A 116523-nucleotide genomic window follows, 5' to 3' on the forward strand; every position below is an offset into this window, starting at 1 on the left:
ACAATTTGCCAGACCATTTCCCCCAACAAAATGAGTTGAAAATGCTAAATGTTTATTATTTAAATACGTACAATATAATAACATAAGCAATGTTTGTTATTTGGGGAGTCTCATAAACACGGTGCTAAAAAAAAGTCTTCTTTTCCACACTAAAACAGAAGATGAATGAAAATACATCCAAATAAGTCAATACAAATAAAATAAGTGTTAAAAACATATTATCCTTCAGTGCAACCTGGGCCCGGAGAAGAATGTGCAAATTCAGCAGTTTTTACTTTGCAAAATGTTAATATTGATTGGAATCATCCAGAACTTATACACTTATACCACAGTTCCATGGACAAATACTAATACAGTCCCACCTCCCCACTTCCGTGGTTTGAATATTACGCCATCACGGTTTTTCAAAAATATACAAATTCATAAATGTGGTTGAATGCGGCCCTTTAATACTCCACAAATACGCACATTCAGGCAAACTGTAATTCCTAATCAAAATATCGAATAAAACACGGGCTATGGCTGCAGCCACAACACACGGAAAACACACGATGTCACTTCCTGTCCATCCCCCACTCAATTCCCCCAAGGAAACACATTTATAGCGACACACAAGAGTCTTTTATGTCTTATTGTCTCTTATTATGTCTACTATATTGGGTAATAGGAGTGTAAAGGCGACTATAGGGGTGTTATTTCATGTTTAGAGGGCTCCAATAATGTTAAAAAGCGTATTTGGAAGGTGGTAAACAGGTTTTCTATGTTTTATTTTCTCTTATTATGTCTACTATATTGGATAATAGGAGTGTAAAGGTGACTATAGGGGTGTTATTTCATTTCTCGAGGACTCTAATAATATTAAAAAGTTGATTTAGATGGTGGTAAAGAGGTTTTCTATGTCTTAAATGTCTTATTTTCTCTTATTATGTGTACTATATTGGATAATAGGAGTGTAAAGGTGACTATAGGGGTGTTACGTCATGTCTGGAGCTCAAATACATCCACATTTTAGGAGCAGTAGTGCAAAAGCGAGTAAAAAAGACTGTGTTACGTCTTTGTGTGCATTTGTCTCATGTCTCGTTTGTGACTTAGCATGTGACTGCATGCATGTGACTGCGTGTGTGTGTGTGTGTGTGCGCATCCAGAACAAGCATCTGTGTGAGAATGAGTGAAAGCGTGAGATTGTGGGAGGCAGTGGGGGGAGAGCGAGGGCCTCCACTGTGTTGTTCTTCACGCGCGCTCATTAGGATCTGACAAAGGAGGAAAAAAGCGAGCAAAGACAGAGGAGGAGCCGTCTACTCGCCTTAATACGGACGACTGAGCTCTCTCCGTCTCTCGTCTCCTCAAGACAGGGGTGTAACCATGGTTACCGGGGGTGGGCAAGGTGGGGGGCAGGGGGTCTCACCAGGAAATGATTGCTTTGGAGCTGGCGTGCAGATCAGCCATCGCTATGCTTTTGTTGTGGTGACTCATCCAAGCCGCCATAACCCGCAGCTGGATGGCAGGAAAGGGCAGCATCCTAAGGTGACATTATAGCAAGGAAGCAGGGAAGGAGGGAAGGAGGCGGGGGGAAGACTTCTTTGGAGTGGCGTAAATCTCTTGCGAGACACATGAAAGCGCTGTAAACAAATGAATATGCACTAATGCCTGCATAAATATTACAACACCCCCCCTGGAGGTGCCACAACAAATGAATAATAAGCTTTTTTTTCTTTTAGCTGGCAAACAAGGCCTCGTTTTAAAAAAGACGCTGGATGGAGCTTCCATGAGGCCCTCAATGTCAGGCTCAAGGTAGCTGTATCCAAAATGGTACAGATATTCATGTAGTACTACTTATTGTACCGCATCCTACTCTTCCTAATGTATTGGCCAACATCACGAGAGGTAAGGTTCTTGGCTGGTGAGGCGCTGGAGTTTTTTGACGTTAATACAGGTTCCTCTCCTTCCACCCATTTTTTTCTTTGTGTATTACATTTTATTTTGTACATGAAGTTCATGCACCCTTCATGCAATTCACTCAGCAAAGCTAAAAATATGTAGCATAAAAATAAAAAAAACTGGCTTTTCCTTTCTATGGAAGGACGGCCGTGACAAGCACCTTCCAGCGCGTCCCCAACCCTTCAGGATGAGGCGAGTACTGCAGCGTTTCATATTTATTTTATGTTATTTGGTTTTTACTTTTTCATCATCCCGACTGCACGTCACTGATTGGTCGCCTCGTTGAGTTATGTGAGCGAGGCAAATGATTGGAAAGATCTCTCAACGTAAGCGTGGGTTTGTTTTTTTTGTCATATTGTTGACATCGAGCAGCTTGCACTTCTGCACTTTGCCATTTCGTCGGATTTGTGACAAAAATGCACTATAGTCACGCGTGCAAACGTTTTCCACCAAAATAGAACAACTCAAGGACCTTTCGTTGGTTACACACACGAAAAGCGTTCCATCGAGGTGAAAACATTTGCTTTGACTTCATTTCGAGGCGAAAACAACGTGAAGAGCGAGAGAAGAGAGGGTTGCACCAGGAAATAGTCAGCTCCCAACCTGAAATAGTTACATTACGTTACATTTCCAGCACAATTCTCCTGAGAAGTGTTTTTATTTTCTCTCTTTTTTCCCCCCAGTCTGTTTCCTACTTCTGAGCGTTTGGACGTTTCCAGAAAGAGCCGAGTGATTTCATGAGCTGCTGTGCTTTTGTTGTTTTGTGACTCGTTCAGGACTTACTTTCTTTCTCTCCCTGACCTCTTTGTGTGGTCGTTCATTCCTTAGGAGATGGCGTTCCCGCTGGTCCTGTTCCTGCTGCTGCTGACCCGTGGGACCACAGGCCAAGACCCCGAGGACTCCGAGGCTCTCCCAACAGGCTGCGGTTGGGGCCTGGGGCGACCCTACACCCTCCTCTGTGACCTGGACTCCATATGGGGCGTCGCCGTGGAGTCGGTGGCGGCCGGTGGTACGCTGGTGGCCATCTTGCTGGCACTGGTCCTGCTGTGCCGCTTACGTCACGTCAGCGAGGCTGAGAAGCGTAGCGGCGTGGGCCCCATCCTGTTGCTGCTCCTGGGCGTGGTGGGCTTGTTCGGGCTGAGCTTCGCTTACCTGATCGAGCAGGATGAGGCGCTGTGTCTGCTGCGGAGGGCCCTGTGGGGCCTCCTGTTCGCTCTGTGCTTCTCCTGCTTGCTGGTGCAGGGGGTGCGCCTGCGCAGGATGGGTCGGGAGCGGCGTAGCCCGGGAGGATGCGCCCTTTCGGGCCTGGCGTTGGGTCTGAGTGCCGTGCAGGGCATCATCGCCACAGAGTGGCTCCTTCTCACCGTGCTGAGGGAGGGCCGGGCCGCCTGTCAGTACCTCCCCATGGACTTCTCGCTAGCTTGCAGCTATGTGCTAGCCCTCCTGTTAGCCGCCTTGACTGCCGCCACTCTGGCGCTATGCGGGAAGACGCGTCAGTGGCGCTGCAGTGCCGTCTGGCTGCTGGTCACCTGCCTGCTGTCGCTGCTGCTGTGGGTGGCTTGGGTGGGCTTCTATCTCTACGGCAACGCCTGGCTGGGAAAGTCCCCGGAATGGAATGATCCGGCGCTGGCCATCGCTTTAGTGGCCCAGGGTTGGCTCCTGCTTATCTTCCACGCCATCCCCGAATCACACATCTGCCTCAAGCCTCCGCCGCAGCCCACCGCCCCGGACTACTTTGACACATCGCAGAACTCCACACGGATGAGAGAGACCAGCTTTGATGAAGACATCCCGCTCTCTCACAGGCAGTTTGTGGAGAACCAGGGCTACGGATACAACGACGAAAACACCGCAGGTGCACGAACACGACTCTACTGTAGCTTGTGGTTGTTCTTTGGAACATTTGAGGATAGAAATGGCAGAAATGTTGAAAACAAATAGCTTACTGCCGTTGCCGTATGATACTCCACAGTCTCCACTTTGCTGCATCGCTCCATTTTTCGCTCCGTTTTCATGCTGTCCTCAGTCTCCGCTTGGATGAAATGTGTCTCCTTACCAACATGAGCTCACCCCAGACGGTGCTGTATTGTCCTCTACAGTCTCCACTTTGCTGCATCGCTCCGTTTTCTAGCTGCCCTCAGTCTCTTCTTGGATAAACGGCGTATTCTACATGTCAAGAAGTAAACACAAGAGAGCCTTTCTCCTCCGTTGTTGTCGTTTGTTAGCGTGTTTCGTTGTGACCGATGATCCTTAGCTACGGACGCTGCAGTATTTTACTCGCAGCTTCACTTTTTCTTCCTACCCTCAGTCTCATCTTGGATAAAACGAGTCTCCTTCTGATAGAAGCCGATGTGCCTTCGGCACGTGTCTTTACAAGCGCCGGCCTGGCATGCATGTTACTCTTTGCAACGTCCGTGTAAGCAGGGTCTGTTCTGAATGAACAAATCATCGTAATACAGAAATAGGACGTCTGCACAGCAAGATTTGTGCTGAGTCACAATGATGAGTCACCTTTCCATCATTTCTTGTCCTTCAGGTTTAAGGAGCGGCAGCAGCGCCGGGCAGCACAACAGCAACGCGGGCGCCAGGCCCAGCGCTCCCTTCCGCAGCAACGTCTACCAGCCCACCGAGATGACCATGATCCTGAACGGGGGAGCGGTGAGTACATCCTCCCCGTCGCAGGTATACACGCCGCCCCACACCCCCCGTCCCGACCGGACCGCATGCACGTTTGTGCCAGATCGTACAGTACGTCATTCCAAGCAAACCAGAGAGAGGCGTGAGTGTGCACAGTGCATGTTCCAGCGTGGACGTTGGTTTTGGAAGCACATGCATGTCAGGCTTTGCCACTCATGTCTTGGTGAGCTTGGGGGGGGGGACATGACCGTAAATAATGGCCGCTCGTTAGCCAGGATGAATGTTTTCCATGGAGCTGCTACACAACCACCCAAGCGTGGCTCAAACGCACCAGCAACACACGTGGCAAAATGAGTATTATGACAAACATGACTACAATTATTAGTACCACCTTAGATTCAAATTATATTTGAACTGAATTATCTATTTGATATTTTCTCCGCCACTGATTTTGAAGAAATGATGTGCCTCCCACGCAGGGCGTTCCATGCTGGGTCATCCCGTATACGTTCATGCACCTGCTGCGTGCATGGGTGGAAAGATGCATGCGGCAATGAAGTGACTGCCAAACTAAATGAAGCAAATATGAAAATGGTTGATGGCAGGAGTGTCCAAACCTTTCCCAGCGAGGGCATGGAGACCCCCTTCATATTTTACCTTGTGTAACCAACCCAGGTAGAAATGCTAACGAGTTATAGAGAATACACTGCATGTATTTCAAGACAAAATATTCTATTACTTTTTCTCAACGGCTTGTTTTTCCATTTTTGCGGTTTCAATTTTTTAAATATTTCAACTTTTTTTAATTTATTATTAAATATTTCAACTGTCTTTTTTCCTCTCACGTAACACTGTGGCGTTATTCCCATAATATTTTCACTTTATTCTTGTAATATCACACATTTTCCCCTAATATTCACTATCATAAACTAATATTGCAATAACTATTGCAGAAATTCTTGTGAATATGACACGTTTTTTCTTTTTGTCATAATGTTACAATGATTGATACTATTTGTACTTTGTATATTTGTACTTTATTACAAAAAAATGACTCCTCTTTTTTTTTCCCCATTTCTGTTGTTGAATTGTATTTTAAAAAAAAACTTTCCCTACCTAATTGTCCAATTTTGCCCAAAATGTCGTTTTGTAAAACGTAGTATTAGGGCCACGTTGAAAACAAATCTGAGATTTGAGATTTTTTCAAATTGGAAAATTAGGTTGGGAAAAGCGGTTTTGTGGCCCTAACACACCGTTGTAGTTTTGTTGCTAATATTGCAATAATTATTGCAGAAATTCTTGTGAAATTACATTTTTTCTCATCATCGTATATTTTTATTTGTTTTGTCATAATGTTACAATTTTTTATGTTAGTATTATGACTTTATTCTCATATTTCTACTTTATTTTTTGTAAAAATTACTCTTTTTTTCCCCCCATTTTTCTCGTTTAATTGTATTTTAAAAATTTGTAGAAGGTCGATAAAAAGTTTTTCAAAACTTAATTTAAAAAAAATGGGTTGTTTTGTGACTAATATTGCTTATTATACTAATATAGACTAATATTATTATTTCAGCATTTCTTGTGAAAATATTTTTTTCCCTCATCATCGTATTCTGTTGTCATGTTACAATTTTTCATATTATTTATATGATTTTATTCTAATATTTCTCATTTATTTTCATAACAATTACTCCTTTTTTTCCCCATTTTTCAAGTTTAGTTGTATTTTTAAATGTGCCAAGGGTGGATAAAAAAACAGCTGCAAATGGCCCCCGGGCTGCACTTTGGACACTCCTGCTTTTTGGTGTTTATGATGCAAAAGTTGCTTTGTTCTTAAAAAATGCTGTATGTGCCCTAAATGAATAGAAATGTCCATGACCAATTTCTTTATGAATGATATTGTTTATGTGTTTTTGTCCCATTTGGCTGTGGAGCTTTATGGATATGAATAACTTCACTTTGTTGCCATCCAATTTGGGTGTTTTTTTCAATAATACTTGTTACATGAATGCCATTCCAATCACGCAATGTTAATTAGCTTCCCTTTGATGCTACAGGTGCCCTCTGCCCCTCCCACCTACACCGGGAGGCAGCTGTGGTGAAGCGGGGAGGTGCAAATTGAGGAGACGAAGAGGAGGGTGGAGGAGGAGGAGGAGGATGCAAACATGGATGCCACTTTCACTCTGTACAGACTTCAACACTGACTCGTGTGCCAATCAGATATTGTTTATGTGCGAGCACGTGGGAGAGAAAGGAGGTCATGGATGACAAAGCTAGAAAAAACAAGTCGTCTTTGGGTCGGATTTGCTCTCAAACTGTGAAAAGTATTATTTTCTTTAGCTCTGTCATCCATCCTTCCAGCGTCCACGTGGGATGTGTGTGTGTGTGTGTGTGTGTGTGTGTGTGTTGAAAAAAACTAAAGAGAAAAAAGGAGTGTCAAGTGCGTATTCCCTACAACAACCCCTCCCTCCCCAATGGCTTCATCCGCTCTCCCACCATCACACTTTGCACGGACACACAAAGTGACAGCACCTGCACACGAGGATGGGGAGGTCCTTCTTCCGGGAGGACGACGACGACGACAATGACGACTGGCGGCTTCGTGAACCATCGACGGCGGGAAAACGTTATCACAGGAAGCGACGAAGACGACGTCCGGTGCCGAGGAATACTAGGGAGAAAAGATGCAAGACAGACCATATTTAGAAGCGTGTGGAGATCTCCCAGAGCCTGGCCCAGATCACATTGGCAGTGCGAGGTTGGAAGAGGAGCAGGAGGAAGAGGAGGAGGAGGAAGAGGGATCTTTCTAGGATGAGGGGCGGCCATGTTGCGCTCATCTTTATTTAGTTAGCGGACGCTTCTTCCTCCTCCATTTCACGCCCTTCATCCTGTCATCAGCTTTCACGGGAGAAGCTGTGTACATTCTGTAGTAGTGATGTAAAAAACAACAATAATAATAATAATAATAATAATAATAACAATAACAATAAGCCCTGCTTGCTTGTTTACGATTTTTTGAAATTAACTAATTAACTGTTTGGACGCGTCATATGACGTGACTTTTTTTAACTGCTTAATTTGCATTTGCGTGCTCTTGCATTATTTTTTAAACATTTTTTTGATTACTATTTTTTGTTTTTTTTTCCTGCATTTGAAAGATTATTCATGGCTGTGAATAATTTTTGGCAGTGAAAAGAAATACGGAAAAAAGACTTATATTGTGTTGTAGTCTGGGAGAGTTCACAGAACAGGCACAGCAGGACGGGCAGAATCAATGAACTCAAAAGGCCACCAGGCAGCCACAGTGGAGCCTTCACGGCAACACGTGACTAAGAAAAGGCTGCCGCATTCTACACTGTGTTTATATCTCTTCTAAAATAAGAGCGCAGCACAACAGCTCAGCGCCATGCCCAAAGACAGCCTTGCTACGTTGGACCAGCGTTAAACACTGGCTGCTGGAACGGGGGTTAATAACATGGACTACAGGAACCGGGGAACAAGGGCCCCAACCAGGACTACAGGAACAGGGTTAACATGACCTACAGGAAGAGTATTTGGCAAGGGACAGGGACAAGGGAGGAACATGGGGAACATGGAATACAGGAACAATCGTTAGTAAGGTAGGCTACAGGAACAGGGTTTATCATGGGCCAAACAAGGGTTACGCTCAGTCACAGCAAAGTGGATTCACAGGAAGAAGGGCAAGTAGCAGCAGGATTTTAACACAGGCAACAGGAACCAAGAACCAGGGTTAACACGAGGAATAGGAGCTACAGGGACAAGGCTTAGCGTTGGCCACAGGAGCAACGGTATTCTAGAGGAACAATGCTCAAGATGGGCTACAGGAACATAGGCTTCAGGGACAAGGGTTAATAACATGCCTTACAGGAACAAGGGTTAGTGTCAGCTACAAAAACAAAAGTTAACAGTCTAGAGGAACACGTGTACATACACTACAGCAAGAAGGGTTAAGGACCAGCTACAAGAACAAGGGTGGAGGATCAGCTATGGAAATGAGGGTTAAGGATCAGCTACGACAACAAGGGTTAGATCAGTTAGAGATTCAAGGATTGAGGACAAGCTACAGCGACAAGGGTTAAGGATCAGCTCGAGGAACAACAGTTAAAGATTAGCTACAGGAACAAGGGTTAGGGATCAGCTACAGTAACAAGGTTAAGGATCAGCTACAGTAACAAGGGTTAAGGATCAGCTATGGTAACAAGGGTTAAGGATCAGCTACGGTAACAAGGTTAAGGATCAGCTACAGTAACAAGGGTTAAGGATCAGCTATGGTAACAAGGGTTAAGGATCAGCTATGGTAACAAGGGTTAAGGATCAGCTATGGTAACAAGGGTTAAGGATCAGCTACAGTAACAAGGGTTAAGGATCAGCTATGGTAACAAGGGTTAAGGACCAGCTACAATAACAAGGGTTAAGGATCAGCTACAGCAACAAGGGTTAAAGATCAGCTACAGTAACAAGGGTTAAGGATCAGCTACAGTAACAAGGGTTAAGGATCAGCTATGGTAACAAGGGTTAAGGATCAGCTACAGCAACAAGGGTTAAGGACCAGCTACAGTAACAAGGGTTAAGGATCAGCTACAGCAACAAGGGTTAAGGATCAGCTACAGTAACAAGGGTTAAGGATCAGCTACGGTAACAAGGGTTAAGGATCAGCTATGGTAACAAGGGTTAAGGATCAGCTACAATAACAAGGGTTAAGGATCAGCTATGGTAACAAGGGTTAAGGATCAGCTACAGCAACAAGGGTTAAGGATCAGCTATGGTAACAAGGGTTAAGGATCAGCTACGGTAACAAGGTTAAGGATCAGCTGCAGCAACAAGGGTTAAAGATCAGCTACAGTAACAAGGGTTAAGGATCAGCTACAGCAACAAGGGTTAAAGATCAGCTACAGCAACAAGGGTTAAGGATCAGCTACAGTAACAAGGGTTAAGGATCAGCTACAGTAACAAGGGTTAAGGATCAGCTATGGTAACAAGGGTTAAGGATCAGCTACGGTAACAAGGTTAAGGATCAGCTACAGCAACAAGGGTTAAGGATCAGCTATGGTAACAAGGGTTAAGGATCAGCTACGGTAACAAGGTTAAGGATCAGCTACAGTAACAAGGGTTAAGGATCAGCTACAGTAACAAGTTTAAGGATCAGCTACAGCAACAAGTTTAAGGATCAGCTACAGCAACAAGGGTTAAAGATCAGCTACAGTAACAAGGGTTAAGGATCAGCTAGCGCAGAGGTCTCAAACTCAATTTCACTGGGGGCCAGTGGAGGTAGAGTCTGGGCTGCATCAAGTATTGGGAGTAGGGCTGGGAATCTCAGGGTACCTCACGATACGATACAATTCCCAAAACATGCATGTGATAACACCACTGTTCAGTGTTGGTGTTTACTTGCCCCTGTAGATATGCAAGTAACACTGAGCTTTCCCAGATGTTGCGGGCTACAGTTACACTACTCTTTGATGTCCAGTCGCGGGCGCAAGATACGATTTGGTGGGCTGCAAATGGCCCGCGGGCCGCGAGTTTGAGACCCCTGAGCTAGAGCAACACGTAGTAAGGATCAGCTAGAGCAACAATCATGGCCTCCAGGAACAATATTTAGAGGTGAAAAGAGTTGGATACAGGAACAAGGAGCTATCTCATGGTTTTGGATTTGCACCATCACTGTGCGTGGGGAGGGAGGGTGGGGTCCAGGGAAGACAGAATGGAGTGTCAAAGAGTTTTCAACACTTGTGGTGTTTTCACTCCGTGTGAAGTATTACAAATAAGATGTGACTTTGTAGATTTTGCACTGGTGACTACCTACAGTATGTGTGCATGCTCAGCACCATTCCTTCCCTCTCTCTTTACGTGGAGGTCATGTGACAGCAGTCATCATCGTCTGTGCTTTCTTTTCTGGTTCTAGCAAGATAAAGATCATTTCAGAAGGGACATACTTCTAACAGGGACGTCGACAGCACCGCTCCACCTGGTATATCATCTCTGTGTTATCTATGTGGTGAAATTTGCACATTTCTATGTTAAGGTTGGGGTGTCAACATCACGTACCCCCCCTTCCTGTCCTCTCCTGGTGTGTCGCCTCCAGACCGCTCCGTGAGAACGGCTGACAGGCTGGTGTTGGTTTTCACAGCTGTGACTGTGCAGTGACGCAGCATGCCTACAGTATGTACAACCTCATTAACACCCCCAACCCCCCTCCACCACCCCAACACACTAGTCAAGGATGATCATTGAAAAATAAACACGTCATAACTCTTTCTGTAACTAATTCAGGAAACACGTTCAATAAAAGTGTCATGTTTAGTTACATTTCACTGATCTGCCTGTTTTCTATGCTGTGCGTGCGATATGAATGAATCCAGGTGAGCATACTTACGTCATGATTTGCATGGCTAATACGTGATGTTATGCTCTCAAACATCAACTTTTCATTTTCTTGTCAACTAGCGTCATGCATTATATTCTGACTAACGTGACTATATTACATTTATGTCAGCCATTATTAATTATATGTTAAAATAAATTAATGAACAAAACTATGAAGTTATTGTGAGTTAAATACAAGAAAAATATGAAGTTATTGCTCGGGCAAACAAAAATATTCAACAACATTTTTTATACTTAATCAAAGACAAAAATTTGCAATAATATTAAGCTATGGTAACAAAATATTTAAATATATTTACTTATTGCCGGTCAAACTATTACAAATATAAATAAATAATATAATAATAATAATTTGACAAAATCTAATATTTTCATTATTTTTATTTAATTTAAAGTTAATACAAAATAATAAAAAAAAAAAATTGAATAAAACTGGGTGAAGATCATTTTTTTTTCTTAATGAAAAAAAGTAATTAGACAAAATGAAATATTTTCAGTATTTTTGTTTTATTTAAATACCAAAAAAGTCAAAAAAAATCATGAGAAAATATTCTTTCTTTAAATAAAAAAATATTTTCACAAAATCTAATATTTTCAGTATTTTTATTTAATTTAAAGTTAATACAAAATAATCTAAAAAATAAAATTGGATAAAACTGGGTGAAGAGAATTTTTTTTTCTTAATGAAAAAAAGTAATTGGACAAAATCTAATATTTTCAGTATTTTTGTTTTATTTAAATACCAAAAAAGTCTCAAAAAATCATGAGAAAATATTTTTTTAAATAAAAAAATATTTTCACAAGATCTAATATTTTCAGTATTTTTTTAATACAAAAAATAAAAAAAATAATGACAAAATATTCTTTTTTTAATAAAAAAAAATCGACAAAATCTAATATTTTCAGTATTTTTATTTTTTAATACAAAAATAAAAAAAAAATAATGAGAAAATATTCATTTTTTTAAAATAAAAAAAACCACAAATTCTAATATTTTCAGTATTTTTTTTTTTTTACAAATTTTATTTAAATTAATACAAAAAAATTGTGTGAAACTGCGTAATGAGAAAAAATTATTCTAAATATTAATAATATATTATTCTCAATAAAAAAATCATTTGACGAACTAATATTTTAAGTATTTTTATTTTATTTGATCTACTAGTGGACACAACAGACACCAATTAAATATTGGCTTTAACATATCCACCTGAAATAATACTAAACTATACATACAATTATGTATTTTTAAATGATCAGGACAATGACGACATTGACTACTACGTTAGTGGGCTGATAACACATCAAATGCCCAACACATTCTGTAGAAGTGTGCTGCATGGATCATGTTGGTGGGGATATGGATAAAGATGCAGAAAGAAGGGAAACAAAGGTCACCCGGTTGTGTGGCGTCCGCTCTCAGCCGACGCTGCTTCTGGCGTCCTCTTTCAATCAGGCCCTCTTGCTAGATGGCAGACGCGGCTACACTATCAGATAGCCTCAAAATGAAATGGATGCTTTATCATCTGGCCCCACAAGAGCAGCAGCTGTCTCCCGGGAACTGCAGAAGATCCTCCTTCATCCCTCCTCGTCCCGCACTGCGATGCGTAGCGCATTTATGTCTGCGATGGTTTAGGACAGCAATTTATAATGACAAGACGGCCACGCTGCATAAAGCTGGCGCTTCAAGGACGGATGGAAAAGTGCCAAAGCATATTCGAATAGAAAGGGCTGTGATAGGTCAAGACGTGTTATACTCTATCTACACAATATTAGCTACACTACTGTAGGTAATTATAATCATATTCATATTGCAAGTGGAAGCTATGTGTTGGTGAATGAAGCATGTGTGATATTTGAAAGTGTTGCTTTGTGTCACCTGCTTCCCCACGAGCATCATTTCCTGCTAAACAGGACGGACGCTGCACAATGGAACCATGGAGTCCCCCTTTCCTCTGCTTCACTTCCTGCCCTCAGTGGAAACACTTTTTTTAACAGAGGGACGTTGCTCACCAGAGAGAAAATAACAAGTTCCTGTCAGCTTCCAGCTAAAGCTGACAAAATGCCTTGACAATAAACAGCAGGGTCGTCCAGCAAAGGCACAAAGCTAAGGACTGTTATTCCTTTTTTGGATCAAATGTCAATACACGGTTCTACCATAGCTTCACATGTGACCTCAGCTAATGGCAAATAAATCAAGTCAGACATCAAGTCGCAAGCAATATGCTCATGCTCGTCAAAGAGGCTCTCATCTGACACGGGTACTCTGCTGTTTTTAAACAGCTATTGCCAAAAAACAATAGCGTCAAAGATCCTCTCTGGCAGGAGAGCTGTGCTGTCACAATTACAAAAAAAAAAATGCCAGTCAAAGATCCTCTATATGACAGGAGCACTCTGCTGTTACAAAAACAAAATGCTGGTCAAAGAGCCTCTAAATGGCAAGCATGCTCTGCTGTTGCAAAGAAAATGCTAGTCAAAGATCCTCTATTTAGCAAGAACACTCAAGCAAGTGTTTTTTTTACAGTTGGTCCTTAAAAACAACAACCAAAGATCATCCAAATGACACAGGAGTTTTGCTGTTTTTGGGGCCTGAGCTCTCCTGCCATATAGACGATCTTTGACAAGCGTTTTTTTCTTTTTTTTTTTTTTTATTAATTTCTTTTTTACAGTAGTTCCTTAAAAACAGCAATGAAAGATGCTCTACATTTTTTAGGACCTACTGAAAAAAAACTTGAGCACTCCTGCCATATAGTGGATCTGTGCCAAGCATTTTTTTCCACAGTAGGCCCTTAAAAACAGCGCTTCGGTCATATACCAAAGATCCTCTATGTCAGTGGTTCCCAACTGGTTTGGCTGCGGGACCCCTCCCATCACCCTCTATGACAAGCGGCCACCCAAATTTCTCAAATATTAGCATGTGGGGAGGAGTAGGTCCTGCGAGGTTGCCCAGCATGCCTTGCGGGTAGAGCTGTGTTGCGTGTGTGTCGGTGTGGAAGGGTTATTTATATAGTCTGTACGGTGCAGTTGCATTGTATGTTGCACTTGTGCTGACTTGTTGTGTTGGTTTTGTCGGCACCACGAGTCAGCCAGGCGTCCGTGTTGATGACTTCCTGTCTGCTTGGCACCGTGGGCCACGAGTTGGATCGCCCTGCTGTAGGCGGCAAGATGTGTGTTGTTAGGCATGGAATGTTTTCCCCAGTGTGGTAGATAAGAACAAACATGTTTCTGTGTAAAATATTCCATTCCTAACAGTGCTGATCCATAATAAAAGGCAATGAGCTGATGAGACGAGCTTGGCTGTGTTTGATTGGTTACGAGCTTTTTAATGGCGCGCGTGATGGTTACTTTGGACGGTGTGATGTTGGCGTGGCAGTCTGTCAAAAGACTCGAAAAGCATTCTGGGTCAAGTTTATGGTTGTGTGTGTGACGGCGTGGATGCCATGTTGATCATCGCGTCCACGCTGTACAGACTGGGCCTCAGGCGCTCCATGCCGTCCGGGGTCATCGGGTCGGTGGGTGTGTGCACGGCTGTGCTCTGCGGGGTGGGAGAAACCACCTGGATGCACAAGTCGGAATTTTCTGAATTTTCCGTGCTTTCGGTGACATCCGTCATGGATGAGCCCACTGTAGACAAACGCAACCACAAACTGTTAGTACCTCTACTACCCCAATGGCAGATTCACACTAAATAACACTAGGAAACATGCAGTCATCAATGTGTTGGATTCTGATAACTTGAAAAATACCTCCCATAACCGATGGTTAAAAAAAACAAAAACACTCCACATAAAGTGAGATTACGTGCAATTGAGGGGGTGAGCAAATCAAGCACTCCTTTTTTCACCTGCCTGTTAACGGCCTGTCGCAACTTTCCCTGAGCTCACTTGGAAACAAACATTCACTTTAAGTGGAAGGTCGTTGTACCAAATCCAAGGGGGGGGGGAGACATTGAGCAAAAGGTTTTCCAGAGATGTCTGTGGCGTCACACCGGCTGCTCGCAGCATGCGCCCGAATACGGTGCACCTTGCTGGGCCACGCCAGGCGGCTCCCTCCCCTCTATACTCTATTGACTTGAAATTTCTTGCTAAATGAGCTCTGTGAAATACCCTCTGTAACTTTAGGGTGTTTAGCCAAAGCCCTACAAAATTCAGTACACACCTTTAGGGGACTGTCAAGCACGTGCGTGTCAAATTTGAGCAAGATGGGTAGACAAACATGGCCGCCATCAAGCTAAACGTCTTTGCAGGTGCACGGACTTAGCAACTAATTGTCCATATTCCAATCATATCACATAAGTGGACAAGAAAGAAGCTTTGTATTTAATTTCCCAGGAGCATAAATGTCCCTTGTGTCTGCTCCAGCACCTTAGTGAAACACTCCCAAAAATGTCGAGTCCTACTGCAATACATTCCACAAAGATGGCCGACATGTTGCACTTAAAACAAAACAAAAAAACATGATACTTTGCCACAAAAATGCTGTAGTTCCGCAACAATCGGGACCTGTTATCAATTGTATGAAATGTTTAATTTGTATTTAATATTAAAGTATAATATTTGTAAGCTGACAAAAACTAACAAACAATATGTGGCTTTTCACAAAACAATAACTAAGACTATACTTTGCATGCATTTCTTCAGCATATCACCAGAAATGTCCTTTAATTAATTCGTTTTTGTATTTCTTCTCAAAATATTCAATAGTCACCATGCATTTACATGCAAAGTAACTAACACAAAAAATATGTTAAGTTGCGCTCAATAGAATATGATACTTTGCCACAAAAATGACGCATTTCCTCCACAGTTGGGGCATATTATCTTAACATTAATTGAAGTTTGAAATAGAAGAGCTACTTCAATTGTACAAAAAAAAGTATTCAATCGAATTTTTTTTTGAATATTTATAATTCATGCAAATTGAAAATAACGGAAATAATATGTGACATTTTGCTTTAAAAAATATATATAATGTAGTTTGCCACGCAAAAATGCCACATTTCCTTCACATTTGGGGCATTTTAGCATAAATGAAATTTGAAATAGTTTCTACCTTATTTCTTTGTATTTAATAGTAAAATATTCACAATATATTTTACTTTTGAATTCCCTCCAGCACTTTTTCTATGAAACCATACTCAAATGTCCACATTCACAACATTTAACACAACATTAATAAATCCTTATTTGTGTATCCCCCCCCCCCCCATATCATCCTTGCACTAAATCTCCAACGTGTCCAAGTGGAGGCGGGTCATGTGATTCATGAGCTGCCACTGACAGCTGCACCTGTCCTCTGATCCTTGACCTCGCGCCCCTAAAGTATCGGTGTTGTGTGTCCTCTCCGGGTCATTTATTGTTTTTTTGGGCCAACTAATGCGTAGCACGGCGGCTCGCTGCGGGCGTGTGAGGGTTCAGCTGTTCCCAGATCAGCTTCAAACGACAACGGAATTAAATGCCGCCCTGATTTGCTCACATGCTGATCCATCAGCAGTGGCTGTGTTGTGTTTTTTTTGGTGGTGGGGGGGCTGTTAGAATGTCAGCTCAGCAGCCGTGGCGTGCTGAGGAATGTGAGCATGCTGCGTTTACAGTCGGGAACGGACGACCTGTGCCCGCTTTGTCTGTTTGTCATCATCATAATACTCGGATGTACTTTAGAGAAGTCAGTGTGCAGCTTGTATAGCAGTGCAGATTTACAGTCACTGAAAATGAGCCAACGCAGCCATTATTGTGTGAATAAGCAACACGGGTGGTTGCGTATTGTCTACAGTTAAGCATGGCCATGGTCTGGGTCTGCATGAGTGCGGTTCAATGAGGGAAACATGAATTCCAACACGTACTGCGATACCTGTCACCCACACACACCTCCATGTTGCTATACAAGCTGTACACTGACGACTCTCTTTACAGGATATCTAAGTTTCTATGGTGTGTGCGTGTGCTTGCACGTGTCCAAGGACAAAGTTCATTTCTCTCCCCAAGTTCAGATTCCATTTCTGTCACACTGGTCATTTACTGCATTCTCAGCTGCTGCGCACACACGCGCACACGCACGAACACACACGCACGCACGCACGCACGCACGCACGCACACACACACACACACACACACCATCTCTGCCCTCATTCTTCCACAAATCAAGCCCTGTGGAGATAAATATTGCATCCCAGAGTGTAGAGTGTGTACTGGTACAGTGACTATATAATCATTCACTCTCAGTGTGTGTGTGTGTGTGTTGAAATGACAAACACAATTGGGTCTACGTGTTCTCACCTCGCTTCTCAACGCGGGCCCAGAATGCCTTGACGGTGTTGGGAATGTCACGGGTTTCCCTCAGGTTCTTTTGCCACTGGCGCAGCTCCTGCACAAACGGCTGTGCCCTGACCTGCACGATGCAGAAATACCATCTATCATCAAGAACACACAAGCACACATCCTGGACAAGGATGGCCCGTACACTTTCACTGTACCACCAACGCTAGCCCGACCTTCATTTTGACTTATTTCATCACTTCATGTTCCGTTTGTGCTGCAAGTGTAGCAGAACTGCTGTTCAACTGCTAAACCGGGAGTGCCCAAACTTTTTCCAGCTCGGGCGGCATATGGGAAGTCAACAGATGAGGGACATTTTGATATGCTTATGTTGTAAAATGGCTAAATAAGACATTTTACATGACAACAAAAAAATAAATGAGCTGCAGGCACGCAAAGGGCCCCCCAGGTCATATTTGGGAAACAAACCAGAAGAAAATAAAATAAGAAATAAAAACAAAAACAAGAAATTTAAATTGAAAAATTTAAATTGAAAAACTTAAATTTCAAATAAAATAAAAATATATGAAATATAATACAAAAATGAAAATTGTAATTACATTTTTTTGTGAAAAATCAAAAATAAATTAATTAAATGAAAATAAAACAAGTTAATAAAATATGAAATGAAAATAACATTAAAATGAAAATTAATTCAAAGCACAAAAAATGAATTAAATAATTTTAAAAAAGACTTTAAAAAAGAAATATAAATCAAATAAAACATTACAATTCATTAAATTAAATATAAAAATAATACAATGCAAATTGCCACAATGCCCTTGAAATTCAGTGAAATTCAAATGAGTGACTGTGATGAGAGAGTTTGTTCTCATGCACATTTGGTGAAGACTTCCTGCAAAATGTAATTTCAGTTCAGTTCAGTTCAGCTTCAACTGCATAGAAACACGCAGATTATTTCGTATTTGAGCATGAATGTGATGTCAGCAATTTTTTTATGGTGTGTTGCTGCAGAATGTGCAATTAAGGAGGGGGTAGAGCACGCAAAGTTACCCCAATAGGTTTGGAATACACACACACACACATAAGCAATAAGCTGCGTAATTAGAAGCATGATGAAGGCATCGCTGCTTGTTTACTGACATGAGATGAATTGGCTGTCCCACTAAAAAGCCACTCTTAGCTGTCGTCATGCAGCCTTTTGTTTGCTGCAAAGCTGCCTGGGAATCAACCAAACTCCCCGTCTAGCCTTCACGCACATTCACCCTGCCATCACTCCACTTTTCGCTGACTCGTGTATTCGTCATCTGAGTGAGCGGGCGACCTTTCTGCAGGAAAAAGGTTCATATTTAACAGCGTGTGTGTGCACGCCACGGGCTACAGGAGGTCCTGCGTGCGTTTGACATATTTTCTGCATGAGCGTGGCTGCACGTGGGCCTTCTATTCAAAGCATTCATGTATGGCGGCAAGTGGCTCATTCAGCCGGAAACACAGACCTACTTCTGCTGTTGACTCCACAGCCAACTGGGTGCCAGCCAGCCAGTGTGTGTGTGTGTGTGTGTGTGTGTGTGTGTGTCTCACTCGCAGCTCTTTTAGTCAAGTGGAATCAGCACTCAAGCTGCCCTACTTTTTGGACAATAAATGGTGCAGGAGAAGCTTGGCCTTTTAACTTGAAATCTCCAGTACAGTATGCAAGTATACAGTCATGGAAAACATGATGAGCGCCCTTGTTTCTTCACTTGATTGATCCATTGGAATGCCTGCTACAACTAAAAGGTACATCTGTTTGGACAAATAGAAGGATGATAACAAATATAGCTCATCAGAGTTGCATTTAAGAGCTGACATCGAGCAACTTCCATCACTTAAGTTCTTACATGAAAAAGGTTCTATAGCGTTGTACTGCCAAAAAATGGAACTCTTGCGAGCTATTTTTGTTGCCATTGTTCTTTTTGTCCCAGCAAAGGTACCTTTAGTTGTATCAGGCATTGAAATGAACAAGAACCTGAAGGAACACGGGTGGTCGAATCATTTTTTCCCTGACTGAATGCTCTGACCGTATACTCAGTGGCCGCACGGTGGCCGAGTGGTTAGCATGTTGGCTGCACAGTCAGAAGATCTGGGTTCGAATCTCCGCTTGGGTATCTGTGTGTGGAGTTTGCATGTTCTCCCCGTGCGTGCGTGGGGTTTCATGTTAGGTTAATTGGCGGCTCTAAATTGTCCATAGGTACGAATGTGAGCGGTTGTTGCTCTGCGACTGGCTGGCGTGTGCACGTGTGTGTAGCCCGCCTCGCGCCTAAAGTCAGCTGGGATAGGCTCCAGCATACCATCGCGACCCTAGTGAGGATAAGCGGCATAAAAAGATGGATGGATGCTACTCAGTGGTTAACTTCTTTCCCACTTGCATGACAAAGTGCCATGTGCTTCAAGACGAGTGTTGTACCCGCTGGGTCATGTAATGGTACAGCTCATCATCCAATGCATACCACATCTTGCAGGCGGTCATGTGATCCTCTGACCCATATGAAGCGCTTTGCCGAGCCTGGAGCTCAAATCCTGTCTGCTTTCTGCGTATCTTTTGCATTATTAAAGGCTTTACATATTTTTTTTTCCCCTGGTGGGTGCTGACGACTCTTTTCTTTTTTTTGCGTTTTCTTTACACCGATTGGGTGGCTGGCGGCGATAGAATGGGTAAAAAAACAAAACCGTTTGCGACAGTGTGACATTGACTAGTTAGAAGACTCCTTCTTTATTTACACACTCAGCTGACTGACCACACCACAGCTTGACAACAAGAGTGTGTGTGTGCGCGTGTGTGTGTGTAGATTGCAGTCAGAGGCATGCATGAATGGATTAGAGAGAGGGGCGAAGGCGCAGAGCGTAAAGATGATTATGTAACGTGTTTAGACCCTGCAGCCCCGGGTATAGTGCGACAGGAGCGGAACAAGAGACAATCGCATTATAGTGTCAGCTTCTTTCCGCTGCTTCTTCTACCGTCTTTATACGTGCAACGTTTTTCATCAGCAGAAAGCCGGGAACTTGCAATCGACACACACGCGCACACAAAATACACACACTGCAGTCCAAGCTGCGTCACACAGGTTATATAACACAACAGAGTGGAAGAGTTGGGGGGGCTGACAAGAGCAAGAAAATTTGGGATGAATATAAACGTTAATCCTGTGATGCTATGACTCCCCCTCCAAATATTTGCAGTTAAAAATAGACAAGGGACTCAAACGAGAGATGTTGTCTTACGTTTTAGCAGATTTCTTTCTTTTTTTAAAAACACTCACTGGCCACAACATTAGGTACTCGTGCATCGTGTAATGAGAGCCGTCTCAAAGCAACCAAAGCTCAGTTATGATGGCAATGTGTGTAATATCGTCACTGCAGCGCATCACACGCAAAGGACCTGTCATTCATATGACTTTGAATTGGTTTATGAAAAAAATGCATTTATTCATCACTGACAGAAGTATATAGGATTAATATATGACTTTTTTAATTATTAAACAATAACAGACTTTTTAATAAAAATAAAAAAAAACAATTCTTGTGAATCTTAAAAACCCTTTCTGTCATTAATGATTTTAAAAAATGAACAATTCATATATTAATGGCTGAAAAGGGGTTCCACATTTAATACAAATAATTGGTTGTAATTGGTTGCACATGAATATGGACAGTGTTGTAATTGGTTTTTAATTTGAAAAAATGCATAAATATATAAATTGTATTTTCTATTTGAAAGAAAATAATGAATTTATTAATTACTTAAAGGGCTACATAAAATATAGGATTTTTACTTTTAAAAATTATTTAAATTATTATTATTACAGCAACATTTTTATTTAAAAAAACAATTAATATTCATCTTAAAACCCCTTTCAGTCATGAATATATTCATTTTATTGTATTTTTATGAACAATTCATATATTATTGACTGAAAGGGGGTTCTATAATTAATATATGAATTGCATTTTTTATGACCATTTATTCACAATTCATATTAACTATTGAAAAGTGTTTCTATCATCATCAATTAACATATGAATTGTTCATTTTGTATAAATGTGTTTACATTAACAAGTAATGCATGAATTACAGGAAGTCTATCTATTATTTTCAATATAACATTCTTTGTATAAGCATCATATCCCCTTGCTTTGTTTTGTGTATCTGTGGTTGCGCGCGTGTGTGTTACTGGTTTTTAATAGAAGTTATTAAAAATTCTATGATCACATGCTTTTTCCGAAGGCATAATGTGACACACACACACACACGAACGCACGCACGCACACACACACACACAGTCGTTGCTTGCCCAAAATATCTTGTGTATCTTAAATAAGTTATGATTGTGTCCTTAAAGACGCCGTCCCTCAGTCAACCTTGCAGGGTGTCAGTGCTGCGTTCACGGCTACCACGGAGGAAACAGTCGAGAGCCATTTGCGTCACAATCTTAACTCGTTTGATTAGTGATATTCATCCTATCATTGCAATAAAGCGCACTCTCTCTAACCTGGGTGGATGGGTTGGACAGGCAAACGGCTCTCTACCGCCACCTAACGTTACATACGCGCTTCTTGCAGGCCTCACGCATCGCAGCATCTGCGGGTAAAGGAACAAAACATGACAACTACTGGTCTTTTCACACAAAAAGTAGCGTGAGAAAACATCTGCGTTTGTTTCTGCTGCTCTGTGTGCCACCATTTATTATTTATCCCACGCGGGAAGGGGGCGGAGACAGCAAGGATGACATAAACGCGCGCGGTTACAACAAAGAGCGCCCTCTACTGGATATAGTTCAAATAAAGAAACACAACTACTTGTATAACTATTAGAAAATGCAATTACTTAAAAAAAAGTACTATAACTTTTTTTTGGGGGGGGGGGGGGGGGTACCCATGTGATTTTTGAATTGGAATTAATTTCTTAATTGAATACTACATTTTAGTTGTTATTCGTATTTAATAGTTATTTGAATGTGTCCTTTTTTTAGATACAACTGTGCTGTTCATTTCCTCCCCAATGATTTTGTTTTGTTTTTTTCCTGACTGTACCTTATACCCCCTCCAGAAGGACTGGATGATGACGGCAGCCTCATCGTCACTCAGCTGAAGAAACAAAGGCATAGGAGGCCTCGGACTGAGCAAAAAAACATAAACAAAAAAAACAGTTTAATGCAAGAGAATATTCATGGGTTTCTGTGACTGAAGCGTGATGATATTTAACAGTGGAAATGCCAAAGTGATGGGGGGGTCACTCACTGCAAGATGAGCCATGATTTGACAAATGGGATTTGGTGGAATTTGACGGGGTGGTACCCTAGCCTGCGGGGGTTGTGGCTGACATGGAACAAGAGAAAGAGAGATGATGGAAGTAAATGAAGCATTTTCCCTCACACGCTGTGATACCACATTTGAAAGCATTCGTGATGTGGAAGCTCGATGGAACACTCACTTGTAGAGCCACTCCACCAGGAAGTCGCTGGGGTTAAACGTGAGGACTTTCTTCTTAAATACAAAAAGGTAAGACATTCACATAGTGGCGAGGCATGGTGTTAGTAAGCTATTATTATTATCATCACAATAAACAACACTACAAATGAGGAAAAATCCTGCTATTGATGTAACTTCCTGCTTCTCAAGGCCGACATGATACCAATAACCAACAACTTTTTTCTATCTTTTTTGTTTAGATTTTACTGTAGTTTGTGCACACCTGGAGGTAAGGCCTGGAACAAATACGGATTTGACCAACTGTACATGTTGATGTGTCCTAATGAAATATGATGACAATACTACTACACATCACTACTATCAGGAGAACCAGAGTATCGAGCGGAGGAAGCAAAGTGCACTGTATTCAGGCACACGCTCCGAGCAGCCAGTGTGATCTCTGGCAAACCTTTTGCACTTCTCAAACGCCGTGGCCCTGGCGTTTCATGTGGCTGATAAGGTTTTTTGTGTGCTGCATGTTCCCCCACCCCCCTTTGAAACAGAACATGTGTTTACAAGTGAGCTCACCCTGCACAACACAGGTAATCATTGGAGCCTTTTTTATATTATTGTTTATCAGTGTATTTGTAATGCTATCAGATTTATCGGTAAGACATAATTCCCTCGTATCGGCCAGATAATAATCGTGCACCCCCAAATTCTAGTAATTATCTGCCTTTATTGTGGTACCTGCAAACAGCCTTGTTTCTCAGCTTCTTTCAGCAAAGCCTCAAGTGCTGGTACCAGCACAGGAAACACTTTGTCTTCCATGTACTTTGTGACAGGATCTACACACACAAATATATATCTACATCATGTTATGGCATTTGGATGATACAAAGAGCAGGTTAAATGTTATCTCACGTGGAAATTGTTGTGGGCAAAAAGTAGTTGTTGTCTGCCGTCTGTGCTTGGAAGAAGGTTGTGCTCCAAACACGGAGAAGCCGGGATGTGCGGGGTGGTGCAGGGTGGGGTCCAGGTCTGTCAGCAGCTCGTCTTCCTCCTCATCCATCTGAAGGAATAATCATGACACCGATGTGTTACATCATTAGCAGCAGGTTCATGTGACACAACCTTGGTAGGCTGGCGTGTCCTGGTGTTCTTGGAGGATTCTGAACTCGTCCAAACCGCACCGGGAGCACTGGGGAGACCCGCTTCATATTCTACAAGAAAGACATTAATTTATAAATGTTATGTAGTTAATGAAAGCCAGTAAAGTAACAAATTAAACCACCGTCTCACCGGCACACACTTCATCCCAAAGGGACTTTTTCGCACCGGTTGTGATTCGTGGATAATGTTGGGTGCTATACATATGGCTAAACATTTTCCGATTTAACAAATCAAAATAAGGTAAGAACAGAACATCAATGCCGTCAATTATACAAACTTAAGACCTATTTTGACATTAAACGTGGCTATCATTAGTTCCTGGAGTCGCTGTGGTGAATGTTGTTTTTACGAAGTTGCTAAGAGGTACTCGTTGCTAGGGAAGTCTATCGACTAATCTTTTCCGGGTCAAACATTGTTACACATTAGTTCCGTTAGTCGCCGTCATTTCGTACAGGTTTACTCAATTCTAAACATTTTAACGTTTATCAAATGGAGGGTAATCAAATTGATTTACCAATATTACTGAACATAAATGTCAATTGTAAAAAGTTCAGACATTATGAGACATTAAAAGTGGCCATCGTTAGTTCCTGACGTCGCCTTGGTCAAAGTGAATGTTGTTAAGCAGTTGCTACCACTGAACTCTATAACTGGAATGGCCCCGATCGCTTGCTGCGCATTGGAGGCCAGAAGCCACCGGAAGTATAGAAGTCGCCATGTTGTTTCACCCAAAACAAGAAAGCCTAACAACTAAAAGGAGTTGGAGATGCCGTCTTGTGCTGCTATTAATTGCACAAATCGTGATACTCGTGAACATCGCGAGAAGGGACTTACATTTCACAGGTAGGTAAATGCTTATAAATAATAAAAATAGTTTTAAAAAATATACTTTAAATCTGTAAGCATCTTTTCATCTAAGTAGTTGTAAATGAGCCCTTATTCTCCTTTAGATTTCCACACTGCAATGCTCAACTTCTAAAGCAATGGGTAGTAAATATGCGGAGAGACAGGTGGATTCCTGCAGCCAGATCGCAACTCTGTTCAAGTCATTTCACCGAGGAGAACTTGGACAGGACCGGCCAGACTGTTAGATTACGACAAAATGCAGTTCCAATAATATTTGACTTTCCTGATCATCTTCTAAAGGTATGCTAGCATTTAACTTTGATACTACGTAGATCCTTATAACAAATACCTTGTGAACACTGAAATTGACTTGTTATGCATTGTAATTTCACACCATAGAGGTAGGAAAAAACTTCAACTGGAGGGAAATTTTGAGATTTGGGTCTAGTAAATTTACTCTGTTTCAATGGAATTTTTGTTAATTCGTGTTAATTTTTAGTGAATGAAGATACATGTATGTGTATGCGTGTGTGCTTTTTTGGGTGAAGCAAGATGGCCGACCAATGGCTTCATGCGGTTGCAGGGACGCCCCTTCCAGTAGTATAGAGTTTAGTATAGAGTTCAGTGGTTGCTACGTTCGTTGCCAAGGAGGACGACCGATTAATCCTTCTCGGGTCAAACATTACTCCACATTTGTTCCGCCATTTACCGTAATGTACAATTTTACAAAATTACAGCTTAACGTTTTTAAAAAAAAAAAAAATAGAAATACAAATAGAATAGAAAACAGGTGGACAGCAAGACACAGTGTTTAAGGGAGTGGTTATGCAGGTGGTGACCACAGGCCACTTCAGTTCCTATGCTTTCCGGCTGCTGTTTTGGAGACTTTTGAATGCTGGCCGTGCCTTCACTCTAGTGGTAGCATAAGACTGAGTTGACCTGAATCCAATTGAGCACATCTGGGACACCATGTCTCGCTCCATCCACCAACGCCACATTGCACCACAGACTGTCCAGGAGTTGGTGGATGCTTTAGTCTAGCTTTTGAGAGGATCCCTCAGGAGACCATCCACCACCTCTTCAGAAGTGAAGGCCACACACTACTGTGTCTCATTTTGGCTTATTTTAAAGACATTACGTCGAACTTGGATCCGCTTGATTTCCCACTTAATTTGGAGAGTGGCTCCAAATGCAGACCTCCCATGAGTTCATTTGACTTCCATTGATGAATGTGCTGACAACAATCACAACTATGTAAATAACAAATTATTTAATATTTCATTCATTCCAATCTAGGATGTTATTTTAGTGTTTATTTTTTGAGCAGTCTATTTATGTGGAATAGACTGTGTAATTTATAATTAGCAAACAAATGCAGCGGCTCTTTATTGGTTTTCAACGCAGTACTTTTAAATTGTATTCTTCGTAATAGCCACTAGAGGTCTGCATTTGACCTTTTAATAATTGTATTCTTCGTAATAGTCACGAGGGGTCAGCATTTGATCTAACATAATAAACATGTATTTCCTAGTCAACCATGAATGTTCAAAATTAAATTCTTTATTGGAATATCTTCCAAAGCATTTGTCTTATGACAGAACAAAAATAGCAATTTCTTAAAAAAGAAAAAATCCCATGATGCTTCCAAAATGCACTGAAGAGCTTTTAGACAAAAATATACATTGCATGAACTCAGAATCAACAGTCACCAATTGACTTAATAAATAGGACTGAAAAAACACAATTGTACATATTTTAGGCTTCCTCTTATATTTGCAGTCAAAATCTAAGGTTTTTTTTAAACAAACTGACGTCAACATCTGCAGTGCATCCTTACAAAACAGTGGAAATAATGGTTAGCTGAATAAGGATGTGTTTTTTTAATATAAATCAACGCTGATAAAAGCAAATACAATGAAATACCAACTATATGGACAATAAAATGGAAAGATTACATTCTGTCTGGGTATCTGATAAAGGGAAGCTGAGAAAAAAGGAGCCTGACCATCTTAACCTTGATGGTAGAAAAAAAAACAATTGGAGCTGAACCTTTCTAATGTGATTGCCAAATGGAGATCTAGGCACATGACTTTCAGAGAAATCTCATGAAAATGTACATTTTTAAAAAGTATTGGGTCAGGAAGAACCACATGCTGGCTGCAATCCTTCAGAGTCCGTCCATAAACACACACACACACACGCACGCACGCAATGCACGCACGCAGACAGACAGACAGATGCTTTATCAATGCTGGCTAATGTACAGAGCTCTTGGGGTCAGTGGTTTGTAGTGCTGCAGTGCGCTTAAAGGGTGACTCGCATCCAAAAGTAGAAAAACATTCAGAGCCTCTGGCAAAAAACAAACTAAAAAAAGTTTATCTGCGATGATGTGTGATGCGGAGCCACCCAAACAAAAACATGAAAGAAACATTTATTATGGGTGATAAAGAACACACCCCAAATCAGAATCAGATGCAAGATGTCCAAATTCCTTTTCAATTGACTTGATGAGTCTTGTGTGTTCATTCAGTGCAAGAAGAAACCCAAACCCCCACCCCCACCCCAGATTAGGACTTTGCAAATGTTCTTGTGTTCTTCTGTTCCCATGTCCTTGTCATTCTTTCGGTGATACTAACCCACCTGATCCACAACTTCTTTAGTGTATTCTCTCATATAAACATCCTCAAGAACTTCAGAGAGTCGTTCGTTCAGGCGTTGGTAGAGCTATGTACAGACAGGTTGGGTGCTTTCTTGAGATTTTTATATATATAGCGTGTGTGTGTAGTGGTAGTTGGTTCACTGAGGCCGTGGCTCTCCGTGGACTCTAAAGCGATACAAGCAGGTGTAGTCTGGATGCCCCCAGTTAGACAACACTCGCACCTCTATGATCTGGAAGGCCTTATCAGTCGGTTCCTGAAAGGCAAATGGGGTGAAAACCTCAGTTCATGCCGGCACACACCCAGTGAAAATGTGATTCAGCATTCTGAATATTATATCACTAATAATTTACCTGAACGGGGAAGGTTTGCATTGATTCGCCGTCTTCCTGGTAAGTGTAGCGACCAAGCAAATCCCCTTCCTCTTGATACTCATCATCCAGACCCTGTGCGTGAGCCAACATCCAAACGTGATTGCTGATATTTGCCATGTATAAAACAAAAATACAGTCGTCCCTCATTGATGGCGGTTAATTGTTTCCAGACCCGACCGCAATAAGTGAATAAAACTAATATTTTCACAGTTGGGGCGCAGCAAAAACTTACCACTTCCACGCAGAATGAGAGGAGAACCTTTTTTCCCCCCCACTAGATCTGACATGGCATGTCGGCTGGGCTCTGTGGCTCAGTAGCCAGTCTCCATGCAGTGGGAAAGGTCATGTAATCTAACGTCATGTCTCATAACATGGCTGATGCCTAGTTACCACAATACTACATACAACTTGTCTTTCAATATTTTTAACTAATAAGCCCCAGCCAACCACCAAACAGCCATCATTTATGTATTAATATATTTTATGAAAGATCGCGATGTAGTGAGGGGGCAATAGCCAAACCGTGATATAGCGAGGGACGACTGTACCCGTTTTGCTAAAAAGTCCTCTTTCTTACAAAGACTGTGAAGTTCTGGGGGGCACTGGTGATGTTTCCAGTCGGGGACAGGGCTTTGGGGATGTGCTCCAAGCAGAAGGACGTGGGTGTGATCCTTAGTGAAAGCCTGATCACGAGATAACCCTGCGAGCCTTTGAAGGCCCAGCAGTTACCCGGGTACACGTCAGGCTGGCAGAGGGGGCAGGGAGAAGCATTTCAGAACATGTCCTATTTTCTTACCGCGACCCTAATATGATCACAGCCACACTCGGCTTTACCTGGATGACAACTCGAGGAGACTGGGAGAAGTACCAGAGCGGGAGGCCAAAGAGACTCATGAGGGCCGTCTTGGTCTCGTAGGTCTCAGAGCAGCGAGTGCTGAGGATGCTGCCGCCTGAAGAGGAATATTACACTCATTACACAAAATATGTAACATATGCACATCAGTTACTGCATCGTTAAAACTAGAGCAGAAAAAGCCAAAGTAAGAAATGAATTGAAGACTGTAATGGCAGTGATATCAGTGATATCAGATCAGAGATTATAGATTAACACTGCGTCCGTCACTTTTAATGTGCTGCACAACCCTCATCAAGGTTGGCTTTCATCCGAGCTCACGCCTACATTCTCATGACATACAGGACTTATAGTACATGTTAAGACTTATGAAAAGCATGCAAACTAATCCCTTGCATCAATCATGGGATTAACGATGGACTGTTCATGAGGGTCAGAAGCGTTTCTTACCTCCAGACTCCAGGGCATAGTCCACCAGACCAGTCCTGTCCTGAGAGTAGAGCTTCAGGGCATTCTGGACAATCAGTTTTACTTGCTGGGATGAAGAACACCACTTCGGTTATTATTAAATAAAAGGCCAAAACTACTAATGAGTGTATATTAGGGGTGCATGATAATAATCAGGATGATATACAGGAATTATGACAGCATACCAAGAAATCCGATAACGTAACAGAAGCCTGTGACATGAACGGCCTGTTGTACTTCTCCTGAGCTCACATGTAAACCAACATTTACTGTTTCAAAGACATTGTGTGCAAGTTGGACCAAATGCTCCGCAATGAGGGTAAAAAAAAAAAAAAAAAACCCATCGAGCACACAAAATACCTTATCAGCCACCGCTATGGCGTCACACCAGCTGCTCGGAGCGTGTGCCCCAATAAAGTGCACCTTGCTGGGCCACAGCAGGTGGCTCCTCCCCCCCATACTCTGGTTCTCCTGATAGTAGTGCTGTGGTAGCAGTAATGTCATGATACTTCATTAGGTTACATTTGTTTAAATACTAATTTGTTCCAGTCCTTTTTGTGCACAAACTACACTTAACTCTACATTTTACAAGGTAGATCTAAAAAAGTTATCGGTACCATATCAGCTCTGAGAAGCAGAACGTTATCAGTATCGGTGTGAAAAAAAAAAAAAGATATCGTGCATCTCTAGTGTATACGCATCACCTCTTCCGTGAGTCCTTCAGCAGAGGCAGCACTCTGCACAGAGCCGGTCACTGTGCGAGCAAAAGACTTGGCCTTGGACTCCACCTCGCTGAGGGTCTGAGCTCCTTGAAGCTCCAGCTGCATGGAAACGTTCCTCAGGATGCTTTGCTCCAGCGCAGTAAGCCATGCCTGCAGGTCAGGCGTGCTCACATAGCGCTGCGAAAGCCACAGGACCAGAGACTCTGGAACCTCCCCTTGACTCTCTCCTGACGAGTCGCCGCCGTAGAACAGAGCCTGCAACTCCTTACGGACTTGGGAGGACACCTGCGCTGTTATCTGGGAAGAGGACATATCACAATAAAACGATTATGAAACAGGTGTGATGTAAGGAGCTGTACACTGAAGGAAATGAGCTGAAAGCCTACCGTCTCCTGCAGCGAGCCCAGCTGCTCACACTTGCCCTTACATCCCATGACACCCTGCAGGTCCTGCCTGATTCGTCCCAAGTCCAACTCAAGTCTTTGCACCTCTGCCAGCAAAGCATCATGGTCCTCCCGCTGCACACCCACACTGAGGCAAAGACCACACACGTTGGGTTCTCTGGAATACAGCTTCCACGAGTTAAGCTGTGGTGTTGGTACCTCAGGGTGTCTTGCACTGGAGCGACAAACTCCTTTTCCATGTTCTCTTTCTCAACTTCATACTGCTGCTGCTTCTGCTGCACCTCCTACACCACAATGAATAATGTAACACAGCAAAGACAATACACAATGGCTCCCCTTTCCAACTGATGCAGAGACGGATACAGTTGTCCCTCATGCCATCGCAGTTCCAACATCGCTTCCTTGCTATCAAAAATACCTTAAAAATGATCGCTCTTTCGTGGCTGACTATAGACTATCATTAGTCCCAAAAATGCATATTTCGGCAAATGTTACGTATCCTTGGCCTTAATTAATCATTTGTACGCATGGAAATGTTCTAAATAAACTGAAATACAAACACAGTTTAAAGGCAATACAAGACATTGATGAACTGCACTGGACTGGCCACTTGGTGTCACCAGTAACATGCATCACCAACACAGGCACCACACATTATTTCATCATTATTTACCTCACATTAATAAGAATATGAAAAATATTAGTGTGTCATGGCTGGCTATCAACTATAAACATCATTTTTGCTCACTTTCAAAAACCGAACAATGAAGAACATAATTACCAACATTATAAAACATATTTAAGCAAGTTGATAAATCATGTCAGGGACCCTTTAAGCTTGGCAGTCATACAATGGTGTACCTGTGTGTGTGTGTGTGTGCGTGTACCTCAGTCTTGGCAGCCAAAGTGCTGAGCAGCAATTCCAAATCAGCTAAGCGTGTTGTTTGACTCTCTTGAAGCACTTTCAGCTGCTCCTCGCTCTGCACGGAAATGAAGAAACCCCCATCAAGCCAAACAAATCTCTTGCAACATGATACTCTACAATCGCGACTGGCATACTACGTGTACCTGCATTCTGCGGACGTTGCCCTGTTTGAGCTCTCCTCGCAGCACGTCCAACCTCTGCTCCAGCAGGGACGACACCCACAGGCCCAGCCTCTCCCTGTCGGTCTGTGTGTGGAGCTTCTCCCTCAGGGTGTGGTACAGACCCGCTATGTTGGTGCGATGCTGCTCCTGCTTCTGGTCACTCTGTTGGACTCGTTCCCACAACAGGGCTAGCTGGCGCTCCAATCGCTCGAGGCGTTCCAAGTCCACACTCGGGGCAACAATTGGCTGAGGGGGGAGGGGGACCATCCTGAATAACTTGAGGTGACAAGGCAAGCTGGTTTGTTTTTAATAAAACAGTTCTCTCTCGCTTACAGGGCTCGACAGGGCACGTGGTCGCTCAATGCAGTGTGGACCAAAGGGGGAATTTTTGAGTGCTTTGCTTTGATTTAACGGCTGCTTCGCCATATTTAAGCCAATGGTATGTGTTTTTGTCCTAAATTAAGCATTTTCCAGGATAAAAATAACTAAATGAAATAAAACCCAAATGTAAGACATTCAGAAGACATACTGCACTCATGACGAAGGCCTGGTATGCTCATCTAATGTAGCATCATCATCATCAAAGTTGCAGTATTCACAAGTTCGTGGTTGTAAGAACTGTGCATGTGAGTACGCATGTGTGTGTGTAAGTATAGTACAAGTCGCTTATAATAAACAGATCTGGCAGCACTTGATTATGTACGCGTGTATGACTCTCCATTATGTCTAATTTATGTCTTTTTTGTCTACCATATTACAGTACAGGCCAAAAGTTAACCCCATGGTCCCAACCCCATTAATAAGGCAAGACATTCCACTCAGTAACCCTGACAAGGCACACCAGTGAACTGAAAACCATTTCAGGTGACTACCTCATGAAGCTCACTGAGAACACCAAGTGTCTGAACAAGTGGAGACTCAGGAACTGGAGCAGAAGCTGGCACCAAGTTGGACAGGAAGGTGAGGGGAGAGGAAGGACGCCACTCGGTGAGGTTCACGGCTGGAAGGTAGGCAAGCAGGACACCGGTGGACGGACCCCACAGCCACAAAGCTGTAGGAGAATAAAACGAGTTAACAACGTATAATTATGTTTTTCTGCAGCGTTAGCATAAGGGAGCAGGACTAGAAGTGTTGACAAGAAGCCCAGAAAGGCTGACCTGAATGTGTCTCCTGATTAGCTGCATGCTCTTGGGATGTGTGCTGGTTAGAACATCTACTGCCTCACTACCAACTGTATAAAAAGCTTTGCTGACTTACCCAAGAGGAGCAGAAGGGGCAGAAGAAGCTTCCAGAGTTTGGGAAGGCATCTGAAAGTAACACATTGTTAAATCAAACACACTGACAAGAGGGAAAGAAGAAATGAGTGATGAAGAATGTTGCAGCTCTTGCCGTGTCAGAAAGAAGACGTTGAGTAGACACATGAGGGACACGAGCTGGTACCACCCAGTGGCAAGGAACCACAGCAGACTCTGGCCCGCCTTCACTGAGGGGATTGAAGTCAAATAGGAAGAGCACATTAGAATGTTGAGGGAAAGGCTTCTTGAGACGTCATCTGTACTTCTGTGAAGAAGGTGTCGGACGTTTCGCTCCTCATCCGAAGAGCTTCGGCAGTGAACTAACAAGTGCTGGTAGCCTAGGCCTTAAATACAGTAAGAGTGGGCGGAATTGGTGTGCCAATACCTTTCTCCTATTGGTTCCTCAATGATGGGTTCTGTTTGACAAAAATAGCTTCCTTTACTCCTCTTTCAAACCATCTGTTTTCTTTGGCCAAAATCTTTACCTCGCTTTACCACAACAGAACCGATCATTGAATCGGAATGGTGGTTTGAGGTTTAATTTGGACCCTGTGTTCAGCAGGTCACTGAGACCAAAACCCACAGCTCTTAGTCTTGCAAATGAGGTGGAGCCAGGGCCGAGCCAGAACAATAGATGCTAACGAGCCAGTATCAGAGTCGTTCATACCCAACTCAGGGAGCTACACTTCCCTTTGATCGGAGGTGCTAATGGCAGCAGAGGATTAGACCCCACTCCTCCCAGGCTTAGTGTAAGGAACCAATAGGAGGAGGGTGTTGGCACACCAATTCTGCCCACTCTTACTGTATTTAAGGCCTAGGCTACCAGCACTTGTTAGTTCGCTGACGAAGCTCTTCGGATGAGGAGCGAAACGTCCGACACCTTCTTCACAGAAGTACAGATGACGTCTCAAGAAGCCTTTCTCCTGTACGACTGAGAGCCTACACAGACACATTAGAATGTGTTGCCTCAGAAACAAGATGATGAGGACACACGACCGACCTGGTGCTGCTACGGTCATCCATAGCAGTGTGAGGATCCGCTGTGTCACCGTCCCGACACCTGAGCCCAAAGCTTTAGCCCCTCTCACCACCAAATAACCTGGCTGGAGGAGGCAGTAACCTGGAGACAGACACATTTACGTACAGTCAGTGCATATATTAGCTTTTTTTGTAAATAATCATCTCTGGTCAACCTGTGTAAGCCAGGAGGCTCCACAGCGCCCCCACCAGGCGTTGCGACCTGGAGGACTGTGTGAGGAGGACGGTGTGTGTCTCAGAATACTGCTTGCCTTTACAGTCGTCACCTGCGTGCACCAAAGATTGATGGCAAACAAAAAGAAAACCAAAAAGCATGACTCAACATGTGTAAAAATGTGCAAAAGAAATGGAGGCAGCACAAATGGAATGTGTCTTCAAACAAACTGCATTACAAGTAGCATTGCGTAGAAATAAATCATCCCTGTGATGTTTATGTGCAGCCAAGCATCAGTTTGAGGGTTCACTCATAGAAGAAGAATCATCCATCACTAATGACGGGCTGCTGACCAGTAAAAGCACTTCACACAACCTCTGCCGAATAATCCCCACACAGGTCACGCATGTTGTTTAACTCGTCAATCAGCAGGCAACAGGCATTTGGCATGTATCTGTGTGTGTGTGTGTGTGTGTGTGTGTGTGTGAAGGCTTACACAGGGAACCATTGAGATTGACATGTGATGCATCTTCCTTCACCAGATCTTTTACATTCATGCTCCCACAGAAGCTGGAGTGAGCTGAAATAGATTTGTGTTGTTTGTGTTAAAATGATTCCAATAACATCAATCAAAGTGCATGTGGAAACGCAACTAGTAGGCCTGTCACAATAATCAATAAACTGCACGTCAACAAAAACAAAATGGATAATTTTGTCCCAATATATTGACATGTGCATGCATGTTTGGTTTCCTTCTTTCTCTCTACCAAACAGGCTGGATAACAAGAGAGTTCACTCTGTGCATCTGCCTCAACACTTGGGCATGTTGGTTCTATAGCGGAATGACAGGTAAATGAACCCTCCTGTGGGTCATTCAGTCTGTTTGTCCCGGTGGGCAGAGGTGCCCGGGGCCATTGGCGAGTGTTCACACACAGAGTGGTGCAAATCTGCAAATTTTGCACTCGCACACATTTTGCCTCCGCATTGTCTCACTATTTGCCGTGGCAATGAGTGTCATTTATGTATTTATGGCACGCCTGAAAAGCATGAAGACTAGTTTGCGCACTGTTTACGTTCTGTTCATGCATGAATGACGCATAATTGCGCGTAATTCAAGACTGAAAATGGTCATGAAGTCACAACAATTTACACCTTGTCAAGCAGTGCTTACATGCAGTGCAAGACAATCATACGCGTGACGCACATTGTTCCCACATGGCTATGCACTGAAACCACCACTTCCCGCATCCTTCAGGTAGTCCTGGCATTATTTGGTCCCATGTGATGCCACAAACGGCAGGCATCATCCCTACAGCCTCACCAATTCACACTCCTGTTAAGGAATAATACCCAATGTTCATTTATTTTTTCAAGTGCAATTTTGTCCAGAGACTTGATAGACATTTTATCTATTGTTTTTATTGTTGTGTGTGCTATTTATTGGAGTGTTTCTTTCTTGGTTTTGGTTGTGATTTTTATTTAAGCCATTTTTGCCTGTGATTGGCTGGTGACCAGTCCAGGGTGCACCCCGACTCTCACCTGTTGTCAGCTAGGATAGGCTCCAGCATACCCCCGCGCATTATTATGCCATATATTATCATGTCAAAATAATGTTGACAATGATTTTGTTAAATCGGCAATAATTTGTAGGACAATTCAGCCAATCCAATCCAGCAAAAATTTGTTATCATGACAGGCCTAGACACTACCCTTGTCAGGAGTAAAAGAGAAGGCCAGGAAGTACGACCTTTAGCCACCATTTGTGTCAAGAAGGGGGTGTTACCTTGTACTTGAGAGTCTTTCGACCTGCTGCCAATCATTCTGCCGAGAGTGTTTTGCTTTAACAGCCGCACTTGAGACAAACTGGAGGACACTGTCCGCCTCAGAGAGTTGGTACATGAAGCAAAGACACCTGGCGAAAGACAAATAAAACACGTCAGCAGCATGTCAGAGACGATGGTCATAATAAATGTTATTAGGGAGACAAAGAAGACATCATAATTCATGTCAAATAGATTTTAGTTACTGTCGGCGTCCTTCAGCAAACATAAAAAGGGGTCTTGTGGTGTACCTCTTCCTTGTGAGATGTTTGTCCGTGCAGACAGCCAGAGCACGCTGCTGTACAGAGAAGTAAAGAAGGACACAAAAGGAGCCAGGACTCTTTTGCTCAAGCGCACACACGTATTAGACACGGACGTGAGAACACCTGGGTAGAAAGGCCATCCTCAGTGTTCCGACTTCATACATTAACTTTCCAGCAGTGACAAGCACATTTCTCACCCGTCTTGCTCTTGTGACTCCTGTCCCTGGAGTATATAGTTGTGAACGGTGACGACGTCGAGCAGGAGAACGCAGCCGCAGCCGAGACGTCTGCGGCGTGCGATGTTGATGACGGAGGCGAGGGAGAACGTGCGGTGTGGGCGTCCATTTGTTGAGAGTGAAAGGAGCAGTCGTGGCAGATGTAACCGTTGGCGAGCGTCGCGTGAGAGTTTGACGCGCTGATGTCGCCGTTGACGCTTGACAAGCTGTGCTCAGAGTGAGAGGTCTTGCCTGAGGAGAAGAGCATGCACACGGTTTAAAATCGTACATCGATGTAGACATTGTATGAGTCGCACAATGCAATGGACAATAAGTGCATCAATGTTTTTGTTGTACAGCTACTGCTAGAAGAACAAATACCGTCTATTATGGTTCATTGGTTCCAGACGTCTTTATAAATGGAATATTTTGGTCATTAGAGCACAGAAAACCTGTTTACAATCTTCTAAATATGCTTTTTAACACTATTAGAGCCATCTAGACATCAACTAACACCCCTATAGTCACCTTTATGCTCCTATTACCCAATATCGTAGACATAATAATATAGACTCACACACATTAGCATTGGGAGAGTTCCTTGTTGTTTCTTTTTTGACTTCCTCTGTTGGCTATTGTCTCATCAATGTAACAATGCTGACACCTGTGAACAGTGTGGAGCACTACATACCACAAGGTATTTGCTGGATGTCTTATATTTGCATTTTACTCCATTTAGTCATTTTTACGCTTCAAAATGCTCAATTTTGACCAAAAAAAACATACATTTTGCTTAAACGTGCATATATTTTTAACAAATAATTAGGAGTGTCAGAGGATATTGTGAGGTTAAAACGTGTCTGTCTCACAGGCACTAGGCCTGCGGTGATAAGAAATTAATCAATCACACGGGAAATGGAAATGAGCTGGAATTGCCATGTGCATGTGTGTCTGTTTCTCTCGTTCCCCGCCTCCAAACTTGAAGCAAGAGGATTCACCCTGTGCAGTGGCTACAGCACCTGGGTGAGTTTGTTCCATAGAACAACGGCATGAACGGAGTGAGCCCTCTCAGTCATACAGTACCTTTGTCTCGCTGGGTGGAGGCGGGGCATGTAGTGCACACAGAGTGCAGAAGTGTGTAACCCCGTGAGGAGCAATGCAAGGTAACGTAGGAGAAATTAAAATAGCACATAGCACAAATAGCACATATATTGTCATATAATTGCAATATATTTTTTCATATTTGTTTATCCAGTCTCTTGTATCGTGTTATGAAATGAGTGTCTCGTGACAATCCTACTAATATACTAACAGGCCAGAGTCAACCACGAAAAAGCGACTTATTTTGAAAAACCGTGATAAAGTGAAGCTGCGACTGTACACCACATTTCATATACGCAATGCGCTGCAGGCGACTGACCCCAGATGCCATCTTCGGTTGTGGTGGTCGTGGTTGTAGTGATGGTGCGCTGCCTCAGGTGAGTCTGATCCATCACGGTCGCGTACGACGAGGCATCAGACGTGGCAGCTTTGCTTTCCTCAATTCTTCTGCTGCTGTTAATGGGCGTACTAAGAGCTGAGAAGTTGAGGGTTTTCCTTGGAGTTGCAGCTTGGCTCAGGGACAACGACAAAGAGTTGGAAGAGGCCTGCAGTTTTCGACTCCGCAGTGTCCTGGCAGAAAGAACAGAAACAACTTAATATGGGTGATGCCTGCACATACTCAAGTGTATGAAGACGCATATGTCTAATACTCACCGTGACTCTCTCTTGGTAGCGTAGCTGCTGTGGCTCTGGTTCTGGTTCTGTGTGTAGTCAACCAGGCTGTCATTGCCATGGTGACTGGCACTGGTTTGCAGACGCAGGCTCCGCCGTGACATCCTGGGCGACTCGTACACAGGAGCAATCTGGTGCTCCTTCTCAAACTCTAACGCTGCTGTTGAGTAGCTGGAGCTGGGGAAGCAGGAGAAAAGTCAAATAGCCAAGGTTAGAGAAAAGCAATGAAAGGAACTAACCCAGGACAGACAGCCCAGTGAATGCGAGCGCAGAGCTGTCAGGCTATCGTTCACTGCAGCTGGCAGGAGAGAGAACAGGAAGTGCCTCACTCAAGCAAAAAGCAAAACAAGAGGAGGCACAGCCGCATAAACATCCGAACAGTATGCAAACCAACTGCAAGCAAAACTACTCAAACTTGCAGAATTCCAAAAGGCGGCGTGGCATGGAAGTGGAAAGGCAGCATGAACGTTGTCAATATGAGGTTGGCACGCATCACGCTGCAATGACTCACGGGGCCACACCCACCTGGCACAGCGCTGAAGCACACAGCACCAAAGCAAGCACAGACTGAGACCATTGTAGAGCACGGATGCACTACGCAAGCAACTGACAACTCACATGAAGTAAGACAGCAGGCTTGACAGTACTGTACTAATGCATGTGTTGATCCAGCTAACCAGATGACCGACGACGACTAGCACAAGTTAAACATGCTGGAAAAGGGATGATGATTGCTGTTTTGTGGTTGAATACAGCCTATTAGTACAACATTTGCATATTTGAGCAAAGGTATACTTGTTCTTGGCTTAAATTAAGCATTTTCAAGCATAAAAATGGCTAAATGAACTAGGCAAAAAGTATTCCAATTGTGAACGTAGTACTGTAGTCTACATTGGCCACTAGGTGTCAGTAATTGTTCGGTGAGACAGGTTCCCTAGGGAACACATTTACTGTGCTTATTTTGTCTACTACATTGGGTACAATGAGTGTAAAGCCATTTAAAGCCACCATTACAATACATGATAACGTATTTATGTCTAATATGTCTTATTTTCTCTGATTAAATATAAATAATAATAATACACTATACTGGGTAATACAAATGTAAAAGGTGACTATAGGAGTGTCATTGCATCTCTTGAGGGCTCTAATCATGTTAAAAACTCCTGATGGGGTTGTAAACAGCTTTTCTATGCCCTAACTACAAAAATATCCCATTTATTAATATCGAATCCTACTTGGCGGAAAATCACTTATGATCGGGTCTGGAACCAATTAACCCCCATAAAAGAGGACGCCTGTATCACAAAGCCATCCATTACTAAATATCAAAGTGGCAAGGTTGCATCCTTTAAGTATCAGATAATGTCGGCATGCATCTTCAATCTCTGATCTTGGCAGTCCATACCAGACTCCGCTCCTTATGATTCGTGCTGATATCAGATTGATATTGGTATAGGCTGCTACTAAAGACTGCCATATCAATGTCATAGTCAAAGTGAAAATATATCAGGACACCTCATTTAAAGACAGCCTACAGCCCGAAAGTTATAAATAATATACAATGTACAATATAGTTTTTTAAACTTCCTACTTCTCAAGACCGATACAGATAACAATATTTGTACATAATTGCACTTTACATTTTCAGATCACCACAATCATCGGAAAGCAGCAGCAGGAACCCCCTACTTGGACAAACAAAGAAAAGACAAGATGGTCCGACATCACAAACAGTTGCCTGTCAATAGTCTACACTGTCCACACTTTGATTGGAACAAAAACAAAACAATAAATAAATACATAATAATAATAATAATAATCCATACAAATAAACTTTTACAAGCTCAATAAGTTTCAAGTACATATTGAGCTTTTTTTCTGCATTTAAACATTTATTTTTTTATCTATACATATCTGTACAACCTTGTACATCTTGTGGTTGGGAATTCCATGTTTTTATACTAACAACCAAAATCCAAAGTTCTAGTAACTTGTTGCTTAAAATCCTATGTTCTTCTATGATTTTCATCTTCTGAAGTAAACACTAACAGCTGTTGCAGGTTTTCTGGTCAAACTCTGATTTTGGCTTTGAACATAATTAGTAACGTCTGGAGTTCTATTATCTATCGGGGTTTAAAAAATAAACTTAAAATTGCTATCTTCTCCAAATGTAACTTTGCATTATGTTGTTTATTACCCAACACTTCTGCACAATAAGGCAGTATAAGTGAGCAATACAACATTCTCATTGTTTTGTAATCTAAAACATACTTGACTTGATAGTTGATATCAGTCCAATATCAGTAAAAAAAATTGTAAAAATGAAAAAGAGCATCAGATAATATCGGCATGCATGCAACATTTTCTATATTGGCAGTCCATACCAGACTCCACTCCAGCACTTCCACCCAGACATAACAGTATGTATAATTCATGCTGATGTCATATGGATATCAGTATAGGCTGATACTACAGGCTGCAATACCAGTATCATATCGGAAGTGTTGTGACACCCCTAAGTAAACTTGCCTTAAACGATTTTTAAAATGGAATCTACAGACTACATCTACAGCTGGGATAGGCTCCAGCATGCCCCCGCGACCCTAAAGAGGAGAAGCGGTATAGAAAATGGATGGATGGAATCTACAGACAGACACAATAAGAAGAAGAAATAATCTACTTTATTTCTAAAGGGTATTTGAGGATACTTATAAAGATGATGCACAAAGAGCCAAATAAAACCCTCACAATTATTGATGCATCCGCTAACACGGCAGAAAAACAGCAAATCTTCTTGTGGCCGCCATTCAAAACAAAGCTGAACAGCTGATGAGTCACTAATTGGTTTCCAATATGAGCATCTTTGCGGTCATGTTTGCTGCTGACTCCCACAAGTGATATAAATAGGCAGGAGATGGTTATGAGATGAAGAGATGAAGGACGTGGAAGAAGGGACGGACATGGAGGATAGACAACAAAGAAGCTTGCTTGCTTGCATGCTGACAATCAGCTTCCAGGAATCTCTCCTTGCGTAACAACCAAGCTTTGATACCCTTCCCACACTCAAGTGGGCTCTGCCAGCTTTCTTACGTCACACGACTCCCAGAGTGTCAGATGGAATGATTTGTTTTTACTTCAGAGTCAGGCGGCAGGTGGAGAGAGGAGGAACACGCAGGAAGTGGATCAATAGCTCCTATGAATCAGCAAAATGCCAAATGACTCCAATGCATGGCCCCACCAGAGATAAACACCATCCATTAGGCCATTATTTCACTTGCGTTTTGACAATACTTCATTCTTCTTATGCAAATGAACCATCTTGGTTTCTTAAATGACAGCTGCCCAACCAGCTCATCCACTTTTTTTTCCAGTCAAGAGCAAAGAACGAATCCCTCCATGAGGAAGGCAGAGTGAAATAGCTTCTGGTGATTTTACACCTCTGACACCATGTTTGGTTTGCCACCATTAAATGGACGCCGTCCCACTCACATGCTGCCTGCTTTACACAGCGTATGCAAAAACGCAGCCCCAATTTCAGCGCATGCATGATGCACACAATTACGTATTTGCACTGCATGCACCACTGCAGCAAGTGTAGCCTGAAGTATCATTCATCAGAATCCATTTATCTTACTACTACGGTGGTACCTCGGTTAACGTCCCGGTTAGCGTGTTTTCCGGTTAACATCCAAAATTTATGCTAAAATTTTGCCTTGGTTTGCGTTCGCCCGCCTGGTTAGCAACATGACTTGTTTACGCAGCCATCTTGGATCATACGCCCAAGACGAAATCTCATAATTCTTATGCCACCCATGTCACAACATCAAACATCAACCAGGAGCTGTCACACCCCTCGATGGGCTGTCGCCCGGGTGCAAGCGGCGCTGTGGCTGGCGGCTGACCATGACTCAAGCGGCACACAAGAACTGCATTTACCACCTTAGCGAGTTCAGGATAAACACGTCAGCGGTACGATAGCCACCACCGTATTTTAAACTGATAGTTTGAGTGGAAAAGGTCATTTATTGTTATTGTTGCATTACTGTTATTTCAGCTGCATTATTTTCTTGATACTTGTGTCCATTTATTTTGTATTTATAAGACACCACACTGACTAGTGGTAGAACATGGACTGTATATAAAGAACGTTACATAGCCTGATTGACTGAAATGCTATTGAATCTATGAACAGAATTATGAATTAATGATGTGTAATGGTCTTTATTGCCATATTGAACCAAAATGTGAATTACTGAATAACCTATTTTCTGGTAAATGTTGACAATGTGAATATGAAATGTTAATGCACGTTCTATGGCCTCTACAAGTCAGATGTTTTTTTTTTTTTTACAGCAAAACGAACTCAATTCCTTCATGACACAGCGACGCACTGGGAGGACTATCTTTTTCCTTCTTTACTGTCTATGGATTATGGATCAAGGAGGAAAAAAGGGATTGCCCTCTAAGCATAATCTCCACTCCTCCTTCCTCTGTGCAAAACTCCACACCAACCCTCCTTGCTCTGGCTGTTGTTTGCCAAGAGAGTTAAATAATCCATTCATTCGTCATTTGTAATTATTTTTGCATCATTTTCTGTGTGTAAAACTATATTATTGTCCCTAAAATGTGCTTTTTATTAAAATTTTTGGTTTTCTGGAATGGATTTTCTATGGGAAAACTTGCCTTGGTTAGAGTACGTGTCAGTTTGAGTCGGACCTTCTGGAATGAGTTAATGACGCTAACCAAGGCACCATTGGATTCACACTGATATTTGAGAATGCAACCATTCATTACCTCTTGGATTGTAAATTAAAACACAAGGTGTTGCTCCACAGACCAAATACAACCAAAAACGTCAAACAGAGAAACCAGGGTAGTAAAAATCAAATATAACTGAACTAAAAATGCAATGACATACATAAACACAATCACTCCTGGTACTACAGAATTAAAAACAGCATGCGCTGCCTTCTTACTTTCTTACTAAGGTTCCAAGGCTCATGTTTACTCGAGTTTCACGAGAGACAGAGTCACATTGAGGGCTGCTGAATTTCCATCCAACTCCCTGTGGGTGGGTATAATTTGGCACAGATTAGCATCATTCCATCCCTCCCACTGACTTTCCTTCATGGCGTGGCACGACATGGGATGAACACACTGAAACAAACACTGTGAAGGTGGCAAGACAATCACAGACAAAACACACTACTGTAATGTTTGGGTTGCATTCCGGGGTCTTGGCTTCCTAAGCATGACTTGGCATAAACATGGGACTCTGATTTTTACATCTCACAGTAGTATTGTGTTTTTTTCCCCCATTTTCTCCAATATATTTACTAGAAATACAGAGTATCTTTTTTTGCCCAAAACGATACCGATAACTGATATGACTAGAGACAACTGATACCCTTTTTATATCTACTTTTTTTACATTTATATTTACATTTCAGGTTGCCTTCACAATCTATCTCCTCTCGGGTGAAGCTACTGATGCTTTCTAGAGACAGCTTGATAACCTTGATAACCAACACCGCTGACCCACTTCAAGCAACATCAAATACGATGACCCCTGCTCTGCTTTCAGTGGGCATGGGCAGAGGGGAGTTATTGGCCTGTCTATCAGTGGGTGGCACCACTTGCAATGCTGCTGCTATCATAGGACCCGATGCAATCCATTCCATTTTTCCCCAAAATTAATTTCTTTGCCGTTTTAATCAGTTGGTTTTTTTTACATCTTACACTTATTTTACCGGCATTAAAGTGTGTACATTTGTGATAGTAAATAAAATGTCTGCTAAGTAAATGCAAAATTGATTGTAATACATTATTGGTCAATTTTGCTCAGTATTTCAGAAACGGGTGTTGCTTGGCTGACTTTTTTGGCTGACTTTTCTAATGGGATGCCAGCCTCTGCCCACATAAACTCCTCACCAAAGACCTGAAGTGTGTGATGCGTGTTGAGAATACAATGTCAGTTGATGGTTAAGACGAGCTGGGAGCGAGAATAAATGTGCCTCTCGTCCTTAATTCACTCAGAACTTGGCATTGTAAAACGCTCGTGTGACGTGCTGATTTTTCAGCCGTAGACTGGCCACTGAGGTTCTTTGTCATGTCAAACAAACTCTACAGACGCTTACAGTTTTCTCAGGTTGCAAGACAAGCATCGGTACGTTTTGGTGTGTCGTCCATACGGCCAACGTGAGTCTTGTACATTTTGCTGATGCCAGGTTTGGGCAAAATGTCCATTTCGTACGCCACACTTGCAGACTATTTCGTTGTCTTCCATGCGTGTCGAGATCATACTCCTTCATTGTTACCAAAAAAAAAACAAAAAAATGCAGTGCTTTAAGAAACACCAAAAATTGCACAGCCAAAAACAATGATTTCACCAAGATTGATTGGAATGCAATGACAGCATTGCATTCACATTATGTCAATTTCTGAGAGATTCCACAATAAACATCAAAGAGGTCTTAAATGAACAACTTATTTCTAGCTAAGCATTATTAGTGTCTATTAGACTATCTGAGGAAAAACAAAAATCCCCAATAAAGACCTTGTACAGTCCATTATTAACTCAGGTCTGTAAATCAATGGTCTAATGGTTTTCTGGACCACAAACCTGTCAGTTCTTTTGAGTTCTGATAACAGATGGACCAGCAGTCTAGGTCACCTGACTCTGTCCGTTGCTGCACGTTCACAGCGGCCAACACACACATGCACAGTTGCACACACAAACACAATGGCCCCAGTCTAAACACGTGGCTGATTGCACACAAGCACAGATATTTTTTAAAGCATGTCTGCTTCATGCCGAGGTTGCCTGGGTGCATCACCAAGACATTGACTGTAACACAGTCACTCCTCACAAGCTATATCAGATGACTGTCAGCTTTTATAAAACATACAGAAAGGATCACAACACCATCCACACAACCAAAACCCATAACATAATTATATATCAGGGTTTACACTACCTCTAATTGATCGTGACGATGCACCACTCCAAAATAAGACACCTTAAAAAAGAGTTTTTGTTTTTTTTACTTGAAAACAATTTTAAGTAAAATAATGTATGAATGGATATACAGTCAAACTTGTCTATAGCGGCCACTAGAGGGAGACTTCAAAAGTGGCCGCTATAGACAGGTGGCCTCTATAGACAGGTTGGTGTCCAGTTTGAATGTTGACCAGTAGAGGAAAAAAGAGAAAAAAAAGGGGGGGAAAATTAATGTTGACCATTAGAGGGCACTGTGGGACTGCGGATAAAAGTTGTACAGCACTACTAGGCTTGTTATTATCCACGACCCACAGAACAAAGCTGTGCTAGTAATGTCTTACACTTGTTTTTAATATTTTACTTTTTATACGGCAGAGGGTCATTACAGCTTTAGTTCATCAGGAAGTGACGGGAAGTGACGGTGGGCGTCCCGAGCAGGAGAGCTAGGCTCAGTGCTGCTAGCTGTGAGTTTGGAGAGAGTTGGGAAGTGTGTTTATGTTGGCGTGGATGTAAAGTCCTGCAAAGCAATTCAAGTGCATCGGCGACGTGAGTCTCTCCTTCCCCACAACAAGCGGCATTACAGTATTGACCAGTGCACATTGTCTCACACCAGGAAATAAACGGTGTCATTTCTTACAGGCATTGGCTGGACAGCTATGTAGTGCGGCTTGTTTAACCTTTGCCTTGTGGGCAAGCAGGAAGGAGAGACGATGCTGAGAGATGTGTGTGTGTTCTGAGCTGCTGTCTGGTGGCCGCGTTCAATAAATAAAGTTGGCAGAAGCAACAGGAGAAGTTTCCTTCTTTGCTTCGGAGCTGAATAACACTGACAAGTTAACAGACTAGTAGCGAACGGAAAAGAAGACGGCTTTGTTTGTGTCGAATACAGAAGATGAGGACTTTGATGGATTTGTGGATGAGGATGAAAAATAACGTGAGTACATTCTAAAATACTTCAATTAAGTACATCCCAACTCAGTTTTGCTCCCGCTGCCGCATGCATGCTAGCGTATGTATTTTTTTTTTTTTTTATTGTAGCGTCACTGGGAGCACGTCCTGTTCCCAGCCTACTTTGCGGTAATGTTTTGGTGCAAATGCTCTTAAAGTTACATGTTTGACCAGGAAATAGCAAGCTCAAAAGAAAATGGCTTTTTTATGTGGAACAACTGACAGTTTGTGTGGATCTTGTGAATGATTGTGACTGAGCTAGGACTCAGTAATTAAAGTCTACACACGACGACTTCATTGATTGAAAAACTAAACTTTTTCGTGCATGAAGCTTCTACTTGAGTCGGTAATTTGGCCGCTATATGCGGTCAGATATTGACCAAGGGAGACAAAATGGGTGGCCGCTGGCCGCATTAGACAGGTGACTGCTATACACAGGGTCTATAACATGTACATTTGCTGCGGGGGATTTTTCAGCAGCCGCTATAGGCAGGTGGCCGTTCTATACAGGTGGCCGCTAAGACAGGTTTGACTGTATATGCTATATAGATACATGTACATATATAGCTTATTATTTATGCACATATTGACCACAATTAGTTTAAAAACTATTTAAAATATCATAAAAATGCTTCTCTGCGATTAATTTTGATAAGCACGCACCGGAATCGCCAGTCTGCCTTGCTGGCACTTGCGCATGTGACCAGATACGCAACACGTCTTCTGTTGACTTTCACTTTTTCTTATTATCGGGAGAATTAACAATAGCCTGTAACATGTGTAGTCAATTAAGGACAGCTGGTCACATGCTAAGCCTATCTATGTCGGTGTGTGTGAGCGCTCACGTTTCAAACTCATTCCACTTTCTGGCATTCTTGTTTACATGCCTGGCCGGCGGCATCTAGCTATCTCGTGTTTGTCGAGCTACGATCATCACAACTTACTTTTTTAAAGTGTCACTTAACAATCTTGCTCTCTTGTTGTCATTATAAAACTTATGGCTTATCTTCAGCTGTGTGTCGAAGTTGTGCAACAGAAACAAGCAGTGTGTACAGCTTTAGATAGTTACGCTATCACAGGGGTCACCACAAGTAGCTCCTATGCTGTGCTAAAGTTTGTTATGGTGACAGGCCTATTCCTCACACATCTTGGTAGCATGCCTTGGTAGCGTGGCCAGCAAGGAAGCACAAACTTAGTCTAATCCCAGGATCAGGGCCATGTTTGTGACTGTGAGGTTCATTAATAGAGTCTCAGCTGACTGTAGTCAAAGGGAACACGATTAGCTTTTTCCAGTCTGCCTGGCGGATTCCACAGTGCTGTGACACCAACATACCCAATGTAGGTGAATCACTGGCAAGAAACACAAAACAGCAGCACCTCAGAATGTTTACTTTACTGTTAGAGTCAGGTATGCTGCTGACACTCAATCCTTGCATTCAACAGAGTACATTAAAATCTCGCCGTGCTATGGGGTGTCACAAGATCTTGCGAGATTCAAACGTGACAAGATTTCTCGTTCAGAAAAGTCTCGTGGGCACGAGGCCTGGCAAGGAGTTAATCACACAATAAACGTAGTATTTTGCTAGCATCAATGTGCATGCGCGTGTATTTTACTAGTCTCTCGCCTCCACACAGGCAGTTGTGGAGAATCTATGCAAGACAGGAGCGCTGATGCGCAAGAATGTTGATCAACAATTACATGCTTCCACTTTGTGTCTGTTGAGCCTGAACGTCATCTTTCTTTCATGGTGTTATGAGCTAGCTTGGATTAAGTGCTGACGCTGGTGTGAAAATATGCCTTTCATTGTGCTTTTTTTCGTGACAAGCTGCAAATTTAATAACAGGTCTTCGCTCAAGACTCAACTTTTCTTTTTTTTTTTAACAAGGTGCTTTCATACTTTCACTTGAATAATGAGGCGTTTCTACTCCCTAAAGTCACGCATCGACTGCCATTCCAGTCGGTATATGAGCAAAGGGGGGATAGTTTTTGACCCCCGCCCCCCACTACCAGCATCAACAGCATTCTTTTACATGCACAGACCTTCTGGGTGATGTGGACCACACCCACACAGTGCTTGGCTAAAGAGGACGACATTGTTGCAACAATGTTGTAACTCAAAAGAAAGAAACAATAAGAGTGGGAAGTTAGCAACAAATTAAACCAGAAGAGCTCTGAGTAGAGCGTTGAACCCTGTCTCGTGGCCACTAGGCCTGGGACAACAATTAATAAATTAATTAATCGCACCATAAATGAAAATGAACGTGTTAATTTTGCCCGCCTCATTATATCGCCACATGCATGTGTGTCTGTTTTCCTCCTCTCCCGCCTCCAAACAGCCAGGAAGAGAGTTCACTCTGTGCATTGGTTTCAACACCTTGGCTCGTTTGCTCTATAGAACAATGGCATAAATGGAGTGAGCTCTTTTGTCAGTCATACGGTCTCAGTGGGTGGAGACGGGACCGCTAACATACACACAAGAGTGCACAAGAGTAACGTACTACAAATTTTGCAATATATTGCCATATTTTTTATTTTACTTTTCTTAAAGGTAATGTTAAAAACTCGTCTCATTCCTGTAGACTCAATCTCGTCTCGTGAACTGAGTGTCTTGTGACATCCGTAATGCTAACTGTTACATTTTATAAGAGAAATCAAAATAATCCAAAGTTGAAACCCACGGCACGCTTACTCAAACAGACTGAAGCCTAAGTCAATATCACACTCTTGCCCACACGTCCCCTTTAGTACGTAGCGCAAGGAATGGAAGAATTATGCAAGGCTGAACCAGTGATTCCAAATGTCTCCATGCCAAGAGAACCATCAAGAGTCATCAAAACCACAAACAGAAGCTTTCAGTGAAGGGAACAACGTGTGGAAGTTTCTAATCTGTCAAAGCAAGCTGAATCCTAAAAGCAATACATAAATAGAAAAATATTTCCTCTTCGAGTAGCGCCGTAACCCAATAAGCAGCAGCCAAGCCGGGCAGATTTCCCCTCCCGTTAAACCTGGGCTGACATGTGCCAAAGAGAGCTCACTGTTCGATGCTGCGGGTGGCAGAGCACCGAGTTCTCACCTGAGGGAGTAGGTATAGCCGGTGTTCTCTGGAGCACACTGTGGCGGCGTGTATGTGTGCAGTTGGGAAAAATCCATGGTCATTCTTCTTTGTTTAGACTGCAAGAGTCAGGATGCAAGGGACAGGTCAGCCCACGCTGACATGGTGCAGGGAGATAAGGACAAACTCATATCCAGACATGCGCCACACACACATGCACACATGCACCGCCTTCTTCAACCTGTCTCTTTGATTGAAACCATTTCATTGTGTTAATTACATACAAAATACCCCGTTAAACTTGCGGAAATGAATTCCCTGATTGCTGACTAGTTTCTGCTGCTACGCTGAGGCACAATGTCCAGGGAAACAAGACAACAGCTCGTGTGCGCCCGACATGCTCTAAGACCAGCAACGCAACAATGTGTCCTAACCTCTTCCTCCATGTTGGCTGCCTTGTTGACCGTAATGAATAACTTGTCGCTCCCCTTCTGGTCACAGCAGTCAGGCGGGTAGATCCTCTTACTCTTCAAGCCGTCTCCCCGCTAGAGCTACTACTGTGTGAGCTTCACACACAGGGAAGACAGTGTTATGAAACAAGGGGGTGGGACTGTTTTTTTTTTTTTTAAGGCAAATGGGCGGGAAAGCACTGTCGTTGAGTCGCTCTTCTCAGAGTGAGGCCTGCCTTCAAAGTAACTACTACTGTGTGCATATCCAAGTAACGGAAGCAGGGAAAATGTAATTTGCTCCAACAACGGACTATAGAGCTTTCTAAACTAGAGCAAGGGTGTCCGACTGCAGCAGATAGAAAAAAAATATGAAGGCTGTAGCACACTAGAAGCAAACAAATGTAGCAGGCATAGTTGTAGCATAAAAGGTATTAGTAGGAGTGTGATAACATGTAGGCCTGTCACAATATCAATAAATCAATTAATACAAAATAAGGGGATCATTTTGCCGGCTTCAATCTATTGACATGAGCATGTGCTTGTTTTCCTCCTCTCGCTCCCCACCCGACCAGCTGGATGACTACAGAGTTCACTCTGCATCTGTGTCAAAACCTGGGCGGGTTCTGTAGTGGAATGAATGGAGTAGGTGAACCCGCCTGTCAGTCATTCAGTCTCTTTGTCCCACTGAGGAGAAGCGGGGCACTACGCGCTAGCGACTTGCTAGCTGTGTGTGTCGCATGCTACACGAATGAATACTTTCTTGGTGCCTGTTGTCAATTTCAGCCTGTTTGTGCATTGTCGTTTTGTGACGTGAAAAAGTGTATGACAAAAGACAATGAAATAAATAATACAAAACAGTGGAACGTGCGTTTCCGCTGCCACGATTCCCCAAGAATAACACCTTGCTGCGCATCAAACGCATTGTGCTGCATCCATAACATGCACTGTGCCCAAACTACCACAAAACATCTCATTAAAACGTAAACAGCGTATTCCATACACAATGTTGCTAGAAGTCTGTCAAGTGTATATGCAAATGAGCTGATGTCTGCTTTGACACACAATGTCAACTTCAGAGTATTTACGGATTGTTTCTCCGTTTTTTTCGGTCACTAGTCAGACAATAAAAGTGACTGATTCAATATCAGAAATACAGCGTAGTGCCGATGATACCAGTTACATTTCAGTTTGCTAATCTATTTTTTCTAGTACACTTTGGGAACTATTGTTTTACTATTGTTTTATGTTTCTGCGCATGTTTAATTTATATTATTTTAAAGCTCTTGACATTCCAATGTTAAATACTCTTGAGAAATTAGTTTATTGCTTTTGATACGGTGTACTCCTGTTATTATACCATATATTTGCATTACATTCATGAAAAAATGGTCTTAAAATAATGTTCACAATAACACGTATCAGCAATAATTGTAGGACAATTATCATCCAGCAAAATTTGTTATCGTGACAGGCCTAATTACGCTGCAATACAACTGCCAGGTCAGTAGAAAATGTACATTTAAAAAGGATATAAGGAGTCACAGACGGTGTGATTCACCACTAAACTAACACTTATGTGTGCCTTCCGTTTGTTTTGGTGTTTTTTTGGACGAGCCTGTCCTCCCGGTATTGCTTATTTCTTGTGTTCACACTAATTGCTGTATATTTGAGTTACTGGTCAAAGTAAATGTACACTTCAGTGAAAAAGATGATCTTGAGTGGCAGCCTTACATGATATATTTGCATATGTGCAAGTCCAAAGTTGGGTATTTCAGTGTTTACATGGGAACTATAATGCTATAAAACTATACGCTAATGTTTTTATGTACAAATACACTGATGTATTGTCACCAAGAGACCAAAACTAAAACTTATCTGTGTTGAACAATAGCTCACATCACCGGGCTTTAAGTAGGCCATTGACATGTAAACAAAGGGTTTAATAGCACTTTGAGTCATAGTAGCCTATTTTCAGGGTCTTTGCAGGTTTACAACAAATCAAATGTAACTTTTTAAGATCATAATGAATAAAACTTGTGCTTTCAATTCAGTTGTTTGTTTTGAAGCCAGCTATTAGTTATGTTTCATCTTCAACAATACATATACATGTAAGATACATGTAAGACCTTTCAAATTCAAATGATTGCATTTTAGACTTTTTAAGATCCCATGGATATCTTGATTTGACATCATCGGGGTGTTGAATTCCCTCTCCACCGACATAACCACACATTCCTCACAGAAAGGACCTTTTTCCTTACTCACGCTCTTTGGGGATTTTCAATTGGGTGCAGACGAGTGTGCAAACAAACAGGTGGCTTTTTTCCACTGCTCAAGTCTCAGCCCATAATTGCTTCAAATCTGGATCCTTGAGCCCAAAGGAGGGATAATCTGGAGCAAAGATCCAAAAGCCAGGGCAGTTTCTTAATTGCGCCAGGATTACATTTTTGTTAAGGGTCTTCTGCTGGTGTGGTGATTACGGTAGCATTCATTTCCAACCACAATTAAACTGCAGTCACCCCCCAATGTTGATCACCAAGAAAGCTGTGTGTGAAATCTTGTTTAGTTTAATGTATACAATAAGAGACAGGTTGAAGAAGGCATGTACATTCACACACGCACTTCTGTTGGGTAAAAACGTGCAGCACGTGCTCTGTACGTCAGCTTTGCTAGCTCCTTTACGCCAAACCACCTGCGACTTGGTGGCCCAACACCAACAGCCACATCGGTGGCCCCGCTTCGACGAGCACAGTTGACCGAGTCAACAGCTGCAGTGTCCGGCCAAATTCCCCCACTGCTCGGTTGCTAAATTTAGATGCCATGCATTTAGACGACGCACATTAACTTACTGCTGCAGAACCGGTGCTGCAATGCACAGATGCAATGTTTTATCAGAGTCGTGCGTTGTTATTTCATACAGGAAATGCTGCAAAACTCGTTTGGGGACTACGGCCAGGATTTTTAGACCCTGGAAAAGCATGGATGGGTAAAGGAGCGCGGCAAGGACGACATTCGTGTCAAATTAAAGCATAGTAGCAGTTAAGCATGCCAACTTGCCCGTGTGATGTGAGTCCGTGTATGCTACCATCATTTAACCAAGAGGAAGGACAAGATCCACTTGTGACGATGAGCAAACTTCTTCCGGTATTCCAATAAAAAAACAACAAATCTCTTGTTCTGTTTGGGTAACTTGCTGCTCTTCAATGCGATTATTCCAGTCGGAAGAAGGGAAAGTGTCAAAGTATCCAGTGTGTGTGTAGGTGTGTGCGTGTGCAAGTGCTACGCTAGTAGTGCACAACAAACTGATTTTCCAAAATGGCTTCCCGGGCGGAACAAAGCCACAAGGATGGCTGCTGATCCTCCCACTCGGCGCTCTGCTGCTCACTGCGACTCCATTGGAGGAGCCAAGTGACAGCTGCTGGAGCACAACACTCAGCTACACACACACACACACACACACACAAACACACACACACACACACACATTTACTTCCAAAACAGCTCGAGACGAAAGGTGATATCTTCTACCACCAATTAATACGGATGCGTATCATTTAGATCAGCCTCTTTTGCGTTCAGAATGGGTGCAGCCATTGTTGCGTGACGTCACATTTGTTTACCTCGGTGAAGAGGTTGGACTTCTTACGCAGACACCGTCTGTGAACATGCTTCTGTTTTTGTTTGGAGTAACATTTATTTATTGTACACACTACCGGTGGGGGGAGCGTTGGGGGTAAAAAAAACAGGATTTGAGTGAGAGAAAATAGTAGTTTGTCTTATATGCTTGTATTCATTGTTAAATTGTTCACAAAAAAGTTTTAAAAAAGTACTTTGTTTACCTAAAATCTTTGTAACCCATTCAATGATCTAGAAAATGTCAAGTAAAACCTATTGGTATCAGTAATACTGGCAATGTATAGACTTAGTATCAGATCAATACCAAACTAGTGCAGTGCAGCATCGCCCAACCATACCACAAACCCTGCCACAAACCCTGCAGGGCTCCAGCCAAGTACCTTGGTTAACATCATTAAGCCATTTCAGAAGGTCCAGCTCAAACCAAACAGACTCTAACCAAAGCAAATTTTATCATAGAAAAGATGTAAATTCAATTAATCCGTTCCAGACACCCAAAAACACATTTTATAGACAATATATTTTACAAATGACAAATGAATGGACAACTGAGCATTTAACGTCACTTATGCCTTGTTTTGTTCAGAAACCCCCCCCCCCCCCCAATCATCAATTAACAAAATAACACAAAATAAATATTACTCTGCTGCAACCACAATTTGCAAAAAAATACCCAAAAACTAAATATCAGACCACAACCTGGTCTTGCGGAAACCTCATTGTACATCAAAAGTGTGTGTGACACACTAGCACTTAAGCGGGTACAGAAGGAACTAAGCGTCCAGCTGGGGGCCGCAAAGGAGCAGTTCAGAAGGAAAACAGAAGACAGGATGCAGAATAATGACATGAAGGAGGTGAGGCAGGGAATGAAGACCATCACGCACCAAGACAGGTGCCCACATTGAGGGGGATGTGAGAAGGGCAAACCAGTTTAACCAGTTTTTTTCTAACAGCTTTGGCCAGCCCATCCATGAAAAATGAATGGAGAAAAATGTAACCATCAAAAGCATAGTGGGGAAACTAAACCTTGCCATCACAAGCGTTCATCCCAATGTATCACCATTAAAAGGCAAAGTGGGTAAACTACAACATTTACATCACAAGCGTTCGTCCCAAAATACATTAAAGAGCTTGCACGCGGCGCCCTCTGGCGGACACGCTAAAGACATTTCACTTATGTGACGTCAGACACAAAAGGCGCGCTGCTCTGTCAAGCGCCGAACTAGAAAGTTCACAGCTCAGTTCTGTTAATGACATTTTTAAAACTTTTCCTGCACATACGCGTCAACTCCATATAACTCAAAACCTTCAAGCCACTACATGGAACAAACCACTGACGGCATCCATCCATACGACTGTCATGACACGAAGGCTTGTAAATGAACGCTCATCAGCCAATCCAAGTACACATTTCTAGTACTCTTTTCTACCACATTTGTGCTGTAAACGTTATCCATTGTGCTTTTATGGTTTAAACAATAGTGCAAGAGTTCTACAGCGATGACGTCATATCCCGACCTACCGGAAGTGGTCTTGTTGTTGTGGCGCTATGTCTGGTGCCAGCGACTAAGTTGTCGTCCACTTTTTGTTGTTTAAACTCGTCCTTTTTCGTGTCACAGGAAGAACTCCAGTTCAAACATTTACCATGTACGAAATGACAGTGACAGTTTTGGTAACAGCGATTTGGGGTAAATGTGCTACTAGTTATCCAAGTGTCACACATTCCTAACTGACGTATTTCACCACCACTTTCAACTGGCTCGCTTTAAAGAAAAAGACAAGCAGCAGCCCATTGGATCAACAGTCAAAACGGCACAGATAAGCTAATAGCTGTAAATAATGAGACATACATATTTGAGTACTCACACGCTGACTATCTCCGAGTGTCCACTGTAATCCTTTGGTAAGCCCTTTGTGTTCCCCGATAAGTTATTAAAAAAAAAAAAGTTGACAGCTCCGAACTCTCCTCAACCGAGGACTGCTAGAATCAAAGACGCTGGATGGTTTGAATGGCGCTGCGCTAACGTGTTTCAGTTAGTGTCAAAAGCGCGTGGAACTATAGAACAAGTCAGCCAATGTGCGACATCGCCGACTAGCGGCAGACGCCGGAACAACAAACACAACAAACAGTATGAAGTCGTTTAAAGGTCAGCAAATTATTCATACGCTGGCTGCATTTTGAGTGAACTTTGGGTCTGTTTAAGTGGAAGTGACACAATAAAGTGGCAAAAGGGCTGACGTTAAGTGATATCAATAAAATATATTTGCTATTGAAATTATTTTTTGACATTTTTTTTGCAAAAAGGCCAATATCCCAAATTATTCATAACTGTTAGAACGTTTGATGTTATCATTCCAATATGCACATTTTTCTACTGTAACTGAGGGTACATTGTATTATAAGGACAAAGTAATGTCACTGGACCAGCCAAAATTTGCAGTAAAAATCAGCTTATTTATTTATGATATAATCCACAAATTAAAAACTTAAGTGTACATAGTTTTAGACAATTTTAACACAAGAAAATTTACAAAAAGTTTAAATAGTTGAGGAAAAAACTGAAGAAATGAAAAAAACAGCTGAAATTTTACAAGAATAAAGTCCAAATATTAAGAGAAAAAAGTTGTATTCTCACAAGAAAAAAAATGCAATTTTTAGTTGCATAGTGAGAGAAATTGAAAAAAAATGTTATTTTTTTTAAAACGTCCTAAAGAACAAAATAAAGTTGTAATTTTTGGAAAATTAGGTTGCGGGAAAAGTTATAGTATAATGTGAATAAAGTCATAATCTTATTGTCATAAAGTCATCATATGACAAGAAGATTTTAATAGATATTAATAAAGATAATAATATCCTTTTCCGCTGGTATCACAAAGCTTGACGCATATATAACTTCTGAGCATTGTTGCTTTACAAAACATCAAAGAGACCCTCGCATCCTTTCTTTCTTTGTAAAAGTTTGGATCCCTGCGATATACTGTAAGCAAAAATAACTGTGGATTGTTTGAAAGTCATTAAAATGTTGCAATTCTTAGCCATCATTTGACTATTTTAACACAGTTGTTCATTTCCCAGAAGAAGTAAATCAGAAACATTTGTAGTCCTTGATGTTTTAGCCAAGGCAGACTCCACTGTGATGCTAATCATTGACAGAGTGAGTGCTAAGCTAGGAGATTTTCCTTTTGCTTTTCCACCAACATCTCCTCCTCAGATGCGACTCACAGCGCACAGCTGGTGAGGCGGCGGGCTGAGCGTGAAGCCCACCACCGGCGTCAAATCCAGCTCGTCCTCTGAAATCCCAGGTGCGGGGGTGAATCGGAAGTGCTGGAGGAGGTGCGTGAAGAAGAGGAAGAGCTCCATCCGAGCCAGACCTTCACCTAGACAAGCCCTACGGCCTGCAAAGAGAACGTACATGAATCTAAAAAGTGTCTAAAAAGAGGAAAGAGAGGTGGTACCTGCAGAGAAGGGCAAGAAGGCATCCCTCCTGATGAATTTACCCTCCTCATCCAAGAAGTGGGAAGGGTTGAAGGTGTTTGGTGTCTCCCACTCACTCTCATCATAGAGGACAGATGTCAGCAGAGGGAGCACAGTCGTCCCCTTGGTGCACAAAGTCACAAAAAACACAAAGTACGGTCATCCCTCCCTATGTCGAGCTTTTTCAGAAATGAATAAATGATGTCTGTTTTGTGGTAGACTATGGTCTATTATTAGTCAAAACAAATACAAGTGCTATGTAGTATTGTGGTCACTAGAGGGCAGTAATGACACAAACCAATGAGGCATTAGCTTACGGTACATGACATTACTTGAACTCATTCAATCCCAGCCATTTCTGTAGCGGCCATTTTAGACCATTTTGCGTGATCTTTCAAGGCACACAGAATATTGTGTTCGATGGCTACATAAACACAGAACCTACCAAAAGAAAGATTAGACTCTCATTTTTCATCAGAAAAAAAAGTTTCTACTTTTTCTGTTCTTTAGGAATCAGCAGTAGAACATAGGTAAGTTTCAGGAAAATATCAGTTCCCGACTAAAACTGGGAGAAAAGCATCTTTTTGTGAAAAGATGCATTTCAAGCATAACACAAATATTTTTTCAAATATCTAAACAACTATACCAACATAAACACCACAAAAAGGGGTTATTTTACATCAAGATAACAATTGATTTACAAATATAACACCATGAACTATTTACAATTTTCACATTTGGAACTAAACTGTGTGTGTACACGCCGCGTGTGTGTGCGCATGTGTTCAAATTTTCCTGCGATGCGTAACCTTCTGCACGCTACACTCCTCCACACTCTCTCACCTCCTCCTTGCTGTGGAGTGTGAGTTACATCAGCCATGGCATGTCCCACAGGACAGAGTGGAAAAAAGTTCTCCTCCCATCCTGTGTGGAAGTGGTAGCTTCTTGTCTTTTTAAGTTTAGAAGAAATAAAGTCCAGGCTAGCTGGACTATAATAATCTAATAATGTTTAAAAGTAAAAGTGAAAGTCATAAACAGGTTTTCTATGCTCCAACTACAAAACGACTCTATTTATTAATATTGAATCCTACATTGTGGAAAATCATTTATCATGGGCGGGTCTAGAGCCAATTAACTGCTATAAACGAGGGATGACTGTACTTGATTGGGATCTTTTATTGATGAAGCAGCGGCTGACCTTTTCGATGAAGTAGCCCTGGAAGGTGACATCTCTGCTGGTGCTGTGAGTGATAGACATGGGGACGATGTTGGCGAGCCTCTGCGTCTCGTGGATGACTGCGTCCGTGTAAGGCAGGTTCTTTCTGTCCTCCATTTGGACCTGACGGACTCCCACCACCCTGCTCAGTTCTTCCTGAACCCGATCTGCAGGAGATGAAACACTGACAGTAATGCCTACCTCTTTCCTTTCATGCATGATTATGATCATTTGCACCTTGTATTTGAGGGTACTTGGCCATTAGAAGTAGACTCCAGCGAAGGGTGTTCGATGTTGTGTCAGTTCCAGCAGCAAACAGATTCATCACGCTGTAGACCAGGTTTCCTTCATTGTAGTGCATCCCCTGGGCATCAGACTCCTAAATAGACAACACGCATGCACGCATTCTTGCATTTAGGAGAGGTGGGCATAGTAAAAATGAGGATGTCCTACCTCCAGATTTAGCTTACGTGTCCAGAAAGCATCCACAAAGCACCGACATGTGTCGGGCTTGAGCGTCTCCTTTAGACTGTTAATTAATTGCAATAAATGCTGCTTGTTATTCTCCACATTCCTCATCAAATCCCTCCAGTTTTGAAGCCAAGGGCCCAGCCATGGAAACACATTGTAGATCTGTCACAGAGCAAAATGGACAGGATTCCTTTGGTGCATTTTCTAATCATTTGAACGGTTCCACATAGGCTTGAAATAAATATAAGTAAAATATTTTCGTAGTTAGTGCATAGAAAAGCTGTTTATAATATGATTAGAGCCCTGTAGACATGAAATAACACGCCTAGAGTCACCTTTACTCTCCTGTTATTCACTGTTTACATTACAGAGGCAACTCGAGAACATACAGCTTTTGTACTGGATTTTGTTACATTGTGTAGGTGTACCTAATAACGTGTGTAGTGAGTGTATATGTCTGTATATTGGCTCATCTTTTTAGGCACTGTAAGTACACAACGGCTTGATGGAGTACCAGGATGGAAGTTGAACCAGACAGACGGATGGTCTCTTGGTCATTGGTCAACATATCATGGAGGACTGGATCTTTGTAGTCAAACCTTGTTCCAAACATGATGGCCGAAATGATATTTGAAGCTGCATAGCTGATGGGCGTTGTGGTGTCAAAGGCTTTACCTGAAAGGAAGACAGAATTCATTAGAAAGCACAGCAAAAAGCATCATGGATTTCATGGCAAAGGTTACCTTCGTGTTTTTCAAACTCCTCGGTCAGGTAGTGACACTCCTCGATGATTTTCTGCTCACTGAGCCTCTTGCCCATGCCAAAATCTCTCAGAGTTGTCAAAGCAAAACGCCTCATTTCCTTCCAGGTGTCGCCATTGGAGAATATTATGCCTGTGAGCCGGTGGAAAGTGTGTTTGAATGGGAGAAACACCAACCGCGTTGATCAAGGGAAGATTTGACTATAGTTTGCCCGACCAGTCCACATGTGTTTGGTGGACTTGGAGAAGGCATTCGACCATGTTCCTCAAGGAATCTGGGGGGAGTACCGGACCACGTAATTCAGGCTGTTTCTTCCCTGTATGACGGCAATAAGTTGGACCCGATTCCAGTGAGGGTTGGACTCTGCCAGGCCTGCCCTTTGTCACCGATTCTGTTCGTTACTTTTATGGACAGAATTTGTAGGTGCAGCCAAGGAGTTGAGGGGTTTTGGTTTGGTGGTTGCAGGATTGGGTCTCTGCTTTTTGCACATGAAGTGGTTGTGGTCCTGCTGGCTTCATCGGGCCGTGACCTTCAACTCTCACTGGATGGTTTCGCGGCCGAGTGTGTAGCGGCTGGGATGAGAATCGGCACCTTCAAGTCTGAAACTATGGTTCTCAACCGAAAAAGGGTGGAGTGGCATCTCCGGGTCGGGGATGAGATCCTGCCCCAAGTGGAAGGGTTTAAGTTAAGTAAGTAAGTCTTGTTCACGAGTGAGGGAAGGATGGAAAGCGAGATCAACAGGTGAACTGGTGTGGTGTCTGCAGTGATGTGGACTCGTGGTGGTGAAGAGGGAGCTAAGCTGGAAGGCAAAGCTCTCAATTTACTGGTGGATCTACGTTCCTAACCTCACCTATGGTCATGAGCTTTGGGTCGTGACCAAAAGGACAAGATTGCGAGCACATTGGGCCGAAATTAGTTTTCTCCGTAGGTTGGCTGGGCTCTCCCTTAGAGATGAGGTGAGAAGCTCTGTCATCCAAGAGAAACTTGGAGTAGAACCGCTGCTCCTCCGCATTGAGAGGATCCAGATGAGGTGGCTGGGGAATCTGGGCCAATAGAAGGCCTCGGGGAAGACCCAGGACACGTTGGAGAGTCTCTTAACTGGCCCGGGAACGTCTCGGGATCCAAGTTTGCTGACAAGACAGTGTACAAGAACAGAGGCAAAATATGGGCTAAAATTTTGTGCTAACCTCGTGGTTAGCATGGTGGCCACACAGTGATCTGGGTCTGAATGTTCGTTTGGGAATCTCTGTGTGGCATTTGCATGTTCTCCAGTTTCCTCCCACATGCCAAAACGTGCATGTTAGGTTAATTGGCAACTCTAAATTGTCCATAGGTATGAATGTGAGTGTGAATGCTTGTTTGTCTATATGTGCCCTGCCATTGGCTGGCCACCAGTCCAGGGTGTACCCCGCCTCTTGCCCAAAGTCATCTGGTATAGGCTCCAGCATACCCCCGCCACCCAAGTGAGGACAAGCGGCATAGAAAATGGATGGATGGGAGCCTTCAAAAACCCAGGTTCCTGCCAGGTTTCTGTGCCCTTTTTCTGCGTAGAAGGGCAACACATCCTTCTGCCGTACGTTGCCATGGCAACAGTCACGGAAGCCTGACTAGTGTCTGAACCCTGGTTACCCCAGGAGTGCAAGACCACACTTCTGCTGTTTCAAGTGCACGCACCTCCCGGCCTGACCACCTTAAAGGGTTAAATCAAATTAAATTAAAGGGGAAGTCACCTAGGTTTACACAGCCTGCTGTGTAGAGACGGCCCTATTACATCCAGATCCAGCACAATAGTCTAACCCATTTATATTGTACCCAACGCTGAATCCCCTCCTTTAAAGCTGCTTCCTCTCAACTTTGGTTTGTTGCTCTTGGTAAAGACCTGGGATTATTTACTCATCTGTTAGTGATCAGGACCTGTTGGGTTTTGTAGTGTAACTGGAATAACATGAGAAGAAATCTCTTAAACAATACCGCTTTCTCTTTTAAATCACACAAGACTGAGGTGACGTTCTCTTAAAAGAAAAAGAGTTGAATAGAAAAAGGGGCAAGGGCATAAAAGCTGTAAAACTATAAAAAGGATGATAACTTGCATAACTTTGCCTTCAAGATAATAAATGAGCTCCACTCACATATCTAACTAAAAATGTTCACACTTCTCGCAACCTTCCACTGATAAATATCCTGGAGGTTAAGGTCAAGTAAAAAAGTAAACATTTGCTGCAAAAGGGGATAATCCTAATTCGTATTGCATGGACGGCAACATGCAGACACAGCAATGTGTCTAATGTCTTTACATGAAAATCAGTTATGAATCATGTCAGTTAGGAGAACCTGTTCAAGGGAGCCTATTTGTTGGCCAGCCGCCATGTTTTCAGAACTCTATCGACGAAAGAAAGATTTACCATGCCCTTTGGTGAAATCATGGAATAAAGGGTTGATCTCTCTGTCCCCAAACTCCTCAGGGTGGTTGATGAGAGCTTGTCTGACTGTCTTGCTTCCAGCCAGGACCACAATCTTCTTGAGTCCCAAGTGGAGGGTGAACACCGGCCCGTACCTTTTAGACAGCTAAACAAATAAGGGTTAGGTTGGGACCGTCTTGTAAGAAGGACCAGAAGGACTCACCTTAAAAAGGGACTGATCAAGCCTGCAGAGGTCCACCTGAAGCAGGTTACCAAGCAAGGGAAGACATCTGGGCCCAGGAGGATGCGTGTGTTTACCCTGGAAAGTCAAACTGGAGTACAAAAGGTGGATGACCAGCAAGCCTGCGAGGAGCCCCAACAAGGAGGACAACGCAGGAGCCTGCAGGAGCTCTTCAAACATGTTGCGGCAGGGCACGCGCTTTCCTTCACAAACACACTCAGTGGCTCTCTATAAAAGGGTCAGGAGGATCTGGTCCTCCAATCACACACCGGTGGGTGTGGTGAATCACCGCAACAAAATAAATAGATGAAAATAAGGATACAAAGGTCATAGAGGCTAAACTGGTAAACATGGTTGCACTCACGTTGTGACACTTGACAAAAGACTGTTGCTTCGATTCATGATGTATAAAATGCCCTTTTGGAATTAAAAGTTCATTTTTGGGGGGCAAAACCCCACATTTTCCCCACTTTAACATTTAATTTGTTGGCTACCTTATTTGACATTCAAAGGTAAATGGAAAGACCGTAAAATAATATCATTTTAACAATAATGTAACATGTGTTTAGAGTTTAGAAGATATCACAAAATAATTTATCACTTCACACCATGCATAAATAATGCTTTTGGTATTACAGTACTGCTGTAGGGGTGTCCAAAGTGCAGCCTGGGGGCCATTTGCGTCCCCCAGCTGTTTCTTTATTGGCACATGGCACATTTAACAAATATAATTTAACAAGAAAACAGCAAAAAAGCCCCCCCGTAGACCCACCACCTGCGGGGGCAAGCATAAGGGTCCGGTGCATTGCGTTTTGGGTGGCTGTCGAGGGCGGGCACCTAGGCGACCTGGTCTTCGGCGGCCAAATCTGGTTCTTGGGACATGGAACGTCACTTCTCGGGCGGGGAAGGAGCCCGAACTTGTGAGAGAGGTTGAGACATTCCGACTAGATGTAGTCGAACTCACCTCGACCCACAGTTTGGGTTCTGGATCCAAACTCCTCGAGAGGGGCTGGACCTTGTTCTACTCTGGAGTTGCTGTAGGGGAGAGGCGGCGAGCTGCTGTGGGCTTATTAATAGCCCCCCGGCTCGGTGCCTCTGTGTTGAACGAGAGGGTAATTTCCCTACACCTTCGGGTTGGGGAAAGGGTCCTAACTGTCGTTTGTGTGTACGCGCCAAACGGCAATTCAGAGTACCCAGCCTTCCTGGAGTCCATCAGAGGGGTGCTGGAGAGCACCCCAACTGGTGACTCTGTCGTTTTACTGGGAGACTTCAACGCCCATGTGGGCAATGACAGTGTGACCTGGAGGGGCGTGATTGGGAGGAACGGCCTCCCCGATCTGAACCCGTGCGGTGTGATGTTGTTGGACTTCTGTGCGAACCACAGTTTGTCCATCACAAACACCATGTTCCAGCATAAGGATGTCCATAAGTGCACATGGCACCAGGACACCCTAGGTCACAGGTCTATGGTCGACTTTGTAGTCGTATCATCAGACCTGCGTCCGCATGTTTTGGACACACGGGTAAAGAGAGGGGCTGAGCTGTCAACTGATCACCACCTGGTGATGAATTGGATTAGATGGCGGGGGAGGATGCCGGACAGACCCGGGAGACCCAAACGTGTAGTGAGGGTGTGCTGGGAACGTTTGGCAGAGTCTCCTGTTCGTCGAGTCTTCAGCTCTCACCTCCGGCAGAGCTTCTCCTGCATCCCGGGGGAGGACGAGGATATCGAGTCCGAATGGGATCTATTCCGTGCCTCCATTGCTGAGGCAGCCGATCGGAGCTGCGGCCGCAAGGTGGTCGGTGCCAGTCGTGGCGGCAAGCTCCGAACCCGATGGTGGACACCAGAGGTCAGGGCTGCCGTCAAGCTGAAGAAGGAGTCCTATCGAGCATGGATGGCTTGTGGGACTCCTGAAGCAGCTGACGGGTACCGGCAGGCCAAGCGGCACGCGGCTTCGGCGGTGGTCGAGGCAAAAACTCGGGTTTGGGAGGAGTTCGGTGAGGCCAAGGAACACGACTTTCGGTCGGCCTCGAAGAGGTTCTGGCAAACCGTCCGGCGCCTCAGAAAGGGGAAGCAGTGCCCGGTCCACACTGTTTACAGTGGGGACGGGGGCCTGCTGACCTCGACTGAGGATATAGTTGGGCGGTGGAAGGAATACTTTGAGGCCCTTCTCAATCCGACTGACATACCTTCCATAGAGGAAGCAGAGACTGAGGACACGAACGCGGACAGTTTCATCATCGTGGCTGAGGTATCTGGGGTAGTCAAAATGCTCCCCAGTGGCAAAGCTCTGGGGGTGGACGAGTTTCGCCCTGAATTCCTCAAGGCTGTGGATGTTGCGGGACTGTCTTGGCTGACACGTCTCTTCAACATTGCGTGGAAGTCGGGAACAGTACCTCTGGATTGGCAGACTGGGGTGGTGGTCCCCCTTTTCAAGAAGGGTGACTGGAGGGTGTGTTCCAACTATAGGGGGATCACACTCCTCAGCCTCCCTGGGAAAGTCTATTCCACGGTGCTGGAGAGAAGGGTACGACCGTTAATCGAACCTCGGCTACAGAAGGTGCAATGTGGTTTTCGTCCTGGTCGCGGAACACTGGACCAGCTCTACACCCTTGCAAGGGTCCTGGAGGGTACTTGGGAGTTTGCCCAACTGGTCAACATGTGCTTTGTGGACCTGGAAAAGGTATTCGACCGTGTCCCTCGCGGTGTCCTGTGGGGGGTGCTCCAGGAGTATGGGATTGGTGGCGCGCTACTATGTGCCATTCAGTCCTTGTACAACCGGAGCAGGAGCCTGGTTCGCATTGCCAGTAGTAAGTCAAGCCTGTTTCCGGTGAACGTGGGCCTCCGCCAAGGCTGCCCTTTGACACCGATTCTGTTTATAATTTTCATGGACAGAATTTCTAGGCGCAGCCAAGGTGTCGAGGGAGTCCAGTTCGGGGGCAAAGCTCTCAATTTACCATTCGATCTATGTTCCCACCCTCACCTATGGTCATGAGCTTTGGGTCATGACCGAAAGGACGAGATCGCGGATACAAGTGGCTGAAATGAGTTTTCTTCGTAGGGTAGCGGGACTCACCCTAAGAGATAGGGTGAGGAGCTCGGTTATCCGGGAGGAGCTCAGAGTAGAGCCGCTGCTCCTTCACATTGAGAGGAGCCAGCTGGCTGGTGGCTCGAGCATCTAGTCCGGATGCCTCCCGGACGCCTCCCTGGTGAGGTGTTTCGGGCATGCCCAGCCGGGAGAAGGCCCCGGGGAAGACCTAGGACACGCTGGAGGGATTATGTCTCACAGCTGGCCTGGGAACGCCTTGGTGTCCTCCCGGTGGAGCTGGAGGAGGTGGTCGGGGACCGGGAAGTCTGGGCTTCCCTACTGAGACTGCTGCCCCCGCGACCCGGACCCGGATAAGCGGAGGAAAATGGAATGGAATGGAATGGAATGGAACAGCAAAAATGGAAAATCCGCAGTAATTTTACAAGAATAAAGGCAAAATATTATGAGGAAAAAGTTTTAATCTAATGGGAAAAGGTCGTAAGTTTACAAGAGTAATGTCATAATATTATGAGGAAAATTAACATCATTTTAGTAGCATAAAGTGGGAATACAAAGGAAAAATTATTAATATCGTTTTTAATTGTAAAAAAACAACAACAAAACAACAAATAAAGTTGTAATTTTTTGACAAGTAGGTTGGTGAAAAAGTTATAATATTATGGGAATTAAGTCAAAATATTATTGGAATAAAGACTTAATTACAAGCTGTAATTTGAACTTTTGATGTTATTATTTTCTCCTTGAACTGGGGGTACATTGCATTATCAGGAGTAACATCATCAGCTCAACCAAAATTGGCAGTGAAAATCAGCTTATTTATTTATGATACAATCCACAAATTAAACTGTACACACAAATTAAACTGCACGTACTGTAGTTTCAGATGGTTTTAACACAATCACAAATAGTGTACATTATCTAGTAAATGTAGAGTAAGTATACGTAACTACAGGTATGTGGATCATTTGCAAGTCAAACTGTCGCAACCATTTGGTCATCATTGGACTATTTATAGTTAGGAGGAGCTGAGCAGGGTGGTGCCAGTCCATCAGGTCCAATATTCATTTCATAGAAGAAGTAAATCAGAAATATTTGCAGTCCTTGATGTTTTAGCCAAGGCAGACTCCACTGTGATGCTAATCATTGACAGAGTGAGTGCTAAGCTAGGAGATTTTCCTTTTGCTTTTCCACCAACATCTCCTCCTCAGATGCGACTCACAGCGCACAGCTGGTGAGGCGGCGGGCTGAGCATGAAACCCACCATCGGCGTCAAATCCAGCTCGTCCTCTGAAATCCCAGGTGCGGGGGTGAATCGAAAGCGCTGGAGGAGGTGCGTGAAGAAGAGGAAGAGCTCCATCCGAGCCAGACCTTCACCTAGACAAGCCCTACGGCCTGCAAAGAGAACGTACATGAATCTAAAAAGTGGTTAAAAATAAAAAGAGAGGTTGTACCTGCAGAGAAGGGCAAAAAGGCATCCCTCCTGATGAATTTACCCTCCTCATCCAAGAAGTGGGAAGGGTTGAAGGTGTTTGGTGTCTCCCACTCACTCTCATCATAGAGGACAGATGTCAGCAGAGGGAGCACAGTCGTCCCCTTGGTGCACAAAGTCACAAAAAACACAAAGTATTATTTACTTTATTGGGATCCTTTATCCAGCCTTGTGGTCCTGGACTTCAAACTCCTGTAGCGTCTGCCTGACGGTAGGAGTGTGAATAATGAGTGTTGTGGATGTGTGCTGTCCTTGATGAGGTTGTGTGTTCTGCGTAGGACTCTAGTTTTATAAATGTCTTGCAGTGAGGGGAGGGCTGCCCCAACAATGTTCTGTGAGGTCTTGATCACCCGCTGGAGTGCCTTCCTATCACGTGTTGTAGTTACCGTACCAAACAGTGATGGAGGCTGTAAGGACACTTTCCATAATACATCTGTAGAAGCAACTCAGGATTGTGGTGGACATGCCAAATTTCCTCAGTCGTCTCAGGAAGTACAGTCTCCTTTGGGACTTCTTCATAATTTGTTGGGTGTTGTGAGACCAGGTGAGGTCCTCGCTGATGTGTGTGCCAAGGAACTTGAAGGTTTTCACCCTCTCCACCTCAGTCTCATCAATAAACAGGGGTCTATGCGGCTCCTTTTCCCTTGTTCTTGGGTCGATGATCATCTCTTTAGTCTTATCTGTATTGAGAAGGAGATTGTTATCACGACACCAAGCTATGAGGTCCGCCACCTCTCTTCTGTATGATGTTTCAACACCACCAGTGATCAGGCCGATGACTGTAGTGTCATCCGCAAATTTAATGATGCTGGTGTTGTTCTGGGAGGCCACGCAATCGTAGGTGAAGAGCGTGTAGAGGAGCGGACTCAGCACACACCCCTGTGGGGTCCCCAGTGCTCACAATTCTTGAGCTGGATGTGCGATTGTGGACTCTGACTGACTGGGGCCTGCCTGTTAGAAAGTTAAACACCCAGTTACAGAGGGAGGGTGACAGGCCAAGTGTGAGGAGCTTATTTGTGAGTTTGTGGGGGCTGACTGTGTTAAAAGCAGAGCTATAGTCTATAAATAGCATTCTGACATATGTGTCCTGGCCCTGTAGGTGAGAAAGGGCTGTGTGGATGGCAGTTCAGCTATAGTCTATAAATAGAGCATTTTTGTACCTGGTATTTAGATGTACTCTCTTGTATTTGTATTGCACCTTATTGTATTTTTGTATTGTATTGTATGATGTGAGGACTGCAAATGGAAATTAGCTCTGAGCTAAATCTGGTGCAGACATCTTTTTAATGAAACTGCACATTGTCCTTAATAAACTAAACTAAACTAAACTAAATAGCATTCTGACATATGTGTCCTGGCCCTGTAGGTGAGAAAGGGCTGTGTGGATGGCAGTGTTGACTGCATCATCAGAGGACCGGTTCTGGCGGTATGCAAACTGTAGAGCAGGGGTGTCAAACTCATTTTCATTGAGGGCGACATCGCAGTTACGGCTGCCCTCAGAGGGCCACTTGTAACTGTCAGTTTTTATGAATCTAAATATGAATATAACCTCATAATACAGTATTATTACAAAGTTGCCCATGCATTAGATTATTATATTTTTACAAACAAATTGATGGATAACTTGCTTCGAAATGAGAAGTGAAGTGAGAATGTCATGGTGACAAGCAGACATTCCAGTATTTGTTTTTGAAAAATGCTTGGAATATCTTGCTGCATGATTAGATGATACTGACGTTTAGAAGAACTTTTTTATCGAATTTTTCTGTCAAAATGACAGATCAAATACATTTAGAAGGGCAGAGGTGACGTGCATTATTGACATGAATTATTCCAAGGGTTTCGCGGGCCGCATAAAATTATGTGGCGGGCCTTGTGTTTGACACCTGTGCTGTTGAGGGTCCACAGTGGCCGGGATGCTCTTTTTGATGTGGGTCATGACTATTCTTTCAAAGCACTTCATAACAATAGGAGTGAGTGCTATAGGGCGATAGTCATTCAAGCAGGTCACGTTGCTCTTCTTGGGTACGGGGGCACTATGGTGGTGGACTTAAAGCAGGTCGGTACAGATGCTTGTGCAAGCGACAGGTTAAATATGTCAGCAAGCACATCAGCTAGCTCTGATGAGCAAACCCGAGGTGCACTGAGATGTTGTCTGGGCCTGCAGCTTTTCGTGGGTTTGTTTTGTTCAGAACCCTGCGCACATCAGCTGATGTCACCATGAGAGGTAAGTCCTGTGTGCTCCCCAAGTCTGCCACCCTCTCTGCTCATTAGGAGTTTGGGTGTCAAAGCGGGTGTAGAATCATTCAGCTCTTCTGGAAGTGTGGTTTAGCTGGATGTGGCTACGCTACTCAGCAGTGTGGTTTTCATCCTGGTCGTGAAATTGTGAATTAAATCTTTGCTCTCGCAGGGTCCGAGAGGGTCCATGGGAGTTTGCCCAATCAGTCTACATGTGTTTTGTGGACTTGGAGTAGGCACTCGATCATGTTCTTCAAGAAATCCTGTTGAGTGTACTTCAGGAGTATGGGGTACCGGACAGCCTAATTTGGGCAGTTCGCTCCCTGTATGACCGGTGTCAGAGCTTGGTCCTCATTGCTGGCAATAAGTCGGACTCATTTCCAATGAAGGTTATACTCTGCTAGGGCTGATCCTTGGGCACCGATCCTGTTCATAAGCTTTATGAACAGAATTTCTAGGCGGAGGGAGGGCTTTGAGGGGGATCCGGTTGGGTCACTGCGGTTTGATCGTGCTGGCTTCATCTGGCCATAATCTTAAACTCTCACTGGATTGGTTCGCACGTCAGTGTGAAGCTGCTGTGATGAGAAGGAGCACCTATCACCTTGGCCATGGTTCTTACCCGAAAAGGGTGGAGTGCCATCTCCGGGTTGGGGATGAGATCCTGTCCCACGTGGAGAAGTTTAGGTACTCGTGAGTCTTGTTCACAAGTGAGGGAAGGATGGATCGCGAAATTGACAGGTGGATTGGTGCGGTGTCTGCAGTGATGCGTCTGCAGTGATGCATCGTTCCTTCGTGGAGAAGAAGGATCCGGGCCGAAAAGCAGAGCTCTCAATTTACCAATCTACGTTCCTACCCTCACCGATGGTCATGAGCTTTGGGTAGTGACCGAAAAGACAAAATTGCGGGTACAAGTGAAAAATTTGTTTCCTTCGTAGGATGGCTGGGCTCTCCCTTAAAGATAAGGTGAGAAGCACTGTCATCCGGGAGAAACTGGGAGTAGAACCGCTGCTAGAGCATCTGGTCAGGATGCCTCCTAGACACCTCCCTAGGGAGGTGTTCTGGTCACATCCAACCAGTAGGAGGCCTTGGAGAAAACCCAGGACAAGTTGGAGAGTCTATATCTCTCAACTGGCCTGGGCATGCCTCAGGATCTGCCGGGACGAGCTGGACGAAGCAGCTTGAGAAAGGGAAGTCTGGGCTTCTTGTCTTAAGCTGCTGCCCCTTCCACCCAACCTCAGCTAAGTCGAAGAAGATGGATGGACGGATGGATGGATGGATGGATGGAATCCTTTAATGACAAAGCAGCAACTGACCTTTTCAATGAAGTAGCCCTGGAAGGTGACATCTCTGCTGGTGCTGTGAGTGACAGACATGGGGACGATGTTGGCCAGCCTCTGCGTCTCGTGGATGACTGCGTCGGTGTAAGGCAGGTTCTTCCTGTCCTCCATTTGGACCTGACGGACTCCCACCACCCTGCTCAGCTCTTTCTGAACCCGATCTGCAGGAGATGGAACACTAATAGTAATGCCAACCTCTTTCCTTTCAAGCATGATTATGATCATTTGCACCTTGTATTTGAGGGTATTTGGCCATTAGAAATAGACTCCAGCGAAGGGTGTTTGATGTTGTGTCACTTCCAGCACCAAACAAATTCATCACGCTGTAGACCAGGTTTTCATCATGGTAGTGCAATCCTTGGGCGTCAGACTCCAAAAAAGACAACAGATATTTTCTACACGCATTCTTGCATTTAGGAGAGGTGGGAATTGTAAACACAAGGATGTCTTACCTCCAGATTTAGCTTACGTGCCCAGAAAGCATCGACAAAGCACCGGCATATGTCAGGGTTGAAAGTCTCCTTTAGACTGTTAATTAATTGCAATAAATGCTGCTTGTTATTCTCCACGATTTTCATTAAATCCCTCCAGTTTTTAAGCCAACGGCCCAGCCATGGAAACACATTGTAGATCTGTCATGGAGCAAAATGGACATTATTGCCTTTGGAGCATTTTCTATTTTACCCTTCAAATATTAATTTATTGTATAAAATCAGAATGATCAAATTATCCATCTATCCATTTTCTTCCGCTTATCCGGGTCACGGGGGCAGCAGTTTCAGTAGGGAAGTCTGGACTTCCCGGTCTTCAGCCACCTCTTCTAGTTCCACCGGGAGGACACCAAGGCGTTCCCAGGTGTGTCCTAGGTCTTCCCCGGGGCCTTCTTCCGGCTCGGCATGCCTGGAACACCTCACTAGGGAGGCGTCTGGGAGGCATCCGGACTAGATGCCCGAGCCACCTCAACTGGCTCCTCTTGATGTGAGGGAGCAGTGGCTCTGAGCCCCTCCTGGATGACCGAGCACCTCATTCTATCTCTTAGGGTGAGTCCAGCTACCCTACGGAGGAAACTCATTTCCGACACTTGTATCCACAATCTCGTTCTTTCGGTCACAACCCAAAGCTCATGACCATAGGTGAGGGTTGGAACATAGATTGACCGGTAAATTGAGAGCTTTGCCTTCTGGCTCACCTCTCTTTTCACCACGACGGTCCGGTACAGCTACCGCATTACTGCAGACGCCGCACCGATCCGCCTATCGACCTCATGCTCCAACCTTCCCTCACTCATGAACAAGACCCCGAGATACTTGAACTCCTCCACCTGGGGCAGGACCTCACGTCCAACCCAACACCAGGTCAAACTAATTGTATTGAAAAATATATAGTTTGCTCTTAACAAAGCTGAGGTTATCTTTGCAGGTTTATTTTCTGCGTTTTCCTCAAGTTGTTGTCTTGTCTAAATTTTGAAAACTGCATCAAGGAAATTGTTTTTTTTACAAATATTACAGTGGGTTCTGACACCAAAAGTGCTGCTTTTTGTTTTACAGTCTGAAGGGATGGAAGTACACAATACATTGGTGGAGTACCAGGATGGAAGGTGATCCAAACAGACGGGTCGCCTCATGGTCATTGGTCAACATATCATGGAGGACTGGATCTTTGTAGTCAAACCTTTTTCCAAACATGATGGCCGAAATGATATTTGAAGTTGCATTGCTAAGAGGTGTTGTGGTGTCAAAGGCTTTACCTGAAAGGAAAGGCAGAACACATTGGAAAGCGCAGCAAAAAGCAATGTGGATTTCATGAAAAAGGTTACCTTCATGTTTTTCAAACTCCTCAGCCAGGTAGTGACACTCCTCAATGATTTTCTCCTCACTGAGCCTCTTGCCCATCCCAAAATCTCTCAGAGTTGTTAAGGCAAAACGCCTCATTTCTTTCCAAGAATCACCATTGGTGAATACTATGCCTGCAAGAAAGGCCACGGCTGTTTTTTATTGGTGCACAGCACATACTAAATATATAATTTAAAGGGGACCTATTATACAAATTTTCAAGCCTTTGTATTGAGTTCTGGACTCCGATAGAGAAGCTACACACCTTAACCTGCACAAAAAGCTTTCTATGTATATCTTCCAGACTCTGCACCTGTTGCTGCAGTTTTTACTACCTCCCGCGCAAACGGTCTGTGTAACTGACTCCACCCACGGCCCTCCTTCAGGTACACCTCCCGCTGAGCCCACTGCGTGTGTGATTGGTCACACTCTCAGGTGCTCCTGAGGACTTCCGGACAGCTGCTAAACCCTTTTTGTCCGATTACTTACCCAAAATAAACAGTTACGACACTGATAAAATGTTACTTACAGTTTTCTCTTCTGACTCTACAACACAACCAAGTAACGCTGGAAAGGCCTCAGACTTTAGCAAAAGTTTGGTGGATAGTCCAGCTGGACTGTCATGTTCACAAAACAGTCCCGTGTGAAGTGCCGTTGACAGATGGGCATATTTTTCTCTTGCTGGCCGGGAATCAGCAACTCCAACCACTTCTGCCTGATGCAGGGGCAGGCCTACAGCATTTGCCTGGGCATGTCCATATAAGGAAGTCCGGGTTGCATTGACTTTAATGAAAGTTGGTGTTCAAAACAACTCTGTAAAACACAGCGTGCAGAGATGCCCAAAACTGCTTTCAAGTCTCACTTCCAAATGCGCAAACCTCATTATCTGATGCGTTGGCATCGTTTAACATGAGAATACAAGATTGTAACAACATCTATAGGTCAGAAAAGAAGAACAGGAAAAGCATAATAGGTCCTCTTTCACAAGAAAACTACATGTATATGTACTGAATATACGGTATGATTGTCTTGTTATCCATCTTTGGATGCCATTTTTCAATACAAATTTTTTCTCTTTTTCTCTGCTTCAACCTTCAACCTCAAGTGTGACAGACTTGTGCAAATACACATTTATTTTATTGGAGTTTGTGTGGTAAACAATTGCACCAAGCACCATGCAGACCTAGCCATTCTAATGTCCATACTTTTTCACTAGGTTTAAGTTATGAATCATGCCAGTTGAGAGCCTATTTGTTGGTGAGCCACCATGTTTTCAAGAACTCTATAGACACAACAAAGATTTACCATGCCCTTTAGAAAAGTCATAGAATAAAGGGTTGATCTCTCTGTCCCCAAACTCCTCAGGGTGGTTGATGAGAGCTTGTCTGACTGTCTTGCTTCCAGCCAGGACCACAATCTTCTTGAGTCCCAAGTGGAGGGTGAACACCGGTCCGTACCTTTTAGACAGCTAAACAAATAAGGGTTAGGTTGGGACCGTCTTGTAAGAAGGACAAGAAGGACTCACCTTAAAAAGGGACTGATCAAGCCTGCAGAGGTCCACCTGAAGCAGGTTACCAAGCAAGGGAAGACATCTGGGCCCAGGAGGATGCGTGTGTTTACCTTGGAAAGTCAAACTGGAGTACAAAAGGTGGATGACCAGCAAGCCTGCGAGGAGCCCCAACAAGGAGGACAACGCAGGAGCCTGCAGGAGCTCTTCAAACATGTTGCGGCAGGGCACGCGCCTTCCTTCACCAACACACTCAGTGGCTCTCTATAAAAGGGTCAGGAGGATCTGGTCCTCCAATCACACACCAGTGGGTGTGGTGAATCGCCGCAACAAAATAAATAGATGAAAATAAGGATACAAAGGTCATAGAGGCATGTAAGGTGATAAACATGATTGTACTCACTTGGTACTACTTTACAAACGTACATTATTTATATCAGAGGTCACCAAACCGTTGAACTTTGGGACTTTTTCCAGTGGATCCCAAAAATACTGGGAAAAATAATTGTATCATCACCATCAGTGCCCTCCTCTCCCGGACAGTGACCAACAGGCACGCATTTTGACCACTGAATACGCCCCCGCGCCTTGCAGAAATCCAGGCAGGCACCCTGCCACCCCCAGCCCTGAGCGCAGTACCTCAACCTGGCCGGAGGTGGCACTTCACTCCGCAAGCAACACCTGTCACATGATGTGCACCTCCAAAAAATGTTTCGAGCAGTTGACTGTTTGAATGCATCTTTGTACAAAATAAAAAATATATGCATGTGAAGAAAAATATCGCCACTGGTTTCAATTCACTACATACAACACACACTTTCTGGTTAAAAGTTAATTTTTTGAAGAGCAAACCCCAACATTTTCCCCACTTTTACACTTAAATTGTCGGGTATCTCATTTAACATTCAAAGGCAAATGTAAAGATCGGAAAATAATATCATGTTAACAAAAATGTTTTTAGCATTTTAGAAGATATCACAAAATAATTCATCACTGTGCACCAGGGCTGTCTTCGACTAAGGATTTTCATTGTTGAATCTGATTCGTCAGATTTTGTCCATGGTCGACTATTTTTTTAAGAGCAGAGCTAATGGCAAACCTGACAAATAAACAGATCTCATTTGCGACTTTTCCACTTCAAAGAAACAGGCTAAAACACTCAGATAAACAAATAACCATGGTAGGTGCGCAACAACAGTACCTTAATATAGTAGTGACACGGAAAGCACGAACAAAACCGAAACACAGTCGCCTTCAACAAAAAAAGTGTTCGCAGCCCCCTTTCTTGCATTTCGGGATATAAAATAAAGTTGGCATAAAAGCCTTACCTGTTTGAAATGATCTGATATGAATTGTTAACTCAACTGAAGTCAGCCCAAGTCACACCTGACTGTAAGTCGCAGGACAACCCAAACTTCCTCAGAGGTATGAACATGTCATTGTTAAAGAGGTAATACTTTAAAAGTTGGCTTTGTCCAGTGGAGGACAAAGGTTAAGGCCATGGTGGATGCCGACACATCCACCAAGTTATTATTATTATTCATAGTATTCTCATAGTTGTGCATGTTTTTCAGACCAACCAAAATCGGCAATACTGTAATCATAAGGTTATATATTTATTAAATCATTCACAAATAAAGAAAATAAAACGTAAATAATTGTAAAATTGTAAATCATCATATTGCAGACTGTATTGTTCTTGCATTTTTTAAAACAAAATGTTGCATATTCAAAATTGTTCAGACCCTCTTTTCAGCTATACAGTATATGCACAAAACTTTGGCTATAACAGTCAGGACTTTTGATGTTATTATTTTCTACTTGAACTGGGGGTACATTGCATTATCAGGAGTAACATCATCAGCTCAACCAAAAATTGCAGTGAAAATGAGCTTATTTATTTATGATATAATCCACAAATTAAAAATGATTTATATTATTTGTATTTTCAGACTGTTTTAACACAATTACAAATATATAATCTAGTATATACAGAGTAAGTATAATTAACCGTGGATCATTTGAAAGTCAAACTGTCGCAACTTTTGGTCATCATTGGACTATTTATAGTCAGGAGGAGCTGAGCAGGGTGGTGCCAGTCCATCAGGTCCAATATTCATTTCATAGAAGAAGTAAATCAGAAATATTTGCAGTCCTTGATGTTTTAGCCAAGGCAGACTCCACTGTGATGCTAATCATTGACAGAGTGAGTGCTAAGCTAGGAGATTTTCCTTTTGCTTTTCCACCAACATCTCCTCCTCAGATGCGACTCACAGCGCACAGCTGGTGAGGCGGCGGGCTGAGCGTGAAACCCACCATCGGCGTCAAATCCAGCTCGTCCTCTGAAATCCCAGGTGCGGGGGTGAATCGGAAGTGCTGGAGGAGGTGCGTGAAGAAGAGGAAGAGCTCCATCCGAGCCAGACCTTCACCTAGACAAGCCCTACGGCCTGCAAAGAGAACGTACATGAATCTAAAAAGTGGTTAAAAATAAAAAGAGAGGTTGTACCTGCAGAGAAGGGCAAGAAGGCATCCCTCCTGATGAATTTACCCTCCTCATCCAAGAAGTGGGAAGGGTTGAAGGTGTTTGGTGTCTCCCACTCACTCTCATCATAGAGGACAGATGTCAGCAGAGGGAGCACAGTCGTCCCCTTGGTGCACAAAGTCACAAAAAACACAAAGTATTATTTACTTTATTGGGATCCTTTATGGTCGGTGCCTGTCTTGGCGGTAATCCCAGAACCCACTAGTGGACATCAGCAGTGAATAATGCCATTGAGCTGAAGAAGTCCTATCAGGCCTTTTTGGCCCATGGAACTCCTGAGGTATCTGACAGGTACTGGCAGGCCAAGCTCTGATATGGGAGGAGTTTAAGATTTTCATTGCATGGTATAACTGCTGTTTTACCATGCACATGACAATAAAACTCTCTTGAATCTTGAATCTTGAATCTTGAAGCATTGTCATTTGGGAAAAACTCGTAGGAGAAGTGCTGCTCCTCCGCATGGCTCGGGCACTTGGTCAGGATGCACTCCCAGACACCTCCCTGGGGAGGTGTTCAGGACACATCCAACCAGTAGGAGGCCTCGGCGAAGACCCAGGACACGTTGGAGAGTCTATGTCTCTCAACTGGCCTGGGAATGCCTCAGAATCTGCCAGGAAGAGCTATACACAGCAGCTGGGGAAAGGAAAGTCTGGGCTTCTTGTCTTAAGCTGTTGCACCTGTGAACCAACCTGGTTTAAGTGGAAGAAGATGGATGGATGGATGGAATCCTTTACTGACAAAGCAGCAGCTGACCTTTTCGATGAAGTAGCCCTGGAAGGTGACATCTCTGCTGGTGCTGTGAGTGATAGACATGGGGACGATGTTGGCCAGCCTCTGCGTCTCATGTATGACTGCGTCGGTGTAAGGCAGGTTCTTTCTGTCCTCCATTTGGACCTGACGGACTCCCACCACCATGCTCAGTTCTTCCTGAACCCGATCTGCAGGAGATGAAACACTGACAGTAATGCCTACCTCTTTCCTTTCATGCATGATTATGATCATTTGCACCTTGTATTTGAGGGTACTTGGCCATTAGAAGTAGACTCCAGCGAAGGGTGTTCGATGTTGTGTCAGTTCCAGCGCCAAACAAATCCATCACGCTGTAGACCAGGTTTTCTTCATTGTAGTGCATCCCCTGGGCATCAGACTCCTAAATAGACAACAGATATTTTCTACATGCATTCTTGCATTAAGGAGGTGTAAAGATGAGGATGTCCTACCTCCAGGTTTAGCTTACGCGTCCAGAAAGCATCGACCAAGCATCGACAAATGTCAGGGTTGAAAGTCTTCTTTAGACTGCTTGTTAATTGCAATACATGCTGCTTGATATTCTCCACAGCTTTCATGAAATCCCTCCAGTTTTGAAGCCAAGGGCCCAGCCATGGAAACACATTGTAGATCTGTCACAGAGCAAAATGGACATTATTGCCTTTGCTGCATTTTCTATTTTACCCTGTAATAAGAATTGATTGTATTAAGCCAGAGTTATCAAATTGATTGTACTGTATTTAAAAATTCATATTTTGCTGTTCACAAAGTTGAAGTTATCATAGCAGGTTTGAAATAATTATTTATTTTGTGCATTTTTCTCAAGTTGCTGTCTCAAATTTAGAAAACTGTGGCATTGTTTTACAAATATTACAGTGGGTGACACCAAAATAATAGCGCTGCTCTTTGTAATACAGCCTGAACAGAATTTGGTTCCTCTTGTTTGGCAACTTAAGTACACAATGGGTTGGTGGAGTACCAGGATGGAAGGTGATCCAGACAGACAGATGGCCTCTTGGTCATTTTTAACCATGTCTCGGAGGACTGGATCTTTGTAGTCAAACCTTTTTCCGAAGATGATGGCCGAAATGATATTTGAAGCTGCGTAGCTGATAGGAGTTTTGGTGTTAAAGGCTTTACCTGAAAGGAAAGACTGAATACATTAAAAAGCACAGCAAAAGCAATGTGGATTTCATGAAAAAGGTTACCTTTATGGTTTTCTAACTCCTCAGTCAGGTAGTGACACTCCTCAATGATTTTCTCCTCACTGAGCCTCTTGCCCATCCCGAAATCTCTCAGAGTTGTTAAGGCAAAACGTCTCATTTCTTTCCAGGAATCACCATTGGAGAATACTATACCTGCAAGAAAGGGCCAAGTGTGTTTCAAACGGAGAAACAGATGTAACATTCGAGATTACATCTGAATTTAATTTAGAATTTAACAAGAACACGACTCTTCTCCTAGCTACCACCTGATCCTGGTGGAGGGGTCTCCCGGTGATCATAGGGCCACCCATGACAAACAGCTCCAAGGTGAGGGACCAGACAAAGCAAAGCTCAAATAGACCTCGATGACGAGGAAGATATATGGACCTATTTTACCTTGCCTGGACACGGGTCACCGGGGGCCACCTCTGGAGCCAGTTGTGGAGGTGGGGCATGGTGGTGAGCGTCTGGGGGCCGGGTCTGTACCCATGGGGTACAATGAGCTCACCACTCATTGAGATCTCAAAAAAAGCTAGGTGGCAGCCGAAAGTGCGGACCTTGGCGGTCCAATCCTCGGCTGAAGAAGCTAGCTCTCGGTACGTGGAATGTGACATCTCTGGTGGGGAAGGAGCCTCGGCTGGTGTGCGAGGCATCGTCGGACTCACCTCACTTTATTCCACACTGGTGTTGCCAGTAGTGAGAGGCAACGGGTAGAGGGTGGTGATTCTTGTTGCCTTGTTGCTCTCTTGTTGGACTTGAGGCTATATTGTTTGGACACACTGAAGAAAGGGGCGCACCTGTCAACCAATCACCACCTGGTGGTGATTTGGCTGTGAGGGTGGGGGAGCATGCCCGTCAGACGTGGCAGGCCCAAACGTATCGTCAGGGTCTGCTGGTCCCTTGTCAGAAGGAGTTTCAACTGACCTCTTTGCAAAGGTATAATGAACTGCTCAAGTTCTGTCTTTATTTCAGGCATTCTCTTTCTTAGTTCAGATGAAATGCCAGTTTTTAAATACAAATTCTGCCTAGCAACATGCACACCAGTTTATATAGCATATTATATATTTAATAGTGATTCTGTTGCAGTTCTCATGGGTATAAAGATTAGAGACAATAGTAGGTACTGTACTGTAGCATTTTATTACCGACATATTTAGTGTCGTTTTTGGAGCAATTTCTGTGTCTGTCTGACTTCCTGTTTCTGCTAGATCACCTGTCCTTTTTCTTCTTGGTGGGGTCGTTCTCCCTCAAGCATCTTCAGTCTGCCTAATAGCATGCAAACATGTCATGTTTTTCATGCTGGTCTAAAGCAACATTCATTAATACTGGCAGACATTTTCTCCATCCATACAGTCCTTGCAGCTTTAGAGTCTCTGATTTCCAGCCTTTTTCTCTGCTTCAACCTTCAACCTCAAGTGTGACAGGCTTATGCAAATACTCATTTATTTTTATTGGACTTTGTGTTGTCAACAGTTGCACCTAGCGACGTGCAGACACAGCTTTTCCAACGTCTGCATTGTTTTCATGAGGTTAAAATCACACTGCAAAAACAGCCATACTTGAAAGAAGCCCAAATGATAGTAAAATGAGACACTTTTCTTATTTCAAGCAAAAAATTCTGCCAATGGGGTCAGCAAAATTTGCTTGGCTAGAATTCTTATAACTAGAATATTTTTCTTGTGACTTTTAAGAATATAATGAGTCGTAAAATAAGCGAGTTGTTCTTAGTCACTTAGCTAGATTTAAGTCAGATGTTCTTATTACAAGATAAGAAGTAAGCCAAATGCTCGTATAACATTCTTAAATTGAGATCAAATGTGCATTTATGAGGCTAGATTTAAGCAAAAATGTTTATACATATTCTAGATGCAGGAGTATTATTCTATTTTCTTACAATTTCTAGAGTCTCCAAGTGACCTATCATGCATATGAAAGCCAATCTACTGGGGGTTCCAATGTGAGGTCAACAGCGATTTGAACCCAAGTTGCTGATAGTGGGGCTAACATACTAACCACTCGGCCAGCATGCACCTAACAGCTCTTGTTGTTGGCATGTTAGTTATGCTGGTTACTTCTTTTCAACACGCAGCAGGCAAATGATATGGATGGAACTTTTTTATTGAAAAAGATGATTGTATCTAAGATTCACTTAATTTAGGAAAACCTATTTTCATAAACACTATCAGAATTCTTTTTTTGCATGATTTGCATGTAAATTCACTAGTTTTTACATTTATAAACTAGATAAAAGGAGAGTAATATTTTCTTGAATCAAGTTTAATAATTTTACACGTTTACACAGATTTTGTGACTAGATTGAATCTAATAAATCTTGGTGCACTCTATGAAATTTGCTGTGCAGCCTTCACATTGGTCTGAATTCAGCAAATCTTCAAGAAAAGGTTGCTTAAAACGCAACTTTTTTGCTTTCTTCAAATGTCCTTTTTGCAGTGCAATCATGAATCATGGCAGTTGGGAGCCTATTTGTTGGTGACCTCTGGAGACGTAAGAAAGATTTACCATGCCCTTTGGAAAAGTCATAGAATAAAGGGTTGATCTCTCTGTCCCCAAACTCCTCAGGGTGGTTGATGAGAGCTTGTCTGACTGTCTTGCTTCCAGCCAGGACCACAATCTTCTTGAGTCCCAAGTGGAGGGTGAACACCGGCCCGTACCTTTTAGACAGCTAAACAAATAAGGGTTAGGTTGGGACCGTCTTGTAAGAAGGACAAGAAGGACTCACCTTAAAAAGGGACTGATCAAGCCTGCAGAGGTCCACCTGAAGCAGGTTACCAAGCAAGGGAAGACATCTGGGCCCAGGAGGATGCGTGTGTTTACCTTGGAAAGTCAAACTGGAGTACAAAAGGTGGATGACCAGCAAGCCTGCGAGGAGCCCCAACAAGGAGGACAACGCAGGAGCCTGCAGGAGCTCTTCAAACATGTTGCGGCAGGGCACGCGCCTTCCTTCACCAACACACTCAGTGGCTCTCTATAAAAGGGTCAGGAGGATCTGGTCCTCCAATCACACACCAGTGGGTGTGGTGAATCGCCGCAACAAAATAAATAGATGAAAATAAGGATACAAAGGTCATAGAGGCATGTAAGGTGATAAACATGATTGTACTCCCTTGGTACTACTTTACAAACGTGTACTCATTAGATTCAACACATTTTCTGGTTAAAAGTTCATTTTTGGGGTAAAAACCCGCTCACGCGTTTCCCCATCGATCTCCACACTAGTAACAGCCACATTTCCTCCTCATCCGGAATTTCAGACACGAACATGTAATCCAAGCAGCCGGTTGTGTATGGAACACGATCATTGATTATGATTGAACATGATTAAGATTAAAGGCGCTGCCTTCTGCATTTACTGATTACTGCATGGCACCGTTGGAAAGAAACTTTTAAACTTAAAATATTGTCTTTAATAGAAGGAGTAACCAAAGTATTTTCATTATACGAAGAATTCATTGCTTTATGGAAGAAAAGCGTGAACAGCACCAAATGTTGCAGCCTTTCTTGTAGTGTTTTTATTTATTAAGTACTTCTGTACACTTGAGAGATGTTCTTTATTTAAAGTAGCCACACCTAATATTGAGTATGTGTGTCTGTTCCTTTTTCAACAAGACACCAGGTTTTCCTGTCCTGCGTACCTTCGGTGTCATTTTAGAATCCAGGATTGAAATGAGCTGGTTGGAGGGCTTTGTGGAATGGTTTGTCCTAAAGGGAAAAAAGCATTTCCTATGAAGTCTCTGCATCTAGTAATTGAATATATTGTGATAAAGGTGACGCATTCTCCGATACTGCGGACTAAAAACCTCACAAGGGAATCATCATTTAAAGTTGAAGCGCATTCAAAATGTGCTTAATGTTTTCAGTGTTCAATCACTGCCACATCATAAAAAACATGTCAAAAGATAACTACAATGTTCATGAAAAGCTGTGGCAAATAAAACCTTGCAATCACCGAAATATGTCAGTGATAACAATCGTGATTGCGTGCTTATTTTGCAAACAGCACGAGTAGCATCAAAAAGTGCACAAATGGCTTGAGTGTTCGGTGTCATTTAGGCAAATCAGTCAGCTGTAATGTTGTGGTCTGCCAGGAATGTTACCCCATACCAATTTTACCCTGAGGGAGATTTTCTAGTGGCAAAAATCCTAGGATGAAATTTCATGAAAATGAAGAATTAGCAAGAACAATAACTGTAATTATTGTTGGCCGCACGGTGGTCTAGTGGTTAACATGTTGGCCAACACAGTAACAGTCTGGAGATGGGAAAACCTGCGTTCAGTTCTCCCTTGGGCATTTCTGTGTGGAGTTTGCATGTTCTCCCCGTGTGTGGGGGGGTTTTCTGGGTACTCCGGTTTCCTCCCACATTCCAAAAACATGCATGTTAGCTTCATTGGAGACTCTAAATGGTCCATAGGTATGAATGTGAGTGTTTGTCTATATGTGCCCTGCCATTGTCTGGACACCAGTCCAGGGTGTACCCTGCCTGTCGCCCCAAGTCAGCTGGGATAGACTCCAGCATGCCCCCGCGACCCTAAAAGAGGAGAAGCGTTATAGAAAATGGATGGATGGAATAACTGTCAGTGGGGATGGTGATTTCAGCAAGGAAACAACAGCCCGAGGTGGCAGTGGCTCAGAAGGTACAGCAGGTCACATCCATGACCCACAAGGTTGGTGGTTCAAACCCTGCTTTCTCCTTGCCAGTCACCCTTTTTGTAGCCTACCACCACCAGCGTGTGACTGTGGAGTGAATGAATAACAGGTTTCAGTGTGAGGCGCTTTGGGTATCTTGAAAGGTGCTGTATAAATCCATCCATTATCCATTAACCCGCATAATTATATTACTGCATTATAATACTGAGTACATAATACCCATGCAAATCCTTCAATCATACCAAAGCCAGGCGTGGTATGAATTACTGGACCTTTGCTCAGCTTTTGATCCGGGAGACTAAATAATATTAACTACCTAATCTACAGACCGGCGGCATTTGGTACTTGGGCCTTTACTGAGGACTTAACTGGCCAGAAATTGTCTTGGCAGACTTTGTGAGGCACAGTAACTGTTAAAACAATCATGATAATAATATTCATATGTATTGCTGTGGGTCCTATTGTCGATGCCAAGTGCCGGCATTGTTACCCACTGTGCCACCCATAGACACTATACATAACTACCAGGTCGCTACAGTACCGTTATTAATAAAGTAAGACACTCACTTACCCCGTTATCTTCGAGTATATCGTCACGGATATGTCAGGAACTTTGCATATCAGTAACTTCCACCGGCGACTGCCGGTCCTTGTAAAGTTGGCGTTCAGCCAAACGTAGCAAGCGTAAATTAGAGCGGTTTAGTGAGAAAGGGTTTGGACAACTCCAATCCTCTCCTCTACAACATCATCTGGAGAGGTGCAGAATCAATACCTAAAAACATGACAAACGTGACAAACATGACAAACGTGTAACTTGGCTTGACTTGTGGGCCATCTGAGCTGCCCCGTGAGGCAAATATGAAATCTGATTGGTTAAGAAAAGAAGAGCCTCATTGCTAATCCTGTGTATTTGACATGGGCCATACACTAATATTGAAAGTCCTCCCTGCCTCTCATGCCCCCCGACAGTTCACCGCAACCCCCCTAGGGGGGGCCCTCCCCACTATTTGAGAAGCACTGGTCGTACAGGGAGTGAACCGTCCCAAATCAAGAGTTAGTGCAGTACCTTCTCAGTACCACATGAGCGTGGTACATGAGTGGACAACGTAGCCAACGTCCCCCTTTTCCCTCCCATGTCTCAACTTAGGAAAATGAAGAAAAAATGCTTTGGAAGGGAGGGAAGCCCACTTGGTACGAACCACACCCCCACTGGAAAGGTTACAACCCCACTGTGAGCACAAACACTGCTCCTCAGGGGAAGAGAATGATTGTAGAGCTTTCAAATCCAGTGGAGGGTCGGAGACATGCGAAACCAAGGTGTGGGGCTCAGAGAGATAAGCAGCACACTTGGCTGCTGAGTCAGCATGTGCATTACCACGTGAAACGGGGTCAGAGGAGGACGTGTGTGCAGCACAACTGCAGACGGCAGCAGCAGATGCCAACAAAACTGCATCTAATAGAGTCGTTAGAGACGTTAGACATTTTCAATGTCACCAAAAGCATGCCCGGAGTCTGGCGCATCATTTGTAGACTTTATGGTACTGGTTGATCAGCTCAGGAAATCCACTGACCAATCGCAAGCCGTCCCACTTGATGCCAGTCAAATCTGTGCATTGGTGCTAAATTGTACACCAAATAGAACTTCATGACATGATCTACAATACTTACACTACGTACTGCATTCCCATTAAAAGAAAAGTGCGTGTTTTGGGGTGTGATTGGGGATTGTGGATGATGGGCACAATTGCAAAAGAAGTGCACCTTTCCTTTAAGAGGAGGTAGAAACATCAACAAGGAAATGAAATCATTTGAACACCAAAATGTGCCATTAGCGCGCTTGCAAGTCATAGTAACGTATAGAGTCCCTCGCAATATCGTGTTTGTTCTGAAATGAATTCATAAATGATGGCTCTTGATGATGATGTTGGACTATTTTCTATTATTAGTCCAAACATATGGAAATACAAGTGATATGTAGTACTCTGCTCACTAGGTGGCAGTAATGACACAAAACATTGAGGCATTACCTTCCAGATGTTGCATGAAGTCAGCCATGGCATGTCCCACATGATAAAGTGACAAAAGGTTATACTCACTAGCTTACGAGCTTGTTAGCTTGCTAGTTCCTGCAGCATAAAAGTTGCGCAATATGGAGTAAACAATGAATAACAGGGGTGTAAAGGTGACTGTGGGCTGTTATTTCATGTCTACAGGGCTCTAATAATGTCAAAAAACGTATTTATTTACATTGAATCCTAAATCGTGGAAATGAATTTATCACGGTCAGGTTTGGAACCAGTTAAGCTCTATGAATGAGGGTTGGCTGTAAAAAGCTCTAATTGTGCTTATGTTTCATCAGCGGCGGCTGACAGCACACAGCTGGTGATGCGATGGATTGTGCGTGAAGCCCACCACCGGCGTCAAATCCAGCTCGTCCTCCGACGTCCCGGGCGGAGGTGTGAAGCAAAAGCGCTGAAGGAGGGTCGTGAAGAAGAGGAAGAGCTCCATCCGGGCCAGACTTTCACCAAGACAAACCCTGCGGCCTGCAAAAGAATCAGCAGTTGTTTGTCACGCCTGTGCGCCCTTGAAAGATGTTTGGCTTGATGGCGGCCTTGTTTTTCAACCAATCTTGCTTAAATTTTCCAGACGTGTTTGTCACGCCCCCAAGGTGTGTATCACGTTTGCTGGCTAAAGGCTGAAAGTTACACAAAGGGTCCACTTTCACGTTGGGGTTTGATAAGAGTGCCACCGTGTGGTGCATTTGTCAAAGAAGTAATAGGCAATAACAGGCAACACAGTAGGAGCGCATGTGTGCAGCAGGAGTAAAAGAGTGAAGTAGAAGAAACATGGGCAAACTAGAAAATAGCCAAAAAGATGTGAGAGGATGTACCTGCAGAGAAGGGCATGAAGGCATCCCTCTTGATGAATTTACCCTCCTCATCCAGGAAGTGGGAAGGGTTGAAGGTGTTTGGTGTCTCCCACTCACTCTCATCGAAGAGGACAGACGTAAGTAGAGGCAAAACAACGGTGCCCTGCGGGGGAGATGACATTACTATGCTGTGCATCCAAACCGTGTAGCGATCAGACAAAAAAGAAGCAAACCTTTTCGATGAAGTGGCCCTGGAAGGTGACGTCCCGGCTGGTTTGGTGAGGAATGGCCAAGGGTGCGATGTTGGCGAACCTCTGCGCTTCGTGGATGACGGCGTCGGTGTAGGGAAGGTTCTTGCGGTCTTCCATGCAAACCTGGCGGCTTCCGATCACTCTGCTCAGCTCCTCCTGGACCCCATCTGCACGGAATTAGACAAACAAGTGACTCCATTACATCTCTTTGTATTTCAGTTAAAAAAACGCTTTCCCCCTTCCCACTATTTGAGGAAATACAGTCTGTCAAGTCTATTGGATTAACAGGCTCAGATTCTTGTTCCTGCTCTTATAATCTCAGGGTAACTCACGATACCATTTGCAGCAGTACAGCAAGGGTGCCCAAATTGCTGGCCAAAAAAAAGTTGTTTTGAGCATACCTGCAACAAGTGCTGCTCAGAGAGAACCTTCGGCACTGGGGGAAACCTAGTGGCCTGCCCTTGGGCATCTCCGAAGCTGGTATTCAATCTATCCACCCATCCATCCATCCATCCATCCATCCATCCATCCACCCATCCATCCATCCATCCATCCATCCATCTTCTTCCGCTTAGCCGAGGTTGGGTCGCAGGGGCAGCAGCCTAAGCAGAGAAGCCCAGACTTCCTTCTTCCCGCCTACTTTGTCCAGGCCAGTTGAGACACATAGTCTCTCTCGGGTTTCTCCTGAATGGCAGTGCTTCTCACCTCATCTCCCAGCCAAGAGCCCAGACACCCTACAGGGAAAACTAATTTCGGCTGCTTGTACCCACCATCTTGTCCTTTCATTCACTACCCAAAGTTCATGACCATAGGTCGGGGTATAGGAGCGTAGATCCATTGGTAAATTGAGAGCTTTGCCTTTTTGCTCAGCTCCCTCTTCACCGGGCGAGAACCATGGACTTGGAATTAGAGGTACTGATTGTCATCCCAGCCACTTCACACTCGGCTGCGAACCGATCCAGTGAGAGCTGAAGATCACGGACGGGTGAAGCCAGCAGGACCACATCACCTGCAAAATGCAGAGACCCATTCCTGCAGCCACCAAACCGGATCCACTCATCGCGCTGGCTGCGCCTAGAAATTCTGTCCACAAAAGTAAGGAACAGAATCGGTGACAAAGGACAGCCCTGGCAGAGTCCAGCCCTCACTGGACACGAGTCTGACTGTGGCAATGGTTGGGAAGCTGACTCTGTCCGCCTGTTGTATGTTCCTATTCCTTCTAGTAGGTTCCTTTTCTGTGTAGGCTTTTTTGTTTCATTTGCTTTCACTTTACGATTGCACTCTGCCAGGGTAGACTTGCCCTATTGCAGTCCCAACCACTTGGCGATGTGTCATTATTTTTTTTACTAAAACAAGAACTGTAAAGAAGGACAATCAGAGCACTCTGGTGGAAACAATACCTTGGATTTGGGGATATTTGGCCATTAATAGCATGGCCCATCTCAGTGTGGTGGCAGTGGTGTCCGTGCCTGCAGCAAAGAGGTTGGCCACGACATGAACCATGTTGTCCTCACTGAAGTGGTTCTGCTCAACAGAGAGATCCTGGGAAGCGAGAATGACGACCGCACATTTAACATAACAGAGAAAACACAGCAGGACTCAGCTGAAAGAGTTGACAAACCTCCTCTTTTTGCTTGCGCATGAAGAAGCAGTCGACCAGCCCCGTGCACACTCGAGGGTTCAGCTTCTCCTTCAGTTGGGCCAGCAGGTCCTTTATGTCCTGGATGCTTTCATCACAGTTCTTTAGAATCATCCGCCGGTGCTGAACCCAGCTGAACAGCCATGGAAAGTTGTTGTACAGCTGGAACAAGTGACAATCGTGTTTTGAAAGGATGCACGGATAGCGAAAAATGAAAGGATGCAACTTTGCCACTTGGATGTTTTGTAAAGCAACATATGTTGATATGCTCAGAACCTCTCTGAGCTTTCCACAGGCTTTTGTGTCCCTGTCTCTCATCCAGGTTACATACATACATACATACTTACATACTTACATACATACTTACATCCAGGTTACATACATACATACATACTTACATACATACTTACATCCAGGTTACATACATACATACATACATACTTACATACATACTTACATCCAGGTTACATACATACATACATACATACATACATACATACATACATCCAGGTTACATACATACATACATACATACATACATACATACATACATCCAGGTTACATACATACATACATACATACATACATACATGCATACATACTTACATACATACTTACATCCAGGTTACATACATACATACATACTTACATACATACTTACATCCAGGTTACATACATACATACATACATACATACATACATACATACTTACATCCAGGTTACATACATACATACATACATACTTACATACATACTTACATCCAGGTTACATACATCCATACATACATACATACATACATACATACATACATACATACTTACATCCAGGTTACATACATACATACTGTACATACATCCAGGTTACATACATACATACATACATACATACATACATACATACATACATACATACATACATACATCCAGGTTACATACATACATACATACATACATACTGTACATACATACTTACATCCAGGTTACATACATACATACTGTACATACATACATACATACTTACATCCAGGTTACATACATACATACATACATACATACATACATACTTACATACATACTTACATCCAGGTTACATACATACATACATACATACATACTTACATCTAGGTTACATACATACATACATACATACATACATACATACATACATCCAGGTTACATACATACATACATACATACATACATACATACATCCAGGTTACATACATACATACATACATACTTACATACATACTTACATCCAGGTTACATACATACATACATACATACATACATACAGGTTACATACATACATACTGTACATACATACATACATACATCCAGGTTACATGCATACATACTGTACATACATCCAGGTTACATACATACTGTAGATACATACATCCAGGTTACATACATACATACATACATCCAGGATACATACATAGATACATATCTAGATACATACAGATAGATACATAGAAATTCGCATTTCCAGCAGCTCTGCAAAAATGTCATCATGAACTTAATCACAAAATAAAACAACCAAGGCAAGATAAGAGAAATAGGAAAATGGGATAAGAATAAATCAATAAGTTTGTAGTGCAATATACATAATAAATAATAATAATACATGATGAGGTAATAAGTGCAGTCCTTCCACGACAGGAGATATGTGACGTTACACATATCGGTAAAGGTAGATATTGGAATCGGAAATTGAGAGTTGGACAATATCGGCATATTGGTTTGGTCCCCACTAATTACAAAAATCACAACTTTATTTTGTTTTGTTCATTTCTCCTTTGTTTATTTTTCTTCATAATATTACAAGTTTATTCTTACAAAATTGCAACTTTTTTCTTGTTAGGATACATTTTTTTTCTGCTAATATTTCAACTTTATTCTTGTAAAATTAAAACTGTTTTTCCATGGATGGCTTTATTTCCATAATATTTTCACTTTATTACCATCATATTATATTATATTATATGTTATATTATATACATATTATACTTTTTCCCCAATCTAATTTTCCTAAAAAACAAAAATTGTATTTAGTTTTGTTTCTCATATTATGACTTTTTAAAAAATAGTCTTTTTTCTTTAACATTTCCATTTTTTTGCTACTAAATTGACGTTATTTTTCCTCATCATATTTTGTTATTCTTGTAAAATTACTTTCTCATTAGATTACAGCTTTTTTTGTCTTAGTATTTTGACTTCAAACTTGTAAAATTACTGCTGATTGTTTTCATTTTTGCTGTTATTATTATTTTTTTTCAGTTCTCTTGTTAGACAATGTTTTTAGAATGTGCTGCGGGCCAATAAAAAACAGCCGCCGGCCTCAAATGACCCCCAGGCGGCAACGTGAACAGCCCTGATTTAAAGCAAGCAAAATCACACCAAAAGCCTCACCTGAATTTGTTTGGATCCAAGCATGTGAATGCTGTCATTGGCTCGATTCACCATGCAGGTGAATCGAGTGTCGTCATATTCGAATCGGCTCCCGTACACGATAGAGCAGATGATGTTGGACGTGGCCTTACTCACTGGACGGCTTGTGTCAAATGGTTGCCCTTGAAGAGAGGTTCACTTTACATACACTTTAGACACATGCGCATACGTTACCTGGGCGTACCAAATCTTTTGGCCTTGTATAACTCATAATTTGGCCAATATTTTGGGCCGACCAAATAGTTCGGCCTGTAACTAAATGTGTACCTTGTGTTTAGGATATATGTACATGAATACCTGATATTTTGGATAAGAGAATGTGTCGTTGTTGTGCAATGTGTCATTTCTTGAATTCAATAGTGTTTCTCAGCTGAACAGCCCAAATTGGAGCCAGAGAAAGTTGCATTCATTTAATTCAGATGCATTTTGAATTGTTTGATGGCAGTAAAACTATCAAAACGTGTTTTGTGTTAACATCTTTTGAGTCAACCGCTGATGGCGTCATTGACGGGCGACGTAGCTGACTTGCACAAGCGGGCGTCTTTGTGAGAAGCTGAAAAGTTCTCACGCAGTGTATTAATAACACAACAAGACGCGCCGTGTGGTACGCTAACCGGAAAATGTGTGCAAATGGAGGCAACATTTTCAACCTTTCAACCAATTTTTATATTTGTCATAAAAGCTTATTTGTATTTTGCTGCCTTTCGCACATATTTGATGGCTTACCGTCATACTTCTCAAAAAGGGAAATGAGGTGGCTGCACTCCGCCCTGATTTTCTCTTCAGCGAGTCTTTTGCCCATTCCCAATTCCCTCAGAGCGCTGATGGCAAATCGTCGCATTTCCTTCCACGAGCCTCCGTTTGCAAAAAGTATTCCTATAAAACACATCATTGAAAAGTGACTTATATGACCTTCTGCATTATGCAAGCATTTTCTAGTGCCAGAAGACAGAGGTGGGAGGAAGTCACAAGCAAGTCAAGTCATTGCTCAGGTCACAAGTCAAATCATCCAAAAATCTGACGATCTATCCCACTGAATAAGCCCTTTTACGTTATTAGCCAAAGATGACTCTATAGGAGGGCGTATAGTACCATAAGTCAAAATAAATACTAACAATGGCATGTTTCAACAAAAAATACTGCCGGTGAAAAACAGTCATCCAAACACTGTGGGCTTTCAAACAGTATGTTATTTTTACAATGACAGTCTTTCTTTCCAAATTGGTTCCGCATTTCTCAAGTCAAATTCTATGTCATTTTCTCACAAAACTATTTTTAAAAAACATGATTGGCTGGCCACCAGTCCAGGGTGTACCCCGCCTGTCGCCCGAAGTCAGCTGGGATAGGCTCCAGCATACCCCCGCGACCCCAATGAGGAGAAAGCGGCATAGAAAATGGATGGATGGATGTTTTTATTATCTTATTAAGTTTTCCACAGCATGATTTGGTTGTTTGTGGTTGGGGACCTCTGCCCCAAGGGACCTGAAAGAGAAACAGACAGGAAGTGATGTCGGGGATTCAGGGTTGAGTTTCAGCTTTGCGTGGGGTTTATTAGAGATTATTGCACCTGCTGTGCAATCATTCGAAGCTGCAATAAAAGCCTGTTGTTCCTGTGGTAGTCAAGTCTGCTGCTTGTGCGTCGCACCCAACATTACAGTAACGTTACTGACACCTAGCAACCAGTGCAGAATGCTACATTTCATCAATGTCTGAATGCGTCTTTTGGTTGCCTTAAATTTGTATTTTGGTTCATTTAGCCATTTTTATGCTTGAAAATGCTTCATTTAGACAAAAATATGTAACATTTGCTTAAATGTGCATATTTTGTAAGTAATATTGGTCCATATCCAGCTACAAAACAGCATGATAAGTTTGTGTATTTTTGAAAAACTATGATAGAAGCGCAACGTGGCGAGGAACGACCGTATGTTGTGGAGCACCTTCTGCAGGTAGCCAGGATGAGGAGCCGTCTACTGTGCGTCCTCCTCAGTCACACAGGCCACCACAGAAATGCCTTTGGATCTTCAGCCTTCAGGGTGAGCAACCATCCCCCTCTGCACAACCTGCTTCTCCACAGCACCACACTTCAGGTGTGTGTGTGTGTGTGTGTGTAAATATCTGCTGCTCCCTGCTACCACCTGACATCCCTGAGAAAGAACCACAACCCACTGACCCATCCTATCTTGCCTTCACTTCTGAGAATCAAAATGAGAATGTCACTGGTCGACAGACGATCAAGTAAAGTTTTTCCTGAGGAATGAGGGTAATGGAAGAAGATGCAGCCACCAATACTTTCCCAAAGATGCTAGTTAGTTGCTCACCATGACCCTGGTTAATGTCCTGAAACATCGGGTAGATGTGGCGCTCTCCAAACTCCTCTGCATGGTTGACCAGAGCTTCTTTGACCGTCTTGTATCCAGCCAGGACCACCACTTTCTTGGTGAAAATGTAGATCGTAAACACAGACCCGTATCGTTCTGCAAGCTAACGGAAGAGGAGTGAGTGGTCCATGAGTTGCATGAGGACTCGTTGCATACAGTATTGACTTACCTCACAAAGGCTTATGTGGAGCCACTTGAGATCAAGCTGCAGCAGGTTGCCAAGCACGGGTAAAGGTTTGGGCCCCGGGGGCCCCTTCCTTGTTTCCTGCAAAGCGAAGCGCCTGGAGGCAAAAGCCAAGAGGAGCAGCACAGCAACACCGGCCAGCACTGCGGTAGAACTGGACCAGAGCAAGGCCAGAAGGTCTTCCAGAGGAGACATGGTTTGGACAGCAGGAGCTCTGGATGTCATCTGCACAGAGAGGAGGACTTCCACTCTCTTTTCTTTCCTGGAGCTTTGATGCACGTGTTCCACGCCCTTCAGCTCAGAAGAGAATATTTGAAGGGATCCTTGTGTAACTGGTTTATGGGCTCCACACGCTGAAGGCGACATCGCGTCTCGTCTGTTCATTTTCAGTGTACCGCTCGTCGCCTTCCATGTGCAGGGTTTGCTACGGGTTGGCAATGAGTTTCGCCCATCGCCGTCCTTTGTCGCTTCCCGTGTGTGGAGCCCATTCGCCAGATAATTAGACCAGGGGTGTCCAAAATGGGGCCTGGGGGAGGATGTTTTTTATTGGCCCACCATGTTCTAAAAATGTAGTTTAACAAGAAACCTAAGAGAAAAACAGCAGCAAAAATGTTAAAAACTAGCAGTAAAGTAAAAACCCCAAAAGAATCAAGCAAAAATATTTAAAAATTTGTAATTTTACGAGAATAACATTGTTACAGAAGCGTAAAATCATTTCATTTTAGTAGCATAAATAGCAGTTTGCATTCCAACAAACCACTGGTGGGGCGGCACGCGGGATGGGGGTCAAATGTAAAGCTATGTATTTGGCTCAGGGGCTGCTTTATGGACACCCAACGCTGTCGTCCATGAACAATGACATGATGATCACAGCTCACCTTTCTGCATTCATACGCAGCATCAGCATTTGGGAACAACTCAGGGGATAGAAGAAGGGGAAGGTATGAGTCTCTTTGTGGCAGCATCAAACTATTTGACTTTCACTGCACACAATAATGGTGCGTTCAAGGACCCACGAAATTTAAAACAAAAAAAGTCAAACAAAGTGGGAATAAGCGCTTGGTGAAACATAATGAAACAAAACATCATAAACATGCAAAGACTATGGGCTTTCTAACACTACATTGTTTTTCCAAGAAAATAAGAGCCCTTATTTCCGAATATAAACGCAGCTACTGTACGTCAAATTAGATGCAGCTACAGTCATCCCGTGACGCTTCACGGCTTGAATTTCAATTACGGTACCTTTTTTGAAATAAATTCATGAATTATTTGTCACGGCTAGGGTTGCTGCTGTCGAAGACTTGACCTCGGTATGCGGAGAGGAGGCGGTGAAGTGCAAATAAAAGTGTTTTTATTGCACAAGATGCAGGGAATCACAAGAGAACAAAACCAAAAGCAACAGAGGAAAAGCTCTGTGGAAAACTAACACAAAAGTCGTCTAAACAGGGAAGTCTATTCCTTCAGGTGACAGCACCGGTAAGGCAACGAGGTCCAATGACCGCGCATTCGACAGCGCTGGTCTTTTAACTGCCGCTAATGAAAGTTGGGCGCACCAGGCGTGGAGCGGCTGCCCCATCCACCACGCCGGAAGCACCGCTCGCCAGAATAAGGGCGCAAGACAGGAAGTACTCGCTCCTGTCCTGCGTAACATGACATTATTGCTGTTTAGTGGATGACTACGCCCTATTTTCAGTCCAAAAATAAGCATTCTTTGCCTAAATTTTCAAGCACAAATGCTAAACAAACCAAAGTACAAATAGAAGGCATTCAGAAACCGCATTCAAAGACGTGATATGTAGTATTCTCAGCTGCGTTACATTGATGAGACCACAGCCACCGCAGGAAGTACGCTGGAAACAACAGGAAACAACAAGAAAGTCTCCCAATGCTGAATTGTGAGTCTATGTTATTGTCACAAGGGGTGGAGCCACGGATGACGTGGCGGATCCCAACGCAGAGACAGGAGTCCAAAATAAGATACAAAAGGTTTAATAACAGAAGGTGACCCGAGAAAGGGAAAAACACAACTAAGGCAAAAAGTACAAAACCAAAAGTATCAACAGAAAACGCTGTCTTGGGGCACTGATCTTTGTGCTGCCTGCCCCTGTGGGCCTGGTGGCCTTCTGGCGGCCGGGGCCCGGCCTGGCTATTTGGGGCAGGGCTCTCTGGGAGGTGGAAGGCGGCCCCTTTCCTTTCATGCATTCTCAGTGACAATTAACCCGCCCACACATTCTTGCACCTTTATATATATGAAGTCTTCCCCACATACAGAGATACCTGTACACACGTACATATACACACTCACAGTACATACGTATTTCCCCACATTACTCACTGAGTTAACCAGGGTGTTATTATGTTGTTGCTTTTATTACAGCGACGGTGATATCAGCAGTATGACTATAGTTTTTATTTTGTTGGGGTTTTTTTTCTTTTTACAATGATGTGCATTACAGTAATTTTCATTCTGTTCACTATCATGGATAATCAGTTCATTACTACTATTATGTGTGACTGTTTCAATGCAGTATTATCATTGTGATCACTATCATAGTTCATCATTTCATGACTACTATTATGTGTGACTGTTTCAATGCAGTATTATCATTGTAATCACTATCATAGTTCATCATTTCATGACTACTATTATGTGTGACTGTTTCAATGCAGTATTATCATTGTGATCACTGTCATAGTTCATCATTTCATTACTACTATTATGTGTGACTGTTTCAATGCAGTATTGTCATTGTGATCACTATCATAGTTCATCATTTCATTACTACTATTATGTGTGACTGTTTCAATGCAGTATTATCATTGTGATCACTATCATAGTTCATCATTTCATTACTACTATTATGTGTGACTGTTTCAATGCAGTATTGTCATTGTGATCACTATCATAGTTCATCATTTCATTACTACTATTATGTGTGACTGTTTCAATGCAGTATTGTCATTGTGATCATTGTCATAGTTCATCATTGCTATTATGTGTGATTGTCATTGACAGCGTTGTCATTGTGGTTGTTGATATTGTTTTGTCCTTTGTCCTTGTTCGTCTTTATAGTTGTCACAGACATTTATTTGCTGATGTAGTTCTGTATGTTGTCTATCTGCTTTAAAGGCTGGACAGGACAGGGGAAAAAAAAACAAAAAAAACGCCGTCAGCAAAAGGCTGACAGGAAATAACTATGAATTAACAAAGAACAACTACAGGCAAACCTGAGCCGGGACAACGGTAGGTATACAAGTCAAAAGCACGACACAGAGCGGTAATGAAGGGGAGCCAGAAAGCAGGGAAGCAGGTGAGGAGCCGGACCAAGCGGAACAGGTAACAAGGGGTAGCAAGGAGTACAATCTGGCACTGGCTTCTCGTTGCCGCTGGGTATATGAAGGTTGCTTGATGTGATTGTCAGCAGGTGTGTGCTGGGAACTCCACCCACACCGGCTGAAGCTGCACAGAGAGCAAACAGACAGAAGGCGGCAGCAGAGCGACAAACACCATCGTAACAGTTATGTCTTTTTTATGTCTTATATGTTTTATTTTCTGTTATTATGTTTACTGTATTAAGTAATAGGAGTGTGAAGGTGACTATCGTGTTATTATTACATGTCTAGAGGGCTCTAATAATGTTGAAAACTGTATTTAAAATGTTGTAAACAGGTTTTTTAAGGTCCAGTTAATGGTGATAAACGACGGACTACTGTCGAAAGTTTTTTTTTTTGCTTTTTTTTTATCCATTGCTTCTGAAAGTTTCCACAGCTGGTACCGGTCTGCGGGTGGGGCCTAGTATGTTTGTATCAAGTCAATTTACTTTTGCAGATGATGTTAACTTACTTTTGCAAAAAAAAAAAAAAAAAAGTCAACTCACTTTTGTGAGTAAAGTCAATTTGTAAAGTAAATTGACTTTACTGACAAAATGAATGTGTCAAACGTGTGCTTTACCCCCCACAGGAGAAACTCAACATAGATTCAATTTGCACTTAGGAGATGACTGAAGTTGAACATGATTCAAATATTGATAAAACCATGTAAGTTTGAATGACTTTAAAAAATTCATTCCATTCATTGAAGAGAAGGCGAGCCTGGGTAAAACAGAGGTCTGACATAAATGTGTTTTATTTATGATGCAATCGATCAAAATGCAAATGCATGTACGCCTCCTGGACACCAAATAGAAGACATGTCGTTTATCCTGGCTCTTCTTTTGATGGTAACACGTTTCTTATGTATTCATTTCATTTCAGATGTTTAAGACACGCCTTGTTGCCTTCTGTGCTTTTATGTTTTTATATTCTGTTATTCCGTACAGCCCTATGGTCCTCTGTGGTTGTTTTTAAAGTGCTTTACAAATAAAGTTGGATTGGAAATGCATCAAAGGCGCCGTTATGAGGCGGACATAACAGCAGTTTGCATCAGCAGCGACGGACAGCGCACAGCTGGTGATGCGGCGGATTGATCATGAAGCCCACCACCGGCGTCAAATCCAGCTCATCTTCCGACGTCCCGGGCGGAGGCGTGAAGCGAAAGCGCTGAAGGAGGGTGGTGAAGAAGAGGAAGAGCTCCCTGCGGGCCAGACTTTCGCCGAGACAAACCCTGCGGCCTGCAAAAGAATGAGTAGAGGTGTTTGTCCCGCCCCTTGCCCTTGCAAAGATGTTTTGCTAAACCTTGTCGTGTCTTGACAGACACGCCCCTAAATGTGTCAGAAAAACAACAAGGCAGCAACACAGTAGGTGTGCATGTTGTGCAGCAGGAGTAGAACACGGACAACCTAGAATAAGATGTGAGAGGATGCACCTGCAGAGAAGGGCATGAAGGCATCCCTCTTGATGAATTTACCCTCCTCATCCAGGAAGTGGGAAGGGTTGAAGGTGTTTGGTGTCTCCCACTCACTCTGATCGAAGAGGACAGACGTAAGTAGAGGCAAAACAACGGTGCCCTGCGGGGGAGATGACATTACTATGCTGTGCATCCAAACCGTGTAGCGATCAGACAAAAAAGAAGCAAACCTTTTGGATGAAGTGGCCCTGGAAGGTGACGTCCCGGCTGGTTTGGTGAGGAATGGCTGTGGCGCTGATGTTGGCGAACCTCTGCGTCTCGTGGATGACGGCGTCGGTGTAGGGAAGGTTCTTGCGATCCTCCATGCAAACCTGGCGGCTTCCGATCACTCTGCTCAGCTCCTCCTGGACCCCATCTGCACAGAATTAGACAAACAAGTGACTCCGTTACCTCTCTCAGCATTTGACTAAAAACATGTACCCCCCTCTTGGCACTATTTGAGGAAATACAGTCTGTCACATCTGAAATAAAGTCTCTTGGATTAACCGTCCAAATCAACCCCTCCAAGTCAGAGTCCATGGTTGTCATTGGGAAAAGGGTGGAGTGGCATCTCTGGGTCAGGGATGAGATCCTGCCCCAAGTGGAAGAGTTTAAGTACCTCGGGGCCTTGTTCACAAGGGAGGGACAGGCGGATCGGTGCGGCGTCTGCAGTGATGCAGACTCTGCATTGGGCCGTTGTGGTGAAGAGGGAGCTGAGCCGAAAGGCAAAGCTCTCAATCTACTGGTTGGTCTACGTTCCGATCCCTTCCTTACCTATGGTCTTGAGCTTTGGGTAGTGACCCAAAGGACCAGATCACAGGTACAAGCAGCCAAAATGAGTTTTCTCCAAAGGGTGGCTGTGTTCTGCCTTGGAGATAAGGTGAGAAGCACTGTCATTCAAAAGAAACTCGGAGTACAACCGTTGCTCCTCCACACTGAGAGGAGCTAGGTGAGGTGGTTCGGGCGTCTGGTCAGGATGGCTTCCGGACGCCTGCATGGGGAGGTGTTCGGGGCACGTCCGACTGGTAGGAGAAATTAGGAAAGACCCAGGACACCTTGGAGAGACTATGTCTCTCAACGGGCCTGGGAAAGCCCGGGAAACACCAGGAGGAGCTTCAAGAAGTAGGCGGGGAGAGGGAAGTCTGGGCTTCCCTGATTAGGCTGCTGCCCCCGTGACCCGACCTCGGATAAGCAGAAAAATATGGATGGATGGATCAACAGGCTACGTTTGCATGGTTACTTGTTGCTAGGCAGAGTTCAAAGGGCTCAACTAACTTCTTTATTAAAACAAGAACAAACAGAGCACTCTGGTGAAAACAATACCTTGGATTTGGGGATATTTGGCCATGAGTAGCATGGCCCATCTCAGTGTGGTGGCAGTGGTGTCCGTGCCTGCATTAAACAGGTTGAGCACCACAAAAACCATGTTGTCCTCACTGAAGTGGTTCTGCTCAACAGAGAGATCCTGGGAAGCGAGAATGACGACCGCACATTTAACATAACAGAGAAAACACAGCAGGACTCAGCTGAAAGAGTTGACAAACCTCCTCTTTTTGCTTGCGCATGAAGAAGCAGTCGACCAGCCCCGTGCACACTCGAGGGTTCAGCTTCTCCTTCAGTTGGGCCAGCAGGTCCTTTATGTCCTGGATGTTCTTGTCGCGGTTCTCCAGAATCATCCGCTGGTGCTGAACCCAGCTGAACAGCCATGGAAAGTTGTTGTACAGCTGGAACAAGTGACAATCGTGTTTTAAAGGATGTAAAATCATTATTTCGCGGTGACCCACAGTACGGTTCACCAAGGGGTAGTGCCTTGGGGGGGGTTTCACTTCCATTTCCGGGTTTAAGTGGTGGTCGTAGCAGCTGAGTCGTGGCGAAGGTTTGTTGCCTGTTCAGTCGAGTATAAACTGTTGATTCTACTCATCCGTCATCTGTCTCATTTTCCCTCCACATTTGGTGACTCTTGATAAAGTGATGATGATGATCATGTGGAACAGTAATGGTGACAGCAGCGTGGCCACATCGGTGCTGTGGAGGTTTTCACTTCCCCTCACAGCGACGGCGCTGTGGCGAATGTGTTGTTGCCTTGTGCAGCGGAGAGTAAACGGTTGACTCCACTCATCCTCGACTCTAAGTTCGCTATGCTCGTACGTAAATTGGTCGTTTCAAAACCACACATAAAGCCTCACCTGAATTTGTTTGGATCCAAGCATGCGAATGCTCTCATTGGCTCGTCTCACCATGCAGGTGAATCGAGTGTCGTCATATTCGAATCGGCTCCCGTACACAATGGAGCAGATGATGTTGGACGTGGCCTTACTCACTGGACTTGTATCAAACGCTTGCCCTGAAAGACAGGTTGACTTGACAATAATGTTGAAGGGAATTATACCAGGCATGCATTTACACCCATGGTGGGCGACACAGTAGTCCAAGTGCAATCAGGTGTCAATGTCCACATTTTGGCTCCATCCATCCATCTTCTCCCGCTGATCTGAGGTCGTGTTGTGGGTCAGCAGTCTAAGCAGGGAAGCCCAGACTTCCCTCTCCTTCTGGCGGATCTCGAGGCCTCCTACTGGTCGGACGTCCCCTGAACACCTCCCAGGGAAGCGTCCAGTAGGCATCCTGACCAGATGGCCGAGGCCGCTCATCTGGCTCCTGTCAGTGCGAAGGAGCAGCGGTTCTACTCCAAGTTTCTCCCAGATGACAATGCTTCTCTTCTCACCTTATCTGGAAGGGAGAGCAGCCCAGCCACCCTACAAAGAGAACTCGTTTCCGCCACCTGCACCGGCCATCTTGTCCTTTTAGACACTACCCAAAGCTCACAGCCCATGGCCATCGTGCGGGTGGGAACGTAGATTGGCGGGTAAATTGAGATTTGTATACTGTTGTATTTTCTTTTTTTTTATTATTTTCTGTTGGACCCCAGGAAAAATAGCAGCAGCTTCTGCTGCAGCTAATGGGGATCCAAATAAATAAACAAATACAGCAATCCCTCATTTATCACAGTTAGTTGGTTCCTGACCCGATCGTGATAAGTGAATTTCCGCAAAGGAGGATACCTTATTTTTTGATGTAATATTTTAGTCGTTAAAGCATAGTAAACCTGTTTACAACCTTCTAAATATGTTTTTTGACATTATTAGAGCCCTCTAGACATGAAATAACACCCCTATTGTCACCTTCACACTCTTATTACCCAAAATAGTAGATAACTAAATAGAAAATAAGACATATTAGACATAAATAAGACATAACATAGACTCACACGTGAGCATTGGGAGAGTTCCTTGTTGTTTTTTTCTGTACAGTACTTCCTGCGGTGGCTACTCGTCAATAAAACGGAACTGACCCCTAGTGACCAGTGTAGGGTACTACATGGCACATCTTTGAATGGGTCCACTGAATGCATTATATTTGTCTTTTTTTTCATGTAACCATTTTTATGCCTGAAAATGCTTAATTTAGGTCAATAATGTGTCAAATTTGATTAACGATGCATATTTTTTTAATATTAATAGTCGGCACAAAACAGTGGTCATTTAATAATTCATATATATATATATATATATATATATATATATATATATATTTTTTTTTTTTTTTTCCCCTGTCCTGTCCAGCCTTTAAAGCAGATACATCTAAATGCCCTCAAGTGCTCAACAACATAATTCATATATTTTGAAAACCACGATAGAGTGAAGCTGTGAAATTCAAACTTGGAAGTGACGAGGGACGACTGTAAATGTGAGGTTGTCATAACAACGGTCCATTTCCAGCGGTAGGGGGGGAATTTGTATGTTTTTCACAGAAGCTTATTTGTATTTTGCTGACTGCGGCACATCTAGCACGTTGACAGGAAACACTTGGTGATCATTTGGTGGCGATAAAAAGGGCACACATGGGGATGGCATACCTTCATGCTTCTCAAAAAGGGGAACAAGGTGCCTGCACTCCTCTATGATTTTGTCTTCAGCGAGTCTTTTGCCCATTCCGAAGTCTCTCAGAGCGCTGATGGTAAAACGTCTCAATTCTTTCCACGAGTCTCCGTTTGCAAACACAACTCCTATAAAACACATCATTAAAGAAGTGGTGTACAGCAGCTCCTGCGTTATGCAAGAAGAGGCACACGAGTCAACCAATCCGCCTATTGATCTAGCGTACCATCCTGTTGTAACGTAAGTTACAACAGTAATTGCTCAAAAATAAAACATATTTAATTGTTATATTACATTATATGAATTATATGGCAGACCAACAGTCTCAAACGTGTTATTTCCAAAGAGAAAGGTAGCATCACTTTATGTACGCCACATTATGCCTAAAGATTCAAGATTGAAGAGTTTTATTGTCATAAGCACAGTAAAACTGGTGGTTCTGCTATGCAATGAAATTCTTGTTCTGTTCATTCTCCCACAAAAGAAAGAAAACACAAGAAAAAGAAAAAGAACATAAGAAACATAAATACCAATAAATTAAGCAACAACAACAGAAGAGACATGAATACAAATAAATCAATAAATAAATAAATGAATAAATAAAGTGCTATGAGTGTGTGCGTGTGTTGCGTGCGGCGTGTGTGAGTGCTTCGTTGAGAAGCCTGATGGCCTGTGGGTAAAAGCTATTTGCCAGCTCAAATAGGTTGAGCGGCAGGCGTGTCCAAAGTGCGGCCCGGGTGCCTTTTGAGGCCTGCGGCTGTTTTTTTATTGGCCACTCACTCGGCACATTCTAAAACTATAATTTAACATTAAAATAACAACAGCAAAAGTGAAGAAATCAGCAGTAATTTGCAAGAATAAAGTCAAAATATATATAATGTATGGAATAATGTCAAATATAGGAAAATGTCATCATTTTCCTGAAACGAACTTGTAATACTATGAGGAAAAATAATTGTATTTATTATTATTTATTTATTATTTATTTTAGTCATATAAAGTTGAAATATTAAGGAAAAAAGATATTGTATGTTTAAAGTCTCAATATCATGACAAACAAACAAAATGCATGAAGTTGTCATTTTTGGAAAATTTAGGTCACAGAAAAAGTTATGTAACAAGAATAAAGTCCAAATATTAAGGGAATAAAGCCGTAATATTACAGAACAAAATTAACAAGAGGAAATCGTCAAAGTCGTTGGGAAAAAAAAACTACAACAACAGCAGCAGAAATGGAAAAATAACAGCTGTAACTTTATGAGAATAAAGTACAAATATTTTTTGTAATATTTATTCATATTTTTGTAGCATAGAGTTGAAATATTTAAGAAAAATACATTGTTTTTTAAAAGTCATAATATTATGAGAAACAAGCAAAATTGTCATTTTTGGGAAATGAGGTTGGAGAAAAGGTTATAAAACCACGGCAATAAAGTCATAGTATTATGGGAAGAAAATGTGCAAAGATTGTTTCAAAAGAAAGTTGAAATGTTTGGAAAGTTAACAAGAAAACAGGCGCAGAAATGGGAGAAGTGAAGTTGGTATGAATAATAAGCTTCATCACCTACATGACAAAGCTGACATACGCTTTTTATGAAATGTATACAGCATAACGTCTTAGCTTATCCACATGTCCTGCTTTACAAAATATCAAAGTCGCAAAGTTACATCCTTCCATTTTTCACCCTGGAAGACCTTTGGACACCCCGGGGTTCAGGGATTAAATGTTGTTTAGCAAACGAAAACTCTTACCAAGACCGTGATTCATATCCTCAAACATCGGGTAGATGTGGCGCTCTCCAAACTCCTCTGCATGGTTGACCAGAGCCTCTTTGACCGCCTTGTATCCAGCCAGGACCACCACTTTCTTGGGGCCAAAGTGGACCGCAAACACCGACCCGTATTGCTCTGCAAGCTAAGAGAAGAGCAGTGAGTGGTCTGGCTTTGCACGAGGACTAGTCACATACAGTGTTTACCTCACAAAGGTTTTGGGGGAGCTTCTTGAGATCAAGCTGCAGCAGGTTGCCAAGCACGGGCAAAGGTCTGGGCCCCGGGGGCCCCTTCCTGGTTTCCTGCAAGGTGAAGCGTGTGGAGGCAAAGCTAAGAGGAGCAGCACGGCCACACTGCCCAGCACGCTGCTGGAACTGGACAAGAGCAAGGCCAGAAGGTCTTCCAAATGAGACATTGTTTGGACAGCAGGAGCTCTGGATGTCATCTGCACAGACTCCCTGTCTTTTCTGGAGCTTTGGCACTGCCTCACGCCCTTGAGCTCGGAAGTGCAGCCTTGTTAGAGGCGTGAATATTTAAAGGTCTTCTTGTATAACTGCTTTATTTTGATATACATATGCTGTATATATATTTGTAGAAGCATACATAGGCAAGTGCTTGTGGGCAATACTCTCCATATTTTCAGGAATTTATTTCATAATTACGTTGCATTTTTAGAGTAATTTTACTTTTTACTTTTACTGACTGGAGTTCTTATGAGTCACTCACTGAGGGAATTGGGTCCTTGATTCGCTCGAGTCACCCGTAAACGCACGTGTGGAAGGAGTTGTAAATCGGCTACGCGATTCTCTAGAATCACTTGTCACAGATCGTGTGTAGAGAAACCTGCGTGTATCGGGTACTCGATTCTCTCTAATCACCCATCACAGAGCGCATGCGGACAAGGTTCCAAGTCACCTCCCCCCCCGGCTTGTCCAACATTTAATCACGCCCTGGCATGTTGCCTGATTTCCTTTTTGCATTTAGCTAGCGGTAGCAGGGGTGAGTAAGTGAACGAGTTAACAGAGAAGAGTACCCCTGAGTTCCGATTCAAGGAAACACTCGTGAGTTTTGAACGACTCGTTGAATACTCGCACATCGCGAATGCGCATCGTGACAAGCCACACCTCCCTGTTATGACGACAAATAGTGTCCCCTCTTTTCTAACTTTATTCTGACCTGAACACGTGAACAGCAGTGCCATTCCGACACCATATAGGAACCTCCAACTCCCAAACACAGCTCTATACCTATTTGGTATAGTCCACTCGTCACTTCCTCACTGTCTCACAAGACAAGTACGAGGTGCGTTCAGGGTCACTCCCAACATGGCAACGAAATCTTTATTATGCCGTGCATATCGTTATTAGTTATTGATTTCAATGACTCACCGACGTTTAAGTACAATTTGCTGCATTTAAGTATGCTGGGAAATTCCTGGCAATACACTCAAAACGTGAATTCATATTAAATGATGTCTTTAAACGCAACGTCTCGCTCTTAAAAGTGTGATTTCAGTGTTCTGCTACTATGAAAGTGTTATGCAAATACATTTTGTGTGGTATCTTTTAGCTTGATTGACATTTATTCTTGTAAAATTATTGCTGCTTTTTCCAGTTTTGCTGTTTCTTTCTAGTTTTCCTGTTAAATAATATTTTTGGTTCAATAATAATTACATATTTTTTTTATTTCCGCTCATTTTTTACTCTTATTATTAATAATAATAATTACAAATGTTGTTTATTTTTCTTGCTCAAATAATATGTTAGGAATGTGCTGCGAGAATGGGCCGCACTTTGGACTCCCCTGCCTGAGGCAACGTGGGCATGACCACATCTGGCATGGTCCAGCACAACCAGCAGCCCCGCTGGAATACAAGCATTTGGCACCGAGTTCAGTATCTGGTAAACCCAGGACCGTGCACAACACATCCTCATGATACATGGGGGGGCCTCAATTTGTGCAAGGCAAATGCGAAAAGGATGCACATCGCTGCCGTGAGGCATAGAGCACCAAGTCAGCCCGAGGCAGGAGAAAAAAAAAAAAAGTAGTGTAATGGTACAGCTGCTGCCTTTTAAGGCTTGCAACTCATTTCAGGGTCAATTTTAAAACTGTTGCTATTTTTAAATGTTTACATGGACTGGCCTCGCTGTGCTTGGAGCCTCACTCCCCAGGTAGGGCCCGGGGGTCTGCAGATAAACCCTTGCATTCATTTAAAAGAAGGCCAGCCTGGATAAAACAGAGGTCTGACATAAATGCCTTTTATTTATGATGTCGTCTATTTCAAATGCACATAGTGTACACCAAATAGGAGACATGACTTCAGGACACGATCCATTTGGGCAACAACAACAAAGCGTTGCAAATCATAGAAATGCATAAAAGGCACCGCCATGCTCCATCATCAGCAGCGACTGACAGCACACAGCTGGTGATGCGGCGGATTGAGTGTCAAGCCCACCACCGGCGTCAAATCCAGCTCGTCCTCCGACATCCCGGGCGGAGGCGTGAAGCGAAAGCGCTGAAGGAGTGTGGTGAAGAAGAGGAAGAGCTCCATCCGGGCCAGACCTTCGCCGAGACAAACCCTGCGGCCTGCAAAGGAATCAGTCGAGGTGTTTGATTGATGATTGGCTTGATGGCGGCCATGTTTTTCAACCAATCTTGCTTACATTTCGCAGACATGTGCTTGTCACGCCCCCAAAGGTGTGTAGCAAATTTGCTGGTGATTTGGTTAAACACTGAAAGTTACTGTAAGTCTTTTTGAAGAGTGCGCTTTCACGTTGGGGTTTGATAACAGCGCCGCCATGTGGTGTATTTATCAGAAAAAGAATAGCGCAGGCAACACAGCGGGGGTGCATGCTGTGCCAAATTGTCACCCTTTTTTGCGCAGCAGGTCAGGATTAGAAGATATTTAAGTAGGAGGAACAAATAGCCAAAAAGATGTGAGAGGATGTACCTGCAGAGAAGGGCATGAAGGCATCCCTCTTGATGAATTTACCCTCCTCATCCAGGAAGTGGGAAGGGTTGAAGGTGTTTGGTGTCTCCCACTCACTCTGATCGAAGAGGACAGACGTAAGTAGAGGCAAAACAACGGTGCCCTGCGGGGGAGATGACATTACTATGCTGTGCATCCAAACCGTGTAGCGATCAGACAAAAAAGAAGCAAACCTTTTCGATGAAGTGGCCCTGGAAGGTGACGTCCCGGCTGGTTTGGTGAGGAATGGCCAAGGGTGCGATGTTGGCGAACCTCTGCGCTTCGTGGATGACGGCGTCGGTGTAGGGAAGGTTCTTGCGATCTTCCATGCAAACCTGGCGGCTTCCGATCACTCTGCTCAGCTCCTCCTGGACCCCATCTGCACCAAAATGGATGATGGTGGTGTTTTGGTTTCAAATAAAATCATGACAGTGCTGCCTATCTTACTGACTGATGCGCTTTTTTATTCAGATTTGTTATGCATGGTGAAATAATTTACTGTATTGCCTCTTTCTGCATTTGAGTAAATAAACGCCACTATTTGAGGAAATCCAGAAATAAAGTCTATTGGATCAACAGGTGGGCCGTGCATTGGCCTGGTGGTCAGCATGCTGGGCCACAGAGTCAGGAGATCCATGTCCGTGTCTCTGTTGAAACATCTCTGTGTGGCGTTTGCAAGTGCTCCCTGTGTGTGCATTTTCCGTGAGTACTTCCTTCCTTCTTTGCCCCGCAAACCAAAGAAAAAACAGCCCTATGAGGGCCAAACCCACTTGGCAAATTGGTGGCCCTATACACGTCATGTTGCACAATACCTTGGATTTGGGGATATTTGGCCATGAGTAGCATGGCCCATCTCAGTGTGGTGGCAGTGGTGTCCGTGCCTGCATTAAACAGGTTGAGCACCACAAAAACCATGTTGTCCTCACTGAAGTGGTTCTGCTCAACAGAGAGATCCTGGGAAGCGAGAATGACGACCGCACATTTAACATAACAGAGAAAACACAGCAGGACTCAGCTGAAAGAGTTGACAAACCTCCTCTTTTTGCTTGCGCATGAAGAAGCAGTCGACCAGCCCCGTGCACACTCGAGGGTTCAGCTTCTCCTTCAGTTGGGCCAGCAGGTCCTTTATGTCCTGGATGTTCTTGTCGCGGTTCTCCAGAATCATCCGCCTTTGTTGCACCCAGCTGAACAGCCATGGAAAGTTGTTGTACAGCTGGAACAAGTGACAATCGTGTTTTAAAGGATGCAAAAACATCATTTCTACTTTGCTCGTATGTCCATTTAAACCAGGGGTGTCCAAAGTGTGGTCCGGGGCCGTTTGTGGTTTGTTTGTGTTTTTTTGTAGCTCGAGGCACACTCTAAAAATAGAATTTCACAGGAAAACTAAAAAACAAAACCATAAAAAAATAGAAAAATATGCAGTAATAGTACAAGAATCAAGTGAAAAAATGGAAGAAAAAAAAAGTTCTAATGAGAAAAAGTTGCCATTTTACCAGATTCATTCATCGTCAATTCAGGACCATAAAGTTGAAATATTAAAGAAACACATTCTTTTTTTCTGTCGTAGTATGATGAAAAACACGTTGTAATTTTGGGGGAAAATGAAGGACAATGCCCAAGATTAGAACATGGCCATAAATTAGCCACACTGCTGCATAAGCCGCAGGGTTAAGTAAAGTTAAGTTAAGTAAAAAAAAAAAAAAGGAGCAGCTTACACAGGTTTGTTTTTTTACAGCGCATGAACGCGCATTGTGTTCTGAAATTACACTAACTTCTTAGCATTTGCTAAATACCAAAGTCGCATCCTTTCATTTTTCAGTATCCCTCGCTGAAAAGAGTTTGGACACCCCTCCTTACGTAAAACCTCACCCAAATCTGCTTGGATCCAGTCATACGAAAGTTGTCATTGACTCGTTTCACCATGGTGGTGAACTGAGTGTCGTCGTAGTCAAATCGGCACCCAAACACAATGGAGCAGATGATATTGGAGGTGGCATTACTCACTGGACTTGTTGTATCAAATGGTTGCCCTGAAAGACAGGTTTACTTTGGAAGAATGGTGAAGGTAATTATACCAGGTATACATTTCAGGGACAGCAAGGCCTTCTCTGCTGGCCTAAACACCATCACAAGCACTGACCCACACTTACAACTTCAAATCTAGTATTTCTTCCATGGAATTATATTCATTTATTTCCAACAGTCTATTAAATTCATTAAGTAGCGTTGAAAGTATTGATATTTTGATTTGAGAATCGATTTCAGAGCATGAAGAGCTGGTATCTGAAGTATCGATCCGCAGAGCCAAGCTGACATGCCATGAGATTCTTCATCCAAGACAAATGCAGCCATGGTTGGGATAGAGTGAAAACAAGGTTCTCCTCTCATTCCAGGTTGGAAGTCTTAAGATTTTGTCTTCTCTGTCCTCCTTCTCCACTCTGTTTTAAACACTTAAGTTCAGAATAAGCAAATTGAGAGGCTAACGAGTTAGCTCTGTAGCTTGCTATGCTAGCGGCGGCAGTAGCCTGCGCATTGTGACGTAAACAAATAATGATAGGAGTATAAAAGTGACTTGTGGGTGATATTTCATGTCTACAGTCCCTGATACACTAAGTCCCCTACTAACGAACATCCGACGTGCGAACATTCGGAGATACGAACACAAGCCGACTGGTCAATTTTTTCATGTGTTTTGCCTCATAAACCCATATTTATACTGCTACATGCTTGACCAGCAAACCCATATTTATACTGCTACATGCTTGACCAGCAAACCCATATTTATACTGCTACATGCTTGACCAGCAAACCCATATTTATACTGCTACATGCTTGACCAGCAAACCCATATTTATACTGCTACATGCTTGACCAGCAGAGGGCACTGTGACACTGCTAATGGGACCAACAGGAGGGGGAGGAGGGGAGGAGAGAGAAAGCTACATTGTTAGTTGTATGATACAACCCGGAGAGAGCGTGTGATTAAAGTTTATGAAGAGTTAATAGGCCTGCTTAATTCTACACCACCCACAGAACACTACCTCTTTTAGAAGAGTCTAACCACCACCACCATTTGTCCTTTTTTTCAATAACTCCTCCTCCTCCTCCACCACAACGACGTATGCTCGACCACTCCTCTTCAAAGGTAAATAACATTTATCATTACGTATTATTATATCACTTTTATTATTGTTTTTTTCATGAATTATCCTGGTTTAATATTACTACTGCATCCAAACTCATATTTACATACATACACATATACTGTATATGTATACACGTTCATGTAGTACCTATAGCATTGCTAATATTACCTTTTACCCTACTTAAGAACAATTCGACTTAAGAACGGTCGTCTGGAACCAATTGTGTCCGTTAGTTGGGGACTTAGTGTATTGTTAAAAGTGGGTAATAAACAGGCTCTAACTACCAACATATTTTGTTTATTAATAATGAATTTTATTTAATCACGGTCAAGTCTGCAACCAATTAAACGCGAATAACGAGGGATGACTGTACAGTACACATAAGAGAAAAAAGGCCATCTTGCACACAATTAAGTTAAAATAGACCCACATGCTAGCGTTGATAGCGTATTTCCTGTGGCTATTCTCTCATCAATGCAACGTCACTGACACCTACAGGCCAGTGTAGAATACGACGCTGCTGCCGCTGTTTAATGACAGACTCACGATGCACTTAATTGGCTTTCATTAACAAGCAGACAGTACAAATGCATGTTGCCAGCTCTGGACACTGCTAACCTGCTGCTAGCACTCAGCTAACAGTCGACGTCACACACGCCACTTCCCAAGCCCCGCCTCTTAAAGGCACACACAGAAAGTCACAGATACTGTATTACTCTTCATATCACGTCTTTTTCACAATGTCTTATGTTTGCATTTTACTTCATTTAACCATTTTTATGCTTCAAAATGCTTAATGTCGGCCATGGATACGTTAAATTGGCTTAAATATGCTTTTTTTTTTTTTTACAAATAATATATCCTGTTCAACTACAAATGGTAATCATTTATTAATTAATGAATTTTTGAAAAACCGCAAAAGAGTGGGGGCACGACGTAGCAAGGGACAGCTGTTTTTTACTGGCCTTCACAGTGTCTACGGGGAAAAATTTGACCGCCTAAGTCCCCACTGAAGGCCCAGGTACCAAAATAAACCGTCCGCCACTTCTACATTTACACCCGCAGGGGGCGACATTGGCGTAAAAAGTGCAATCAGTTGGTGGATGTACATGTTTCGGGTTTACCTGTTATTTTGGATGTACCTAATAATTTGGCCACCGGTGTAAAAGGTTTTGGCCTCGGGTGTACCTAGTACGGTACTTCGGGTGTGAGTGTGACTGATATTTTGGGTGTAAAGAATATTGTGACGAAGATTCTGAATGCTGGTGGAGCCAAGCGCCTCCTACTTTGGCCTGAGGTGTACCCAAGCTGATAAGACTTGGTGGTGATAAAAAGGACCCGCCAGGGGATGGCATACCTTCATGTTTCTCAAAAAGGGGAATGAGGTGGCTGCACTCCTCCATGATTTTGTCCTCAGCGAGTCTTTTGCCCATTCCGAAGTCTCTCAGAGTGCTGATGGCAAAACGTCTCAATTCTTTCCACGAGTCTCCGTTTGCAAACACAATTCCTGTCAAACACGTCATTCAAAAAGGCACATATAAACTCCTGCATTGTATTTTCTACTGGCGGAAGATGTAAGGAAAAGCTTGAAAAACGTTCACAACTGACTTCAAATTGCAAGACATTTTCTTTTTCCTAATAAGCAAACGTATTTATTTACCTTATTTTATACGTATGAGGCAAAAGACTAAAGGCAGGGGTGCCCAAAGTGTGGCCTGGGGGCCACACGTGTGTGTGTTTTATTGGCCCTCAGCACATTCTAACAATAAAACGACACCAAAAAAAAAAAAAAAAGAAACAGCAAAAATGGAAAAATCAACAATAATTTAGCAAGAATAAAGTCAAGTAAAGTCTGTGTAGGCTCTCAGTCGGAAAGGCTTCTTGAGACGTCATCTGTACTTCTGTGAAGAAGGTGTCGGACGTTTCACTCCTCATCCGAAGAGCTTCGTCAGCGAACTAACAAGTAGTGGTAGCCTAGGCCTTAAATACAGTAAGAGTGGGCGGAATTGGTGTGCCAACACCCTCCTCCTATTGGTTCCTTACACTAAGCCTGGGCGGAGTTGTGGTCTAATCCTCTCCTGCCATTAGCACCTCCGATCAAAGGGAAGTGTAGCTCCCTGTCGCTCCAAAATATTAAGAGAAAAAGTTGTAATCCAAATAGAAAAAGTCATTATTTTATGAGAATTACATTGTAATATTATGTAGAAAAATAAAGTCATTTTAGTAACAAAGCTGAAATATTACAGGAAAAGACTTTTTTAAGTCATAAAATTACAACAAACAAACAAAACAATGAATAAAGTTGTCATTTTTGGAACAATTAGGTTGCGGAATAAGTTCTAATGTTGCGACAATAAAGTCTTAATTGTGAGAAGAAGATTTATAAGAATTAAAAAAAAACGATAAATGGAAAAAACAGTAGTAATTTTATGAGAATAAAGTCAAAATATTAAGAGAAAAAAGTTGTATTCTAAAGAGAAACAAATATAGGAAATAACTTCATAAAATTATGAGGAAAGTCTTTTAGGAACAGTTGAAATATTAAAGCTGATTTTTTAAAGTCATGCAATTATGAGAAACAAACAAACAAAATAAAGTTGTAATTGGGGATAAAAAATAATGATATGGGGATGAAGTCCTAATATTACAAGAAGTAAGTTGATAAAGATTATTTAAGAAGAAAGTTGAAACATTTACAGAAAACACAGCAAAAGTGTTGAAAAAAAGAGCAAAGAGTGAAGTTGATATTAATCATGTGCCTTTGAGCAAATCCAAATCAGTTGTCAGCGTCCAGCATCTCCGTACACGTGTCAAAGTGTTTCACTGCAGTCGGTGACCCTTGCTGAAGGAAAAGGTTTGAACATCCCTGCCTTGAGGGACGGAATAGCTTTTTTTTTTTTTAAAGGACAATAATTTCAAATATGAATATTTTCACTAAAATGAGAATATTTAGTCATCAAGTGTTTTGTACTTAAAAATACAAAATACAGGCATATCTGATGGGATGTATTATTACCTGCCTTCTTTGCATGCCAATAAGTCTGTTAGCTTAAATGTTAACATGAAAGGTTCAGGGATGAAAGGTTATTTAAGTCATGAATACTCTTACCGTGACCACGACTTATCTCCTCAAACATTGGTTGGATGTGGCGCTCTCCAAACACCTCCGCGTGGGTGACCAGAGCCTCTTTGACCGCCTTGTACCCCGCCAGGACCACCACCTTACTGCCGCCAAAGTAGACCGTGAACACCGACCCGTATTGTTCTGCAAGCTAACACGAGAGTGAGCAGTGAGCGTTGCAGCGGGGTTGCAGGCATGAGGACGAGTTGCACGCGCCACCCGCTACAAGTATCGAAACAGCGAGGCTCGTTCCTTTCCTATTTGGGCCGTAGACTGAAAACATGTGACATGAAAATATGAATACGAGACAGGTACTGGATTTGCAGTGCATCTGGATCGGATGCACAACTTATAAGACAACATCTTTTGTTTGAACCTGCCCATTTTTCATGTGAGCAAAAGTATTGGAACACGTGACTGACGGGTTTAGTTGCCCTACAACATGACTTATTCAGTCAACAAGGTCTGCAGTGGCTAGGATGGGTTTTCCTGTGCAGACTGCATTTAGAGGTGAAAACAACATAAAAACATGTTTTATGGACTGATTATAGCTTAACTTTGCTCTTTTTGCCAAATTTGTAAAAATATATATATATTTTAAGTAGTATTTATATTATTTGCATTTTCCAAATTATTATATTCAACTCTACACTACTAAACTGACATTATTTTTCCTCATATTATTATGTTATTCCTGTAAAATGGAGACATTTTCTTTTTCTCGTAATATTTTGACTTTTTCTCTCGTAACATTACAAGATTTCTTCTTCTTCTCATAGTTATGACTTTATTCACAGATTATTTTGACTTTATTCTCCTAATATTATAACTTTTTCCACAACCTAGTTTGCTAGTTTTTTTCTGAAAATATTACGACTTAAAAAAAAGTGTCTTTTTCTTTAATATTTCAACTTTATGCTACTAAAATGACATTATTATTATGACATTATTTTTCCAGTTATTCTTGTAAAATTGTGACACTTTTTTCTCTTAATCTTTTGACTTGAGTTCTATAATATTAGTACTTTTTCCCAAAATGACAACTCTATTTGTTGTTTTGTTTATTTTTCATATATCACCACTTTTTAAACCCATCTACTAAAATGAGATTTTTGTCATGATATTGTGACATTATTCTTGTAAAATTGACTTTTTTTCTCTTAATATTTGGATTTTATTCTTGTAAAATGACTTTTTGACTTTTTATTACCCATTTTTGCAGTTTTTTGTTAACTTCTATTCTTCCAATGTGCTGCAGGCCAATAAGAAAGCAGGCGGCCGCACTTTGGACATTCCAACGCTTTCTTTCTTCCTCTTCAGGACTTTCCAAATGGTTGTCGCGGCTCCGATCAATAGATCTTCCATCTTCACCTCAGTTCACCTAAAGACAGCTCTCTGCTTTTCATGTTGTTTTCACCTCTAAATGCAGTCTACGCAGGCAAAACCTATCCTACCTAATTTATTGATTGACTCAGTAAAAGGACACACCTGGGCAACAAAACACACCGTCACTGTCAGTCACAGAAAAAACGGGTGGTGCTATCTTCTGAGTTGTGCATCCGATCCAAATGTAAAAGCTGACCTTACTGTTGCAGTTCTTGTGGAGGGCACAGTGTTTACCTCACAAAGGTTTGTGTGGAGCCTCTTGAGATCAAGCTGCAGCAGGTTGCCAAGCACGGGCAAAGGTGTGGGCCCCGGGGGCCCCTTCCTGGTTTCCTGCAAAGCGAAGCGCCTGGAAGCAAAAGCCAAGAGGAGCAGCACGGCGACGCTGCCCAGCACGCTGCTGGAACTGGACAAGAGCAAGGCCAGAAGGTCTTCCAGAGGGGACATGGTTTGGACAGCAGGAGGTCTGGATGGCGTCTGCACAGAGACGAGGACTCCCACTCTCTTTTCTTTCCTGGAGCGTTGAGCCACGTGCTCAACGCCCCTTCAGCTTGTCAGTGGGGCCTTTTTAGAGGCGTGAACATTTAAGGGGGACTTTGGCCGGTAGCACATTCAGTATTGTTTTATATTTGTAAATGATTGCATAAGCAAGCGCTTGAGTGCAATATACTCTTCATATTTCCATGAAGGACACATCAAATTCATTCCAATGAAGACAAAAAGTGACAGTATTAAAACATTAAAGGTTGATAATGGAAATAATGTTCTTATTAGCCCAAATGTTACGCAACTCATTGAAATTGCAGTTGTACTCCATTATTCACTAATCACATATTTCAAATACACACACCCGTGTTTAAAAAGGACAAGACACATCACTCAAAATGGATAAAGATGCAAGAAATGTCAACAAAATAAGAAGAATGGTCATTATTTTCATCGTCAGTATGAAGTTGTGTTCATACTACAATATCAAGATCAAGATCAAGATCAAGAGAGTTTTATTGTCATGTGCATAGTAAAACAGCAGTTATACCATGCAATGAAAATCTTATTCTGTTCATTCTCCCAAGAAAAGAAAGAAAACAAATGAAAGAATAAGAACATAAGAAACATAAACACATAAACATAAATACCAATAAATTAAGCAACAACAACAGAAGAGACATTAATACAAGTAAATAATACAAATAAATAAATAAATAAATAAATAAAGTGCTATGAGTGTGTGCGTGTGTTGCGTGCGGCGTGTGTGAGTGCTTCGTTGAGGAGCCTGATGGCCTGTGGGTAAAAGCTGTTTGCCAGCCTTGTGGTCCTGGACTTCAAACTCCTGTAGCGTCTGCCTGACGGTAGGAGTGTGAATAATGAGTGTTGTGGATGTGTGCTGTCCTTGATGAGGTTGTGTGTTCTGCGTAGGACTCTAGTTTTATAAATGTCTTGCAGTGAGGGGAGGGCTGCCCCAACAATGTTCTGTGAGGTCTTGATCACCCGCTGGAGTGCCTTCCTATCACGTGTTGTACAGTTACCGTACCAAACAGTGATGGAGGCGGTAAGGACACTTTCCATAATACATCTGTAGAAGCAACTCAGGATTGTGGTGGACATGCCAAATTTCGTCAGTCTTCTCAGGAAGTACAGTCTCCTTTGGGACTTCTTCAGAATTTGTTGGGTGTTGTGAGACCAGGTGAGGTCCTGGCTGATGTGTGTGCCAAGGAACTTGAAGGTTTTCACCCTCTCCACCTCAGTCTCATCAATAAACAGGGGTCTATGTGGCTCCTTTTCCCTTGTTCTTGGGTCGATGATCATCTCTTTAGTCTTATCTGTATTGAGAAGGAGATTGTTATCACGACACCAAGCTATGAGGTCCGCCACCTCTCTTCTGTATGATGTTTCAACACCACCAGTGATCAGTCCGATGACTGTAGTGTCATCCGCAAATTTAATGATGCTGGTGTTGTTCTGGGAGGCCACGCAATCGTAGGTGAAGAGCGTGTAGAGGAGCGGACTCAGCACACACCCCTGTGGGGTCCCAGTGCTCACAATTCTTGAGCTGGATGTGCGATTGTGGACTCTGACTGACTGGGGCCTGCCTGTTAGAAAGTTAAACACCCAGTTACAGAGGGAGGGAGACAGGCCAAGTGTGAGGAGCTTATTTGTGAGTTTGTGGGGGCAGACTGTATTAAAAGCAGAGCTATAGTCTATAAATAGCATTGTGACGTATGTGTCCTGGCCCTGTAGGTGAGAAAGGGCTGTGTGGATGGCAGTGTTGACTGCATCATCCGTGGACCGGTTCTGGCGATATGCAAACTGTAGAGGGTCCACAGTTGCCGCCGGGATGCTCTTTTTGATGTGGGTCATGACTATTCTTTCAAAGCACTTCATAACAATAGGAGTGAGTGCTATAGGGCGATAGTCATTCAAGCAGGTCACGTTGCTCTTCTTGGGTACGGGCACTATGGTGGTGGACTTAAAGCAGGTCGGTACAGATGCTTGTGCAAGCGACAGGTTAAATATGTCAGCAAGCACATCAGCTAGCTCTGATGAGCAAACTCGGAGTGCACGTCCTGAGATGTTGTCTGGCCCTGCTGCTTTTCGTGGGTTTGTTTTGTTCAGAACCCTGCGCACATCAGCTGATGTCACCATGAGAGGTGAGTCCTGTGTGCTCCCCAGGTTCAGCCACCCTCTCTGCTCATCAGGAGTTTGGGTGTCAAAGCGGGCATAGAACTCATTCAGCTCATCAGGAAGTGTGGTTTGGCTGGACGTGGCTACGCTACTCCGCTGTCGATAGTCTGTGATGTGCTGGAGCCCCGCCCACATGCGCCGGGGGTCTGAGGTGGAATAGTAGCCCTCCAGCTTCTGTCTGTACTGTCTTTTGGCCTCTCGTATGGACCTCCTCAGGTCATATCTGGCCTTTTTGTAGTCCTCAGCGGTGCCCATGACAAATGCAGATGAACGAGCACGTAGCTTAGCCCTTACATCACAGTTCATCCACTGTTTTTGGTTAGGGTATTTTCTGTAATACTTGGTGGTGGTAACAGTCTCTATACATGTGCTAATGTAGCCAGTAACAGCAGAAGCATATTCATCCAAATCAACAGTACAATCTTCCCTCCCCGCTGCAGTTTTAAACACATCCCAGTTTGTGCAGCCAAAGCAGTCCTGAAGTACTTGATCAGTTTCTTCATTCCACACTTTAACTGCTGTACTTACAGGGGGAGCTTTTTTAAGCAGTAAAGGAATAAAGAGGAATAAAGGAATATAGAGATGTGGTCAGCCTTTCCAAAGTGGGGTCTTGGAACAGCCTTCAAAGCACCTTTCATGTTGCAGTAGACTTGGTCCAGGATGCTATTTTCCCTTGTGGGAAAGCTCACATATCAATATCAATATCAATAATAGCTCATTTGGAAAAGAAAATGCTTATGTTCATTTTCTTTCAAATCTTTAAAATATATCTAGATTTGAGCCA

At 43.1% G+C, this 116523-nt stretch overlaps 6 protein-coding genes and 1 pseudogene across 20 annotated transcripts in view; 1 reads left to right on the plus strand and 6 right to left on the minus strand.

The window, feature by feature from the left end:
• gprc5ba (G protein-coupled receptor, class C, group 5, member Ba) overlaps nucleotides 1-7027 on the plus strand; it is a 13362-nt gene extending 6335 nt beyond the window's left edge. The window contains exons 2-4 of one of the 2 annotated variants that reach the window (XM_054759880.1): nucleotides 2767-3793; nucleotides 4475-4620; nucleotides 6636-7027. In XM_054759880.1, coding sequence (XP_054615855.1) covers nucleotides 2770-3793; nucleotides 4475-4620; nucleotides 6636-6680 — 1215 coding nt within the window. In that variant the 5' untranslated portion in view covers nucleotides 2767-2769 and the 3' untranslated portion in view covers nucleotides 6681-7027. The remainder of the gene's footprint in view (nucleotides 1-2766; nucleotides 3794-4474; nucleotides 4621-6635) is intronic. The other variant, XM_054759881.1, reaches the window with a different exon arrangement.
• Nucleotides 7028-12113: 5086 nt separating this feature from the next.
• On the minus strand, nucleotides 12114-24530 carry iqck (IQ motif containing K). 4 transcript variants are annotated; one of them, XM_054760772.1, is made up of 9 exons: nucleotides 24004-24530; nucleotides 23895-23924; nucleotides 23626-23773; nucleotides 23452-23549; nucleotides 22724-22776; nucleotides 22531-22608; nucleotides 22324-22408; nucleotides 17257-17368; nucleotides 12114-14607 (listed from the first exon to the last, which is right to left on the minus strand). In XM_054760772.1, exons 1-9 carry the CDS (start codon nucleotides 24016-24018, stop codon nucleotides 14393-14395), a joined length of 834 nt encoding a protein of 277 aa, XP_054616747.1. In that variant the 5' UTR covers nucleotides 24019-24530; the 3' UTR covers nucleotides 12114-14392. The 4 variants fall into 4 exon arrangements, with proteins under 4 accessions (XP_054616747.1, XP_054616745.1, XP_054616746.1 ...); XM_054760770.1 differs by having other exon boundaries at nucleotides 23836-23924; XM_054760771.1 differs by having other exon boundaries at nucleotides 22724-22773; nucleotides 23833-23924.
• Nucleotides 24531-26258: 1728 nt separating this feature from the next.
• On the minus strand, nucleotides 26259-54973 carry LOC129171007 (SUN domain-containing protein 1-like). Of its 10 annotated transcripts, none has more exons than XM_054759267.1 (23): nucleotides 52350-52813; nucleotides 48865-48962; nucleotides 37825-38019; nucleotides 37490-37740; nucleotides 36052-36321; nucleotides 35798-35977; nucleotides 35555-35683; nucleotides 34268-34351; nucleotides 33773-33883; nucleotides 33580-33699; nucleotides 32674-32767; nucleotides 32542-32591; nucleotides 32157-32335; nucleotides 31267-31530; nucleotides 31086-31178; nucleotides 30397-30482; nucleotides 30181-30325; nucleotides 29777-30091; nucleotides 29055-29139; nucleotides 28586-28701; nucleotides 28329-28496; nucleotides 27731-27823; nucleotides 26259-27633 (listed from the first exon to the last, which is right to left on the minus strand). In XM_054759267.1, the coding sequence occupies exons 2-23, from the start codon at nucleotides 48945-48947 to the stop codon at nucleotides 27517-27519; spliced, it is 3228 nt and encodes a 1075-aa protein (XP_054615242.1). In that variant the 5' UTR covers nucleotides 48948-48962; nucleotides 52350-52813; the 3' UTR covers nucleotides 26259-27516. The 10 variants fall into 10 exon arrangements, with proteins under 10 accessions (XP_054615242.1, XP_054615241.1, XP_054615243.1 ...); XM_054759266.1 differs by lacking the exon at nucleotides 52350-52813 and adding an exon at nucleotides 49278-52251; XM_054759268.1 differs by lacking the exon at nucleotides 52350-52813 and adding an exon at nucleotides 49278-52250 and having other exon boundaries at nucleotides 35843-35977.
• Nucleotides 54974-55362: 389 nt separating this feature from the next.
• On the minus strand, nucleotides 55363-73200 carry LOC129171781 (cytochrome P450 2K1-like). Of its 2 annotated transcripts, XM_054760780.1 has the most exons (14): nucleotides 72963-73200; nucleotides 72743-72905; nucleotides 71422-71571; nucleotides 71192-71352; nucleotides 70058-70237; nucleotides 61474-61650; nucleotides 61254-61416; nucleotides 58834-58983; nucleotides 58605-58765; nucleotides 58073-58252; nucleotides 57857-57998; nucleotides 57602-57786; nucleotides 56385-56526; nucleotides 55363-56324 (listed from the first exon to the last, which is right to left on the minus strand). In XM_054760780.1, exons 1-14 carry the CDS (start codon nucleotides 73158-73160, stop codon nucleotides 56137-56139), a joined length of 2340 nt encoding a protein of 779 aa, XP_054616755.1. In that variant the 5' UTR covers nucleotides 73161-73200; the 3' UTR covers nucleotides 55363-56136. The 2 variants fall into 2 exon arrangements, with proteins under 2 accessions (XP_054616755.1, XP_054616754.1); XM_054760779.1 differs by lacking the exons at nucleotides 55363-56324; nucleotides 56385-56526; nucleotides 57602-57786; ... (4 more) ...; nucleotides 61254-61416; nucleotides 61474-61650 and adding exons at nucleotides 65020-65933; nucleotides 65993-66134; nucleotides 69582-69766; nucleotides 69837-69975 and having other exon boundaries at nucleotides 72963-73194.
• A 1347-nt stretch (nucleotides 73201-74547) lies between these two features.
• On the minus strand, nucleotides 74548-80432 carry LOC129171780 (cytochrome P450 2K1-like). Its single transcript, XM_054760778.1, has 9 exons — nucleotides 80200-80432; nucleotides 79980-80142; nucleotides 77463-77612; nucleotides 77234-77394; nucleotides 76707-76886; nucleotides 76495-76636; nucleotides 76240-76424; nucleotides 75451-75592; nucleotides 74548-75391 (listed from the first exon to the last, which is right to left on the minus strand). The coding sequence occupies exons 1-9, from the start codon at nucleotides 80395-80397 to the stop codon at nucleotides 75204-75206; spliced, it is 1509 nt and encodes a 502-aa protein (XP_054616753.1). The 5' UTR covers nucleotides 80398-80432; the 3' UTR covers nucleotides 74548-75203.
• A 4048-nt stretch (nucleotides 80433-84480) lies between these two features.
• LOC129171782 (cytochrome P450 2K1-like) lies at nucleotides 84481-92098 on the minus strand. Its single transcript, XM_054760781.1, has 9 exons — nucleotides 91889-92098; nucleotides 91660-91822; nucleotides 90065-90214; nucleotides 89300-89460; nucleotides 86867-87046; nucleotides 86646-86787; nucleotides 85228-85412; nucleotides 85016-85157; nucleotides 84481-84668 (listed from the first exon to the last, which is right to left on the minus strand). Exons 1-9 carry the CDS (start codon nucleotides 92096-92098, stop codon nucleotides 84481-84483), a joined length of 1521 nt encoding a protein of 506 aa, XP_054616756.1.
• Nucleotides 92099-96228: 4130 nt separating this feature from the next.
• On the minus strand, nucleotides 96229-113521 carry LOC129171403 (uncharacterized; annotated as a pseudogene).
• Between the last annotated feature and the right edge of the window lie 3002 nt (nucleotides 113522-116523).

The sequence above is a fragment of the Dunckerocampus dactyliophorus genome, chromosome 18, assembly GCF_027744805.1.
Source record: "Dunckerocampus dactyliophorus isolate RoL2022-P2 chromosome 18, RoL_Ddac_1.1, whole genome shotgun sequence".
NCBI classification, from domain to species: domain Eukaryota; kingdom Metazoa; phylum Chordata; class Actinopteri; order Syngnathiformes; family Syngnathidae; genus Dunckerocampus; species Dunckerocampus dactyliophorus.

Bases quoted from the DNA above. Each gene is read 5' to 3' on its own strand.
- iqck (XM_054760769.1), bottom strand. From the start codon at position 24,088: ATGTTTAGCCATATGTATAGCACCCAACATTATCCACGAATCACAACC. The intron at 17,369-22,323 runs GTACAGTCAGGA...TGCATCGTGCAG, and splicing joins CCTTCTGGAGGGGGTATAAG to GTCAGGGCACAGCCGTTTGT. The intron at 14,608-17,256 runs GTGAGAACACGT...GTTTGTCTACAG, and splicing joins GGCCCGCGTTGAGAAGCGAG to TGGGCTCATCCATGACGGAT.
- LOC129171007 (XM_054759266.1), bottom strand. The intron at 30,326-30,396 runs GTACCAACACCA...TCTTTGCCTCAG, and splicing joins CCAGTGCAAGACACCCTGAG to TGTGGGTGTGCAGCGGGAGG. The intron at 30,092-30,180 runs GTAGGCTTTCAG...TCCTCTTCCCAG, and splicing joins TGGGCTCGCTGCAGGAGACG to ATAACAGCGCAGGTGTCCTC.
- LOC129171781 (XM_054760780.1), bottom strand. From the start codon at position 73,160: ATGTTTGAAGAGCTCCTGCAGGCTCCTGCGTTGTCCTCCTTGTTGGGG. The intron at 71,572-72,742 runs GTAAATCTTTGT...CCTTTCTTGCAG, and splicing joins TGACTTTTCTAAAGGGCATG to GCATAGTATTCACCAATGGT. The intron at 61,651-70,057 runs GTAAGACATCCT...GAGCTCCTGCAG, and splicing joins CACGTAAGCTAAATCTGGAG to GCTCCTGCGTTGTCCTCCTT.
- LOC129171780 (XM_054760778.1), bottom strand. From the start codon at position 80,397: ATGTTTGAAGAGCTCCTGCAGGCTCCTGCGTTGTCCTCCTTGTTGGGG. The intron at 80,143-80,199 runs GTGAGTCCTTCT...TTATTTGTTTAG, and splicing joins TTGATCAGTCCCTTTTTAAG to CTGTCTAAAAGGTACGGGCC. The intron at 75,392-75,450 runs GTACAACCTCTC...TTCTCTTTGCAG, and splicing joins CTTCTTGCCCTTCTCTGCAG to GCCGTAGGGCTTGTCTAGGT.
- LOC129171782 (XM_054760781.1), bottom strand. From the start codon at position 92,098: ATGTCTCCTCTGGAAGACCTTCTGGCCTTGCTCTGGTCCAGTTCTACC. The intron at 91,823-91,888 runs GTAAGTCAATAC...CTCTTCCGTTAG, and splicing joins TCCACATAAGCCTTTGTGAG to CTTGCAGAACGATACGGGTC. The intron at 84,669-85,015 runs GTACATCCTCTC...ATTCTTTTGCAG, and splicing joins CTTCATGCCCTTCTCTGCAG to GCCGCAGGGTTTGTCTTGGT.